The following is a 144,179-nucleotide window of genomic DNA, read 5'->3' on the forward strand; positions in this document are numbered from 1 at the left end:
GCTGGACCACTCTAGGCAAGATGGTGTAATGCCTAACCAGCACTGTTATAATACTACAGACGGGCCGCTCTAGTCGAGCGCACGGAAATATGCCACGTGTCGCCAAAAGAGATCGCAGCCTGGTTTGCGAACCTTAATCCCGGTCTGTATTTAGCGGGCGATTATCTTTTCTAACAAATAAATGTTTTATCAATCACTACTGGCCTGTCCCCTCCAAAACAATTGACAAGTGTTGACCCTTATAATGTCTTATTATTGGTTCAATACCCCACAAAGGAACCAATATACGAACGTCGTCACAAAATATAATCATATCACTCTAAATAATATTTGTCTTAAATCTAACATTGACATTTTTTCGGATTCACTGCCCAAATTCAAACGTGGCATAATGTCAATAATTTAAACTGTTCAATGCGCACGCACGCACTCACACACACACACACACCCACCCTCACACACACACACACACACACACACACACACACACACACACACACACACACACACTCATACTACAAACGTCACCTGGTAATTAAGGAATAATCATACCACTTAGCAGACATTACAAGGAAACATCATAGGTACCCAACATGAAGTATCTTATTCCTGTATATTGTTTCATCTCTGTAAATCTTGTACTGTTTGTTTCTATAACATAAAAATAATAATAAAAAATATTACAAAAAGGCGCTCTAAAAACACAGCGTTTTAAAGCACGATATTTTAAGCCAAACACGGCTTGAGACTCAATACATCATAATCTATAATTTACTATTCTCGCTTACATCATTCTCCCTATGAACTTGCTTCTCGATACTCAAGATATTCGCAGAATTATTATTGATTTTTTTCTCTTTACTAACTTTAGCGTCTACACATCTGTCTTTGAATATTTTTCTGCTGATGCAATCGTTGGCGAAGATTGGCATATGTTTTCCTGAGAACTCTCGCTCTATCTCTTCGAATGGCTTTCCTTCTGTTTCTGGCATCAGGTAATACATGGAAACCAGTCCCAATAAACTGCAGCAGGAGAAGAGCCACATGGAGCCATAGAGCCCAAGAGATGTCTCTACCTCGAAGTATAACTTGGAGACAATGGAGTTCAGAATGTAACTGAAAGCAGCTGCAATCCCACAAGCTGTTCCTCTGCCCCTGGAAATAAAAATGGATATATTGTTTAAAATTGCATTTGCATCTCCAAAAGCGCAAAGCATTGATTTTGACTAGCTATTAATAAAATCTTTTTCCAATAATACTTTTAACAATCTTCACCTTACCCTTTCCCAAGGGCGTTTCCAATTAAAATCGAATTACCCTAGACACATAAATTTACCATATTATAATTAAAAGTATCAAAAATGTGCATCGCCGAAGGCAATAAATTATCTGTATTTGAAAAAAAATACCTACAGATGTGTTTGTGTCAATTGCCACTTTTTTCTCAAAAAATTCATAATTTATTAATGCTTTGCGGATTGTGCCCCAAAACAATCCAATTGCCTCCCGTTGGGACGTGCGCCCCACGTTGAGAACCTTTGACGAGAACTTAATTGCTAGTATCGAGGGCTGTTAACGTGAGGCGGGGAGGTCTTCAACACAAAAATAATTTTCACCGACAGAGTTGCCTCTTGATTACAACCAAAAAACAAGGAAACTCTTAATTTTTTTTTGCTATGCAAGTTTTTAATGTTAAAATATAATATTTTGAATTATAAGTTTCAAGGTTTTATGTACAAATTCTCCAATTATTATATTGTAGAAAAAATTTCATGTTTTTTAGTGATAATTTTCCTCTTTTTAGGCTAGTTATATGTTTTACACTGCACATGTAATCGTTAGCCACAGTTTGCACAAAAATAACAATAATCTCATACTGAAGGAAAGAAATATATAGATGCTTCCTTTCTTGATTTCAAAGGAGCATTTATAACAACTGACAAATATGATAATAATTGAAAATTTAAAAAAAAAAAAGTGGGTGTGTCAAGCCTACGCAAGACAGAAGTGAAACTTCTTTTGTTAAACCGTATGAACCACAATCAATTACGTATTTCACTCGTATTACACTCACGACGCAGTATACTAACCAAGCAGCTGATGCTTGGCGTGGCGCAGTTCGCTGGTGTCTGAGAGAGAGGAAAGAAGAGAAGAGAGAGAACGTTCGTGAGCGGCTCCCCCACCTCAACAAGCGCATATGGTGAGAGAGGGACAGTGAACGGTGAGCGGTGGTGGGGGTACCCGCATTTTCGTGTCGATCCTGACTCGGTTTTACTCCGTCCCCGAATTACGCGCCTAAAGAAGTTTCACTTCAATATAATATATTTTTAAAAATAATGTACAATGTACAGAAATAGAATCCCACACAAGATCGCGTAGTGCGCTCTAGCGAACGGATATTTTATCAGAGGGAGATAGTTTTAATTTTTTTTTCTGTAAATTATTACATATTATCAAAATAAATAAATTAATTAAATAAATGTAATACAATTATCATAATATACGGATTAGATAATAATTTTAATCCAACACAATAACGCAAAGCGCGCTCTAGCGGAGTAATGTTTTATCACAGTGAGATAAGTGTTTTTATTATTTTGCAATATTATTTTCTTTTAAAAAATGTTCTGACCTACTAAAAAATAAGATATTGAATGAAAAAGGCGTTAAAAACAAAAAAATAATGTGCGATGGCCGAGAATCGAACTCGGATCAACTGCTTGGAAGGCAACTATGCTGACCATTACACCACCAACGCCAGTTGTCGGGATGAGCTAAGAAGCATTTATATGTTACTTCAAAACTTTGAAAATTATTACATATTATCAAAATAAATAAATTAATTAAATAAATGTAATACAATTATCATAATATACGGATTAGATAATAATTTTAATCCAACACAATAACGCAAAGCGCGCTCTAGCGGAGTAATGTTTTATCACAGTGAGATAAGTGTTTTTATTATTTTGCAATATTATTTTCTTTTAAAAAATGTTCTGACCTACTAAAAAATAAGATATTGAATGAAAAAGGCGTTAAAAACAAAAAAATAATGTGCGATGGCCGAGAATCGAACTCGGATCAACTGCTTGGAAGGCAACTATGCTGACCATTACACCACCAACGCCAGTTGTCGGGATGAGCTAAGAAGCATTTATATGTTACTTCAAAACTTTGACTAGATCAAATGAACTTTAATCGGTGGTGGGGGTACCCGCATTTTCGTTTCGATCGTGACTCGGTTTTACTCCGTCCCCGAAAATTCATTACGCGCCTAAAGAAGTTTCACTTCAAAAATGGAAGAAATAGAACGGCACTACAATGGTTAAAATTTGATTAAAAAAACAGGTACCTATCAGACTACTAAAGATAGGGACATAGTATCGAACCTTCTGCCAATTAAATTGGGAGTACCACATGGGCCGATTCTTGGACTGATCCTATTCTTAATATACATAAATGAGAAAGTAAAAATTCTGTTATTTAATCATGGGCAGGTTGTTTCACAGTACTTGGATGGTAACAATTTTTTTTCTCACCTCAACGGAAATATCTCTGATAGCATCATCCATGGCATAATTACAATACCCATGCTGGCTCCAAAATTCAGTAAAATAAACAGGGTGATCGGAAGCCAGGAGGTGGAACCTGGAGTATCGGTTGCAAAGGTCTCCGGGTCGTAGGAGCTGACATTGTGAGGGATGACCACGAAGGCATAAACTCCGAGCAAAAAGGAACAGACCGTTGCCGCGACGAGGGACATCAGATTTAGGAACCTTTTACCAACTGTCTTTACTGTTAGCATCATAGCGATGGTGGCGATTATGCCGATTAGACCGGTGATAACCTAGAAAGAGAGAAAAAAATTCACGATTTATGAAATGTAATACTGTTCAGTCTATTGTAATACTGTTCATTAAAAAAAAGATGTCAATTAACATAAAAGAAAAAGAAATATGTAAGCATATTGAAAAAAAAAAAACGATTTAAAAAAACATAATAATCGTATTCCATTAATCAGTAATAATTCATTATACCAAGGCAATGAAGGTTATTGGATCTACATTTCTTCAATTTTCCAAATGACTTATTGATAATTAATCCACAAAAATAAATATACATGGAACACTGAACTATTAAAAAATATGTACAAGCCTAATCGAGATATTGAAGTGCCATAATATGCTTTTTAGCTGTATTGAAGAAGACATTGCTGTTTACATCTGCTGAACTAAGTACTTAGTATTCTATTATTGCATTTTACAATAAATTTAAACATCATAATAAATCTCCTTAATAACCAGTTTTCTAGGTTGTCACAATCTTTAAATGTCATCCAATTATTCCTGATTATGCATTTACTTGTAATCGTGTAACAAGTAATTTAACACATACTCTGAATAAATAATAAATCCACCGTGAAGATATCTAAAAATAAGACTTACGGTTGCAATATGTCCATCAAGTCCCATCCCATAGCTGTTGTAAACATTCACCATGTTAGGCCTTATCGCTGTGATACCAGTTGTCTGCTGAATTAAAAACATCAACAAAGCCACGGTTAAAGGCCTCATTAGTTCTTTCCTTGACAAGTCTTTAAGGTTTAGCCTCGTCTTCGCGAACCATCCCATGTTCTCGTGTGGACAGTCGGTAGTCGTAAGTGTTTCCTTGTTGCAGTGGGCACACTGGGAGCTGATCTCCTGATATATCTGAAGCTCTTCAAATTCCTTCTGGACCTCTGGGGTCTCTGCCCAACCCCTAACCCAGCATAGAGCCTTGAAGGCTTCTTCTTTTCTGCCTTTTGTGAGCAACCACACGGGAGATTCTGGAATCTAGAAAAAGTACATTTAACTCAATTTTTGATAAATTGATATCGATCGAGGATATTATCTAAATCTCAAATAATTATGGACCGACAATTCCAAAACAGTCGTTTCCGCCCCGTCAAAGGCGTTAGAATGTATAAAGCTATGAAGGGATAAATATCTCCAAGAGAGATATATCAAATTTGGTTATGTAACAGGAGAAAAAGTAACTCTTTGATTTAACTCTAGAGCTAGAACTTGCGTATTGTATTGAGAAAAAATCAACAAAATAATCTTGCCAAATCCTCAAAAAATAGAGATAAATGTGTAGACGCCAAAGTTAGTAGAGAGAAAAATATTTGATTTGTCGTAAATTTCAAAATGAATGATGCAAAATTTTCTTCTATTCTTTGGTTAGAATTATTTTTTGTAAAATGATATTTAAACAATAAGAAACAGTTATATCTTCCGAAGGATCTACAGTATTATTACAAACATATATAAAATATTTTACTTTTGGAATAACTTATTGAGTAAAACCTCAAATTGTAATATTTAATTATTGAAGACAATATTAGCGTTTCCTAAAAGAAAATTTGACACATAAAATCAGAAAAAAGATACGGTCACATCTAGGCAAAGGTCACATAACAACTGAGCTAATGGGACCCTTTCTCCTTCGGTCATATTTAACTGTATCATACTTCGAATAAGAACTACAAACATCGTCTTCATTTTCTTACAGCACATTTTTACTGGCAGCTATTATATATTTATGTACAATCGCAAGATTCAACCCGAACTGAATGCAATCTAGACAGTGTCTTAGATAAATATATTTTATTTTTATTTATTATTTTTAATATGTGCGACATCTATTGCATTTTTTGCAAGTCCATGAAGAATATTTTATTTTTAGAATAACTTAATGAGTAAAACCTCAAAGTGTAATATTTAATTATTGAAGACATGTTTCTTTTTTTAAAATAAAGTTTTTGTGGTGACCAATCTTTCTTAAATCTTTACTAATATTTATTTTATAAATCTAGCAGCACATATTCGTCAAGTAAACCACATTTTTAATGATAAAAGTATATGGAATCCAATTGCACAAGTAACACTTTTTCACTCTATGCCCAACGCCCATAACCCCGGGGTAAAAATGTATAACTCGATTCCAGTATCGTGGAGAAAGTGGTCATTGCCCGATGTGTAAGTATGTTATGCAATTGTACAATAAATTGATGAAAAAATTGACATGAAACAAATAAATTGAATTATTTACGTAGTGTTTTCAATTGAATTTCTTAAACCATTTATAGATAATTATTTGTAGTTGATATCAAATCTCTCTCATGTAATTTATTGCTAATCACTAAGATAAGGTTATATTTAATAATAATTAATAAAGTTATATTAAATTAATTTTTCAATAAAATGAAAGTATAAAATCTGCACCGGTTGATACATTCAAGCTGGATTATAAGAGCCATATTAAACAAAAGAAAAATGTCATTAACAATAGAAATGTAAATGTGTAAGTTATAATAAATTAGACACCTGTAAACTTGGTAAAATAATAAAATTAAAATATATATCTTTTTTTAATGTGTTTTACAGTTTTATGTAATCCTATTTACAATATTTAAATAATTTTTAAAATATTATTATTCTTATTCGTATTGTGGAGGAGAGATGGAGGATGCTGGCTGCTGGGGTTGTTTTAATATTATTAACACATTCTTTGCGGGAAACGAGAAAACTCGTCATACGCCTTTTTACAGTAAGACGCTTTGTTGCGCAAAGCGGTAAGGAGCGGGAAACTTGTAAACAAGGGGTTCTAAATGGGTGCTGGGTCATGTGTTTTCTATTGTCGGCGGTACCCGATCTATCTACCTGTCAATACAATGTGTTTAAAACACAACAAAAAAATAAAAATAATAAAATCGTTGTCGCGTATGTTCCGCTCACAAACTACGCAGTAAAACGCGGTACATGTGCAAGTTTTGCAATGTGCCCCTGCATAAAGGAAAGTGTTTCGAACGCTATCATACATTGAAGCATTTTTTTTATATGTATTGAAAATTTCTAAATAATCTTGTAATTTTGTATGAATAAATTTCGATATGTTATTTCGATTATGAAATACTGCTTTTTCTATGATTCCCAAGAATGTAGTAAGTTTTTGTTAATAAAAAAAGGAATTACACATAGGTACATTGCTAAATAAATAAATAGAGACATATTTTTAAAGTAAAACACGGAAAGTTTCATCGAAAAATATCAAATAGATCATAAGATATGAATATTTTGCGGAAAGTCTAATTTTGGCGCTAAAATTTAAAAAAAACACCGGCGCTTCGCCCCCAATTTGGCGGTAATATGCCCGACCATATAGTGTTAAATACTGTTTTTTTTTAATTACCGAAATGGCGACCACGAGTGTTGCCAGTGGGAAGATCAGACAAGTGACGGCTGCCAACCTCCAGGGTAGCAGGGACCCCAGGAGGTAAGCCAGGAATATTCCAAAAACAGCAAAAACCTCGGCGTATGCTGTCATGAAGCCTCGGACTGAGGAGTGGCTGAAAAAAAAACGGATACGAGGAAGTTGAAAAACCGTAAAATGTTTCTATGAATTTATTTAAAGGTCACAATTAAGAATGAGAAAAACCATTTACTGTCTAAATTACTGAATTAATTATTTATTTTACAAATCGTTTCGTTCATCATCGTCACAAGAAAGCTAAATGGATAGTAAATTTAGGAAGGAATCAGAAAAATTGTTTTAAAATGTCATCTGGTCATTTATTACGAGTTAACTACATAGTTAATAATACGCAACTCAGCAGGACCAACCCGATTGACATTAATATGGGTGATATTGTCACCGAAATGGAAGATAGGGCCATCAGATCTAACAACGTCATATTATATAACGTTCCCGAGAGCTTGTCTGATGAAAAGGCAGTCATCATTACGGAAGATAGAGACAAAGTTTCTTCGGCTATAAAAGCTATCGACCCGTCATTAGCTCTAATCAACGTCAAAGTATTCCGACTGGGTGCCAAGAAAATTGCCAAAAAAAAGCGTCCAATTAAATTGGAATTTACAAACAATATCGCACCGAGAACTCTCCTACGTAATAGCACCAAATTTAAAGACGGAATCAAAGCAAGTAATGACTTAACCATCCTCCAAAGGAATCAATTGGTGGAGCTTAGAAAGCAGTTATTGTTCCGTCAAGAGAATGGTGAACCAAACCTTACCATAAAGTACATAAACTCCAAACCAACTATTGTTACAACCCTTCCAAAAAACGACACAATGTAAACAAACTGAAGTGCTATTACCAAAATGTCAGAGGCATGAAAACTAAACTTAAGGACTTTAAAATACATGCCCCAACACTGCCACATGACATCCTCATTCTTACGGAAACCTGGCTGGAACCATCCATCAACTCTGCTGAGCTTGGTCTACCCCACCATCATATTTACCGGTCTGACAGAAGTCAACAAACCAGCGCTAAATCTAGAGGCGGTGGCGTCATGATAGCTGTCAACAAGATACATCCTTCAAAACTTCTGAAAACCAAAAATTCTAATGTGGAACAAGTTTACATTTTACTAAACGGCAAAAATCAAAAAAATATCATAGGCAGTGTTTATATTCCGCCATCATCAGATATAAGTGTATACAAAAGTCATTTCGAGGATATTGAACAACTGTCGTTTAATAAATGATTTAAGATTTTCACGGCCAAAAGTATTTTTGTTATTTGTTTTTGGGGTATTATGCCGTGTTGCGCTAACTCCTTCTTTAGCCTACGTTTCGGACAGCATTGCAGTGTCCATCATCAGGGCAGATGTCTTATTTGAGGTTGTGTTAAAATGTGAGCTTAAGTATGAGGTTGTGATACCGAGTTGCCAGCTCCAACCCTCTGAGCTAACATTAACGTATCATTTTTTTTATTTAAAGTGGTTTTCTTCGTTTAGCTCTGGTGTATCCGTCAATTACCGGATACCAAGAACTATTAAGCTTAGCTCCATCGTCTCTATTAATGTTTACGGGATTTTTATGAATTTCAATGGCCTCCGTAATCAGCCGTGCTCTATAAGTTTTCGGTCTCCCCAGGATTTCAGGAACAAATCCAAAGTAATGCCCGGTGTCAATCAAATGCTCGGCAATTGCCGATTTGTCGGGGTGGCCGAGTTTACAAGCTCTGAAGTGTTCCGAAATTCTTTTGGAGATAGTCCGCTCTGTCTGGCCTACATAGACCTTGTCACATCCGGAACAGCTGAGTTTATACACTCCATCTGTTTCCAGAGGAAACTTAGTCTTTGCAGACCTCAGTAAGTCCTGTATCTTTGTTGTTGTTCCGAAGACAGTCTTGATATTTTCCTTTCTCAAAAGTTTGGCAATTTTGTCTGTCACATTGTGCACATAAGGCAGGAAGGCACAGCGTTTCGACTCTTGTTCAACTCTGTATTCGTTTGGTGCAGATTTGGCTCTTATGATTTGCCTTGTCTGACTTGCTGGGTAGCCGTTACGCTCTAGTGCATCGGTCAGCTTCGTAAGTTCCGCTCCGATTTTATTTTCTTCGCATATTCTGGTCGCTCGGGTCACCAATGTATGGATAAGTCCTCTCTTCTGCGCTGGGTGGTGGTGCGAATCAGCGTGTAAGTACCGATTCGTATGGGTTGGTTTCCTATATACAGTATGCCCTAGGCTACCATCGTGTTTCCGCATCACCTCCACATCTAGAAAGGGCAGGATTTTATCTTCGTTTTCCAGTTCCATTGTGAATTTAATTTTGCTGTGGAGAGAATTAAGATGGTCCAGGAATTCGTTTAGTTTCTCCGTTCCATGAGGCCAAATGGCGAAGACATCGTCGACGTAGCGCCACCATACTTTAGGGACAGCCGAAGCTGTGTCGAGTGCCACTTCTTCAAACTTCTCCATAAAAAAGTTGGCTAGTACTGGCGATAACGGACTGCCCATCGCAACTCCCTCCAATTGCTCAAATAGTTCACCCTGAAATGCAAAGTATCCCGTTTTGAGGCAGTGTTCAAAAAGTTTGCAAATGTCTTCCTCATATATCTCCCTGAGCATTGTCATGGAGTCTTCTAGAGGCACATTTGTGAAAAGTGACACGACGTCAAAGCTGACCAGAATATCTCCTTCCTCAGTCTTAACTTTCTTGAGCTTACTTATCAGATCTGTTGAATCCTTAATCCACGATTCAGTTTTACCAGTTTGCATCTGCAGTAATCTTGAGAGGTATTGGGAAAGTTTGTATGTAGGAGCGCCAATAGCGCTGACAATCGGTCTCATTGGGATTTCCTTTTTATGTATTTTTGGGAGACCATACAGGGCAGGAGTTCTAGAGGCTTTTACAAAAAGCTTAGACCGATCCTCTTTCCTGATGCTAGAAGCTTTCACTAGTTCCCTTGTCTTTATGTCAATCTTGTTGGTGGGGTTGTTTTTAATCTTCTTATAGGTGCCTGAATCGCACAAGAGGTCTTCCATCTTCTTTGTGTAGTCTGCCGTATTAATCACGACAGTGGCATTTCCTTTATCGGCTGGCAGAACCAAGATTTCCTCATTGGCGCGTAATTCTTTTAGGGCCATAAACTCTCCTTTCGTGATATTGGGGCGGGGTATTTCAGCCCTTTTCAAAATATGGCAAGTCTCTTGCCGGATGTCCTCTGCTTGCACCTCTGACATTTTGTGTACTTCCATCATTGTATGAAGTGCAGTCTCTACACCACATACGATGGATTCCACAGGTATCTTTTTGGGGGCCACTGCAAAATTCATCCCCTTTGCCAGTACAGAAGTTGCGTCTGGGCTCAACGCAAGGGTCGAAATGTTGATGACAACTTTATTTTGATCGAGTTGTTTTCGATCACCTTTTTTGTCTCGGTTGAGCCTTTCAAACTTTTGTTTCTGTCTCGCATCTGTTGACTGCTTAGATCTTACTGCTTGTTGGTAAGTCATGTTGTCAACTTTTCTCCAGTCTTCTTCGGTAAGGGTTGCACTTAGGTGCAGATGTAGAGCGAAAAGGTCCCGAGATACTCCATCCAGCTCGCCTCGCACATTGTGGATCCTCTCCCTTAATAGTGCAGCCTCCGCTCTTTGGAATACTCTATCTGCTTTCCGGGATGTGATGTGTCTTTTTATTTGGATGTGTACTGGTACAATCGATTCTTCTTTACACCTCTTGAGAAAAGCAAGGCTGCCCAAAAAATGGTTTCTTTTCTTTCTCAGATTCTCCAATCGTCGTACCAGTGTGTGAACTTCCTCCCCATAGAGGTTCGTCAAATATGATTTAAGATTTTCACGGCCAAAAGTATTTTTGTTATTTGTTTTTGGGGTATTATGCCGTGTTGCGCTAACTCCTTCTTTAGCCTACGTTTCGGACAGCATTGCAGTGTCCATCATCAGGGCAGATGTCTTATTTGAGGTTGTGTTAAAATGTGAGCTTAAGTATGAGGTTGTGATACCGTGTTGCCAGCTCCAACCCTCTGAGCTAACATTAACGTATCATTTTTTTTTTTTTTTGGAAAACACGATGGTGTTGCGGAATGTTGCGGAATGCGGAAACACGATGGTGATGCGGAAACACGATGGTAGCCTAGGGCATACTGTATATAGGAAACCAACCCATACGAATCGGTACTTACACGCTGATTCGCACCACCACCCAGCGCAGAAGAGAGGACTTATCCATACATTGGTGACCCGAGCGACCAGAATATGCGAAGAAAATAAAATCGGAGCGGAACTTACGAAGCTGACCGATGCACTGGAGCGTAACGGCTACCCAGCAAGTCAGACAAGGCAAATCATAAGAGCCAAATCTGCACCAAACGAAGACAGAGTTGAACAAGAGTCGAAAGGCTGTGCCTTCCTGCCTTATGTGCACAATGTGACAGACAAAATTGCCAAGCTTTTGAGAAAGGAAAATATCAAGACTGTCTTCGGAACAACAACAAAGATACAGGACTTACTGAGGTCTGCAAAGACTAAGTTTCCTCTGGAAACAGATGGAGTGTATAAACTCAGCTGTTCCGGATGTGACAAGGTCTATGTAGGCCAGACAGAGCGGACTATCTCCAAAAGAATTTCGGAACACTTCAGAGCTTGTAAACTCGGCCACCCTGACAAATCGGCAATTGCCGAGCATTTGATTGACACCGGGCATTACTTTGGATTTGTTCCTGAAATCCTGGGGAGACCGAAAACTTATAGAGCACGGCTGATTACGGACCATTGAAATTCATAAAAATCCCGTAAACATTAATAGAGACGATGGAGCTAAGCTTAATAGTTCTTGGTATCCGGTAATTGACGGATACACCAGAGCTAAACGAAGAAAACCACTTTAAATAAAAAAATGATACGTTAATGTTAGCTCAGAGGGTTGGAGCTGGCAACACGGTATCACAACCTCATACTTAAGCTCACATTTTAACACAACCTCAAATAAGACATCTGCCCTGATGATGGACACTGCAATGCTGTCCGAAACGTAGGCTAAAGAAGGAGTTAGCGCAACACGGCATAATACCCCAAAAACAAATAACAAAAATACTTTTGGCCGTGAAAATCTTAAATCATATTTGACGAACCTCTATGGGGAGGAAGTTCACACACTGGTACGACGATTGGAGAATCTGAGAAAGAAAAGAAACCATTTTTTGGGCAGCCTTGCTTTTCTCAAGAGGTGTAAAGAAGAATCGATTGTACCAGTACACATCCAAATAAAAAGACACATCACATCCCGGAAAGCAGATAGAGTATTCCAAAGAGCGGAGGCTGCACTATTAAGGGAGAGGATCCACAATGTGCGAGGCGAGCTGGATGGAGTATCTCGGGACCTTTTCGCTCTACATCTGCACCTAAGTGCAACCCTTACCGAAGAAGACTGGAGAAAAGTTGACAACATGACTTACCAACAAGCAGTAAGATCTAAGCAGTCAACAGATGCGAGACAGAAACAAAAGTTTGAAAGGCTCAACCGAGACAAAAAAGGTGATCGAAAACAACTCGATCAAAATAAAGTTGTCATCAACATTTCGACCCTTGCGTTGAGCCCAGACGCAACTTCTGTACTGGCAAAGGGGATGAATTTTGCAGTGGCCCCCAAAAAGATACCTGTGGAATCCATCGTATGTGGTGTAGAGACTGCACTACATACAATGATGAAAGTACACAAAATGTCAGAGGTGCAAGCAGAGGACATCCGGCAAGAGACTTGCCATATTTTGAAAAGGGCTGAAATACCCCGCCCCAATATCACGAAAGGAGAGTTTATGGCCCTAAAAGAATTACGCGCCAATGAGGAAATCTTGGTTCTGCCAGCCGATAAAGGAAATGCCACTGTCGTGATTAATACGGCAGACTACACAAAGAAGATGGAAGACCTCTTGTGCGATTCAGGCACCTATAAGAAGATTAAAAACAACCCCACCAACAAGATTGACATAAAGACAAGGGAACTAGTGAAAGCTTCTAGCATCAGGAAAGAGGATCGGTCTAAGCTTTTTGTAAAAGCCTCTAGAACTCCTGCCCTGTATGGTCTCCCAAAAATACATAAAAAGGAAATCCCAATGAGACCGATTGTCAGCGCTATTGGCGCTCCTACATACAAACTTTCCCAATACCTCTCAAGATTACTGCAGATGCAAACTGGTAAAACTGAATCGTGGATTAAGGATTCAACAGATCTGATAAGTAAGCTCAAGAAAGTTAAGACTGAGGAAGGAGATATTCTGGTCAGCTTTGACGTCGTGTCACTTTTCACAAATGTGCCTCTAGAAGACTCCATGACAATGCTCAGGGAGATATATGAGGAAGACATTTGCAAACTTTTTGAACACTGCCTCAAAACGGGATACTTTGCATTTCAGGGTGAACTATTTGAGCAATTGGAGGGAGTTGCGATGGGCAGTCCGTTATCGCCAGTACTAGCCAACTTTTTTATGGAGAAGTTTGAAGAAGTGGCACTCGACACAGCTTCGGCTGTCCCTAAAGTATGGTGGCGCTACGTCGACGATGTCTTCGCCATTTGGCCTCATGGAACGTAGAAACTAAACGAATTCCTGGACCATCTTAATTCTCTCCACAGCAAAATTAAATTCACAATGGAACTGGAAAACGAAGATAAAATCCTGCCCTTTCTAGATGTGGAGGTGATGCGGAAACACGATGGTAGCCTAGGGCATACTGTATATAGGAAACCAACCCATACGAATCGGTACTTACACGCTGATTCGCACCACCACCCAGCGCAGAAGAGAGGACTTATCCATACATTGGTGACCCGAGCGACCAGAATATGCGAAGAAAATAAAATCGGAGCGGAACTTACGAAGCTGACCGATGCACTGGAGCGTAACGGCTACCCAGCAAGTCAGACAAGGCAAATCATAAGAGCCAAATCTGCACCAAACGAAGACAGAGTTGAACAAGAGTCGAAAGGCTGTGCCTTCCTGCCTTATGTGCACAATGTGACAGACAAAATTGCCAAGCTTTTGAGAAAGGAAAATATCAAGACTGTCTTCGGAACAACAACAAAGATACAGGACTTACTGAGGTCTGCAAAGACTAAGTTTCCTCTGGAAACAGATGGAGTGTATAAACTCAGCTGTTCCGGATGTGACAAGGTCTATGTAGGCCAGACAGAGCGGACTATCTCCAAAAGAATTTCGGAACACTTCAGAGCTTGTAAACTCGGCCACCCTGACAAATCGGCAATTGCCGAGCATTTGATTGACACCGGGCATTACTTTGGATTTGTTCCTGAAATCCTGGGGAGACCGAAAACTTATAGAGCACGGCTGATTACGGACCATTGAAATTCATAAAAATCCCGTAAACATTAATAGAGACGATGGAGCTAAGCTTAATAGTTCTTGGTATCCGGTAATTGACGGATACACCAGAGCTAAACGAAGAAAACCACTTTAAATAAAAAAATGATACGTTAATGTTAGCTCAGAGGGTTGGAGCTGGCAACACGGTATCACAACCTCATACTTAAGCTCACATTTTAACACAACCTCAAATAAGACATCTGCCCTGATGATGGACACTGCAATGCTGTCCGAAACGTAGGCTAAAGAAGGAGTTAGCGCAACACGGCATAATACCCCAAAAACAAATAACAAAAAACTGTCGTTTAAATTTCCAAATAGTAAAATCACTATCATCGGTGATTACAATTTACCAAAAATCAACTGGGGTACCCGCGACAATTCTACATTATCTCAAAACTCTAGCTTAACTGACACAGAAAAAGAAATAGTTGAATTATGTGATTTCCTTAACCTAGTTCAATTAAACAATGTAAAAAATGACAATAATAGATTACTAGATCTTGTTCTTTGTACCGACTTGTCAACTGCGGTTGGAAAGTCACTCGATTCAGTTCTTCCCCCTGATTCTCATCACCCACCTTTAGATATTACTGTATTATGTAACCCTATAAAATGCCAAATTAAAAACCAGACACAATATCCTAACTTTAATAAAGCCAATTATGTTGCAATACGCGATTATCTATATAACACTGACTGGTCTATACTAGAAGGAGGTAATCTCGATGAGAATATTAAAGCCTTTTACGATCATCTTTATAAAACCATAGAAAACTTTGTCCCAATTAGTTATAAACTATCTTCAAATTTCCCTCGCTGGTTTAGCAAGGACCTCATTAACATAGTAATTGAGAAGAAAAAAGCGCATAAAATTTACAAAGAAACAACAAATCTTTCTGATTTTATAATTTTCAGCAAGCTGCGAAAAGATTGTAATAAATTATCAAACATTTGTTATAATAATTACATTAAGAATGTGGAATTTTCGATTGGTAACAATGTAAAACATTTTTTCAACTATTGTAAAGCTCAAAATAACAACAACCTTGGCATACCTGAAACTATGCACTATAAACTGAAAACTTCCTGTAAAATCAAAGATATTGTCAATTTGTTTGCAGATTTTTTCAAGGATGTATATGAAACAGATATCCCTGATGAAGACATTCCAAACTTTGAGTCCGATATAAATTTACAACTATCTCAGATACATATTGAGATTAAAGAAATTGCAGCATGTATCAAACTACTGGAACCTAAATCGTGCTCAGGGCCAGATAAAATTCCCCCCGTATTTCTAAAAAACTGTGGGAGTAGTGTCTCTTACCCTCTGTACCTACTATTTAATCAATCACTTTTAACAGGCAAGTTCCCACAAATATGGAAAAATAGCTTTCTCACTCCTATATTCAAAAGCGGAGACAAGTCTTTAGTTGAAAATTACAGACCAATATGCATACAATCGTCAATACCAAAAATTTTTGAAAAGTTAATTCTCCAAAAAATATGTTCTTGCATAAAATTTAATATCTCATCATTTCAACATGGTTTTATCTCTGGACGATCTACCTTAACTAACCTTACACTGTATGAACATTTTATCTCTGGTGCTCTTGCTAATAGAGAACAAGTTGATTCAATTTACACGGATTTTAGTAAAGCCTTTGATAAGGTTTGCATTAAAATTCTTATAAATAAATTGTCTAAATTAGGAATAAGTGGTAATTTATTATGTTGGATTAAGAATTATTTATCAAAACGTGTACTAACTGTCTGTATTAAAGAACACTTATCTTACGAATTTGAAGCCACTAGTGGTGTGCCTCAGGGTTCGCACCTTGGTCCAATATTGTTTATACTATTCATAAACGATGTCACTTCCATATTCACTGATGTTAACATATTATTATTTGCTGATGACATTAAAATATATAAAATCATAAAAAATATATACGACTGCTTGTCCCTCCAATCCAATTTTATAAAATTCGTAGAATGGTGTACCATTAACAAACTTACACTTAACATAAAAAAATGTCAAATCATGAGTTTCTTTAGAATTAAAAACCCTATCAAATATAGTTACTCTTTTAACAATCACAGTTTATTGTCAGTACCTGTATTAAGGGACCTTGGAATAACCTTCGACTCTAAACTACTATTTACCAATCACATTGATATAATAACGGGTAAAGCAATGAAAATTCTGGGCTTCATTGTAAGAATTTGTAAAGATTTTAAAAATATCCAAACATTTAAAATACTATATACAACTCTGGTTAGGAGTCATTTAGAATACAATTCCCCCATATGGAACCCTTTCTACAAAAGCCATGCAAACTCCATTGAAAGAATCCAACGCAAATTTCTCAGATCAATTAATTTCAAATTAGGTATTCCTGCGGTTGACATAAACTATGAATCTTTATTACAAAAAATGAGACTCTTATCGTTAAAAGATAGAAGAATACTCAATGATCTTATTTTCTTATTTAAAATAAACAATAACTGGTTTGACTCCCCTGAATTGGTCTCATTAATAAATTACCATGTACCTAGTAGACCGACTCGACTCAAAACACCTTTCCACTGTGACAATACTATGACGAACGCAGAACAAAACTCAACCATAAATCGCTTGCATATTTTAGGCAATGAATATGCTAATATTGATCACGCTGCCGGTAATCTGTCTTCATACAAAAGATGCGTTAAACTAAATTTGTTTGCTAGTACCACGTAAATACATCATGTAAACATAATATGCCTACCAGTACTTCTAAAACTATTAATGCACTTGAAATCATAAGTACTTGTAAAATTTATCATATCGGTTAACATAATCCAGGATATATTACTTTTTATATTTAAATCATTGTCGGTACCTTGAGATAGGTATCTTATTGGTACATTTTATTGTTTTATTTCAATCTTTAAATTTTTATTTTTATTTATACTTTTTCCTAATAAATTATGGTTTGTACTTTAATACTTTATATTTTAAACTATTCACTTTACAATTTACTTTTATACATTATAGTTTTTATACACTACTTATTACCTTACTTTTTACCTATTTTCTTAAATTTTACTAACATTTATACTGTTATTCTTCATGTTGTTGTACTATTATAAGTATGTCAATTATGTTAATGGCACGTGTTGTGCCGTATATGTGTAAATAAAAAAATAAAAATAAATAAATAAATAGTTTTCTCTTCGCTAGTATTTACTTGTTGCTCTTGATTTTTTTTAAACTTTCAATTTTATTTATTTTTTATTCAAATTTAGGTACTAATAAATTAATACACATAATGAAAAATCTTTGCAATTTGCACAGCACAGAAAGGAGCACTCTTGAGGTATCATAAATTATTAAGTTTTTGTATTAAAACTAATAAGAATTTAAAGGGAAGAGGAATATAGGAAAAGGATAGGAGATGCTCTCGATATATTCCATACCCATGCATTAATTTGCGGTCGAACGTATTACTTATACGTATTATTATTATAATGTTGATATCATGAAAACGTGTAGGTACTAAACTGCGAAAAGGGGATTTTTCCTAAGATGAGTTCTACTTGCGGGCAAATAAAAAAATCTTGATCTAGAATGAGGATTTAACAAAAATTGGTAAGCTCAGATGAGTCCCGGCAAGAACTGGCGATGCCGTGAGTGGAAACCCAACGCTTTGGACCACAAAATAAATGCATAATTATTAATTGAAAAGCAAAGATAAATAAAAAATCAACCCGTAAAACACGAAATATTTTTTTAATAGAATGATGTTATTTTTATTAATAGATTTTTTGTTTGTGCTTGATTGCTACCAAAAGTTGTCCTGGACAGTGAGTCTATCTGAAAAGTTTCAGCTCGATCGGATGTCGGGAAGTGGGATAATTTCCACTTCCAAGATTTGCATTAATTCAAATAGATGTATTTAAATAGTATGTGTTACCTAATCTCCCCAATATACGTGATGATAGGCGCTTCCATAAAGCCAGTTCCCAGTCCCAGGATAGCATTGGCGCAGAAGAGTGTCTCCACGTTCTGCGCAAAGTATATCATGAGCCAAGCAGCCAAGTGAGGCAGGTTGGCTATGAGAAGTGACCTCTTCCTGCCGAGTCTTTCGCAGATGGGTCCGGACAGGATGCTGCCGAAGGGCTGCAGGACGAAATTGACAGCACCTGGAAACATTAAACGTCAGTTAGCAATAATATAGGATTAAGGGAATATTTCACCACCTTTCCATAGCTTATCTAAAGGATGACTTATATTTTGGATTTACAGTTAATTTATTTATAAAGTTTGTGTTTATTATTCGATACTCGAACCTATGTTTGAATAGTGTTTATGTATCGAATAAGTTATCCGAGTTTTAGTCTTTGAAACATCATTATTACCGCTCAAAAATATAATACGCCATATTTATTTTTTGTTTCACCCTATTCAGTTTGATGATTAATTAGGAAAATTGTCATAAAACTCAGGTGTAGCCAAGTAGGTAAAGTTGGTCACACGGGTCGGTAAACAATCAACAAAATCCGAGTGCGGTATACCGAGAGCCCACCGATCCATATATTTGTATTAGGGTCTGCAAACAGTGCAAATGGGTCGGGGGGCGAAAGGGAGCGATGCGATGTACTTCTCGTAAACAGCTACCAGTACTAGGTTTCAGTAGACGCTCAGTGGATTTCACAAAACGAATAACTAATTATCATTTACAATAGTTACAATAGTATCATTATAATAGTACCCGTGAGTAAATTTGTCGACGATAAGATAATGACATTCAGCATAAAGGCGGTAAATGCGAAAACAGAAATCTGCAATACCGACAGTTTTCTTAGATTTACAAGCTACATAGATCATGCAACATACATCGTGCAACATTTATCGCGCTTTTATAGCACTAGGGTTTTTGTCGATTCCTTACCGACCCGTGGGACGGCTGCCTTGTTACAAACAAAACAGATTTCTTTATATAGTTTAAAAGTAGGATGAACAGCAACAAACACGTAAGTGCATAATATTCTACTAATTCAATCAACCATTCAAACTGAAACCTTGGAACATTTTTAAAAAATACCATTTGCAATATAATGGTATAGAACGGACTGGTATTAAATAAATGTTCATCACAAAAGATTTACATAAGAGTTAATTGTTTATAAACTACAAAGTCATCATAACATCTAAAAAGGCTGCCTTGAAAATCAATGTGCTGCCTTATAGTGAATATAAGCATTATGATTGAGTTGGAAAACAAAATGTTTTTTTTTTTATTAATAAACATTTATTTTTTTAATACATATATTTATTTTTTTGATTGAGCATTGTACCTTTCTCCCGAAAACTGCTGTGAACTTTTAAACTTTTTCAAAAATTTTAAAAAATTGTTTGACAGTATTCAACCTTCCTCATCAGGGACTGACTAAATTGAGTAAACCGCTCCATCCCAATGCACCAAATCCGAATTGGATAGTATCGAGATTTATTTAGCAAATTATTCAGAAAAATGCGTCTGTATGCAAGTTGTTAGAATGCATTGTCATCGACAACAAGTCTATCTGCCAAGTCACCTCGAACGGATGTTGGGAATTGAGTTAATTTCTAGTTAGAAGATTCCATTTCATTAATTCATTCATTTATTCATTCAATCAAGGAAACAGAATCGTAATTTGGCGTCTTTTGGCCAGAAAAATCATCATTTCCATGCTACAAAACTATATAATGCCCTCCCAATTGAACTCAAAAACACAACGGAGACACAAAAATTTAAAAACGACATCAAATTATGGCTAAGTAAACATGAAGATGAGGAAATCAATAAAATTATGAACTGAACAAATGTGAAGACAATTTTTAAATTTTTTTTTTGTAGAAATTAACAAGGAAATCACGATCTACACCTATACAAAAACCTACAGTCCGCCTCGGAACAGGAATACCTAGTGAGGAGGACTGCGAATAATATACTTAACTTTGTAATTATAATTGTCGTTAATAAAAAAAAAAAAAATAAAAAAAAATAAAAATTCAAATAGACTTATTTAAAAAACTTACAGTTCTCAAAATGGTGTTACTCTCTGATAATTTATAGAGTTACAAGTTATACAATAATTAGTGCAAAACATTGTTCAATTATTAATTATACAGGTCAAGGATTATTGACAAATAATCATATAAAGCATTGAGCACAGATTCTTGGAATTAACTCTCATGTATGTTGTGATAATGTGTTGTATTTGTAAAGACTGCAATTCGCATATAAAACCAGTTACAGATAGTTCCTATTTATGGATGGTGTTAATTAACTACTGCGGTATTGTACAAAATTGGTAAAATGTTACGTAATATTTTTTATGGTTAGAAAAAATATAGCATCGTCCAGGTGTACTCGACGATAGAAATCACTCCTTTTCAAAAATTTCTTTGGGGATGATGTGTGAAGGATCTTTGCGAGGAAAGTAAGGACCGAACTTAGGTCTTGAATAAATCCATGTCGTAGGAGGGAGCAAACACAGTAGCCTGCAAATAATTTCACATTACAAGCAAAAAAGAAAATCGATATATATCGGTTAATATATTATTTGCAATTCAAATGCATGTGTGTTTAGTACGTATTATGTAGCTTTAACAACGTAAAAAGGTCTAATTTAAATAAAGTGCTGAGGTTTACACGTGCAGCAGTTTACAGAGATTCATTTAATCTAGGAACAGGTTTTGGTTTATCTGTCAATGTAAATTATTGCTTTGGTGAAAATTTATTTTAATTTATTCTCGACAATGCTTGACTCAATGAAGAGGACTAATTGTAGTAGTTTCAGAGAGAGGTCGCACGCGATGTCATCGTTATAGTATCTTCTGTCCTTTTTTTTGTTTTCATGCAAGACGTGTGAGAAGGGAGATTTTTTGTCGATGACTTACGTACGACCTCACTCTGGGACCACTTTGACCGCATGACTGTGTTAATCATGATTCTGTGCATGTGTAATAAGAGGAAGACTTACTGTCCATCGATAATATACATTCTAAAACTAATTTATCCTAACCTAAATACTAATACCGGTAGATAGGTAACACATTCGTATGTAAATAAAGAATTTATTTATTTATTGGACAATTTGTAAAGCGCCACTTTTGTGAGATATCACCTCAGGGGCGCTTTACAGTTGATGCAGGTATTACAAAAATATAAATATTACAAAAATATGTGAAAAAGTTAAATAAAATGAAGTACATGAACAGGTGATGAAGTACAGGAACAAGTGATACGAGTTAGGTAGGTTACTACCATTTGTTGAAATCAAGTCAAAATGACGGGGGAAAACCTTAGATGAATTAAAAGGGACGATAGATCACTTAGACAATACGCGTGATTGTACTGAACTGGGTCCAGTGGACAGGCTGATGATTTACTGCGTTTAACTCCGATTGAAAATTGGAACCGAAATATTGTGACGTCATATGATTGCCTAACTCAATCCACCAATTAAAAACTCTGAAAGTCTATGGAATAAACTTTCAATGTTTTCATTGGTGTATAGTATAATAAGTAGGCTCCGAATGAGAATTTTATTGTCTTTATTTTGATATATCTATGGTTTTTAGGACCAATTTGTAATATACAAAACGCCCGAAGATATCGATCTAGTGAATGGTTTATTTATGTCGATCAGACAAAAACCAAATCTGATGGAGTTTCTTTCCATTCGCATGTTTTTTTTAATATTTTTTTTATAGTGAATACCTCACAAGAGTCCCAACTGCTCCCGTCTGGAGCCAGTGAGACTATGGCATCCCCAATTGGGGGATGTTGTGAGGCTGAAAGTAAGTGGGGAAGGGAAAGAGGAAGGTGGGGAAGTATCTGGCTATTCAGATCTAGTCACTAAACACGGCTAAAGCCATTTGGAGCAACGTTTCAATTCTGAATGGTGGTCTTACACCAGGGCGATACTGGTAGTATCTTCCACTCTGGAATGTACCCCTAAATCACTTTTTATTTCAATAAATTCAAATTACACATATTAATTGAATTGTTGTCTCGTTCTAATGCGTTCCGTTCATTTAGTTATGAATGATGTTATTTGTAGCCATGTTATTGATTCGCACAAATTCGTCGTGACTATTTGTTTCTCGTGCGTTATTCGATTTCAATCTAGAAACAGGAACTTGTCATATTTTTGTTCGATTGATATGAACATAACGCGTATTTGTATTTATGTCAATGGGAAAAATCGAAACCAATTTTTTTTCCGAAATTTCTTAGGTAGGGAATTATTTATATTAATTTTAGTGTCTTCTCAATTTTGCGTTATGGAATTTACTTTATAATCAACAATATACGACTCACTGTATTTAAATTGTGAACACCGTATGTACAGCCGTTTGAGTACAAAATTATAAAAGTATTTAATATCATCCAATATCAGAACAATGCGTGTGAGCATGCATGTGTATTCATGATTGCCACCAAAAGTTGATATAATACACTGTCATCAAAGACTAAATCAAAGTCTATGTACCGAGTTTCAGCTCGATTGAATGTCGGGAAGTGGGTTAATTTCCACTTCCAAGATTCCATGTCATTCATTCGTTTATTCTTTAATATATTAAGTTTAAAAAATGCGTACCTGCGGATTTTAATGGAATATTAGTGATTATCTGATTATTTTCTTTAATATTCCTATGTTTACACCGACCGATTGCACAGGATACTACAAGGTTTTCCAATAAGAGGTGTTATTTTGAATAGCCCGCTATTTAGGTAGATGTTACTTTTGAAGCTGTTATTTTTTTACATTTGACAAGTAGAAACTACGCCATCAATAAAAATGGAACGATATTTGCTTCAACAACGCATTAAAATTATTAAAATTCACTTGAGTGAATCAAATGCAAATCATCTTGAGTGATGAGGCCCATTTCCACCTCGGTGGCTTCATCAACAAGCGAAATTGTCGCATCTGAGCAAAATGAGGCTGGAGCAACAGTTACGGTGAATGGATTGCGCTATCGAGAAATGATTAGTGATTTTTTATTGCCGGAATTGGATGGTATTAATCTGGACAACGTTTACTTTCAACAAGACGGCGCTACGTGCCACACAAGCAACGAAACCATTGATCTTTTACGATTGAATATCAAAATAACACCTCTTATTGGAAAACCCTGTATAATATTGCTGCGTTATTCTGTGAAATGTTCCGATGAGCGCTAGATAATAACATCACGTAGTGTATTCAAGAAATTCGCGAACCTGATGTCAAATAGGTTGTCATTTGCTTTGCCTCCAGGCCGCGCCATTGAAATTTTTCGCAGATTTGGCCCTAGGGCAAGTCTCTTCATTCTGGTCTGGCGTCAGTGCATTTGATTCATTTTCTACATTGTAAAAGCGATTTTAACTTAATTTGATTTCACTGAATGTACGCAAATATTATTAGCAGAGTAGCATCTTATTTAAATCTCAAATAAAAAGCTGGATACTTAATATAGGGAGATCTGAAATAGAAAATATACTGATATCAAACACAGACTAAAACCGAATCTACTAAACTGAACTATACAAAAAAAAACTATCTTACTCATTTTAAAATTATTTAAAAAAAAATTATAGTACATGATATATGTTTATAATTAAATTCATATGTTACTTTGTTGTAATATTAAATTCTTATAATTAAATTATAATATGTAAATGACATCCTCAGCACGGGAGATCCCAGTAAGGATATCATTATATCTATATGTTACCAATGAAAAGAAGACAATAAATCATTATCATTATTAAAAATTAATTTAAAAATTTAGGCGCATTAGATCTATCAAAAAAATTATATATAAAGATGCAAAAGTCGGTCATTTTGAATACATGTAGGATAACAAAAGATTTTTTAAATATTTATGTTGAGGGATCAGTAGGATTTATAGGCCCTGTTAGAAGTTCTACCGAGCCGAACCCTCTGATATGAAAATATCTGGAGTCGGTGAATTATTTTCCCATTTGATCTCTGGTGAGTTGACGTGTTGTTCTTGTATTGTTTTGTATTTATTTTGCTTAGGGGCCGTTCAAGTATTATGTAAGCACTATAGGGGGGCAGGGGGGTCTTTGCTATGCTTTTTTTTGATGAGATGGGGGGTGGGGGGTCGAGATAGTGATTACGTCAGCACTGCTCAGCAGTAGTTATTTTTTTTTACGCATTGGCAACCCACACATTGTCTATGTTTGAAAACCGAATACATATTCGGGGATTCCCGTTGTGTCAATAAAGTTTGTTTAAATGAATATTATGTGCATTAAAGTCCTCTATCCTAAGTCTATTTTATAAGTGCTGCTTATGAATCAATAAAAAAAAAACAGAATACATTAACAGAAAAATGCATATAGGTACCAATTTTTACGTAAGCATGGGGGGGGTAAGAGTTTTGCTTACTTTTGGTGACAAGGGGGTAAATAATTGTAATAAATCTGCTTACGTAATACTTGAACGGCCCCTTATATAATGCACTTACATAATGTTGATTGACTAGATGATCATTTGTGGAAAAGTGAGTGGAAGGGTTAAGTTTTTCCTTTGGGGAAGATTTAACCCGGACAACAAAATCGGAAGTTTAAAAAAAAAAAATTATTTGCAATGTATTCTTGTAAAATGCGACAAGGAAGGTTGAAACTTACCAGTGTATTTATCATCCAACTAACATCCAACATTTAACCTATTCATCAATAAATATTGTCAATGGCCCTGTTTTAACGGTGAATTCAACCTCACAGTAAGTAAGGTACTCTCAATTATATACTGCGCTACGCAAATTACGAGGTAAAGCAATGAAAGGGAAACTGCTTGTAACTTATTCTGTTTGCCATTCAAACAATTTTTGAAATTTTATTAATAACATTCATTCAAGACTTTATTTTTCTTAGGTTTACGCCCAGCCGGGCTTTTACGTGGATTTAAAGAACAGACAATAAGCTATAGAAAATCATAAAAAAAATTAAAATATGATATAACAGTAAACTGTTAAACTGAATATGAAACAATATTAGTAAAACATGTAACAGTAATGTAATACTACATATAAGACAAATCACTAAAATTAAATTACCAACGCTACTATAATTTGTAGGATTCAACAAAGTGCTGGAATAGATTACGCTAAATAGAGTCAATAAACCTAGCAATAGTAGCCCCAAACTTGTTTCCCAGATCATTCATCCTATTGGTTAGTGAGTGTGTCTGAAAGTTCGTTGTGTATGTATTGCAGAATGATGTTACATTTTGACTTGTGTTTCTAATCGGCACATGGAAAGTAATAGTGGTAACGACGGCAGGACTGTCAATTAAGTTGTTAATGACTCTATGTAACACAACCAGGTCCGACATAATTCTCCTGTCAGACAATGTTATTAGATGCAATTGATTCATCAAACTGGCTTATGTATTAATATATGTACTTTACGACCTTGTAATAAAATAATAAAATATAATCAATGGATAGATGATTATAGATATCACGGCATGAAAGTGAGCTGCGACCAAACTGCAAAATCAAAGCTATGCGTTTGGTGTGTGGCTAGAAAAAATGCGGGAAGCGCCATTGTGCGCAGATGCGATTTACAGCAGTTTGGAGAACCATGCTGGCAATAATTTTGTGCGCGCGGTTTCATACTAATAATAAGTAATGGGCAACGGAACATACCATAAAGGTGAATCGTGAACTCAAACATCATGAAGAGCAAGAAGACCATACCATTGTATGATTCTGTATGTACGTCCAAAACCAAGGAAGATGTGGATACTGTGTGGAAGAGGATTGGAGCAGGATGGGAGGGACTGAGGACTGGATGCAAATAGCCACAGTAGAACAATTGTGGAGGAGGCCAATTCCCATCCTGGGATGTAGCGCCGTGATGAATGACGCATTGTTGATGGTCCATTCCCTTAGTGCTAACATCTATGTTTGAAGACCTACCGAACCAAGAAGCCTGTTCCTTAGTGAAGGACAGGTCCCCCTCGGCGCCCAGCAGCGCGGGGATCAGAATGGTGGAGAAGCTGATGGCCATTCCCAGGTCCAGAAGGGTGAGATTCTGCGCAGACGCTGCAGCAATCTGAAGAACAGACGAAACACCAGTTAATTTTATCAAAGTATAATAAATATTGAACAAAGATTGATTCCAACAAAGCGACACAATAATAATATATATGCACAAGCTTATACGTAGGTAATATTACATGAAGTGAATATAATTTTTAATTGGTCAAGGTGATTTTTTCGTCTATTATGTGATATTGTTATGAAGTTCCCAAAAGTATTGTCTGTAAGTATAATAAAGTAAGGAAAGGAAGAACTTTAAACAATCAGCGAAAATTGATCATTCCCTCAAGCTAACTTGTTCGCTTTTGGAAACAGCTCATATGAGCATAGAAATCGTTGTCTGAAATATTATGTAAAAGGTATTGAGAAGAGAAAGAACCACGCTTTATATTCAAAACCAGAAAATAACAACAATTAAAATGTAGACCTATATTAAACCAAAGGTTACCACCGCAATTCGTGCAAAATTATGAACTTCGATATTTTTATGAAACAAAAAATTTGACAATAATCGTAATAAATTTTTTTTCAGTAATTTGAGTTCATTCAAAACGTAAGGTGAGAGATTTTTAGAACTTTTTTATTTTGCATTCGAAATTTTCATATTTTTTCTAAGAACTAGATTTGAAAGCATATTTTATCAACTTTCAAAAACAGTTTTTAGTTTTCGTATATGTTCTGAATTATTCTATTTATTTGGATTTTATTGCAAAGTGGAAAAACTCCGATCTTCTAACAAAATATGCCAGAGGCCTGAGAGAAATTAAAATGGTATTATAAGGGTGATAGTATAGAGTTGGAAAATAGTATGTATGCTGGTAGGCTAAACCATCTAAATAATATTTGGGTGTCTTGAAGTGGCTTTGTTTTCTTACAAATCTACAGTTTTATTCCGAGATTGATGAAATTTTGTACACTTGTTCTTCAAAACAATAGAAAGGTTACCGTTTACATAAGATTTCGAAAAACGACCCCATCCCCTTATTCCACCAATTAAAGCAGAAAAAAACCCGGGCGACGCCGGGTGCTTCAGCTACTATCATATAATAATAATTATAAATGGCCAACTGAAAAAAGTGATTCAATCTCCTCAGTAGCACTTTATTCTGATTATTATAGGCATCCTATAAATTACTAGCAAATCTTTCAAAAATAGTGATTTTCTCACAATATTTGACACCTGGTATGGCTACAATAATAAAAGTTTTAAAAACGATAAAAATAATGGACCTACCAACATATCATAAATAAATTTGACTTCAGCAAAATTAAAAATAGATGATGAAGGGTCAATGTTTAAGGTCACAGCACGAATCGATAACAAGGATATAAAACTTACGGTTGTGTAAAAATAGTAGGTAACTATATTATTCATTTGGGATTTTCCATTTGGTTGACCGAGACCTCCATTTCAAATGGTTAACAATGGTTATATTATATTGTGTCATTATACTAATTGTATGGAGTTACATTGAAGCGAGTTACATGATGAACAATGTCTACTGAAAACCAATATTCAGACGTGATCGAAATACATAGAAGTCTCTGTACAAAACCGCTTTGATAAATTACCATGTTGGTTGCGGAGCGTAGTTACCTATTGCTAACATATATTAGGTAGGTACTTTGCATATATTAGCTTCACACGGGAGTCCCCGAAGGAAATAATTTCCCTCAGGGCCTATGTCGTCTATGGGGATGCTGTGTTTAGGGTTTTTAAAAGGAAGGAAGGAAAGGAAGATTTGGGAAGGAAATAGGCACGAGGGGTAGGTAGGAATCTGGAGGTCAGTTTGTCCAGGAGCGAAGATCCTTATCTCTCTTAAGTTTAAAAATGGTTATTTTTGTTCCTAATAACTTGATCTTAATAATAATAATAATAATAATTGGATAATTTGTAGAGCGCCGTTTTTGTGAAAAATCACCTCAAGAGCGCTGTACAATTTATTTCCTAGGATCTACATTTGTTATTTAGACCAACTGTGCCAGCACGAGGTTCGTCATCCGTTCAGGCATGTGTCTGCCGCCAATATAGCGCTGACATATGTCTGCTGCCAATAAAGAGCGCCGACACAACATCCTCACATAGACAACAAACCTTGGCAGCACCGCTGTGACGCTCGACAAAGACAGAAGATGGAGACTCTGCTGCAAGAGTCCTAGGTAGCGAAGGAACTTTACCAGCTGCTGCAGGGAGAGAGACTACCTCGTCCACCAACTGTGCCAGCACGAGGCTCGTCATCCGCTCAGGCATGTGTCCGCCGCTAATATAGCGCTGACATGTGTCTGCTGCCAATAAAGAGCGCCGACACAACATCCTCACATAGATAACAGACCTTGGCAGCACCGCTGTGCAAAATCACCTCATCCTAGTCTACCCTAGTCTCTCCAGTCACCTCCCAGCCTTTCATGCCACCTAGTGCATCCTCTCGACCCTTTCAGACTCCTTCCTGGCTCCAATACCTAAATAAAATCCAGCAAAAAAAAATAAAAAAAATAAAATTCTTTCTATTGTCGTGATCCGACGATTTCACACCTCTGTCTCAGACCCTTAGGGCTCGCTTATCGCAGGCTATCATAAGCAAAATCTTGAACCAAAGTCAAAGTGAAGTTTATGTCTGTCATCTGTAACAAAATACATAAACAAAAACAGAAAATAAAAACAAAAACTTTAAACAAAATATGGCTTATCTGTCCTCCAGGCAGACATCCTCGGTTGAAAAGGTCCCGTAAATCCCGACACCACTTGACACTTGAGTCAGGTATAAAATCTTCGACTGCACTGAGAATCTTTGTTCTAGGTTCACTTTCAAAATTTAATCGGTTTAAAATGCTATAATAATTGCAAATTCCGGCTAAACGGTAGAAGTTACGCGCATTTCGTGAAATAAGAAGGTAAGCACTATAAAACACGGATGTTGAACATTTTTCAGCGATCTCTTAACAAGGGAAACCTTCTGAAAGAATTAAACAAACTGGTTCATTGTTGTTATTATTTAAATTTAAATTTACGAATCTTTTGCGCGGTTTTATTTCGATTACTGTATAATAATGACTAGCCATTTAATAAATAAAGATTCGAAATTTTAAAATTGGAAATTCATATGTCATACGGCATGTATTCTGGTCTAGTAATGTGAAATTTCTATCACTAAATCTGCCCTAAAAATGTTACTTCGTCCCTAAGATGTAAATCTGCCTTAAAAATGTTACTTCGTCCCTCAGATGTAAATCTGCCCTAAAAATGTTACTTCGTCCCTAAGATGTAAATCTGCCCTAAAAATGTTACTTCGTCCCTCAGATGTAAATCTGCCCTAAAAATGTTACTTCATCCCTCAGATGTAAATCTGCCCTAAAAATGTTACTTCGTCCCTAAGATGTAAATCTGCCCTAAAAAGGTCAATTTTACCTAAAGGTGTTACATTGCTCTACATAGGTTACTATGTCCTAAAGGGGTACCTTTGCTTAGAGGTTACTTTTATTTTAAGGAGTAACTTTTTTAAGAGTTTACTTTGCTCTGAACTGGTTACTATACCCAAAAAGGTGTTACTTTGCCTTGATACTTATTTATTTGTAAACATCATTTCATTATTAAATTATATCCTAAACATTTTAAAAATGTGACTTTACCTTTAACTCTGCCTAAGGATTTAAATTAAAATATTGATAAAAACTATGTTTTTTTTTCATTGAGTCGTTAAGTTTGTAGGATAAATTATTGTATATTTTACCATCGGCCTTACAAAATTTCAAAAAATACCCATCAAAAACCTGATTTCTATTTTCAAAACTAAATATTTGGCGTTTATTCCGCATGCTTAAGGAAAATCAGTACGCCAAAGAAATGATTACAAATTACTTACTTGGAGATTTTGGAATTTAATTATTCAACATTTTCAAGTTTATCGACACCTATCTCTTAAAATAAACTTAGCAAATAGCACACAATAATAGTCTTGTCAAAAATTTCAAAAATCTATAATTTATTTATATTCTATCGTAATATTGTTTTAAATTTTACATAACTGAAGCATATTAATGTATTGTAAATGGATGTTTAACGGTAACGTTCTCTAAAAATTTAAAATTCGTTTATTAGTAAGGGGGTAGATATCTAAATTTAGAGTTTACAAATTTGAATGTCTTATTGAATTTTGAAAATTTGATGCGCAATTGCAAGCATTTAATGGTACCCGTTGCAAGGTGACAACTAACTAACTAACCATCACGCGGTTTCGATGATGGACAGCCAAACAACTTGGTCGTGGCACACACTAAAAAATAAATAAGTGAAAACGAGTTCAGTTGTAAAGCCTTTTCAATTTCTTATGAAAATGGAATCCTTCACGAATAATGAGTTCAAATTTAGAAATAGTAAATTGATACTGTTTTTCATCTCTAGCGGAGTTATTTGGACATTACGTCATGAATCAAAACATGGAATTTAAATAAAAGGTTATAAATTTAACTAGTATTTGCCTAGGTAGGTGATTTGTATTTTTGTGTTGCGTCGTTTTTGTGAAAAATGATCTCAAGGGAGATGTGTTAGGACTGTTAGGAGTTAAGATGGTAGCCGTGTTTAGTATTATCTTTTTATTCCGCCAAAGCGCATGAGCGTTGCGACTGTTGCGAGCTGTCGAGTCGGAGTAATCAACGTTACGAGAAGTCACAAAACTACTAGTATTAGACTTATTCTGTGATTAGTTTTCGATATACAGGGTGTATCGGCACGTACCCGACAAACTTTAACCAGCTATTCCTTAGCATATTTGGAGTAAAAAATGTTATTTGCACTTTGCTGTCCGGTAACGTTTTTTTTAATAAAAAAAATACTATTCATATTTTCACCACACATCACCACTGTTTTATCCTTTGTCAAAGTTTGAAAACCCATCTGGCAATATTTTATTCGACTTCCGTTGAATAATGCGTGTGTGTACCTATATTGGCGCACTTTTACAATCACAACGAAATGGCACGGCACCATTTGTCTCATTTTTAACTTTTATTATTTAGTGTGTGCGAAAGAGCGAAGACGCTTTTCGACATACTTGCTTATAACAGCTGTTGAACACGAAAAGCAATGCTAATGACAGTGATGTAGTGTGGAAATTTTTATTTTTTTGTTTTTAATTGAAAAAAAATGCTACCGGACAGCAAAGTGCCGATAACATTTTTTACTCCAAATGTGCTAAGGAATAGCTGGTTAAAGTTTGTCGGGTACGTGCCGATACACCCTGTATATATTTAGACATGATTATTCAAATCTTTTGAAATTTCTCCGGCATCCTGAAAATGTTGTCGTCTTATTTTTATAGGCATCCAAAACCATGTTGTTGATCGAAACCTGATAATCGACTAATAAATATTATTTACAATGATATTAACACATACAATTTGTTTATGTTGAAATTATTGCAAGCAAAAAGTTTTCGAATAAACAATTTCACATGAATTGCCTAGTGGACACATTTGTTTCCATTCAGATATGTATGGCAGACAATTCTAGTTTTATTTATTTTTCTACGAAAAAATCTTTAAATGCTGTTTTAGGATGCGAAAAAATAATGTATCTAACTATCGCAAAACATTTATCTAATTAAAACCGATCATTTTAAAAAGTAATCCTTGAACAAAATACTTAAATCAACGCATGATTGATTGAAATTAAAGAATCAATGAAACACCAAGGATAGCCTTGTCTATAACTCATATTTCTTTTTAGCTTTGTCCAGACCAGGTCCACTCACGAAGGAAGGAAGGTCTCTTCCTTCCTTCGTAGGTCCACTCCACGCACTGTACGTCAGCCGTTCCCAACTAGCAAGCAAATTAATAAATATTTCTTGAACATTGATGAGAAGGCCCGAATACATTACTATGGTGAAAATTAATTTCATACGCTAAATTGTGCCCTTTTGACTGCTTAATTATTTATTTGCTAGTTGGGAATGGCTCGCGTGCTTTGTGTGGAGTGTCTGGTTGAAGCTAATGAACAAATATTTATGTAGTAGTGCAGTGAATACCAAGGTACTAGTGTAGTGAATACCAAGGCAGTAGTGAAGGTTGCAGCTTAAAAAAATGGCTAAAAAATGGCTAAAAAATGGCTAATGGCTAAATTTGGGTTAATTGAAATATGTTTACAGATTTTACTTCATCACTGTAACAGGTGCGGCACATTCTAACTTAAATATGTTAAACCAATTTGGAAACATAGTAAATCATTCTACAAAATCCTAGAAGTAAAATCTTTAAAAAAATTTGAAGGGTGAAAAGCAGTTGAAAGCCACACGTACTAATTTAATTAATGTTGTGTTGTTTCTAGTATCACATTCAGACGTTTCAATTTTAGTTGATCAACTCTGTGTTGAATGACACTTTAACGCTTGTTGACAAGTGTTAACCTTCTTTCACCAAAGTTGATAAAGTCTTTTGTTGAACAACTAATCTAAAGATCAAGTATGAGTCATTTTTCGAGTTTCACACCGAATAGACACGTGTAAAGACATGTTTGTGAACCGCAAGCGGCGTTTCGCTCCTTTCATATATAATTCGTGGTTTGGCTATCGCTGTTCCGTCCTATTTCTACCCAGTATTACCTACCAACATGGCATCCTCTTCAATGAAAAAATGTATGAAATGAAAACTTTAAAAATCATCAGGTCGGATGATACTATGATATTTAGATTTGTCGATCTATAATCTATACTACCAAAGTTTTTTCTGGTACAGCTGCTCGTATAACTAAATCCTGACTTTAAGATATTCTTTTAACAGATTCTTCCGAAATTTGTAAAATGTTTTCGATACCGTGTATCATCCAATATTGTAATACCATAACTCTCAAAATGCCATTAGATGCACCTTCTTCTTGGAACCCATTTTCTAACCCAAAGATGAGATTTTTCGTGCTTTTTTCAACAACAAGCTCTCAAGTTCGTTCTGCAAAATGTCAAATTACAGAGATGCGCGCACAAATAACTTCAGTTGTTGCCATATTGATTTACAATATCGGTTAGATTTAAACTGAAACGAAGTATTGGTCAATTTTAGTCGTTCAATAAAAGTTGATCAACTAAAACTAAAATGTATGAACGAGGCATATGATGGGCAAAAATAGAGAAGTGTTTTGTTTTTGCTAAAATTAAGGTCAGTCATCAGTCATCAATGTAAACTGTATTATTCGAGTGAGGTCGTTGATTCGATTCTCTTTTGGATGAAAAAGTTTTATTTTATTCAACAAACTAACATAGATCTATTTATTTATCGGTTATATTATTTTTATCAGATCGACGGATTATATACTATAAACTACACAAAAAAAACCTGTCAACAAATGGTTAAGTACTTTAAAGCCTTTTCTGAATTACATGGCATCCTCAAAGATAACATACATTGGTCGTGAAGTAAATTATTTCCCTAGGGAATAAAATATTTTCATTTTCGCAATACACAGAATTCACACATTTGTCCATTTAAGCGATGACCCATCACTAGGAATGGATGTTTTTCTATCCAAGTACAAGAACAACCGCTTTGCACAGCACAAAAAATATTCATAAAACAAATTTACTATGGTAACTAAACGCATTACACTTCTTCTATGCAATATTACAAATTTACAATGATAATATTCTAAAGAAAACTGCACTGCACAAAAATTATAGAAATCTTAGACGAACAATTTCTACAAAATGTAATAAAAACAATCTCTAAATATTATAAAATCGTGTCGCTATCCGCGTCTGTCTGTTTGTGCGTTAAGTTCTTCTAAACTACCCAACGGATTTTGATAGGATTTTCACTATCATTTAGAGAATTTCTTCGTCAATTTCTTTAAAGAATTGTATATCGGAAAATGGCTTCACGACCTCAATACTTTACCCTAAACCATTTATAAGTCCCCAAGCAATGCCGGGTACATATCAGCTACTTCAATTACGCGGCCTTGGAGTAATTTTTTTTAAATAAACTACCAGAAATAAACATAATGATTTTAAATTTTACCGTTAAAAACACACTGAAAGAGATAAAAAGGAATACATAATTCTTATTTTAGTCGAACTATGAAAAGCCCGTCTGAAAATGTAAAAAAACGTCTTTGGCAATGTGAAAAATTATCAGATTAAATTACCGATATTTTTCCTACTATTACGAGTATCTACGAAGTACAATAAATAAAACTTACCTCTCTGCGTAATACTATTTAATTATTTTTTAATTTGTCATGGCATTAAAATAACAACTTTTAAAACAAAAAGATTCACCTCGCATCGCGCATGCGTGTTATCTATTTATATACTTAATAGTTAGTGAATTATACATAATTCATATGTGTTGTTGCTGTTTCCGGTAAAATTATTATAAGTGGAAACATTAATACATCTGGTAACAGTTTTCAAAACCTTGACGGCGTAAAAGAGGTTTTTTATCGTTTTTCCTCGCAAAAGATACCTGGGTAATTGGAATCAACCTCTTTTGGCCAATGCTTTGAGGTTCAATGAAGAGGTGGAGAGAAATAAGGGGTTTTTAAAGAGGATCGGCAAAAATAAGTTTAGGAATTATCTGGCTATTTACGTGACATGGTTTATCGATGAGTGATACTAGCTTAAACTAGCAAAATCGCATAACCTGATTAAAAACTACCTGTCCCTATCTGAAACACCCCAACCGCAGTATTTCATTAATATTCAGGTCATGGAATAAATATGTTAGGTAATTAGGTAAAATAAATATGTTAGGTAATATAGGAGTGTTAAAAGAAGCAGATAGCTGGCTTACTTTAACTAGTGATTTCTGGCACTACTTGGAGTAAAAATGAAAATGAAATTTTGGTCACCGGTGACATTTTTGTTGTTTTTAACAAAAAAATGTCGTCACTTGTCGTCACTGGTCATTTAGCCCAACACCTCACCTGACCTGAACTGTTAAATACATACTGATTTTTTCACAAGAATAAGAGGTTCAAGTTAGGTAAGTCACTTAAAACATTATATATTATGAATATGTAAACAAAATTGAAGAGAAGCTGTACTTTTAATTAAACAATTTGTTAAACTCATATCAAAGGTCTTAGATATATTAAGACGATATTCATTGAATAATATAGACATATTAGCATAGTACATTCTAAAAAGATCAATACGTAGCAAAATGAAGCATGAAAACATGAAAAATAACAATAATTACTCATGTATTTATCTCGATTATCTATGTCAGGGATAGCTACAAGAAGTTCCCAACGAAAATGAATTCAATAGAGAATGGTAGTTGATTATCGGTTGTAAAAAACAGGTGTTGTGCAAAACTTTGTTTACAATATAAACATACAGTTCAATGCACTGTTGTAAATCATTAATCATCCGATGTGCAATATTTTCAAAATCGTACAATATCATTTAGATATTAATACACGCAACTATATTAAAACGTTTAATTTTGTCTGTGCTTTGTTAAATATTTTAAACCTCAGTTTCAATATAGAAAGGTTTAAAAAATAATTTATAATATAAACAATTTATACACTATGAAGACTTTCACAATCTTATTGGTGAAAGTCTACCAATAAGATTCGAAAATTTACTTGAAATGGATTTAACTGTGTTTAGTGAACAGATTTGAAAAGCATCTCTCTGCCCGTTTTCTTCAACTCCCTGCTTCCAACATCCTTGTGATTCATTCGGGAAGTTATTCTACACGATATAACTAGTAAAAGTAAAAAACATATCAAAAATAATTTTAGAAATTTCAACGTTTTAAGGTTTGTGTGGAAAAAAATCTTCTAAATTCAATAAAATTACGAAAAAGTTATTTTTCTTTTTTACTTCTACCATCATGTAGTATCGCCTCTCGAACTGAACGCTGGCATTTTATAGTTGCGTGAATAATTATTGCAAATCACATTCTTCGATTAAGTTACTACACATAATATCAAAAATGTAATTTTCAGTAGAATGTTACGAACCTTTTTTTTCCAAAGCAAAAAAATTACGGAACGATGAGTTTGGTTTTTGAATTAAGTAGAATTATCATAAATTAGCTGACGTGTACCCGACGTTGTTGGGAGTTATTCTTAGGAGATAGACATATGCCATTATAGACTTTTCTGTAGGCCTTTTTAAGATATACAATCACAGACATAGGAATTAATAGACGAGAAGATAATGGCGAGGGGTAAAATCAACTGTTGAAGAACGAAGGGGGTTAAGCTGACTGTGATTCGTCAATAAATCAATCTGACAGTAAATAGGCATCTCGCATTATAATATCACCATTTACTTCTTAAAAGTAAAATCTGCTTTTGAATGAATAGACATTTTTACATGGGAGCGCAAATTACTCGCCACGTTGTGAACAAATTTGCGAAGTCCAAATTCGGCAAAAAAATTCGGTTCTATTTTCAGAGTCGAATATTTCGTTTAAGTATTTAGTTAAGACACTTTTATAAGTGTTCATAATTTACTTCCCAGCAACCAACCAGCTTTGTGTTTCGCGTCCAGACGTTTCTCGATGTGATAGTAACAACTGATTCATACGATGTGAATATGCTTAAAATAAAGTAAAATAATGCTTATATATGGAATGTAATACGACAATTGGGTTTATTCTCTTTTTCACATCTATTTTTACAAGTTTTCATATCACAAGTCAACATTTTGCCGTGTTATTTCGTAAAATGAACCGATGATGCCTCGACCATAGTTCGCACAAGAATGATGACGTCACGTTTTCAAATTTCACTTGAGGCCATACGCGAGCACAGCCGGCTCCAATGGAACCGGTATGGGGAGTGGGGATAATACGCTTTTAATCACTTAGGGCAGGTCTACTAATATTCATATGTCTATGTGTACAATTTCGTAGTATATCATTTTGATGTATCTCATAAGGTTTACCCAGCGTTAGCAACGTTAGCGCCCGAAAATATTATTTTTACGACTTAATTACAAAACATCGAATTTTCTATACTTTCTATAAATTTAATATGCATGTATAATATATATATATAAACCTTTCGGAAGAAATTTTCTAAATGATATTGAAAACTCTATTTGTATTTGTCCGTTGTTTGGCTGTCGGTTGGGTAGTTTAGATGAACTAAGCGCACAAACAGACAGACTCGGATATTGACTTCGTTTTATAATATTAAGAGATTATTTATTTTATTTATTTATATTTTAAATTAATATTTACAGAATAAAAAATTCCAATAACAAAGATACATTATACAAATACACAATCATAATTGCCTAATTAGCGATTTAAATTTATTAATGCTCAGGTGGAAAATGTCGATGTCAGAGGCTATAGAGTTTAGAAGGACTATCATTAGAGATATAACAAACGAAAGAGGACAAAACATTTACTGAAATGACATAACCTATTACCATGTTTGAAGTGCCTAATCATTCATTGACCCAAACCAAGTTTATGACTAGATACTAGACATATCATAAAGTGAATTGTCAATTATTGTTATCAAAACCGGTTTTTGCTCCCGTCGGATGTGATTATACGAGAAAGATGAATTGATGTCGACTACAGTAATTTATTTTACTTATATTATAAATCTGTTGTAGATAAAAAAAAAGTAAATCGTTTTTGTGAAAGAGTTCTTTCTTACCACTTTTGGCCGCCTGAATTAGGTGTATTTGAAAATACCTATTTTAGGACAACTTATGGGCTGTCGACAAATAATGTAGCCTTCGACCTACTGAACTTGGCGAAGTAGCCCATTCCTCTTGAAATGTTATGGCTTATACGGGACTGAAAATTTTAGTCGTAGTCGTCACCGCAACACGTTTAAGATACCACACGGCAGAACAGATGTTCAAACCTATTGTTCTCTACGCATCATAGTATGAGTAGAGGGATGGTGCCAATGAATGTAATTTCTATATTGGTGGATGTGTTTTTTTTTCTCACAAGAGAACCTCTGACTGGGTTAGTGTTAAGGCAGAGGAGCTATGTCGCTACCCGATTGGGCAGCGTAGTGAGGTGGGTTAAGATAGGGGCTGCAGGGAGGGATTTATTAATGCGGGTCTTGAAAAAGCCTGGATTATATGAAGGAGGAAAAACGAGTTGAAGAAGCGGCCCGTTCTCACGAAGACAACATCAACTGTGAACGGGTGTTACGCACGTGTACGTAGAGTTTCACACACGTGCACCAGTGCACCGGGGATCAATGCTGCTAGCTCCTTAGAGCAGGCTTCATTAAAATTCCTGTAGAACAAACTCAGCATACCCACATTGCTAATGTGTATTAGAGATGCTAATCGGTCTGTTAACAATGAGTTGTCAATCAGACGGACTGTCCTCCTTTTGCACAGAACCAAGTAGGTTTGTCAAGTATTTACGTAACTTTGTTTGTTTGTAACATGTAATGCATAAATAAAAACCACTTAGTCGACGCAAACTCTAAATGTCTTCATACGTGTGCATAAATATAGTTGTTTTTTTATTTTTTTATTTCAGTACAATATTTTTTACATTTCAAAGTTATCCAGTAATATTGGCCTCACTGGGTGGCTTACCCGTGAAGAGGAATTCATTTTATATTATAAAAATATAATCTTCATAATCTACATACATACAATACAAAGAAAAAATAATTCATTTAAAATTAAAATTTAGTATTGTCACATAGTGACATATTATAACCCGGAGTGACGTGCATTTTGTGCACGGCTGCTCAAGTTTTAACACATTATGGACGTGCTAAAATTAATCGAAAACATAAAAAGTGACCTAAAAAATATAACTACCGTAAAAGATTCGAAAGTGCGAAATAACCTCGAATTAACCATAAACCTATTAGAAGAAACCTGGAAAGAAGAGAGAAAAAATTTTCAGGAACAAATAATAGATCTTCAAAAAAAAGTTATCACCAAACTCGAAAAAAATAATGAACCAATATCGTACACAATAGTACTAAAAGAACGAACGGTACAAATCGAAGAACCCAAATATGCCGTTATGATTGCTGCAAAAGGCAAAGAAACATCTGAGGACATAAAGAAAACTATTACTAAAACTGTTCCGTAACGCCGATCGCTTTTGACAGGCTGTGTGATAACCAATCGTATCGTCAGAAATTAAACTGTATAGTTTAATTTCGCACATGTCAGCTGGAATCACGGAGGCCGTGGGCCGACCAGTCGCACAAAAACCGTTCGTCCCGTCATAACAACATTGCCGGTTCCTTATCGAAATAATTATCTTACGTATTTTTTATCGCAATTTAATCTAAAATAACGAGTGCTACCAACCACGCTAAACGTTCCAGTGCTGACAGATGATGCTCACTATGCAGATTTCACCATCTCCTCCCGGTAAGTTGATTGTGAATTAACGTTATGCATTGTGTTCTCGCATCGCCTGTCACAAGCTATATAATTAATTTATACTTTATCTGTGTGGAATAGCCCTGTAAAGGGCGGCTATTCCAACCCCTGTTGTTTTTCGAACATTTTTGGTGCCGAAATCAGGGAACTTTAAGATTATTATCTATCTATGCCAAAACGGATAATGCTGTGGAATGTTTCTTAAATTTTGAATAATAATCAATTCGAACAGTAATTAGGTAGGTACCTAGCTCTTGAGTATTTACGACCTACCGCGTATATAATTGTAATAGATTATATTATTATTATTTATTTTCGTTTCGTTTTTGGGTACGTTTCCAATCGTGTTTATTCAACATGGCCCCAGCAATTCAAATATTGCGCCGGAAACGGACATTAGCGAATAATAGATTACTCAAGACACATGAAATAGCAAAAAGCGCTTTGCAAGATGCAACTAAGTGCAACTTACTGTTAGCGCATTATACTACTCTGGAAAAGATAGTTCTTGAATTTGAAACGTCTCACGCGGAAATATTAGCTTTAGATGACACAAACGAAATTGATGAGGATAAAATTCGCGAAACCTTTGACGAGATGTATTATCAAATTGTCGAAATTTACCAGGAGTTAACCAGTCAGCCTCTCGATTGTAAGACCGCGAATGCGTGCACAAACGTTAAATTACCAAAAATAAACATTCCAATATTTTCTGGAAATGTCAAGCAATGGCCCGAATTTTACGACATGTTTAACGCTCTGATTCATGAAAACAAATCTTTATCCAACATCGAACGCATGCAGTATTTGTTCTCATGTTTATCTGGAGAAGCTTTAGGGTTAATTCGGACATTTCCAGTACAAGGAGCTCACTACGTTGAAGCATATCAAAGATTAATCGCGCGCTATCGTAACGCGCGTGAACTCGCATTTACGTGTTGGCGGGAAATGCTAAATTTAAATTTTCCGCCCAACGATCCTTTTGAATTCCGTCGCGTGTTCGATGTATTTAATGAGGATTTAACAATTTTAAAAGAATTGGATCTCCCAACAGATAATTGGGACTTCGTGCTTTGTTATTTAATTCTGTCGAAATTAGATTCACCTACAAGATGCGCATTCGAACAACTTCAGTCTCCTACCAAGCTGCCTTCATATTTGAAACTCAAAGAGTTTCTTTATAACAAATGCGAAGCTCTTGTACGAGACTTACATTTTTCAACTCGCGATAGCAGTACTATTGACAAACCTCTTGCACGGAACTTTAATCAGGCTGCCAAAAAACTCACTTCAGCACTTCTTTGCGATCTTAAGAAAGGACAGCCTAAAACAAATAGGTCCTCGAACTCCACCACTTATCTGAAATGCTCCTGTTGCGGGGAAGACCACTCCATTTCCAAGTGCAAGGTATTTGCACTCAAGTCAGTTCAGGATCGCGTACAGTTTGTTCAATCACACCGTTGGTGTTTCAATTGTCTTCATTCTTCTCATTATCTTAAAGATTGTAAATCTTTGTTTGCATGTCAAAAATGTCAGCAAAAACATCATACTTTGCTTCATCGAGACGAAAACGCTTCTTTGGAAGATCAGCATCAACACTCCACGACGTCTACGGACCAGGAGACGTCTTCCGACTCTAAAATTCAGGTCCTCACCAACTTAGGAGACAAGTCCATAGTACTATTGTCAACCGCCAATGTTGGCATTCGCGATTCATCCGGCCGTTTCCAAACCTTTCGCGCATTGATCGATTCGGGCAGTCAAGCTCACTTCATCACCGATCGTGCTGCGGAGCTCGTAGGCATCCCTCGTCAAGCCAGTTCTCAGAGAGTTAGCGGCTTAGGCCAATCTTCCGCAACCACGTCGGGAGTCATTCAATTAGAGATCGGTGTTAAGGGACGGGTTCTCTTCAACATCAAGGCACTTACGCTGCCTAGTATCTGCGGCAACATGCCAACTGTTCGTCTAGATAAGTCATCGTGGCATCAGTTGAGAAACTTGCCTCTTGCCGATCCTGACTGTCACAAACCGGGACCGATTGATCTTCTTCTGGGTGCTGAGGTTTTCTCTTCTCTTCTGAGACCTGGTAATGTGAATGGTGGTCCACGTCAGCCATCAGCTTTCAATTCTGCATTTGGTTGGCTTCTTCTAGGTTCAGTTGGTTCGAACACTGCTCACGAAACGAAATCTTTCATCGTTACTAACGAGGACCGGCTTCACGAAGAGGTCCAGCAACTGTGGGAGTTAGACACCATTCCCCAATCTTCACACCTTACTCCTGAGGAACAACTTTGTGAACAAATGTACTGCACTGACCACTCACGGGACGGATCTTCGGGAAGATACATCATATCCTTGCCTTTCCGAGAAAGGGGAAGGGATATCTCTTTCCCAGGGTCGCGTGAGATCGCTTTACGCAGATTCCATTCACTCGAGCGCAAACTCATAGCAAATCCAACCTTACGTGAACAACATTCTGCTTTCATGACTGATTATTTACACAGTGGTCACATGACTCGTGTTCCTGGAAAAGATTTGCACAAGGGAAAGTGTCACACACCTCATCATTGCATTCTTCGTCCAGGCAGCGCTAGCACTTACCTAAGAATGGTTTTTGACGCCTCAGCGACGGATGTGAACGGATCCTCGTTAAATGATACCTTGCTTATCGGTCCAAAGCTTCAAAAGAACCTGCTGGAGCTTTTGCTAAAATTCCGTATACTATCGGTAGTGTTTACGGCTGATGTACGACAAATGTATCGCCAAATATTGGTTCAAGAACCAGATCGTGCTTTCCAAAGAATATTTTGGCGTTTTCATTCGTCGGAACCCATCCAAGAGTACCAACTAAACACTGTAACCTATGGTGTCTCCTCCGCCCCATTTTTAGCCTGTCATACTGTCAAACAGTTGACCAAATATGAAGGTTATGATTTACCGCTAGCGCGTCGTGTGCTAACTTCGGATATTTACATAGATGACATCATCACCGGTTGTAACAGCTTAGAACAAGCTCAACAAACGAAAACCGAAGTTATCGAGCTGTTCAAACGAGGTCAATTCGAATTGCGGAAGTGGGCTAGTAACAAACCAGAATTCCTCGCCAATCTGCCTCCGGAATACTGCCTCAATTACTTGCGAATCATGGATGTTGACGATAAAGTCCAAATATATTTGGTTTGCGCCAAGTCTCGAGTCGCCCCCACAAAAAAGATTTCATTGCCTCGCCTTGAACTGTGTGCGGCAGTTCTTCTAGCAGATCTATTAAAATTCGTCAAAGATTTATACGTACCATTGCTTCCGATCTCCAATACCTTTGCGTGGTCGGATTCAACCATCGTGCTCGCCTGGTTACGTTCTCTTTCGTGTCGCTGGAAGACTTTCGTGGCTAACCGTGTCAGTTACATTCAAAATGCCCTCGAAGGGACTTCCTGGCATCACGTGTCATCTGGAGATAATCCAGCGGATGTCGCTTATTGTGGTCAATCCTCAGCCGATCTGATCGATCACACGTTATGGTGGGCGGGGCCTTCGTGGCTGATCCAGTCATCCGATTCTTGGCCGTCGTTCGATGGCAATTTCGACGAAATTGAACTTCACTCTGAGGAACGAGTTCGATCTTTATTTGTCCAACAGGACGAAAATCTGGTGGACCTATTACTAGTTAAATTTTCTTCGATTCGGAAGATCCAACGCATTCTCGGTTACTGTCTTAGATTCATCTACAACCTACAGAATAAAGAATCTCGTCGTTTGTATCTTCCATTAAACCGTGCCGAGATTCACACTTCACTTTTGACAGTAGTTAAACGCACTCAACATGTACATTTTAATGATGATATCACGCGCTTGAAAGAGGGCAACCTTATGTCGAAACAAATGCGGAAGCTTAATCCCTTCATTGACGACCACGGTGTGCTCAGGGTGGGTGGCAGGTTATCTCGATCCGGGCTCGAATTCGAGTATAAACATCCTGCCCTACTTCCTCGCGAATCTAAGCTTACTTCTCTTGTGATAGACGCTCTACATCGAGAACATTGTCACCCAGGCCCCGACGGCGTTGTTCGTATCGCTACGGTTCGTACATCGAATGGTTCTCTTCTCACGAGACCATTAACCAAATTATGTCCATTGCCTAGTCAATGTGACTAATCATCTTCGCTTCCGCGGCGCATTCTTTCTTATCATTTTCATTATTATTATTAATATATATATTTTTTCTTTTCTTTTTCTTCTCTTTTTCACTGTTTCTTCGTTCACGCAACGTTCCACAGCATTGCCCGTTTCGTTTTCTAAATTTTCTTTAAAATACACGTTGTTGTATTTTGGTGGGCGGAATGTTCCGTAACGCCGATCGCTTTTGACAGGCTGTGTGATAACCAATCGTATCGTCAGAAATTAAACTGTATAGTTTAATTTCGCACATGTCAGCTGGAATCACGGAGGCCGTGGGCCGACCAGTCGCACAAAAACCGTTCGTCCCGTCATAACAACATTGCCGGTTCCTTATCGAAATAATTATCTTACGTATTTTTTATCGCAATTTAATCTAAAATAACGAGTGCTACCAACCACGCTAAACGTTCCAGTGCTGACAGATGATGCTCACTATGCAGATTTCACCATCTCCTCCCGGTAAGTTGATTGTGAATTAACGTTATGCATTGTGTTCTCGCATCGCCTGTCACAAGCTATATAATTAATTTATACTTTATCTGTGTGGAATAGCCCTGTAAAGGGCGGCTATTCCAACCCCTGTTCGTTTTTCGAACAAAAACAATCAAAGCACCTAACCTAGGAACTGATATAAATGAGATAAAAAAGCATCAAACAATAAAATAATTATGACTTGCTTGAAAAAAGAAGACTCAGACAAACTAAAAACGGAAATAAATAAAAATAAAAACGGAATATCTGCTACAGAATTAAAAAAGAAGAGACCGTGCATGGTCATTAAAGGTTTGGGAGGGGAGTATAGTGAAGATAATTTTCTTAACGACCTTTTGTTGCAAAACAATGAACTAAGTGATGCCCCAAATGATTCAATTAAAGTAACTAAAATATTAAAAAACAAGACAAGTGACCAACTGCGCAATGTAATAATAGAAACAACCGAATTACATTCCGAATTACACATATTTTTCGTCAACTACCTATATTAATAAAACCAGTGGTATTGCGGTGTTCATTCTAAATAAATATAACAATGTCACTGTCACAGAAATTAAAATGCAATTAGCAAACTGTGTGAAACTGAGTGTAAAAGTGAACGAAATTATGTACCATATTATTGCCATCTACCGGATGCACGGATCGAATCCCACAAATTTCATTATAGAAACCGAAAAATTATTACCGAGTCTAAAAAGTACCTTTAATATTATTTTTGGTGACATTAACATTAATATCGGACACTGAGCACAAAACAAAACGAAAGATGATTATATAAATGTAATGACTTCGTTAAACTATAAATCATATATAAATAATACAACACGAAATATCAGCAGACAAATCCCTTCCTGTATCGATCACATATGGTGCAACTCAAATAACACGGAAAAAAACATGTCGATATTATGGAAAACCAGCATAACTGACCACTAAACCTGTATATTCGTTAACAACATGGACAAAAAAAGTACCAACCCCAACAAAACTGACAAAAAAAACAAGAAAAAAAATATTTAAATATGAAAACTTTAGAAACAAATCTTAAGATGGAAACCTGGGCATTAATAATTGAATCGGAAAATCCAAATACTTGTGCGGAGAATTTCGAAACTGTTTTCCTAAATAACATAAACCTTTCTACACAAATACTTATCTCTAAAACAAAATCTAAACACAGATTAATAAAGCCATGGATAACCCATGGAATAGTGATTTCAATCAGAAATAAGGAAAAATACTATCACCAGTCTAAAAACTTCCCTAACGACGAAAAAATCGCTACTTTCTACAAGAAATACCGAAACAAACTTACGCTTTTAATTAGACTGACTAAAGAAAAGTATTTTCGTGATAAATTAAAAAATGCTGGTCAAGACAGCAAAGAGTTCTGGAAAATTATGAAAACAATAACCAACAAAAGCACAAAACAAAAATTTCCAAAAGAAGTACTCATCAAGGAATCAATACTGACACAGAAAAAAACCAAAAACTTTGTGGTGATATCTTTAACGATTATTTTGTTAATGTCGGCGCTAATCTTGCTAGTAATATTATCCTAGACAAAAAACAAACTCAACAACCAGAGCTAAACCCAACTTTTGAAGAAGGTTTCCACACATTTGCTTCAGTAACTGATAAAGAAGTTGAAAACTCTATAATAAGTTTACGACGATCAGCAAGTCCTGGCTACAACATAACTGTAAAAATATTAAAAACTGTACGTGAGATAATCAGCAAACCAATTGCTCATATATTAAATGTAAGTCTGAAGAAGGGCATATTCCCGAACAACTAAAAGAAGACTATTTTGACCCATGTTTTTAAATCTGGTGACGAAAAAAACACTTCTATCTATCGTCCCATAGCACTCACATAAAATATAGCAAAAATCTTTGAAAAAAATGTTAAAAAAACAACTCAACAACTACATAAAAGATAATAAGATAATGAGACTTTCAAAATTAACCTCTTACCTGTAGAAAAGGCAGAGATGTGGATTCTAAAAGTCATCCTACGTAAACCATCTTTATTTCCAATAACACAGTTATTTAACTCTTTTAGGGTTTTCAGTCTAAATAATATATTCAAAAAGAATTCATTGTTACAAACTCATAAAGATCACTTCAATCCCACAGTAAAATTTCCAAAAATAAGTAACCGATCAAGATCACGTGGCAACTTAGAAATCCCTAAATTTAAAATGAGCGCTTCTCAACACCATTATACTTATCAGGTTACATTATTTTTTTTAATGCACTCCCATATAAAATCAAATCTGAAAAAAATTATAAAGCCTTTAAATTACAAATAAAACAACTTCTTGGTCAACCAAATAATAATTATAAGTTTTAATTTGATTTTTTACATACCTTCTGATTACAGATACATATTAGTAGTAATTGATGAAATTCAAATTTTGATGGTACATACTCAGTATATAATTAACTATTTAATTTCATAAAATTAATTGACAAAAAAATATATTTTTCTCTTTTACCATATCCTCTTAAAATATTATATCAGCATTCGAGCCACCAACAGATTATTGTCGCAATTTATTATGTACCTTCGCTTGCAATATTATCAGCTCTGTTTACTCCAAATGAATAAAATAACTCCATGTTCTTATACCACCTACTACCTACTTATTAATCGAAATGTAACAATATTATTTTTATTCTTAAATTAATGTTCAATGTAAATAAATATATTCTTATATTTATTTACATTTACTGTGTATCTAATTTAGTAACAGCTATTGTAGTCTATTTTCATTATCTATACTTTTGTTATCATGCTTTATACATTTTGTTTATTTCTTACTTTATAAATAAAAACTTTCTTTCTTTTCTTTACCCAATATAATATATTTTAATGGCACTACTCCCTAAATCAAACACGAAACCGTTTTTCTTTATTGAATTGGGTAGTTACCTTAAAAAAGAAAACATTTTTATTGTAATTAGTTTTTTTTTAGTTTAACATATTTATGTTTTTATATAAAAGAAATATATTTTAAATAAAAAAAATATATAATCTTGTGTGTTTGTGAGTGATGTGTGTTTTATATTGGTTTTGTGTATTACGTGTAGGTTTTATTTATTTTACGCTATGAAATTTTGGTAATATTGTATTTTTTGTTCTTTAATCCATTTTGCAATTTTGTGTGTGAATTTATTTTTGCTTTCCTCAATTTTAATTTCGATGGTTACATTGAATGCTTTTATTGCATGGTATTGGTAGTGTCGTTGTCCAAAGCTTGAATTTACTGTCGGAGTTTTTATATTTTCTTTGTACGCTTGTCAAACTGGTCTGCTAGTGATATTTTGTGTATGTTGAAAAATTTTTTTTTTGTCAAAAATGTAGTTTAGTAGTGTTTTAACGTATAATTGGCGTATATTTAGTACGTCAAAGCTGTTGAATATTTGGTCTGTATTAGTCAGTCTATGTTTTTTTAGTATTGCCTTTAAGATCGTTTTCTGTGCGATTTCTATGTAATCGATAGTGGAGTTTGTTGCTCCTCCCCAAGCAATAATTCCTTATTCTATTATTGATTGGCAAAGTGGAAAAGATATTGTTTTATTTCATATACGATTCTTATGTTTAGGAAAATGTGTATTGTTTTGAGGAATTTATTTGTGATTTGTTTGATGTGAGGTATCCATTTAAATATGGCAATGTTTATTGTTATTAATTCCAGGCCCATTGGCTACATTGTTTGTGATTTAATTAATGTGACATTTATATTGTTATTTAGTTTTCATTAAACAGATAATTTAAGTAAATCAATTATTGCTTAAATGAAAATAATTTTTAAGTTTTTATTTTTGGTTATTTCTTGAACCATAACTGTTTTTTTCTAACAATTTTTTTTTTATAGTGAACACCTCACAAGAGTCCCAACTGCTCCCGTCTGGAGCCAGTGAGACTATGGCATCCCCAATTGGGGGATGTTGTGAGGCTGAAGGTAAGTGGGGAAGGGAAAGAGGAAGGTGGGGAAGTACCTGGCTATTCAGATCTAGTCACTAAACACGGCTAAAGCCATTTGGAGCAACGTTTCAATTCTGAATGGTGGTCTTACACCAGGGCGATACTGGTAGTATCTTCCACTCTGGAAAATACAATAGATGTGACATCCTGTAATTTCATAATATATTATAAATACTATAATCATTTAGGTTAGGTTAGATTAGGTTAGGTTAGGTTATGTTAAGTTAGGTTAGAAATATAATTAAAGTGTTTAATCATTTAGGTTAGTGATGGATTTGTACAGTTTGGAATCATGGTAAATAATTCTATTTTGGATTTTTATTGTTATATTATAGGTACTATTATTTTTTCATATTACAGATTACTTATTCCATAATATTATAAATAATATTTTAACTTTTTGTGCTTACACTATATCTTTAAAACTTTTTGACACTTTTAAACTTTTTAAACCATATTAAAATCCGTTGCGTAGTTTAGAAGATATTTTAGTATAATAGAGATATTTATGTCATGACATTGTTATTTAAATAAATATTTAATAACTTTAAGATTATAGAATACGAAGAATTCTTAGTTGGTTATTTAGATTAATATTTAATATTTTATTATGTCACGTAGTAATAAAAATCTATAAATTTATTTATTTTTAAATTACCTCTAGTAATTATAATCTTGTACATTATTCAATCAATACTATGCATGTTAATCTAACAAAGCTGAAACCATAATATTGTTTATTTTAAAAATACAACAAATGTTTCACATTATAAATATGCATTGTTATCGACGTCTGTGCGGCTGATAATTTAAAACAATTAGCTCTCGTGAGTACACCTACCCATCTGCAATATATATTTATATAGTGATTAGCTGTGCAATTACCGGGAATACATCAACTACTGGCAAATTATATAATGTATATATTTTACGTAATGTAATAAATATTGAGACAATATTAGGTAATAATTGTTAATAAATATAATAGGCCCTATATACACACTAAATTAATAGTAATTCGATCAGTGGTGTTGCCTACACACGATCCGATCAGCAGAAACCCGACATATTGGGTTCTGCGAGTTGTATCGTATGGAGGTAAATATGGAAAAAGACACGCTTGAACTCTAAAGCCGCGTATAATCTAATGCATTGCACGCGTATAGACGAGGCATAAAGTAAAACAAAAAAAGTGGGTGTGTCAAGCCTACGCAAGACAGAAGTGAAACTTCTAGTATTCCTCTCTCTCTATTTTCATTTCATCATCTCTATTTTCTCTCTTAGGTTAGTTTGAAAATTAGAGGTTAAATAATTCAACGACGAAGCATGGATTTGCTTTTTCTAATATTTTCTTATAGATGAATGACGTTCGATTAATGTATAGTTCCAAAAATTTTAAATTTATTCACAAGTATACAATATTACATAAATAACAATATTACAATTAAAAATTACAAAGAAATTACAATGACAATTTACTAATCATGTGCCATTTTCATTGTCAATTTCATGAATATCATTTCCTAATGTCGTGATAATTGGGTTATGGTAACTAAAGTGCGAGATATATACATGAGCACTTAAATCCTTAATGAATCGTGCAAAAACTGCATCGATTGTTGTCCCGTGTCGGGAGAGAACGTTCGTGAGCGGCTCCCCCACCTCAACAAGCGCATATGGTGAGAGAGGGACAGTGAACGGTGAGCGGTGGTGGGGGTACCCGCATTTTCGTGTCGATCCTGACTCGGTTTTACTCCGTCCCCGAATTACGCGCCTAAAGAAGTTTCACTTCAAAAATTGCTGGAATAGGGGAGACCGAGGGGAGTTGAAACAATTTTCACATTTTGTTTCATACACCAAATACTATAGACAGAAATCGTATGATATTAGTACCAATCGATAGGTCATTCTTTACACATGCGAATGACTAACATAAAGAAATTGTAAGCGTTAAATATTGTGGTTAAAAATCGACTTAACCGTAACAAGTCAACTTGTTTCAACTCCCCTCATACCGAGGTAAGATGAAACAGGGGTCGAGGAGAGTTGAAACATATGATTTTTGAGAAGTATTAAGGGCTGTAAAATAAAAATGATGATATAATTTAAAGGTATTTATTAAAATTAAACTTTTCAAGTAGGTACAAAACAAACTGACAAAAATAAAAATATTATGAAAATAAAAAACGTCAATCTGAAAAGCAGTTGTGGCAAACATAAAAAAGTTCCCCACTAGTGCAAGCTTCATGAGCCCAGTTGCTGCATTCCAGACATTGCACCCACTTTTCTTTGGCTATGCTATTTGAATATGGCTCTAAACAACAAAGGCAAAGGGATTCTTCTTCTTCTGCACTGTCTTCGTTTCCTCTTCGTTTCTTGACAACCTTGAACTTTTTAATTTTAGTGCCTGGTTTTGATCTTTTTGTTGTTTTTGTTTCTTTAAAGCTAGGTTTTTTCACCCTTTTCTTAGCCGTTCTAGCTGCTTCAATTGCAGCTAGTTCATCCTTTACGGGAGTGTGGTTAAGACAGCGGATTTCAGTTTGCGTCTGTTTGTTTGATTTCCTTTCCTTGGTGGAGCTTTTGGCAAGGGTCTAAGAGTTTCAGGTGAGAATGGAATCGCTGTCACAGTAACTGAAGTATCTCGTGATGTAGATGCTACAGGTATTATATCTTCAGTGGTTGAAGGCATCGTGATAGTATTAAGCATTACTTCAGATATCGCCAGATCAGGTGAATTCTTATCAGAGTTTTCTGCATACTTGGGTACGTCTCCTGTTTTGTAGCTGATTTGAGGAGGAGTAGCCGGTAAATTGAAGATTTAAAAAACGGTCTCTTCGGGATATCCAACCGTTGGAGCAGTCGCCATTTCCTTAGCTTCATAAGCAGTTTTTTAATATACCTGTAGAAGGAGGTATTGTTCAGGTTGTAACTCGAAGCCGCGTCACGGAGACTTTTCTGTCGCAAAGTAACTTCTTCTGCTGCGAGATCACATATTTCGAGACTCGTCATACCTCTGTCAGTCTTTCTTTTATAAAAAGTAGGCATTCTGAAACAAAATAAACAAATTAAATCAACAAAAAAAAACATTTTGTTTTGTGCATGTAAAATAATAAACAAATAAAATTGAAAACGAGGATAGTTGAAACAGTCTGCTTCAAATCTCCTCAGTACGAAAAAACCTCCCATTTTTTATTTAATCCACAATCAAGAAGCAAATACACAAAAATCAACTGTACTAAACATATGTAATAAATTGTTAGTTAAAGAGCTTTCGAAACACATATAACTTAAACCAAAATACAAAACCATTATCAAAATATAGGCATCGTAAAAAAACGTTAATAACTTACTTTTGACGATTTTTGAGACACGGCACGCACAACTCCACAACCGCTCGACTAGCGGCACCAAAGCGAACTGACGAGCCAGCAGGCGGAGGTAAACGGTTTAAAAGCGACGTTGCCAATTCGCCAATGGTTATAAGTTTGGAGAAATCGGTACTGTTTCAACTCACTTTTGTTTCAAAACCCCTCGGTCTCCCCCACCCATTTTAAATCGTAGAAAACAGAAAGAAGAATTTATTTTGTATACTTTTAATGGCTTGTACGTGAATCTTGTATTGGCATGTCCTCGGCGATCATGACGCCACAGGCGAGCGACGAGCATTTTGGTATGGATGTAGTTCGAAAAAAAAATACGTGACGTCATGCTCGGACTGCTCGCCGCGGACATGCTCGCCGTGGACATGCTCGCCGCGGACATGCTCGCCCGCCAGTGGGCTGCTTTAAGCTCGAGAGGCACAATATGGCAGTTTCATCCGTACAATCCGTGAATAGCTATCCCTTTCTATTAAAAGCATTTAACAATATTTTATTCGACACAAAATATAAGGAAAACAAAAAACATTTCAGAAACAAAATTTAGAAATGGATTAAAGAACGAAAAAGGATGTATTACAAAAAAAAACTTAAAAGAAATAAAAAATTATCTATATAGTACACATATCATACACAACCGGACTAATTACATTTGTGTATGTTTCTTTTATTTCTTAATATTTATAAAAAAAAAATATTTATTTATTTATTTAACGCCCAGAGGGCTTTTACATGGTTGGTAGTATAATTTTAATTTGACAGATACTTTGAAACATAAAAAATAAGAATAAAATTACATTTGATAAAAGCTTTGCAACAAGTCATACAAACACAAGAAACAAAAACAGAAAATTACAGCTATTTGTAGGTTTACAATGTTTACATGATGTGTTTAGGAGTATTGTTGAAATAAATGTTTAAAAGATCCACAAAACTTGCCAAGTATTGAATATGTCAACTTCACCCAAGTAATGAGATAATAATAATAATAAGACTGATACAGACCAAATATTCTACAACTGTGACGTACTAGATATACGCCAATTATACGTTAAAACACTACTAAACTACATTTTTGACAAAAAAAAAATTCAACATACACAAAATAACACTAACAGACCAGTTAGACAAGCGTACAAAGAAAACATAAAAACTCAGACAGTAAATTCAAGCTTTGGACAAAGACACTACCAATACCATGCTATAAAAGCTTTCAACAGTGTAAAACTTGAAATTAATATTGAGGAAGATAAAAATAAATTCACACACAAAATTAAAAAATGGATTAAAGAACAAAAAAGACAATATTACCAAAATGTCATAGCATAAAATAAAAATAAAACCTACACTTAACACACAAAACCAATATAAACACACATCACTCACAAACACACAAGATTATATATTAAATGTATTATTTTATTTTATTTTTTTTATTTCTTTTTATTTAGGAAGGAAACAGTCGTACAGTAAAAAATGATAACAATAAATATTCATATGTTCTAGACCAATTAAGTTCCATTGAGTTAAATGTTGATTTAGTATTTTTTACCTACACAACATATTAAATGGCAAAAAAATAAACATAATATAGAAATACATAAAATTAAAAACAAAAAGAAAAAAATACAAATTTTCGCATAGCTATACTATTCACTACGGGTGATAATAATATGATTTTCACAACAGAAAAATCGAATAAAATAAAAGTATTTTAATTTATTAATTTATTAAGCTGAATTTTATATGATATTAAGTTATGGTTGAAAATGTCTACATCTCGTAAGGCATTGTGAGTTTCACAGATATGTACTATTACAGAGTTTTGCGCGTATTTGGATTTACAATGTGGTATTCTAAATAAATCGTTCGATCTGGTGTTTTGCTTGGGGCAACGAAATGCAATCCTTTCTAACAGATATGATGAATCAACAAGGCAGTTCACGATTTTGTGTAAGAATAATGCATCAGAGATTTTTCTGCGTTTATACAAAGTGACAGGGACAAATCGATGGTCACTAAAACGATACGATAGGTGTTTCATAAATTTGTTCTGAATATTTTCAATGCGATCAATATATTTATGTTTGATATTGAGGATTCCAAATTACTGAGGCGAATTCTAGTTGTGACCGTACATATGACATATATAACAGAATTAGGGTGTGTGCTACCGTAAAAGGCTTTGTAATGCGAATAATGAAACCCAATTGCTTATAAGCTTTTTTTAGAATATTTTCAATATGATCCCTAAATAACAATTTCAAATATAACAACACCCCCATACACACAAGCCCTGCTTATTTATGGGGGTACATCGAATACTTATATTATGTAATTAATAACCTACTATATTGTGTAATTATATTATGTAATTGTTATATTATGTAATTCGTGTATCTTTTTTTTACTAATAAAAAAAACTAAAAAAAAAATAAAAAAAATAAAAAACATTTTAGAATCTAGTATTACTCCAAGATCTCTTATTGTTTCTACTCGTTGTAGGGGTACATGGTTTAGTTTGTAAGTATAATAAATTGAATGTTTTTTTCGTGTAAAAGTAATAACATTACATTTATCTATGTTTAGATATAGTTGATTGTTTTTTCAATATTCCTCAATTTTACCAAGGTCTTCTTGTAATTGGTCGCAATCATCTATGGAGCTAATACATTTATATAATTTCATGTCATCAGCGTAAAATAGGAAAAAAGAATTACTAATAACACGATTCATGTCGTTTATGTATAAAATAAACAAGAGAGGCCCTAGATGGGAGCCTTGCGGTACCCCTGAGGGAATAATTATAATTTGTGACATGTAACCTTTTAAAGCAATAGCTTGACTTCTATTTTTAACATATGAAGAGAACCATCTCAGAAGATTTCCACATATACCAATCTTCGAGAGCTTGTTTAACAGTATGTCGTGATTTACTTTGTCAAAAGCCTTAGAAAAATCTGTGTAGATAGAATCTACCTGTTTCCTATTATCCATAGAGTTAAGAACAAAATCAGTAAGCTGTCCTAGGTTTGAATCAACAGATCTGCCTTGAAAAAAACCATGTTGATGGGGGCTAATAATAGTATTTTTACATGAGTCAAAAAGTTGGTTACACACGATTTTTTCCAAGATTTTACTTAAGATACAAAGTTTAGAGATAGGTCTATAATTTTCAATGTTGTGTTTGTCCCCTTTTTTAAAAACAGGTGAAACAAAAGCTTGTTTCCAAATGGTAGGAAATACACCTTCTTTAAAAGATTTTTGGAACAGTAGTGTTACAGGAGTAACTAGTGTTTCAGCACAATTAACAATAAAAATTGGGTGTAACTTATTACAACCGGCACTCTTTTTTGTGTCCACATTTTTGAGATGTTTTAACACTAATGGTGCAGTTATTTCAATTGAATCAAAATTAATTGAATTTATGGTAACATCATTACTTGTATCAACAATATTTGTGGAAGTATTATTAGTAGTTTTATCGGGGATAAAGACAGATTGGAAGTAATCGTTAAAAAGATTGCAAATTCGTTGACCATCACTTGAGGAAATGTTTTTGTGATACACGTTATTAGGTACTTCAGAAGATGACTGTTTTGATTTCACGAAAGTCCAAAAATATTTCACATCTTTCCTTATATTTAACTCGGCTTTCTTTATATAATTAGTATAACACTCTTTTTCTGTTCTTTTTTGGCGAGTCCTGAGTAATGAGAAGGTATGATAATCTGAGGGGTGTGAATAATTTTTAAACTTTCGGTGATACTTTAGCTTTTCTTTGATGATTTTGATTAGGTAGGGAGTGTACCACGGAGGATATTTGGGAGACAGATAAATGGTTTTTGATGGTACGTAGTGATCAATAGCTACATTAATAATTTCGTAGAATTTATCAGTTGCTTCTTCCATACCCCTTGAACTAAAAATATTTGACCAGTCAAATTGTTCCAAAAACTCGTTAATCTTGACGTAGTCAGCTGAATTATATTGTAGATTGTATTTAGATTATATTTTCATATTATAAAATGAAGGCCTCAGCACGGGCAAGCCACACCCAGTGAGGCCAACATTACTGGAAAACTTTGAAATGTAAAAAAATATTGTACCAAATAAAAAAAAATAAAAAAAATGATTTCCCATGGTGTGAAGTCGTTGTATCGGAGAGTGGGCAATGTAGTTACGCTTATGTGTGCTGCTGTAGAATATTGTATTTTGTCGTGTTGTTACTGTGGGTGTATGTATGTTTATAAGTTGCAGGAGTTCACAACAGTCGAATTTAGAGTTAAGTATTTTGAATGAGAACGTTAAATCGTTTATTTTACGTCTATCTTCTAATGTATGTATTTTTAGAGTATTTAATAAGAAATTGTATTTTAAGTCTTCGACATGCTCTTTTAATTCAATTTAATTTAATTTAATTACTTTAATTTCATTTAAATTCGTTTAATTTAATATTATTTTAATACATTTCATTTTATTTACATACAATTTGTCACGTAAAGTTGTAAAATAAGAGCCTCAGCACCGGTGAGGTTCACATTAACTTAAAAATCTTCTAATTTATCAAACTAAAAAAATGCGTTCGTTCCTTGCTTTCGCGTTAGCTATGTAGCCATTAATTTCACACGACTATTATTTTCTTATGCGTTTAGTTATTCGCTTTGCATCTAAACATAACACGTCTTTGAATTTATGTCAATGATCAGATGGAACCTTTTTGTTCCAAATGCATGATCTCCCCGGTATATAAAGAAGAATATCTGTAGAGGATAGGCGGTATCATACAAATTTACAGTTTTATTCCAATATGGAAGAAATTGATCTCCAAAACACGATAAAGGTTTTCCCACCCCTTAAAGCCGAATTTTGCACACTTGACGTTCTAAAAAAGAAAATTAGTGTCCACATTTCATTTTCAAAAAAAACTCTGCGTTAAGCCCGGGTAACGCCGGGAACTTCAGCTATTTTTATATAAAAAGTAAAAAAAAAACTTAACGGTAAAAACTCTTAAACATCAAGTTCTTCATGATAATAGCACAGCCATTTCGTAAACGCAACTATTTTCACCACTCAAAGTAATCTTCATCACGAGCTATGGAGCTTAAAAATATTGCTTTAACTGTCAAATAAAAATACATATAACGCAGTGTTATTGGTTGCATATTGTTTAATGAGAAAGAAAATTTTGAAAAAAAATGTCCTAATATCACGGGCGAAGCCGGGTATTGAAGAATTTACATTCATAAAAAGACAACGTTGTAATAAATATTCTTACACACGAATTAATTTGATTTAATTTCTAGAAAATTATTATAGACCAAAAGCAACTAAGTTGTCGCCTAACCTCTGGGTCTAAAGTCAAGCATCTTACTGATCTGCCTCGGCTCTTCAACAAAATGCAGTTTGCTCATATATTATATTCTACAAATTCAATCTTATCTGTTTATCACATTTATCAGATACATTTCACTGATAAAATTGGCATTCAAATTGCATGTTCCTACGCGTTTATTGTGCAATATTATGAAATAACAATCGGTGTTTGATAAAAATAAAAACAAAAAATATTTGATACTAGTTATTAGGGAACAAAATTTCCCTAGAGCTGCTTTTCGTAATAAACAATTTTCTGAAGGAATTACTAATTTCTTTAATAAAATTTTTATCCAATTAAATTTGGGACTCGACTTACTTCGTGGGTAATTGCACAACATTATTCAATCACCCACGGAATAGGCAAAAAAACGGATTTCGCTTTGATAGTAAAATCTTTCAGCTTTCTGCTAAATACGCCCAAATTATTAAAGCAACGTTTTGTGTTTAACCCTTCAGTACATTCATCACATTTCTTCAGTTGGCAATGTTTTCTGTGTTTTCAAATGCATACATCTTAATTTTTCTATTTTCCGTAAAAGCAAACACTGTTCTAGAAACTAGATAAAATTATCTTTCCGGTGTATGAATTTAAAATAATCATGTTTATTTCTAAATAATAAAATTTTAATATCAAACGTGAAAAATGTTGTCGAAAACGCTAACTACATTTTTAATTAATTTTTTACTCCAACCATAGACAGATTGAGAAAAATTGATATATGGAAAACACGTTTATTTTTTTTGGGAAATTTATAAGAAAACCGAACCTTCACTTTTTTCTAGTTCATAAAATAAAAAATAATATAGATAGATGTTTTGGCTCTATTTAGGATTTTATTAATGGATTCCAGTATAAATATTTGAGGCAAACTGGAATGAATATTAATGTATCATGTTCCCTTCTATCGTCAAAAAAATTATGTTTTTCTGCATGATAATAAAGAAGAAAAAACTTTTTATAAAATATGGACGCCCGGTCAAATATGACCCTCAAACGCTGGAGGGGTTAACTTTCGTACAAGTAACAACTATTTACGTCGAGGTAAATGGAAAAACGGGCAAAAAATAGATTATTCAATGCAATATTGTTAACAAAATATATCATGCATTGTTATTAATTCAAACAAAAATAAAAGGGTTTGTTTTGGATTAAACATCCTTTTAAAAGTGATATTAAAAAATAAACAATGTTATTTATCTAATATTTATTATTTGTATCAGACAACAGTTACTTGTTACAACTTAAATTCCATTAGTAATAAGCGAACTAAAATTCAAACGAAATACAGTACATTTAGCCCAGAATAGCCAGCATTCTATGGTACAATGCTGGCTATTCTGGGCTACTGTATAAAAACAATGTATTTTCATTAGTCATTACTTTTGGTTAATGCTATAAAAACATTATTTCAATAAATCCGTCCGTAGTCATGGATATACATATATAACAATAAAAAGTTTGAATTCAATTTTCACACGGATAAATGATTGTTCCTCGACCATTGCGTGACATTTTGCAATATATTTTTTTTAATAATTTCAAACATAAACAAACCTGCGAAAGGATCCAACGAAGAGGTCTTCTGACTCTTCCTGTACCCTGAGTTAGCGAACTAATTTCCTGTCAAAAAACTCAACATTAAACAACTTTAAAAGAAAAACACAACTTCGCGCCAAAAATACAGGTCAAAAATTTCGCGCCAATATTTTCGCGCCAAAATTTTCACGCTGCTGTCAAATTCTGAATGCGGCAATATTCGTGACAGTAATTGAATGATTCATAACAATAAAGGAATATTCTTAACAAATAGGTAAGACACGTTGATACGTGATATCCTGATATGTTAAATTTATTTATTTTGTTAATAATAATAAAAAATTGTAAAATGTAAAGTTTATTTGTGGAAAGAAATATAATAACAATAGGTTGTTGATGCTAGTAAGGCTTTCATCTTATCCTCATTTTATAGAATTCTAGAAGAAAAAAATTCATTAACGAACCTCCGAAAACATCCATCGTTCCGGCTTTTCTACTTTAACAGATTGGTCTAATAACGACATTTTATTGTTTAAAGACGCTTCAGACGTAGACGAAATAAAACTAATTTTTAAATTAGATTACTCCTTGGATTGGATGTAACTTGGTTTTCTTTTAATTACTATAATAAATTATTATCGACTAATATCACAGGCAGCTTTGATCACTACACTAGAGGAACTTAGAGCGATTTTTGGTTCCGGTTGTCACTAATATTACTGATGACAAGATCCACTTCGCACGACCGGTTTTTGAGATCACTGAGTACAAACTGAAACTGAATCAAAAATTGTTCCTTAATATACTTCCGACCTCCCCATCCCACGTGTCTGGGAAGCGGTAGGCGATTAGGCAGTCATGTGTGAAAAATATCGATTTGTTTTTCTGATAAGAATATGTTTTAGTCATAATTTCACGCAATTTGACTACAACCAAAATCAATTAATATTATAGTAACAATATTTAATAATTAAAAAATAAACATTGCTCAAAATCAAATGCTTACATTTATCTTAAATTAAAATGGTTCCATGATAACTCAACACACTTTTAAAAAGTGATATAAAGTCATTAGAAACTATGGAAAAAATAAAATTTAAACCTAACCTAACCTAACCTACTTAACCCAGTTAATAAAGTTTTTGTTTGATCACTTTCCATGACTTTATATAACTTTTTAAAGATGTGATGAATTATCATTGTGATGATTTATCCGTTCACCAATTAAAACAATACTAAGAGAATATATTTGATATACTATATTTTTTTTATTTATTATATCTGTTCCCACCTGCTCCCAACCAGCGAGAGCCAGTGAGACCATAGCATCCCCAATGGTGTGCGACTGAAGGTAGTGGGGAGGGGTAGGAGATGAGAAAGAGGATGGTAGGAAAGTAAAATTCTGTTAAAATCGATAAATCGTTTTTATTTTTCTTATATGTTTTCTTTTTATTATTACTTCAAATATTTTATTAATTATACGATAATATTATATTGAGCATGAATTCCCACTCTAGTTAGTTAGTTTATTGTAAAAAAAACACATATTTATATTAAATAAAAAATAAATAAATACGTTTAGGTAATATAGTGAATCTGCCTACCAAACTGCATTATAAAAACGTTTTTTAAATAAATTTAAGGTTTTCGTTTGACATTATTTTATTAAAATAGTTTTTACAGTAAGCGATAAGTTTTCAAAAAATGAAGACATTTCATTAAATTTAAATCGATAAATATGAAATTAAAAATTAATAAAACTAAATATTGCGCAATGTTATTCAATCGCACGTGAAAAACCTACTTGTCGAAATTATTCCCAACAAATAAATTGTATTAAAAGGTACCAATAATATCTGTTGAATTCTTCTTTCATTAAAAGAATACAAAGAAATTGAATGCTTTTGACTATTGCACAATGTTGTTAAAACGCACGTGGTGATAACAGTGGCAGTACCGCGCCTTCTAGCTATAATTTACAGACATGTGGACGTTAATAATGCGTCACTCTCTATTCATACAATCCTTCATTGTAAATAGGTACTGTTTCAGTTCATCAACATGGCAATGAACTTGGAACGAAATTTTAAATAATATTATATGCTTGCAGTTTATTGCACAACATAAGCACGCGGCATCGTTGATGTATTTATAGCTCTGTGCATGGAGCATAAATAAACCAGGGTTCCATGCTAACTCAACACATTGCTTTTAAAAAGTGATATAAAGTCATTAAAAACGATGATTTTTTTTTAACCTAACCTAACCCAACCTACTTAACCCAGTTAATAAAGTTTTTGTTTCATCACTTTCCATGACTTTATATAACTTTTTAAGGATGTGATGAATCATCATTTTGATGATTTATAAACCAGCATGGATGAACAGAACGGTATCGATTGTTTTTCGTGTATTTTTACGTGTAAGTGTTTTACGCTATCCAATATATTATTGCACAACATCGTGAAATTGATAATGAATTTTAAGATTTTTTTATGGTTATTATGAAGATTTTAATCAGATTTAAAAAATAGTTTTTTTTTTTATGTGTAACCGCACAAGAGTTCCAACTGCTCCCAACCGTCTGGAGCCAGTGAGACTATGGCATCCCCAATTGGGGTATGTTATGAGGCTGAAGTTAGTGGGGAAAGGAAATAGATGGGGAAGAGGAAGGCAGGACGTACCTGGCTATTCAGATCTGATCACAAAACACGTCCAAAGCCATTTCAAGCAAATTTTCAATTCTGAATTGTGATCTTACACCAGGGCGATACTGAGAGTATCTTTCACTCTGGAACGGTAATTTGAAAAAAAAATATTTTTTTTCCAAGCTTCTGCGTACATATGACGATCCAGTTATGTTGCTATATGCGCGCACACTCCCACACGCGCTATAAAAATACTATAGTTTACACAGTATTGAGTACATTCACACCTAATTCCATAGACGAAGATTAGGAATTAAAAATACGATATTCCGGATATCTAAAAATTCGTATTTTTGGATTATAGTTATAGATTGGATTATAGAAATGTTTCAGATGCTTTAATTAATTACTGCGAGTAGAATACATCTTGGCCTTTGAAATAATCGAGTATTTTTTTAGATATTCTTTTTATAAGCCCAGAAAAAAATAATGTATAGGGCCTATGAAAACTGCTTTAAAGTTCAAAATCTCCTACTTACGAACCCATTTTCGGTTATAGTTTTATTGTATAATGTGGCGAAATAAGTTATTTATAAAATGATCGAAAAACATTTAAATATTTGTGTCAGAACATCCACAAAATAAAATAAAAGGCACTTTTTGGCCATGATATTTTCTTGCATAAATCATAACAGGTGGATGGTGTGAAGCGGGAATTTAAGCCTTATCGCCATCTACGTAAGGTATGTTATTGATAGCGGCTCGATTCATAATATTACACTACGTAGTGCATCGCCTTAAAGTCATTAAAAGTGATAAAAAAAATAAAAAAAACTATCCTAACCTACTCAACCTATTTAAGCTAGTTTTTGTTACATCACTTTTCATGACTTTATATTACCTTTTAAATCTGTAATGATTTGTCTTTTTGATTAGTTATCCTTTCACTAAATCAAGCACATTTAGGTACCTACTCCTTTTTTATTTCAGTCAGTTTGCAGTCGTGCCCGGTAGCGATGATAATTACCGACATTATCGGTAATTTTTTATCGATGCTTTTGCTAAGGGGCCTATCCTAGTGTCTGGTGGACAGAGAGTTGAATTTTAGACAGATTTTTGGTCAATTCGCCATTTTGTTAACATTTGAAATGGCAGATTTTTAATGTTTGATATAAAATATTGCTAATTTATTAAAAATCTCTTTATTCGCATTTTTAATAAAATCGGTACTGCAGGCCTTTAACGAATGAATTAACAGCTTTCCTAATAAACTATCATTAAAAAAATATGGAGATAAATACGAATGATAGAGGGAGCGCGCTCATATAAAAAAACGATCATAAGTAACAGACATAAGCGAAATAATAAAAGACGAATTATTTAAAATAGAGAAAAATCTTAAGTTATTTAGCATTTAAAGAAATACTGTAAATTTTTGAATACATGTTAAATAACAGAAATAGATTTGTTTGTAGTATTTTGTGGCTTTATCCTACACGGAGAAAAATATGTATTGCTAAGTTATTAAAAATCTCGTCTAATTATTAGTAATCCGTTTAAAAACGGGATTTCAGGACGTTTCCTAATAAACTTTTTGTAAATTCGTCATAATATTGGAACACGTGTTCGTACCCCGGCGTTTGTCTTGGTAATATATAATTAGGAAATGCGAAAATGTTGGATTTTTTTTAACACTTGTTCCGATACCTTGACAATACATTGGTATTTTACCAAAAGCTTATCAGGAAACATAGCAATTAATTATTTAAAAGCATTTTTAATGAATGAGCATTATTTTTTTAACAGTAGTTTTTCTACGACAAGTGAAATTTGTGCCTTTTTGAATTAAAGTTTCATTAAAATTTGGCTTATCACTTGTCACCTAGTTATTTACAATACTTCACTTTTTAGTTAACAAATTATTACTTTTATTATTATGTTTTAGGCGAATACCACACAACGGTCTCAACAGCTTCCAACCGTCTGGATATGATATCCCCAAAATTGGGGCCTATTATGAAGTACGCTGAATATATAGGGGGAGATGGGAAAGAGGAAGGTGGGGAAGTAAGTTTAAAGAACAGTGCACGCCACAGTGACTGCTCTGAACTCCAACCAAAAACTGACTCATGGGTAGAAATTCTTATCGATTTCTGTGTGAATTGGTATTATTTATCTGGTACGCTAAAATGGTAACTCGCCTTATACAATTTAAAATAACTACACAATCTTATAATGGTTGCATTTACTGAAGAGATTATGATAATGAAGAGATATGCTTAATGGTTGCATTTACTGAAGAGATTATGATAATGTAGAGATATGCTTAATGGTTACAACTCTACAAGGTTAAATATCCCTTACTTCTCTTGAAAATGTTAAAACTTTTTCAGACCTCAAAATTATTTTTTTGAACACATAATCAATTTGGCATGGCTGCGATTTTGGGTTCGAAATGTCTTGATAAATTCGGGGTTTAAGATCGCAGGGGCCTATCTACAAAAACATAGCTTAAAGGCAAATAAAGATTGGCATGTTCATATGCCCAACCGTATGGCCAACTGATACGTCCAACTTTTGAACCGCTAGTCGGCTAATTATAAAATATTAGCTTAAGGCGATGCACTACGTCGTGTAATATTTCAAATTGAGTCGCTATCAATAATAACTCTTACCTCGATGGCGATAAGGTTTAAATTCCCGCTTAACACCATCCGCCTGTTTTGATTTATGCAACAAAAAAACATGGCCAAAAAGTGCTTTTTATTTTATTTTGTGGATGTTCAGGCATAAATAACTTAATTTTCCACATTACACAATAAATTCATAACCGAAAATGGGTTCGTAAGTAGGAGATTTTGAACTTTAAAGCAGTTTTCATAGGCCTTGTACATTCTTTTTTTCTGGGCTTATAAAAAGACTTATCTAAAAAATAATCGATTATTTCAAAGGCCAAGATGTATTCTACTCGCAGTATTTAATTAAAGCATCTGAAACATTTCTAGGCGACCAAATTTTCAAACCTAAAACACATGATTTTACATTACTACGTATGGCATCGCCTTAAAAACAAATGCCGCGTAAGCTCACACGTATAATAGTGTTTCGAATAAAAAAACAACATTTTACAGTTGAGTGAAAGTTTAAAAAAAATCTTACGTTTTAGCGAACGATATTTGAGAATGTTGTTATTCTTTATGACGTTGAGCCCGGCCAAATTTTATATTTCATCAATTTAGCGGGCAGCTGTCATACAAATATTCGCATTGCACAATAAAAACACAATGGCACAGCGAAAATACGGCACAGACCGAGGCTAATTAGGTTTAACAATTTATTTTTAATTATATCTATGCATACCACAGTAAGCTGAAAATGTTGCTTGTGTTGTGATGGAGGACTTAGCCAGCCGAGGAATTGAACACACTACGCCTGAGTCGACTCGGCCACCGACCGGTCTTATATATACTTACCTATTGCATAATGTTATTCTATTTTCCTTATAATTAGTGTAACTCGCTCACCAAGCACAAGAACCAGTTTCTTCATTGATGAGATTGCGAATATAAATATATTTTGTAACCATATTTACTTATATAACATCACTGTACCCACTTATTAAATACTTAATTAAAATTTTATTAAACTTATTAAATTAAAAATAAGTAAGATTACCGAATGACAAGTAAATAAAATAATATTTTTTCCTATCGACTTCCGTCTTTCGTTGTTTACGGTTAGTAGAGGCTAAGGTGAAGCAAAAATGCAAATGTTTTTAAAAATGAATATTTATTATCAGGAACTCACTTGAAAGCCGAGTTGCAGCCGTTTTCAGGCTGCGCGCTCACCTTTAGGCTGAAAGGTCGAGGTTCGAACATCTGACGAGTTCAAGATACTTTCACGTCGTTACAAATAGGTCCATTAAAAAACACGTGAGCTGTTTTGCCTGATGCGTTTATTATAATATATATGCGCATAATATTATTGTACCATAACATTTGTGATCTGGTGATTACTGATCACTGTGGCTTCGTCTGTGATTTTTCACACTAACATGCTTTAAAAAAATCTTTCCATACTGAATACTTGGATCAAGAACCTTGCTTTTAAAACACGTTTTTTGTTTTAGTGAAAATACATCACTTTGCATACAAACCAACATGTTTCGAAACCAATGGTTTCTTCATCAGATTAGACTTGATTATTGTGATTAAATAGTGGTATACAAAAAGCCCTTAAAATATGTTTAGGGGAGACCAGGGCAATTGTACCACGGGTCAGTAGTACAAAAGCGAATAACTCGCAAACTATAATAAGTACGTAATTGTAAAAAGCTTTCACTTTGTGGCTCATCATAATTTACAATAAAAACACATAAATTTGTTTTTGACCACTATTGTTTTATTTTCACTCTACCGGTTTCGGAAGAACCCTTCCTTCGTCAGGAGAATATTAAAAACTGGTATATATATTTAAAACTTTTTAATATTCTCCTGACAAAGGAAGGGTTCTTCCGAAACCGGTAGAGTGAAAATAAAACAATAGTGGTCAAAAACAAATTTATGTGTTTTTATTGTATAATAAGTACGTTTATGATGCGCCGTCAGTGTACTTTTTGTCTCTCTTTTATGATAAAGATAATAATATTTTAATGTTTAAAAATATTGTTGGGGGAGTAGTTGTACCATAGAGACAGTTGTACCACATTGTTATCGCACCAACTTTTTTCTCATTGTATCGAGTTTAAAATAATCCAAGATATTGAAGTTTATTTGTTTTGTCATTTATTACATTAAAATAGTTAAGTTTCGTTATAAAACTTCAACTGACGAATTATATTAGAATTTTCATGAGACTTGATAAATTAAATATGATCGAAATTTTTGATATTTTAAATAGCAATTTTAGAATTTCATAAACTAGCCTTTTTCTCGCTGAAATTATTAAAATTTAACAACATTATGCCTAAATTCTATGTTCTAATTAACATTTCGCTACTGGTACGACTGACTCCGGTGTCGGGGTCAGTTGTAGCACTCCCCCCACCCCCCATATGTTTACGCGCTTTCTATAAGATTTAGTAGAATAATAATATTAGAATATGGTAGACATTAGCAATTATCTGCCGGTGAGTATTTTTTTCATTAACCTTATTCCTTAAAGACGTAGAAAAGTATGAACCTTAAAAGTCTAATTGGTACAATTGCCCTGGTCTCCCCTAATACGTGCCACAGGAATGTGCTTATTGCACAAACATACACAACACGAGTGAAGTAGGCAGCAGAGTACGTTCGTATAAGAATCATGACAGTGGGAACGTTTGTACCATTTGGAGGTTAAGTATTCGGGATTTTCGAACTTCTCGGTGTGTGCTCCAGAATTACGGTAATTTATTTTAAATTCTAATAATTCAATTAATTAAGAGTTAAGTTTTAAAAGTAATGCGCTAAAGTTATGTATTTCCTTACAATATTTTACCTTACGTATTTTTGGCACAATTGTGACAACAACGATAATCTTCCTGATTTTTTTTGAAAATATGAATTTCAAAAAATTATTTGCCTTATAAAGGGTTAAATTGAAATGACGCTACAAAACGAAATAGCGATTATTGAAAAAGTTTTTTTAAATACTACATTGATCATCAAATAACGTTTCTAGCTTGAAATAGTTATAAAGTTGAGATAAAAAAGCTATCGGAATTTCGTGAAACCAAAGGTCTTATTGTTTGAGACATCGGAACAAACAAAATGATTTTCTGCTTTGATTTATGAGCATGACGTCAATAGTGGCGGCTCGTGACTTTTGGGTGTACTAGAATGCCAATATTTCTAAAAATAACAATATTATTTATGTTGTTGTAGCCGAAAACGTCTTCTTTTTATTTTTCGAAAATTTGGTTTTTGAATGAAGATTTTAAGGAAATCCGTGCGGCCAAACTGGAGTATCCTGAAAATCTTCATACAAAAAAACTAATTAATTAATTAATGACGAATTTTTCAAACTTAGCACTCTGTAACACACACTCTCACTTTCACTCTGTGAGACACGAGCCACCACTGTACAGATATATGTACTGCCTTCACTGTTAATTACTTTAATTATTGTGTACATTAATCCCACACAGGAAAATAATTTCCCTCCAACGTCATCTTTGGGGATGCTGTTTTTTAAGGAAAGGAAGGAGGGGAAGTTCTGGGTAGTAAAAGGGTATGAGGAGTGGGTAAGAATCTAGGGATCAGTATGTCCAGAGTGCTGGAAAAATGATCTATTAAAAGGTCTTCCCAAGCCTGCCTTTCCCGATCCGGCATGCCACGCAGCTAGTGGGTAGACATATCCTGAACACACCTTACTAGATGAACACGGGCACCCCTGCTTAGTTACCAAACGTAGCGAGCCACTCGGGGTGACGTATGGCAAAGCTGTTGGTTATCCAAATAAATGGATCGCGGGGCGTTGGTACCCAAACCCACCTCCCAAATCCCAATATCGAACGTAATATAACTAATAAATCCATCTTATCGGTTGGTTTTACAAAATCACTTGAATCACATCTAGCTACATCATTGATGTATTTAGTCTATGAGCCACATATATTATTTTCAAAGTGATTTAAGTTATCCTCTTCAAGACCCGTATTATTTTCATTTTTTCAATTTTTTCATTTTTTCCTTCAACAATAATTGTAATTATATATTTATCAACGTGTGACTTCTATTTATGTACCACAGCAGAAAAGTAATCAAACAAAATAAATCGAGCACACAACCTCTCGAGTCAAAGGCTGCGCAGAATATGCTATGCACTTTTGGAGGTCATATAATAATGTGCATAATGATCGTTGATTTGTATCTTCCATATTCTATTATATAATACCAAGAAATAATCCAACATCATACGCTATAGAAAACACATACTTAAACGACCTATCTACCGCGAAAACCTCATTGTTCATTGTACAAAAAATGTTCTACCGAGCCGAACCCTCTGATATGAAAATATCTGGAGTCGGTGAATTATTTTCCCATTTGATCTCTGGTGAGTTGACGTGTTGTTCTTGTATTGTTTTGTATTTATTTTGCTTATATAATGCACTTGCATAATTTTGATTGACTAGATGATCATTTGTGGAAAAGTGTGTGGAAGCGTTTAGTTTTTCCTATTTACAAAAAATTAAATATTTTCCTTCTTAATTAATAAACACAACTATTTCACATTTGAAAAAAGAATCTTTACTGAAACGCTAAACCCGCCACCATCTTGAAACCGAAACCGGAAAAAAACAAACAAATTTACAGATTATTTAAGATGAAATGCTAAATGGTCGAGTTAAAAGAGCTCTTCTCCAAGCTCGGTCAATAATGTGAATATTATTCAAATGGTAACCTAAACAATTTTTTAGAGCTTTATAATAACATTGTTAATTAACATATTTTAGAAAATGCTTATCAACAATTGGGATTTATTATACGCATTACAAAGCCTTTCACTATAGCACACACACTAATTCTGCTATATATGTCATAATATGTAAGGTCACAACTCAAGTTTGCCTCAGTCATTTGGAATCCTCAATATCAAACATACATTGATCGTATTGAAAATATCCAATCCAAATTTATTAAACACCTATCGTATCGCTCTAGTGATCATCGGTTTGACCCTACCGCTTTATATAAACGCAGATAAATTTCTGATGCCCTATTCTTATACAATCTTGTTGATTCATCATATCTGCTAGAAAAGATTGCACTTCGTTGCCCTGAACACAAAACCCGATCGAACGACTTATTTAGAACACCACACTGTAAAGCCAAATATGCGCAAAACACTTTAATAGGACGTATCTGTAAAACTGACTATGCCTTAGGAGATTCATTTTCAACTGTAACTTGAAAATATATAAAATGCAACTTACTAAACAGACTGAACTTTATTTTTTTACTTTGGGAAATAATCTTATCATCTTAGTTTATTTTATTGTTTTTTATTATAATCATGCGAAAACTGTATTACTACTAACTGTCTTTAATTGTTTTATAACATTTTAAAATTCCTTAAAATGTTTATTTTTTTATATTTTTTTGTCATTTATAAATATAATGTAAAGGTGCAAATATTGATTCAACGACTAGAATTAGTGGAACATTATTGGTCTAATATTGTAAATAATTGCTATTTATGCTAAATATATAAATGACTGTTTGTTTCTTAAATAAAATAAAATAAAATAAATAAATAAACTATTTTAAATATTCAAATATCATAGATTATTTATGGTCGCTTCCTATTATTTTGTTTATTTCCTGTTTGTTTTCGATCTCATGTTGTTTATGTACCAAGAATAATATTTTTTCCACATTTATAATATAAAAATTATCATGATTTAAAAAATCCACTAAAGGAAGGTTAGTTTGTAGTCAACCGTAAAATAGGTACGTGACTAGTTTTAGGGACCTATTATTTTAAGGCTAATCCTTATGTGAACTTCGAATAAATGTGAACTTTACACAAATGTGAAGAATTAATAAATCAGAACTTTGAATAAGTGTGAATTTGAATACACGTGAACTTCGAATAAATGTGAACTTTGAATAAGTGTGAACTTTGAATAAGTGTGAACTTTGAATAAGTGTGAACTTTGAATAAGTGTGAACTTTGAATAAGTGTGAACTTTGAATATACGTGAACTTTGAATAAATATGAACTTCGAATAAATGTGAACTTTACACAAATTTGAAGTATGAATAAATCTGAACTTTGAATAAGTGTGAATTTGAATACACGTGAACTTCGAATAAATGTGAACTTTGAATAAGTGTGAACTTTGAATATACGTGAACTTTGAATAAATATGAACTTCGAATAAATGTGAATTTTACACAAATGTGAAGTATAAATAAATATAAATTTGAATACACGTGAACTTAGAATAAATGTGAACTTTGAATAAGTGTGAACTTTAAATAAATATGAACTTCGAAAAAATGTGAACTTGGAATAAATGTGAACTTTGAATAAATGTGAACTTAGATTAAATGTAAACCTGGTATATTTGTGAACTGCGAATAAATAAAATTATCCAGCGTTTGAATCACATTTTATACGAGAAATGCATGTATTTTTTATTATAATTTTCTTTTTTGTATTCAGCATCGCTTAGTTATAATTTTATTAACAAACCGTCACTAGAATAACTATTATGTTATGCGTCATTTTATTGTGGTCATTTTTATATCTTTTCCTTGTACATTTCTCTATATGATCTAATTATATCTGCATACCTTTGCTTGTTTTACTAGCTACATACATAAAGTAAATTTGTATTGTAATTTTCGTGTAATTTTTTTAAAATGAGTAATGCGAATTAATAAATATAATTAAAAAATAATTATTCAACATAATAAGGTTCCATCTCAATTACTATTTTCGATCTTAATATTATTATTATTACATCAATGTTCAAAAGATGTTTATGACTGATTACAAGTACGAGGTTTGCAATAAACAACCTGTCATAGAAATGAATACATCACATTTATAATACAAAAGTTAAATCAATGTTTTCAGTAAATTAAAAGTGCAACACCAAACACTTTCTTTAAAAATAAAGACAAACGTTCCCAGGGTACGATTAACCGAACAATATTTTAGAAAAACTCCTTCTATCATCATTATAAACTAAATATATTGCTTGTAAAATTATAAAGGACTTTTTTAGCGTTGGAATTGGGTCTACAACACCTGTGTGTGAACCCAGCGTATTTGTTTACTCAACTTCTAATCGGTCAATACAACATATATAAGAATGCTTTTAAATATTTTCGGTATAACTTCCGTCCTGGTAAGAGTTATTCCGAAACCGGTGGACATAAATAAAATTTGTTGCTTGAACGAATCACTCATTGTCGATTAAAATGCATTCTCTCATTACATTCATGATCAAGAAATGGCCCCAAAAATTGCAAATAAATAAATTAAGAAGAAAAAATATTTCATTAAATAAAAAAAAATATTCGGATACAATGTGTGACATTATTATTTTTCCTGATCTCTGCTGTTCACTGTGAGATCAAACGAGACGGTTTATGTAAAATATTGAAAACCTAAACAAACCTGGGAAAGGAACCACCGGTGTGACCTTTTGACATTTCCTGAATTCTCCGAAAGTGACATGATAAACTCTTGTCAAAAACCTCCAACATTCAGATTAAAGGTTTCAAAATTTGAAAATTTCGCGCGGCTTTCTTATTATTGTTTTAAAACGGCCTAATATTCGTTCACTGTCACAGGCAACTTTCACCACTATGCCAAAAGAAGTTAGAGCGTGTTTCGGTGTCGTATTCACTAATTGCTTGACTTACTGTCCCGCGTCCGTCATAGCAGACCACTGAACGTAAACTGAAGTTGAATGGATTTCTCAGTAAATTTATGTACAATACCTGTCATTGCAAAACTACCGATTGTGGTAACCATTCGTCTTTTAGAAAACTTCTGATCAAATTATCATAATACTTTAAATCGAGATATATTTCAGAGCGGAAATTCTGGGACTAACTTTCATATTATTGTGTACTCCTCATTGCCTATAATACTTAGAGGAGAGGGTAATAGTTAATCCGAGACAATAGACATTAGACACTTTAATGTTCATCACTTAGGAAGGGATGTTTCATAGAATTTGAATAATTCATCAAATTTCCAACTTAATTTTCAAGTTCTGTGAAAGACCTATTCACGTTCTGTCTCCATCCGAGTACTGCGAAACAACCGGCCTATGATAAAGTAATAAAAGAAGTTGAATTTTAACTTTGAAATTTGATGAACTGTTCAAATTCTGTGAAACTAGTAAATACAAAATATAATGCTGGGGCAGTTATTTATGTTTTAAAAATAAAAATTATAATAGTAATATTAACCATTACCGTACACTTAACGTGGTCGAGGGGTAAGGCTCTCTACTAGCAATCCGGAGGTCGCGATTACAAATCTCGGAGTGCGCAAGTAAATTTTATTTGATTAATTTTTCTTAATTAAAAATTTTCGCATTTATAATAATATATATACTATATTTGCTATTATATTTGCTTATACTATATTTGCGTTCTATAGTGGAAGATATCGCTCTGGTTTAAGACAACCATTCAGAATTGAAACGCTGCTTGAAATGGTTTTGGCCGTATTTGGTGACCAGATCAGAATAGCCAGTTACTTCTCATCTTCCTCTTACTTATCTCCTTCCCCTCCCCACTACCTTCAGTCTCACAACATATCCAACACTCCCAAATGGCGAATCCATAGTCTCACTGGCTCCAGATGGTTGGGAACAGTTGAAATTCTTGTGCAATCAATGATGCTAGTTCAGCGTAACATCTTCTCGTGCTTTAAAGGTTGCAGATAAGAAAATCTATCAAACAAACCGCCCGTTTCAGCACAGTGTTTTACAGGTATTTCGGGATTCCAGATAAAAGGTAGCCACCAAATTCAACCTCGGGGCCCACTTGCGTTTTGTACAGGCTTAGCAGTCGTGTACAATTGATAGAAAACAGATAGGGGCTACTAAAAAAGTACCTACTTCTAGACCAGAGAAAGTACAATCTGGAGAGAAAGTGTGTTTTAAATGGTGACCGGATAAATCATCAAAATAATAATTCATCACATCTTTAAAAAGTTATATAAAGTCAAGGAAAGTGATGAAACAAAAACTTTATTAACTGGGTTAAGTAGGTTAGGTTAGGTTAGGTTAGGTTAGGTTAAAAAAAGTAACGAACCAATTCTCACTCGAATAAGTAAGGTTTTTTTTAAGGTTGGGAGGTATTGTTTAAACTGCGGTTTTGATGTAATAGCCTTTTGTATCGAGGCGAAAAAACACAGTTAATAATTATTAAAGGTGTTATCAAGCATAAAATGTGGAAAGGAAGTGCGGTACTGAAAGGGTTAACGGAGTACATTTATAGAGATAGCTGCAAATGTTATATTATATATATGTCTAAAATGTTGAAGTGTCGGTTTCCCAAAACGCATGGTTACCGTACTATAGATTTAATCTGAATCTCAATTAACCACAGATTCATGCAAAACGTTCACAGCGATCACTGAAGAGATAAACTAATAGAATTACATTGTGGGCGTGTCCGTGTGAGCACAAGCTTAAATATTTGTATTTTTTTCATTTTAGGACCTGGTAATGGATACCGCAGCCCCGAGAACCATTTATTGGATAACCAACACCTCTGCTATGGGTCACCCCAAGTGGTTTGCTACGTTTGGTGACTTAGCAGGGGTGCCCGAGTTCATGGGGTGAGGTTTGTCTAGGTCTTGGCGGCGGATGCGTTTGCGCACATACTGAAAATCTTCATTGAGCGTAGATAATAAAATTAATTAATCCAAATCCGAGCAGTCAATGTGTTTTTGCAAGGAACCTTTTGAAAAATCGATAATAAATCACTGCAGAGATCAGTTTTCCAACATATTTTAAGTGGGCATATCCGTGTGATCAAAGTAGGCACAAATTTTCCTCACTTCTGTTGAATTTTTTTTTTGTTCAGTACTGAAATTCTTTCATGAACAGATAATTACGAATAACACACCTTACGTAGATGGCGATAAGGCTTAAATTCCCGCTTCACACCATCCACCTGTTTTGATTTTGCAAGAAAAAAAGATGGCCTAAAAGTGCCTTTTATTTTATTTTGTGGATGTTCATGCACAAATATTTAAATGTTTTTCGATAATTTTATAAATAACTTGATTTGCCACATTATACAATAAAATCGTAACCGAAAATGGGTTCGGAAGTAGGAGATTTTTAACTAAATCAGTTTTCATATGCCTAAACATTATTTTTTCTGGGCTTATAAAAAGACTATAAAATACTCGATTATTTCAAAGGCCAGGATGTATTCTACTCTCAGTATTTAATTAAAGCATCTGAACATTTCTAGACGACCACATTTTCAAACTAAAAACAGATGATTTTAAATTACTACGTAGTGCATCGCCTTAATCAGTTTTGTTTCAAATCGATAACGATCACACTTCTAGGGATTTTCTATTCAGTGACAGCAATGCACCAAAAGTACACAATAATTGTAATTTATTTTGGTCCTTGAGACCACAGTTGGGTTATTTGTGGAATCGTGGGTTTAACAAATAAAATAACACAACAACAGAAAATAAAACTACTTATTTAAATATTTGTGTTTCTGTGCGATTAAAATTATGACCAATTAAACAGTAGTTTCTGTGTCAGTCAACATGAACAATGAATTTAATCATACGTTATCTTTATTAGAAAATTGCAATTCGAAAAACTTTGATTAGTTTGGTGGAGAGAAGAGATGCAATCAAAAGTCTATTGTCAGTTGTTACTTCCTTGGTGTTATCATAACAACGTAATGTTTTATTAATTGAACATGTCGATTAATAACATCATATACTCGGTGTTTGGAAACTCGTAGTGCAAGCAAGAATCTTGTGAATCTATTTCAGATAGATTTTTTTTCTGGAGCCTTGTCTACGCTTTGCTGCATTTCAAAAGACATCAAACAGCATATACAAACCCATAGCGACCATTTTTTTTTTCCAAATTTGACGTAAAACTTTCCAACTTCGGACACGATTTACTCGAAAACGAAATCTAAAATTCAAAAATGTTATACCACAAAATCGAGTCCAAATGCGATTTAGATTCAAAATTTTTCGGCTTTTAACCCGAGTTTCCGGTCACCTTATATAATATTATATAGAACTGTGAGAAAAATATGTTTGTTAGACTGATAGATGCTCTCAGTATCACTTTGATGAAATACCACCTTTTTTATTTATTTATTTGTAAGAAACAAACAGCTTTTACATAATATACAATGATAAATATAAATATACAAGTTAACTGAAATCAAGCCACAGAAGTTTCTTATGCTAAAGTTCATTGGAATTGAAATTTAATATCTTAAAATTAATTTTGTGTTAAAGGAAGGGGAGAGGAAGAGGAAAATAGGAAGAGGATAGGAGATGCTCCCGATACATTCCATACTCTCATATTAATAATAGATCGTACGCATTACTTCATATCGATATTTCTTTAGGTTATTACCAATAATGTCAATGCTGTAATTTTTTTTATTATATTGTGCACATAAAAGAATCTAAACGCTGTAGTTGATTTGAATGACTTTAGCCATGTTTAGTGATTAGATCTGAATAGTCAGAACTAACCTAACATAACCCAACCCACCTTTTTCTAGTCTTATTCCCATATTCACTCCCTTAGCTTCACAATATATTCCCACTGGATCCAGGTAGTATTTTTATTGACTTACCGTCGCGAAGTCCTGTTTCAACCCTTGCATTTCGTCTCACTATCAATTGTTTCAGTGTTGCTGGTCCGATCAATCTTGTCAAGGTGGTAGTTGTGTTTGATGGTACATTTTTATCCCGCCAGAGTGCGCACATGAGCTCTGGCAAACGAGCTGTCAAATCGAAATAATCAAAATTATGCAGTCTCTTTTTCACAGAACTACTAGTTATCATTTTTCATTTATTTTTATTAATAACAAAAATATACACGAATTACATTACACAATATAATACAGTTATTAATTACATAATATATGTATTTTATGTACCCCCATAAATAAGCAGGGCTTGTGTGTTTGGGGGGTGTTATTATATTGGTTGAAATTTGATATGATTCAGTTCAAGTGTTCAGAATACTTTTTAAGGTGGCTTTTGAATTCTTTTATATTTGTATTCATGTTTCTTATTTTTTCTGGTAATGAGTTAAAAAATTTAATTTAATTTATTTGTGGTTGAACTGTCCTATTGTTTTTTTTTACATTTCGGAGTAGGAAGTTTGACGTTTGTATAATATTTATGTTATTTTTAAAGGGTGCAACTTTATTTGAATATTATTTTTATAAATTTTGTAATGTTGCATGGTAGAAGTATAATGCACTTAATTTTCTAACCTTAAATTGTTTGAGTAAAAGTTTGGACGATATGAATATTGAATAGGGTTTTTTAATGTAGTTTTTATTATTAGTTTTTGTGACATGTAAATTGTTTGTGTTTGATTTTTATATGTACCGTCCCTGCCTATAATGCCGTATTGTACCTATAATTGATTGACACAAGAATATTATGTTAGTAGTGTTCGTGTCCGGTTTCGTAAGTGATTTGGACTCTTGTAATTTCACATTATTCTCTTATTATATTTCTCTCAAGCGCAGGAAACGAAAAACATCTGACGATCTTAATTTCATTGCATTTGGAAATTAGGAAAAACAACATGGCGATTTTTTATTTTCATCGAAAATTATATTTTTATTTCAAAACTTAAAATATAACACCAGAGCACACCCTTTTCGAGTTTTTTTTTCAAAAACACGAAAAAAATTTGCATGAAATGATTTTTTTTAATTGATCTTTTTTATATTAAACTATTTTAAAAACACAAATTAAAGTTGCTTATTCACAGTCCTCCTCATTAGATATTCCTGTTCCGAGGCGGACTGTAGGTTATTGTTTGGGTGTTACATCATGATTTCATCTTCTTCGAATACGTTGATTTCAACAAAATTAAAAATATTTTTATTCATGTTTGTTGACTATAAGTTGTGTAGATGGTACTTTATAATTTTGATGACTTCCTCATCTTTATATTTAGTTTTCTGTATTTTGATATCTTTTTTAAACTTGTTTTAACTCCATGATATTTTTAATATCATTTGGAAGGCATTATATCATTTTGTAGCATGGGTATTATCGTTTTGCCCATTTAATTTTTGGGATTTTCAATAGATTTGATTTACTTTTCTATCTTTATTTACTACATTAGTACATGGGTAATGTACTGTGCCTATCTCACTAGGAAATCCTGTGTACCTGCGTAGATTGCGCACTGCGCAGTTTACAGCATAATATTACAAAATATCAGATCATAGTTTATAACGCAATATTATTATAAACATTAAAAAAAGTTGAACAACATCGTTAATCAACATGTAAATAAAAAGTCCATCGCATAGTAGATTACAACACAATATTACAATAAAAATAAAAATTCAATCAATGACGTAGTTTAAAACACAATTGTTCCGTAACGCCAATTGCTTTTGACAGGCCGTGTACTAACCAATCGTATCGTCAGAATTTGAACTGTATAGTTTAAATTTCGCACATGTCAGCTGGATCCACGGAGGCCGTGGGCCGAGCAGTTGCACAAAAACGGTTCGTCCTGTCAACTCTCGATCGCCGATTGTCTAATCGGAATAATCATAAGACGTATTTTTATCGCAATTTAATCTAAAATAACGAGTGCTAACAACCACGCTAAACGTCCCAGTGCTGACAGATGATGCTCACTATGCAGATTTCACCATCTCCTCCCGGTAAGTTGATTGTGGATTAACGTTATGTATTGTGTTTTTGCATCGCCTGTCACAAGCCATATAATTCATTTATCCTTTATCTGTGTGGAATAGCCCTTTAAAGTGCGGCTATTCCAACCCCTGTTCGTTTTTCGAACATTTTTGGTGCCGAAACCAGGGAACTTTAAGATTATAATCTATCTATGCCAAAACGGATAGTGCTGTGGAATGTTTCTTAAATATTGAATAATAATCAATTCGAACAGTAATTAGGTAGGTACCTAGCGCTTGAGTATTTACGACCTACCGCGCATATAATTATAATAGATTAAATTATTATCATTTATTTTGTTTCGTTTTTGGGTACGTTTCCAATCGTGTTTATTCAACATGGCCCCAGCCATTCAAATATTGCGCCGGAAACGGACATTAGCGAATAATAGGTTAGTCAAGACACATGAAATAGCAAAAAGCGCTTTGCACGATGCAACTAAGTGCAACTTACTGTTAGCGCATTATACTACTCTGGAAAAGATAGTTCTTGAATTTGAAACGTCTCACGCGGAAATATTAGCTTTAGATGACACAAACGAAATTGATGAAGATAAAATTCGCGAAACCTTTGACGAGATGTATTATCAAATTGTGGAAATTTACCAGGAGTTAACCAGTCAGTCTCTCGATTGTAAAACCGCGAATGCGTGCACAAACGTTAAATTACCAAAAATAAACATTCCAATATTTTCTGGAAATGTCAAGCAATGGCCCGAATTTTACGACATGTTTAACGCTCTCATTCATGAAAACAAATCTTTATCCAACATCGAACGCATGCAGTATTTGTTCTCATGTTTATCTGGAGAAGCTTTAGAGTTAATTCGGACATTTCCAGTACAAGGAGCTCACTACGTTGAAGCATATCAAAGATTAATCGCGCGCTATCGTAACGCGCGTGAACTCGCATTTACGTGTTGGCGGGAAATGCTAAATTTAAATTTTCCGTCTACCGATCCTTTTGAATTTCGTCGCGTGTTCGATGTATTTAATGAGGATTTAACAATTTTAAAAGAATTGGATCTCCCAATAGATAATTGGGACTTCGTGCTTTGTTATTTAATTCTGTCGAAATTAGATTCACCTACAAGATGCGCATTCGAACAACTGCAGTCTCCTACCGACCTGCCTTCATATTTGAAACTCAAAGAGTTTCTTTATAACAAATGCGAAGCTCTTGTACGAGACTTACATTTTTCGACTCGCGATAGCAGTACTATTGACAAACCTCTTGCACGGAACTTTAATCAGGCTGCCAAAAAACGCACTTCAGCGCTTCTTTGCGATCTTAAGAAAGGACAGCCTAAAACAAATAGGTCCTCGAACTCCACCACTTACCTGAAATGCTCCTGTTGCGGGGAAGACCACTCCATTTCCAAGTGCAAGGTATTTGCCCTCAAGTCAGTTCAGGATCGCCTACAGTTTGTTCAATCACACCGTTGGTGTTTCAATTGTCTTCATTCTTCTCATTATCTTAAAGATTGTAAATCTTTGTTTACATGTCAAAAATGTCAGCAAAAACATCATACTTTGCTCCATCGAGACGAAAACGCTTCTTTGGACGATCAGTATCAACACTCCACGACGTCTACGGACCAGGAGCCTTCTTCCGACTCTAAAATTCAGGTCCTGACCAACTTAGGAGACAAGTCCATAGTACTATTGTCAACCGCCAATGTTGGCATTCGCGATTCGTCCGGCCGTTTCCAAACCTTTCGCGCATTGATCGATTCGGGCAGTCAAGCTCACTTCATCACCGATCGTGCTGCGGAGCTTGTAGGCATCCCTCGTCAAGCCAGTTCTCAGAGAGTTAGCGGCTTAGGCCAATCTTCCGCAACCACGTCAGGAATCATTCAATTAGAGATCGGTGTTAAGGGACGGGTTCTCTTCAACATCAAGGCACTTACGCTGCCTAGTATCTGTGGCAACATGCCAACTGTTCGTCTAGATAAGTCATCGTGGCATCAGTTGAGAGACTTGCCTCTTGCCGATCCTGACTGTCGCAAACCGGGACCGATTGATCTTCTTTTGGGTGCTGAGGTTTTCTCTTCTCTTCTGAGACCTGGTAATTTGAATGGTGGTCCACGTCAGCCATCAGTTTTCAATTCTGCATTTGGTTGGCTTCTTCTAGGTTCAGTTGGTTCGAACACTGCTCATGAAACGAATTCTTTCATCGTTACTAACGAAGACCGGCTCCACGAAGAGGTCCAGCCACTGTGGGAGTTAGACACCATTCCCCAGTCTTCACACCTCACTCCTGAAGAACAACTTTGTGAACAAATGTACTACACTGACCACTCACGGGACACTTTGGGAAGATACATCGTATCCTTGCCTTTCCGAGAAAGGGGAAGGGATATCTCTTTTCCAGGGTCGCGTGAGATCGCTTTACGTAGATTCCATTCCCTCGAGCGCAAACTCATAGCAAATCCAACCTTACGTGAACAATATTCTGCTTTCATGACTGATTATTTACACAGTGGTCCCATGACTCGTGTTCCTGGAAAAGATTTGCACAAGGGAAAGTATCACATACCTCATCATTGCAATCTTCGTCCAAGCAGCGCTAGCACTAATTTAAGAGTGGTTTTCGACGCCTCAGCGACGGATGTGAACGGATCCTCGTTAAATGATACCTTGCTTATCGGTCCAAAGCTTCAAAAGAACCTGCTGGAGCTTTTGCTAAAATTCCGTATACCATCGGTGGTGTTTACTGTTGATGTACGACAAATGTATCGCCAAATATTGGTTCAAGAACCAGATCGTGCTTTCCAAAGAATATTTTGGCGTTTTCATTCGTCGGGACCCACCCAAGAGTACCAACTAAACACTGTAACCTATGGTGTCTCCTCCGCCCCATTTTTAGCCTGTCGTACTGTCAAACAGTTGACCAAATATGAAGGTTATGATTTACTGCTAGCGCGTCGTGTGCTAACTTCGGATATTTACATAGATGACATCGTCACCGGTTGTAACAGCTTGGAACAAGCTCAACAAACGAAAACCGAAGTTATCGAGCTGTTCAAACGAGGTCAATTCGAATTGCTGAAGTGGGCTAGTAACAAACCAGAATTACTCGCCGATCTGCCTCCGGAATACTGCCTCAATGACTTGGTGTCCATGGATGTTGATAACTCTCACATTCTCAAGGTATTGGGATTAAAGTGGGAGCCACGACATGATACATTTTCATTCGAAGTCTTATGCCTCGATCGCGAGTTTACTAAACGCACTATCCTCAGTGAAGTCGCTCGGGTTTTTGACCCTCTCGTTTTTCTATGCCCTTTGACGTTTTTCGCCAAATCTCTAGTACCAAAGTTGTGGGTTTTAAAGGTTGGGTGGGATGACACCCCCTCTGTTGACATTGTTCGTCAATGGGATCGTTATACTAAACAATTACCGCTCTTGAAGTCGTTCAAAATCCCTCGATGGGTGTCATTCCCTCACATGGAGTCATGTCAACTTCATGGCTTCTCAGATAGTTCGGAACTTGGATATGGCGCGGTAGTTTACTTGCAAATCATGGATGTTGACGATAAAGTCCAAATATATTTGGTTTGCGCCAAGTCTCGAGTCGCCCCCACAAAAAAGATTTCATTGCCTCGCCTTGAACTGTGTGCGGCAGTTCTTCTAGCAGATCTATTAAAATTCGTCAAAGATTTATACGTACCATTGCTTCCGATCTCCAATACCTTTGCGTGGTCGGATTCAACCATCGTGCTCGCCTGGTTACGTTCTCTTTCGTGTCGCTGGAAGACTTTCGTGGCTAACCGTGTCAGTCACATTCAAGATGCTCTCGACGGGACTTCCTGGCATCACGTGTCATCTGGAGATAATCCAGCGGATGTCGCTTCTTGTGGTCAATCCCCAGCCGATCTGATCGATCACACGTTATGGTGGGCGGGGCCTTCGTGGCGGATCCAGTCATTCGATTCTTGGCCGTCTTTCGATGGCAATGTCGACGAAATTGAACTTCACTCTGAGGAACGAGTTCGATCGTTATTTGTCCAACAGGACGAAAATCTGGTGGACCTATTACTAATTAAATTTTCTTCGATTCAGAAGATCCAACGCATTCTCGGTTACTGTCTTAGATTCATCTACAACCTACAGAATAAAGAATCTCGTCGTTTGTATCTTCCATTAAACCGTGCCGAAATTCACACTTCACTTTTGACAGTAGTTAAACGCACTCAACATGTACATTTTAATGATGATCTCACGCGCTTGAAAGAGGGCAACCTTATGTCGAAACAAATGCGGAAGCTTAATCCCTTCATTGACGACCACGGTGTGCTCAGGGTGGGTGGCAGGTTATCTCGATCTGGGCTCGAATTCGAGTATAAACATCCTGCCCTACTTCCTCGCGAATCTAAGCTTACTTCTCTTGTGATAGACGCTCTACATCGCTCTACATTAACCAAATTATGTCCATTGCCTAGTCAATGTGACTAATCATCTTCGCTTCCGCGGCGCATTCTTTCTTATCATTTTCATTATTATTATTAATATATATTTTTTTTCTTTTTCTTCTCTCTTTTCACTATTTCTTCGTTCACGCAACGTTCCACAGCATTGCCCGTTTTGTTTCTAAATTTTCTTTAAAATACACGTTGTTGTATTTTGGTGGGCGGAATGTTCCGTAACGCCAATTGCTTTTGACAGGCCGTGTACTAACCAATCGTATCGTCAGAATTTGAACTGTATAGTTTAAATTTCGCACATGTCAGCTGGATCCACGGAGGCCGTGGGCCGAGCAGTTGCACAAAAACGGTTCGTCCTGTCAACTCTCGATCGCCGATTGTCTAATCGGAATAATCATAAGACGTATTTTTATCGCAATTTAATCTAAAATAACGAGTGCTAACAACCACGCTAAACGTCCCAGTGCTGACAGATGATGCTCACTATGCAGATTTCACCATCTCCTCCCGGTAAGTTGATTGTGGATTAACGTTATGTATTGTGTTTTTGCATCGCCTGTCACAAGCCATATAATTCATTTATACTTTATCTGTGTGGAATAGCCCTTTAAAGTGCGGCTATTCCAACCCCTGTTCGTTTTTCGAACAACAATACTGCAATCGTAATTAAAAAAGTTGATCAACATCGTAGTTTACAACACAATATTACATTCGAAATAAAAAGTTAAACACCATCGTAACAACAACGCAACGTTACAACACAATATTGCAATCATAATATAAAAGTTAATCAACATCGTAGTTTATAACACAATATTACATTCTAAATAAAAAAAATCCTTCTCATAGTAGATTACACAATATTACCATCAAATTAAAAGTTGATCAACATCGTAGTTTACAACACAATATTGCAATCATAATAAAAAAAGTTAATCAACATCGTAGTTTACAACACAATATTGCAAGCATAATAAACAAGTTGATCAACATCGTAGTTTACAACACAATATTACAATCAAAATAAAAAAGATAATTATCATCCTAGTTTACAACACAATATTAAAATCATAATAAAAAAATAATAATCAACATCGTAGTTTACAACACAATATTGCAATCATAGTAAAAAATTTGAACAACGCCGTAGTTTAAAACATAATATTACAATTAAAATAAAAAGTTAATCAACAATATTACAATAAAAAAACAATCAACCCCGCACCAATGGTAATTATTATGGATGTTTAAAAAAAATCGTTGATGTATGATCTGTCTTTACTGGTGATGACCAAGACTCGGTGTCCAATTTATTTCCCATTTTGTGCTTAAATTTAAATAATTCAACTTAATACTTTAAAGCACAACATAATTAACTCCATCATAACGTAACGCGATTATAACGTACTTTACGTTTACCCTTAAGTTGCCTGTGAGACTTGGCTAGCTCAAGATTGAACCCGCGATACCTGGATGGGGAACCTTAATGATTTGAATCACTCTACTATGCTATTATCCGGACGTACGTGGTTATGATTTTTAAATATCTAAATGTGTTTTGAGGTTATTGAACATTATCAACGCGTAGTGGATATATTAGCGCGGGCGGTCTTCAAGAATCTGCAAAAACGAATAAACTGCAATTATTTAGGAATCGTACTGATAACACTATTTGAACTACGTTAATTAGATAGCTATCAATCAGTATGTACGAGTATTACAGTTGCAATCATAATCGGTGTTAGTTTTGCAATGTTTGATTTAGTTTATTATTAAATATTGTGTCTTGGGTTTAGACCTTACGGGGAGTTTTACTTACATTGCGAGTGTGATTGAAAATGTTAAACTAAAATTCCTGCTTTATTCTCTTGGTAGGTACATTACATTATTTTAGTATTTGGGTAGATATTATAATACAATCTTTAGTCTAGCAATTAAATGTAGGAAAAAAGAAGAGGCTACATCGTTGAAGTGGCTTTAAATGACAACATCAAGATGGTTCAAAGGTAAAATTAATTTTAATCAATTAAAATGTCCCTACCAAGTCCTTATTACAATTTTAAGTGCATATTTTGTTGTACAGATCTGAGGAACTTTCGGAAAGGGAACGATTTTACATAATTTATTGAGACAATTTTATTTTTGACACTTTGTAAGCGAGATAATAAATAAATTTTCATGAAATTTATAAAATTTTTAGTGGGCCCGGGCAGATGTTGTTCAGGCCGCCTTCAATGAAGACCGCATTTTATATAGACCTTATTTTATGTCGCTGTTGTCGGATATTTTATGCATTTGACATACATAGAATACATGCGCAAGCAGAGGCGGATTTGCCCTTAGGCCTATGTAGGCCCGGGCCTAGGGCGGCCAGATATTAGGGGCGGCCAATTGTGACAAAAAAGTCACAGATGATAACAAGAAATTACTTCCTAAGTACCTAAATATTCTACGTACGAAATAGCGATATGCAAGAGCGTGTTCACACACAGCACATAGCGCGCCCCCACGCCCCGCAGCCGCCCTCGCCACACCTATCATGCTCCGTCGCTCGCCCGCTCGCGTATTTCCAATCCCTACCGTGATTCAGTTGCGCTAGTGACTTGAACCGCGTTAGGTATTGTTATGCATAATAGCGTGTTCACACACAGAGCTATAATATGCGTGGGATGGCGTATTTCAGCATATCGCTTCTCTTCGAATGTGTGTGTGTACTCTCGCCAGTAACTGTTCTGGAGAACGATCATTTTCTTGTTTACGACGTGTAAAAAATTATTTACGCACAACAACGGCGGAGCAAGGGCTGAACAATCTTGCTTTGCTTAACATAGAAGCAGATTTTTTAAGGAAATTGGATTGCGAAGATCTAATTAATGATTTTGCTGCACTTAAGTGCAGACGAGAATTGTAACTGGCAGATTTTTGTTTTGAGTTCAGTTTTTTTTTATGTTATATAATGCTTTACGTAAATTTTTTTACCAACGTTTTAATTTGTATTTTAAGTAGTTATTATATTCGAATATGTACCTTAAGTTGATTTTTATTTAAAAGAGGTGCTGATTTCTTTTATTTGTTTGGAGACTCAATAATAACTTTTTATCCAGCCCGTATCTGGCAACCCTAATTGTAACTGTGAAACACTTATATATTATTGTATGAGAATAAACCTGAAACTAGTTAAATAAATTAAACCTAAAACTGTTTTAAATGTTTTATTCAAATCCTTGAAACCTTAGAAAGTATTACAAACTAGCCGCTATTATAGTAACTAAAATTCTGAATCGATTTCGATAAAAGTTGTCAATAAAGTGAATTCATTATGTAGTCTATAGTCTATATCAGGGGTCTCCGAACAACGGCCCGCCAATGTCATCAATCCGGCCTGCGACAATCGACAATTATACAGTAATTGAAATAGCGAATTCAGCAAGCGTATTTTTTTACATTAATTCCACACAGGAGGCTTTGAGGAAAATATTTTCCCTCACGACCTATGTCATCATAGGTGATGCTGTGTGGAGGGTCTTTTTAAGGAAGGGAAGGATAGGAAGTTCTGAAAAGGAAAATGTATGAGGGGTGGGTAGGAATCTGGGGATTAGTGTGTCCAGGAGTGACGGGACGTATGAATACATCCCTCCAACTGCGGTGCAAGGCGATGGGTCAAGATAGTCCGACTGGAAAGGTCAAAAGGCCTCCCTCACCCAGTCTCTCTCGATCCGGCCCGCCACGCAGCAGGTGGGCAGACGTATCCGCCGCCAAGACCTGGACAAATCTCACCCCATGAACCATGAATGATAATGGCAGGAAAATTAAAACGGTTTTGACCCTAGGAACTTACTGAAAAGTTTGGATACTCCTGGTCAATATGATGGGTACTGAGAAATGGGTCTGGGGCTTAGGGCGGCCAAGACTGCAAATCCGCCTCTGTGCGCAAATCACATCGTTTTGACATTTCATCTGATATCGATCATTTCAGCAGATTGTGATTATTGTTCGGTACAATAAAAAATAAGTAAAAATGCGAACGGTACCATTGTATATTCTTAAAACTGCTTTGAAGTACCTATGTCTTTCACAGTTTGAAAAAAATATTGCCGTACGAATACAATCCACAGAAAACATAAATTTCGATATACATTTTTTACTCATCTCATATTCAAGTGTAATAAATAAAATAAGAATTCTTAATTGATAATGAATAAAAATGAAATGTTTTCAATGGGGTAAAAAAAGATTGAATATCGTTGTTTTAAATTATAGTGATGAATTTAATTAAATGTAGCGCGATTTGGTGAACAATATTTTTTGTCAATCCGTTTTTTGCAAATATGAATACATAAAGCTTACACAACTTAAAAAAGAATTACGCCACTTTCTTCTATAAAAAATCTTTAAAATCGCATTAAAAATATTGAGGGGGATGTACAGAAGTTAAAATTTGTGGTTGTATTTATTTTTGGATGATAAAGTTAACAAAAAAATCGTTGAATTTATTTTTTAATATCTCAGATCGGGTCCCAAGCTATTCTGTGTTTCAATCTGAAACCAACCATAAAATTTCATTGAAATCGGTTAGGCGGTTTCGCAGATTAGGGTGTACGAACACAGTGACACGTGATTTTATATATTCTTTATTTATTGTTTTTGTGTTTAATTCGTAGAACTCTTTTTATTTTTTTAATAGAATTTAAATCAAATTAAAGAATGTTTTTATAAAGTTCCTCAAGTTTTTTATTTTATTTTTATTATCGTGACAGCTGTTTCGGCTTTATATATATATGTAATATTATATCCAAATCTAAATTTAAAAAACTATGACTGACATTGAATTAAATTGTGGCTTTCATTTTGAAATCTGCTTATATGAATAACCTGTGATATTTTGATTCTGGCAAGTAATTATGATGGGCTTGCCTGCTTAGCTTATGTTATTGCATTCTGGCAACTAATTATGATGAGCTTGCCTGCTTAGCTTATATTATTTGATTCTGGCAACTAATTATGATGAACTTGCCTGCTTAGCTTATATTATTTGCTAACAAGTACACTCGTGGATGATCTCATGCACTTATTTATGATCCAAAAGGACTTCTGCTTGTCAGAACGAGTCAATCAACGATTCTGCATTGACCATCGACATTTTCAACGTCACTTACAGTTCAGCAACTATCTTTTGACGGGTGTCACAAAATATTAAAATTGCCCCCATGATTAGGACAGTGTTATGTAAGACTGATAATTAAGTGTATTACTTTTGAACAGCCGGCTGCTTGAAAACAACGCACTTAGGGAGAGTTGTTTCACAGAATTTATTTATTTATTATACGCCCATAAGAGCTTTTACAAACATTTGATAATATGAAGATAACAATTCAGTGAAACATTAATCAATATTAAAACTATACATATCCCTTACAGAAGAATGGTATTATGCTAAACTTAATTGTTATTATTACTGAGGTATGTTATTATAGCCTCCTTGTAACTATATTCCGTGCAGTTGAACACATCTACAATTTCTGAGAAAAAATTGCCAACTGCATGCAATCTAGGTACAAGCGAGTATCTAAATGACTCAGTCCTGATATTTTTATTGCAATCAAAAAGAGTTTTGGATCGACTAGTTCTTATAGGTATAGCAAAGATAATTAGACTTAATAAATCAGGGCTGTCTATTCATCGATTGTTAGAGTTAATATTCAAGTTCTATTAAAGTTGTTTTACTATTTGTGTAATGTGAAAACTGTCCTACAATGAACTTTAACAGAACTCGAATATTTGCTTTGAAGTTTGATGATTGTGTAACATTTGATATATTATTATGCGGGAGAACGTCAATTAATATTATTTTATGATAAACTAATGTTTATAAGACAAGGTTTTTTTATGCATAGCACAAAGGATAATTTTTTTACAGTATTACCGCACAAGAGTCCCAACTGCTCCCGTCTGGAGCCAGTGAGACTATGGCATCCCCAATTGGGGTATGTTGTGAGGCTGAGGGTATTGGGGAGGGGAGGGAGATGGGGAAGAGGAAGGTGGGGAAGTACCTGGCTATTCAGATCTAGTCACTAAACACGGCTAAAGCCATTTGGAGCAACGTTTCAATTCTGAATGGTGGTCTTATACACCAGGGCGATACTGAGAGTATCTTCCACTCTGGAACGTGCCGCAAATATACTATATATTATTTTTTTAATCAAATAAAATTTATTTGCGCACGCCGGGTTCGAACCCGCGACCTTCGGATCTGTAGTCAAAAGCGTATACCACTAGACCACGCCGGCCGTCATAATTAATTATTATAAGCAATAATTAGTTTATTTTTACTCGGGAGATATTTTCAATTTGTATGGATTCATTTATATGTCTACTTTTATATGGAAGACAGAGTATAGCACTCACCGTTCTGTTCAGATGAATTAAACAAACATTATTATTATCATTCCTTTGCAGAACTTTAACTGATTTTAAATTCATAGATTGTATGAGAACCCTCTATATTTCATTAGTCAGAAGTCAATTGAAGTATAATTCACCTATTTGGTCCCATTCAGTAGGTTCTTAGTTTATTTTTACTCGGGAGATAATTTCAATTTGTATGGATATTTCAGGCGACTAATTATTGCTTATAATAATTTGTTATCCTTTGCGCTCTGCATAAAAAAACCTTGTCTTATAAACATTAGTTTATAATTTAAAAAAAATGATAAATGAAAATATTTCACCAACAAATGTAGATATAATATGTCTCGACGCCGTCTAGTGGGAAATTTAGCAATAACAAAGGCTTTCCTACCAAAATAATGTTGGTTGTTTGCAGGTGAAAAAATATAATAAGCAGTAATTGTTGATTGAAGTACTAGTACATATTAAATTTTTGGCGTGTTATGTTGAATAAGCCGACGTAGCTCAGTGGTCCAGAGCACCTGACCGGACATCAGAAGGTGCGGGTTCAATTCAAGTCGGCGGCATTTAATTTTGCTCCTGAGAAATTTTCAATTTGTGTGGATATTTCAGAGGACTACTTATTGCTTATAATAATAATTTGTCAAATAATAGTCTATATATCAATGTAAATCTGTATATACCAGTGTATTGATGATTCAATCACAAATTGACCTAACTAGTAGTTCGGTGTACGTCTTCTCCATCGCTCGATCGGCGGAAGAAGTGTTGCCATTGCAACAGGAAACCCTTCCTCGTTTTATATTTCTAGGCTGCTAATTGTTGGCCACGTGTAAATAAATGGGTGTTACAATTTTTAGAATTTTGTGAAACAACTGACCTAGAGTTCTTTAAGGACAGTCTTTATTTACTACTTACCACACTATTCTCATGTAAACTGGCCGTTAGTGATTTACCGAATATTAAACTAGAAAGTTGTATTTAACATTTACTTGTTCATATGAAGCAGAAACTTTGTGATGTGGCATTAGAAATTGAAATAAAGCAATAACTTAGTAAACACCTCACCAATGAATGGAATAGTGATCACACTAAGAAACTTGGAGGCACTAGAGTTACGGAAAGGCAAAGAACATGAATGGCAAAGTCATCAACAATCAAATCAACCTAAATAGAAGCCCAATACTTAAGTTGTTCCCTATTGATAAAAAACACTATATTCCCAACCCCCTACCTACTCCTACAACCCCTCCACTGGAACTCGGCCAAATTTCTCGCAACCCTATAGATGGGTTGTTTCATAGAATTTGAACAATTTTGCGAGTTCTGTGAGTGTCCTAATCAAGTTCATTATATCATTATAGGTCATTACTAGGCGGAACTGAAATAATAACAAAACTTGAAAATTTACTTTGAAATTAATAACAATCTCTTGTTTACCGATTAGGGGTATTTGCAGTAATAGCTTATTGACAAGAAATCTAATCAGTTCTATAATAATATTTTTGAACAAATGTTATCAATAATTACTGTATTCCATTGACATTCTCGTAATATTATGAATGTATATGTAAAATTATTTCGAAATAAAAGACAATAGGTCATAAGCCGATTCAATAATTAATGTACATAATTGGAATAAGGTATCATAATATTATTTAACAAAATTTATATAATAATGATATCACGAATGACATGATGAGTTCGAATAACATTAGCTGATCTCATACTGCGTGTACACATACGAACAGAAGCGCGAGTCACGCTACGAATTATTGGAATGTTTGCGGTTTCCTTTCCCATAATTCTCGCTTCGGTTCATATGTGTATATTATATAATGCTTTATTAGAAAACATTGTGTGTGTTGTAATAATAATTTTCTCTACAGGTTGCGGCAGAAATACCTACGAGTACCTTATTTAAAAGGGAAATTAAAAATCAAGCCGTAAAAACAATGTTTACTTTCTGTAATGCAGGGTTTTCAAAAAAAAATAAGGAGGGGTTATTTTGATATTCAATCGTAAAATATCAATGGTTTCGTTGCTTGTGTGGCACGTAGCGCCGTTTTGTTGAAAGTAAACGTTGTCCAGATTAATACCATCCAATTTCGGCCATGAAAAATCATTAATCATCTCTATATAGCGAAATCCATTCACCGTAACTGTTGCTCCAGCCTCGTTTTCGAAAAAGTAAGGTCCAATGACTCCGCCGGACCATAAACCGCACCAAACAGTCACACGTTGAGTGTAAAGAGGCTTTTTAACAATAACTCTTGGGTTTTTCGAGCCTCAGATGCGACGATTTTGCGTGTTGACGAAGCCACCGAGGTGGAAATGGGCCTCATCACTCAAAATGATTTGCATTTGATTCACTCAAGTGAATTTTAATAAGTTCAATGCGTTGTTGAAGCGTGTATCGTTCCATTTTATTAATGGCGTTGTTTCTACTTGTCAAATGTCAAAAAATGACAGCTTCAAAAGTAACATCTACCGAAATAGCGGACTATTCAAAATAACACTTCTTATTGGAAAACCCTGTATTTTTAAATGTCTTACCAGTTGACTGTGGTGACGTCCGTGACCTTGAGAAAAAAATAAAACCCTGTAAAATCGTAGAAATTTTTTCTTAAGCTGTCAGTGAAACTGCATACCTCAAATAAAAAAGTATTTTAATTATATATTTTTATATGTAAGGTTTAAATTCACTTTAAAAAAATCATCGATTTTTGTATGGAGTACACCGGTGTCCCATCCACAGTTTACATTTAAATCTTTTAAAAAAATTCAGTGTGTGGCAAGCCTACGCACGACGGAAGTGAAACTTTTAGTATTCTTCTCTCTCTCTTTTCATTTCATTCTCTCTTTTTTTCTGTCTATTGACATATTTATAAGTAGCATGTGATAAAAAAAATTAAAAGTTATAAAAATATGGGATTCGAACCCGGGTCCTGCATAACGAGTGTCGAACGCTCTGCCTCTAGACCGCGGTTATTACGTATTCGACCAAAATATCATATAGTCAAAATATCTAAAAGTCTTTTATTACTTTTAAAAAAAGCAATTTATCACTTTAAAAAAAAAAAGTTATTAAAAAAATCACAAAAAGAAAAAAAAAATATTGAAGACAATATTAGTGATTTCTAAACGAAAGTCTGAAACAGAAAAATCAGAAAAGGAAACGGTCACATCTGGGACTCGAACCCAGGACCCTTGTCTTTCCGGGACAGTGCTCTACCAACTGAGTTAATGGGACCCTATTCCCCTCGGTCACTTTTAACTGTATCATACTTCGAATAAGAACTACTAAAATTGTCTTCATTTTTTCACCGCACATTTTTATTGGCAACTATCTTTATGTATGATCGCAAGATTCAACCCGAACTAAATGCAATCCAGACAGCGTCTGTATATAATGTAAATAAGATAGGTTTATCTAAAAAAGTTTCCTTTTCTGATTTTTCTGTTTCAGACTTTCGTTTAGAAATCATTAATATATTGTCTTCAATATTTAAATATTACAATTTGAGGTTTTACTCAATAAAGTTATTCCGAAAAATAAAAATAGTTTAAGCGGGGATCGAACCTCGGTTTTTCACGACGAGAATCACGCGCTCTGCCTCTAGACCGCGAAGCTGAGTTTAGAGAGTGACCTAAAAAAGGTATAAAATATTGGCAAGGCTCCTATAGCGAAATGATCACGGTTTTTCATGACGGTCATGAGTTGGTTTTACTCCTGTCCTCGAAATTGCATAACGCGCGTAAAGAAGTTTCACTTCAAAAAATATGTAGGTATGTATAAATTTGGATTGGCTGAGGGTTGAACCTTCCTACCCAGTAACTGGAGTCTACCAACAACTCTACCAATCTCATCAAATGCCGATCGAATGGGACCGACATTTATTTCATACATTAAATGCTGTAAGTATATCATGTTTATGATGTCATTCAATAATTGAAATTTCTGGATTCGCTTACAGATACATCTATATTCAATTCTCACGGTGATGGAAAGATTATAAAGAAATCTTATAAATTCCTACAAATTAATAGATATCCATCAATTTAGTTACAACGAATAAAGAATAAACACTTATTCTAAATGCATCCAACATAACATTGCAAGGTCGGGAAATTGGATAATTATTACTTGCGGTATTTCCTAGAACAAAATCTTTATGCAATAATGATGTAATTCATAAATCACATCGTTCAGACGATACGACTAAAATAAGTACTACCTAAATAGTCATAAACTTATCTAATCAAAGTTTTTATGATAAAACCGTTATTTTTTCTTGTAATCTGTTTACGTAATTAAATAATTTTGAAAATCTATGCATTACTTCGCGAAAGTTACAAGTGTGGGAAATTACACGCAGACTTGTTATTTATTTATTTATGTATACGCCTAAAAAGGTTTTTACATAGAAGTGATACATGATTCTGTGTACATAGGAGAATATCTGTATTATACAGGAGATACTGACAGGAAATAGATGTAGGTAATCCATTGTAAAGAAGGTACAAATAATAATATTGGACAATTTTTATAGCGCCGTTTTTGTGAGTTATCACCTCAGGGGCGCTTAATACACAATTGTAAAATTGTGATTACAAGTATAATGAGAAAATATTAAGAAATAATTTTTAAAAAAAAATAATTTAAAAAAAAATAACTAAATATGAAGCAATATTAGTAAAACGTAAGAGTAACATAAAGTAAAAAAGAAATTACAACAACACTACATATAAGACAAATCATTAAAACTAATTTACCAACGCTACTCTAATTTGTAGGATTCGACAAAGTGTTGGTATAGATTATGATTAATTCTATAAATGGATTCAATAAATAAATCAATAGCACCCCCACACCTGTTGCCCAGATCATGCATCCTATTGGTCAGTGAGTGTGTCTGATAGTTGGTCGTGTATGTATTGCAGAGGAATGTTATATTTTGTCTTGTATTCCCAGTCGGCACATAGAGTTTAATAGTGGCAAGGATGGCAGGACTATCAATTAAGTTGTTAATGACTCTGTGTAACACAACCAGGTCTGAAATTATTCTCCTGTCAGACAGTGTTAATAGATGCAATTGATTCATCAAACTGACATAATTAATGTAATCAATATGAATTCTGAGCTTAAAATTTACGTACTTAAGAAATTTTAGCTGAACTCTTTATATATTATTGGAATGAACTTTATATAAATGGGATCAAATAGGTGAATTATACTCCAATTGACTTCTGACTAATTAAATATAGAGGGTTCTCATACAATCTATGACATAAAATCAGTTAAAGTTCTGCAAAGGAATGATAATAATAATGTTTGTTTAATTTATCTAAACAGAGAGTGCTATACTCTAGCTGCCATGTAAAAGTAGACATATAAATGAATGACATGATATAAAATTGAATATGGGCAAATAAAATAAAATAGTTAACCATGGTGACTTGAGGGAAATTCTTCATCTACGGTGCGGGGGCGCGCCCTGCCGTTGGGCGTCGGCCTGGACGAGAGTGTTTTCCGATTTCCAGTAGCGCTTAGTCGACCCGGCTACTCTCTTGCGCGTCAAAGCAGCAAATCCGTGCACCCTCCCTCTGCGAACATCTGCGAGGCGCTGCATCACCAAGGGAGGCCGCACAGCGCACTGTATGCGTATTTATAGTTCGCAAGTGTAAAAGATCATTCAGTACGTCTAGAATAGTTGCTTCTTCACCGGAGTACTGCACCTGTTGAATCTCCGGGCGAGCATGTTGGCTCGCATGCTCAGTACCCTTCTTTGATCTTCTGTGTCATTTTTATCATGAAGAATATTACAAATTACTATAAAAAGTTACAAGCAAAATTCTCTTTTAAAATTTACACTCTTTATCGTTATAGCCTTTAAAACAACATTATTAACATTTACACACATTTTTGACTCTTTAAAATTACACTCATTAAATTAATTTCCAGTAATGAAATTCATCCACAATTTTCGCCAGTTCAGTACACGAGAAATTTAAAAAAGGATGTTTGAAAATAATCAAGTCGATAAAGGTATTCTACTAAGGGCCAGTATATCAATTGATTTTAAGCTCGGCTTGGTCGGAATTCTAGCTCAGCGCGGCTTGGAACATAATTTGCATATAAATCATCAATATTAAACGTATTGTCTATGATTTAAAAATAGGAATGTGTTTATTTTTTCTCTGTTAAACCAAATTAATGTCTACGCGAATGTTATATCTATGATTTCGAGTCTTTCTACTGCGATCGCGAGCTTTCAAAATGACAACGACAATAATTTATTTGATGTTGAGTTGATTTCATATAAAGCTCCCCACTTCAATCAGTTATTTGCGAGGATACTAATTTTTAATAGTAATTTTTTTGCTGGAGTCAGTGCACTCTTTTTTAAAGTATGACTGAATAACCACTGAAAACAAACTTTCCTGGCGTTGAATTTTTTAAAATTCATAACCAGACTATTTTAGATTGATAATCATTTAATAACACCGACATTATTTATCGCACGATGAATGTAATAATACGTAATGATAAAATTATGCAACTTACGTAAATATGGGTGAGATTTACTCGTATGTATGCAATTATATACGTAGGTAAACGCTAAGTTTGATATGTGAATGCTAGCGCCTCGGCTTATAAAAAACCTCTTCTGCCGCTTATCAGGGCTTAAGTGGCCGATTTAGCCCGCTTAAATTTAAGCGAATGTCACTCATAGCGAGGATACGGACCGACTGTGATACCGGGCCTACGAAACAAAAGTGTAACGTGACAAAAAAAATCAATATCTCCCCCCAACGATGACATCTAATTAAGAAATTAGTCGATAAATTTTAAAACCTTTTAAATTATTGAAGCGTCAACACGCGCCCAACTTCCAAGAGTTTGGAAATAAAATAAGAGTTTCAAATTTCGTTATGAATTCCTAAACGTTTCGACTATGATTATGACGTAGGCAAGGCTACTGGCTGCCAAGACCGGGACAGCCCCTACGAACGTTAGTCGGTGTGACTTCAAACACGCACAAACATCTCGTTTTGGCGGCGGCATAGTAAAAATAGCATATTATCAATCTTTATAAAAAATGATCGTAATTTTTCCATCTTTTATATTTTTTTTATGTGAAACCGCACAAGAGTCCCAACTGCTCCCAACGGCCTGGAGAAGTGGGACTATGGCATCCCCAATTGGGGGATGTCTTATTTTTTTGTTATTCATTAACGCTCTGTCGGGCTTTTATAGAGGAAATTGCCAGTTTATGTATGTAAGTGTAACATAATACATGGATAATAACATAACTATATGCAAAAAAAATAAAATCAAATGCCAATACTAAGATTAACACCAAATCCAAATAATAACACCTGATATTCTAAATAAAGCAAAGTTTCAAATATAAAGTAAGTACGTACCTATGTTATTCATATTTGTTGTAAACCAGTAAGACTGAAAACAGGAAAATAATTTACTTGTAATATACTGCCTATTTTGAGGGTGACGGTAGTGGGGAGGGAAAGGAGATAGGGGAGAGGAAGGTGGGGAATACCTGGCTATTAAGATCTGGTTACCAAACACGGTAAAAACCATTTCAACCAGCGTTTTAATTTTGAATGGTGATCTTGGAGGCTGAAGGTAGTGGGGAGGGTAAGGAAAGGGGAGGAGGAAGGTGGGGAAGTACCTGGCTATTTATACCTAGTCACCAAACATGGCTTAAGTCATTTCAATTCTGAATGGTAGTCTTTCACCATGGCCATATTTAGAGTATTTTTCACTTCGGAACGTGTTGCAAATATACTACATATTATTTTTAATGAGTGATGTGTGAAATAACACAAATTATTCAGATAAAAGTCACTTGCGCACGCCGGGATTTGAGCCCGCGACCTCCAGGTTGCTAGTCGAGAGCCTTACCCCTCGACCGCGGAGGACGTCAAATACTATATTGCTAAGACACCGGGATCGGGGACAGACCTTACTAACGTTAAAAATGGCATATTTTCAATCATTATATAAATATTATTCGTCAACACAAAATAAAATAAAAAAGTCATTACTATCGTAATTCTTTCTGTCCTCCCCCAAAAAATTAACGCAGCAAGATTCTTTTAATGCGAATGATTTTGCATTTTTTTGTTTTTTTTTTATTTTCGACACGTCATGGTTTTGGAGTCAGCTTAACTACTTATTTGAACTTAACTACCTACCAATATTTAATTATGGTATAAAAGAGAGATGATAAACATTATATTAAAGCATTGAAGAGTACTACTATTGCAAATTATTCAAGTAGAAAAAAGCATATACTAAAGCATTGAATACATCTACACTTCATCATATTTAATACAATCCTTGACAAGATTTTTATAATTATCATTTGCACTTTTTTATAAAACTTTTGGGAAATATTGAAGTCCGAAGAATTGTTTGTGGGAGTTCCTTTTCTGAGTGGTTAATAAATCATAATAACAAGACGTCTCTGATGATGTTGTGTTTCTTTTTTTAGTTTCTGTGGGTTTACTATCAGCAAATTATGAGTTTAGTGTTGGATGTACCAATTAGACTGAAACAAAACATAAGTCGGGGATTCCCAAACTGTTTGTATATTCTTTTACCTTGGTTTTAAATACATCTCCAGTGCCTCCACGTGGATGCTTTTACAATACTAGCTTTATTTCAAGGATGATATTATAATCTGTGTAGCCAGGTACTTCCTAATCTTCTCCCCTTAACCACTTCATTCAGCCTAAAATCATGTCCTTATTAACGATGCCATAGCACCTACTACTGACTACAAACACCCCTGAGTACTTAGGACTCTTTTGTGCTGTGATCTCGGTAAAATAAGCAGATTTTAGTCGATTGGAACAGTCAAAACGTAATTTCCGATTGAGGGCATGGTGCCAGCGAATGTCGACTAAACCATAAACCTATTTGGTGTATTATATATACCTAGAACGTTTGTAATGGGCAGAATGGCTTCGTTTTTCTTAAAAATCAACAGTTTTATTCCGAGTTTGATAAAATTTTGCACACGGTCAGGTGACTAGTGTACTTAGGACTCTTTTGTGCTGTGATCTCGGTAAAATAAGCAGATTTTGGTCTATTGGAACACTCAAAACGTAATTTCCGATTGAGGGCGTGGTGCCAGCGAATATCGACTAATCCTTAAGGTTTAGGTTTAAGGCGATGCCATACATAGTAATGCAAAATCATGTGTTTTTGGTTTGAAAATTTGGTCGCCTAGAAATGTTTCAGATGCTTTAATTAAATACTGTGAGTAGAATACATTTTGGCCTTTGAAATAATCGAGTATTTTTTAGATAAGTCTTTTTATAAGCCCAGAAAAAAATAATGTAAGGGCCTATGAAATCTGCTTTAATGTTCAAAATCTCCTACTTACGAACCCATTTTCAGTTATGATTTTATTGTATAATGTGGCAAATTAAGTTATTTATAAAATGATCGAAAAAAAAAATTATATTTATTCCTGAACATCCACAAAATAAAATAAAAGGCACTTTTTGGCCATGTTTTTTTCTTGCATAAATCAACACAGGCCGATGGTGTTAAGCGGTAATTTAAACCTTATCGCCATCTACGTAGCGGCTCAATTTAAAATATTACACGACGTAGTGCATCACCTTAAACCTATTTGGTGTATAATATATACCTAGAACGTTTGTAACGGACAGAATGGCTTCGTTTTTCTTAAAAATCAACAGTTTTATTCCAAGTTTGATAAAATTTTGAACACCTGATCTTCAAAGCAAGAGGTAGGTGAGCGTTTACACGAGATTTCGTCGTAATTTTCTTTTTCTACCTTTAAAGCATAATTGAGTCGACTTGCAGCACCCGCTCAGGAATTTTTCGGAAATCTTTAGATGTTACAAAAACTGTTTGGAAAACTTTGAATATAAAAAAATGTACCTTTTATGCTAAACATCAACATAATTACAGATTATTATTTTGATATTTAGCGAAAAATATCAATGTTTTATTTATTTTCAATTTACTTTAAGCACTTTTTGTGAATTTACCAGAACCAGCAGAAATTTCCAAAGCGGTTTGTGAAAATTTTGATATTTTCAATGAAATTTTGCAAACTTATCGTCCAAAATTAAAAGTAAACTTAAGAATTAAATAACTGTATACATCTGATTTCATAAAACTCTGCTTAAAGCCCGGGCAGCGTCGAGGACTTCAGGTAGTCATAGACAGAGATGTGCAAAATGGGTACCCAAAACCATTTGAAATGCAAAATGGAAATGGGTCAAAACTTTTCCATTTGAAAATGCAAAATGGTTTTTAGAAAGGCATTCCAAATGCAAAATGCAAAATACCTATTTTCAAAATGCATCGAAAATGCAAAATGGTTTCTCAGGTCAAACAATTAAAATAATTATAGAATTTTTAAACAATTTTGTCATTTAATAATGGACATCAATGTAGAACAAACATATTACATGATGGTAAATCCAAAAACACCACGACTACAGATTATGAAACCAGAAAAAATTTGCGCGGGACTAATGTTGCCAACGTAAAAACATAGAAACTGCTATCTAACATTTAATATTACAGCGTCATGGCCCAATGTTCAGTATTTTTTGTAATGGTATCACTCAATTGCCAGGGCTCCTACCAGGGAGCAACTTGACAAATTTAAATTATCTCTCATAGCGAGGTTGAGGACCAACTGATATTTGGGGCTTATGAAAAAAAGATGAAGGAGATAGTAGGAAGAATGTTGCAAAAAAGCATTTAAAATGGAAAATGCATTGAGAAAAGCATTTAAAATGCAAAATGCAAAATGGTTTTTAGAAATGCATTTAAAATGCAAAATGGAAAATATCCATTTTGCATTTTGCATTTCCATTTGAAATGGATTTATTTGAAATAAAGCACATCTCTGGTCATAGATAATGTTAACCTTCTAGATCATCAGCATTATGAATTACCTTTATTTTGACGGCATGAATAAAAAACAAATCAATATCTTAGGTTCAGTTTTTTGACAGAACGTCACATTATTTCACATCGTGACAAATCAGCCGATTTACAGCCAGCCAGCGTTTAGTAAATTTTTCATAACTGTTATGCTGGACGGCAACGGCTGATCAAACAACCCAGGATAAAAATTGATAAACCGTTGTCGGGACGAGAATCTACTGAACGGTGGTCGTTTAAGATTGAAGACTGTGCACTAATTGTCGAATTGTGACGTTGTCAAATGTAACGATTGGTCGGTCAAAGAACCTACACTTAGAAACGGAAAATCTCGGAAAACGTGCATCACATTCTCGTAAATAGCTTTAAAGAAATAAGAACGTCGAATATTAAAAACAATTTGAGATAAATACACAAGTAGGCAGCGTTGATTTAATGGCCTGCCGTAAGTGGGTAATTTGGGAAAATCTCTTGTTGCCTGCGTTATCTTGCTGTAATTAAAATCATAAATTTCTTTACAAAGATAATACATTATCCCTGAATAACAAACCATTTTTAAATGCGCTTATAATGAACAATCGTCAATTTGGCTACGCGTTAAAAATGACAAATAATACATACTCGTACATCGGCAGGGCCGGGCTTGAGCCTAACGGGCGCGAGTAAAACTTTGACCCTCTTGTCAAAACCAGTAGACGTAGGTCCTAATTTATAAATCAACTATATAGCCCAGCCAATGAAGGTTTTGTGTCGGAACTAATTCTCCGGAAACTGAATTTTTCACAGATGTTAGAAGACCTTTAAACATGTATTTTTACAAAAGTCCCCGACTTTCCCCCTTGTGCTTCCTTCCCCACCCCCTCTTGAATATATTTTTCACATTCTTTCGTAATACGCTAATATCTCCTTAATGGTTTTATTAAATCAAATTATTATTTTTTTTAGTTTCTAATTAGTTATTCTAAAAAATTGTAATCTTTCATTTTTGCGAGAAAAGCTATACAATCTCTACAATTTATTAGTAAAAGAAAAATATCGGTTTTTAAAATAGTATTTCAGAATATATTTGCACATAACTTTTTTCTGAGCCTGTTAACGAAAAAAAAAATCAACAAAACTTGTAGACAATATTTTTAGCTATAAAATAATATATATAATGATGGGTTTTCATTTATAATAAGGCACGTAGGCTGTTAATAAGGAGCACGGCGCGCGGCGGCTCGAACGCGCAGTGGTTCGCGGCGCAGCGAGAAATTACAAAAACCTAAGGAAAGTAATGATTAATTCATGTGTTTGCTTTATTTTTATAACAAATTCATCTAACTTTGAAGAGTTTTATTGAAATTTACCAGTTTTAGTTCGGAGGGGAGGGGGGGAATATAAATATTTTCCCCTACCCAACCGCCGTTCCCTGGTCTGGCTAAACAGTGATATTATGTTGTATGATTGTAACTTATTATTTAAATAAAGTTATGTGAAATAAGCAAAAAATACCTACAATAGCGTGGGACTACCCTTTCACCACATTAAAATATTGCAGACCTAAGTTATGAAGTTCTAAAAAATCTTTTGTGGAAATTCTCACTTGTTTTATTATGTGCACCTATCAACAATAAAATACCGAAACAACAAATCACTTAAAATAGTGCATAGATCTAAAATGGTTTACTTTCAAACAAGCTTCTTAAAATATACCTTAAAAAATATTATAATGACAAAACGGTTTGTAAATTATATTATATACTTATCAATATTATCTATGACAAAATTAGACAAATATTCAAATAATTTTCTAGTCTAGAGAGTCTTCCATTTCTTCGTCATACTGGGGTGTGTTCAGACATGATAATCCGTTACGGTTGTAGCACATGGCAGAGCAGGTAAATACAGATTTTCTGCAGCCACAGTAATTTCCACATCCACACCAGACCAGAGAAAGAAGGTCATCAGGAGCAAATGGTTTAAAAATTTTCTTCTTTCCACCATTTTCATTTACATTTTCATACCTCAATCCCCAGTTTATAGGGTTTAGTTTGTTTCCTAACCAAAACTGTACTTGCAAATAAACTCTCAACAAATGTTGATGACACGATTCTGAAGTCAGTGGTAGTTTTGCCAAGTCAAATTTAGATTTAAAAGCTGATTTTGTCGTTAGTCTAGTAAACTTATAGTATCGAGCTTCGTTTCAAAAAGAGTAGCTACCAAGACCATACATGGCGAGATCGATTTTTTCTCCATTTTGCAACAAGTTCTCTTCAGTTGAATCTTTTTCCAGAAATGCGTCAGCTGCGCGTTTTGCTTCGGGATTATTTTTCATCATGTCAACAGCTTTTATCATTCCTAACCCATATAAAGATGAGGTCGTATCACAGCCCGTAATGACATTGGTAAATAGCATGTGTTTTCGAATATCTTTATGTAACATTATAGGTTTCTCTATGATGAAGAAAGTTCTTGAAGGGGCCTTTCCACCAACATCTTTACAGAAAAAAATAGATTTTCCTTCAGGAGCAAGACTTACAAGTAATACCAAAAGATCACTATCCGTGCCAACAACAATCACTTTTGAGAAGATGTTGAGTTGTTCGATGCCGGTTAGTACAATGTCAATATCGGCATCACCTGCGGCCGTGACTGTTTTCAAACCAGATTCACTAAATTCATGACACAGTGCTTCAATCATTATTTTTGTTGTTATTCTTTTTAGATAAGGAAGCTTCCTTCTTAGTCAAACAACGTGTAGTGAAGTTTAATCCAATATCGCACGATGAGTTGTCAGCCGACCTTCGTCTTTGCTCTTCATATTTTACAGTTGGTTCTACAATGTTTGCCAAATTTAGTATGGACGAAACGTGAGTATGATTTAATGATGTCTCCATAAGTAGTTTCAGTTTGCCAAACAAAAGAGTGTAGGAGGTATCCCTCATCGATAACTATTGCAGAATTTTCCAAATCAACTTCGTCATGAATACTTTCGCTAAATACTTTCGCCATACATGATTTTGTTCCTTTACGAAGGGAGACTTCATCAAAAATAGAAAGGGTCTTGAAGCCAATTCATATCCTAAGTAGGTCTAAAGCTGGCTAGGACTATCACTAATGCACAGTATTCTGTTAAATAGCTGCTGGGGGCTTGCTGCAACTTGTCTCGTCCTAACAGTTGCGGATTTGAATCTTGCTGGGCAGTCACCATGTTTTTCCTTTTAAATCGTATATCTCCAAAATTACATTCTTTCATTTTTTGCACAGCTGCCAGGTCCACCTCATAAGCGTTATTACAATTGACACTATTATCTGAAACAAACCCTGAAGATAAAGACATCAGCTCCCCTGAGAGCTTGGTGAACGGGCTGTGCTGTCTTAGCCACGATGTATATTTTCCTATATCTAGCTCATCCCTTTTCTTCCGTGATTCGCGCAGCTCAACATGCTGTTCAGTAAAATGAAATTATTTACCGATGAATTCTTCAATGCTCTCTTGCACTTTCACGCAGTAAGTGGTTCCAAGTTTCCACTTTGACAAAGCGCTGTCAGTGATTCCGAGTCCATGTGTCAAACCTCCTACTGACTTCATTGGTCGCATGAGACACTGCTCGATGATCATGTCCGTCCACGTACCGGACCAATATCTGTCGCTTCTTCTTATTGTAAAAAACTTTTTTTATGTGAATAGTTTATATTATTCTTTAGTTATTCTTGATTCGAGTTGCAAAATACTTCGAACGTACATATGTGCTGATTTTGCGTACGGTAAATGTCCTGCCGAGTGGAAAAATGGAAGCATATCAACAATAGTATTTAGGTGCATTTTCCGATTCCCGGACTTCTCTGCAAATATAAATCTAAGCATGAGGTCGATGCAACGTAGAAGGTAAAGCTACAACTTGGCAGTCCTACTCGATGATTCCTTAATCCTGTCTTCACTTGCTTCAGTATATGGAATCGTCTGTTTTAGATTGTCATCATTATTAACCTCCTTATATTTTCTATTTGTCTTAATTTCCCATCAGTATCTTGGTATTCTTCTCTCATTAAAGTGTAGGCTCTGTTTGCCCGAGAATATTCATGTCCCTGGAGCATGTGGGTTACTGTTGAGGACGCTTAAACTGATTCCCATAAATTTCCCACATACATTTATTTAAATAATAAGTTACAAACATTCATACAACATAATATCACTGTTTAGCCAGACCAGGGAACGGCGGTTAGGTAGGGAAAAATATTTATATTCCCCCCCTCCCCTCCGAACTAAAACTGGTAAATAACAATAAAACTCTTCAACGTTAGATGAATTTGTTATAAAAATAAAGCAAACACATGAATCTTCTATAATATTATTATGCGATCGTCTGGACGGTCTGGGCCCTCTGATTGGTCGAATTCAAATAATATGTTTCGGTTAAATTCCGCTAACTTGAAAATTAAGACCCAATTTCATACTAAAATAGGATCACCAGATTTCTTCAAAAGCATCGTTTCTGCTCAAATAATTTTTGGATAATATCGAAGAAAATATGTTTTAGAAAGTTCACAATCCATTGGATTAATTACATTACAGTAAAAATTATCCACAATTACGTTTTATATATTTGACGTCTGTCAAGAATCAAACATTCTATGGTTCCTTAAAAATGTCAATCCATCCTTTACCGGCCGCTGGAGTAGTTTCCCTATTGGCCGACAGAGCGCATTAGAGCGATATACAAATACGTACAATTTCATTTATTCAAACAACGGTAATTATTTACGTGAAACTACCGTTTTAATACGCATTTACAAATAAAACAAACATTTGATTCAACTTAATGACAATAAACAACAACTCTTTGCATGTACGATTTTGAAAAATATTGATATTTAATATTATTTACGTAAATAATAATTTCGTCGCCCTTTTTTTTACAGAACACCGATTTGATATACGCGGATGTATAGGCACTGCCAACCCAATAAAATAACATGAAAGACAATCGTAAGATAGAAACGCTTCGTTGTCGCTGTAGGAGATGATCTACCAGTAGGTTGTCCTTATTATACTTGTGTGAGCCTGAAATAACCGGGAAGCAATCGAAATAATGGTAATGTAAACCGATGTAGAAACACTTTCTCATCATACACGAGGGCACTTTGGCACTCTTTTAATCAATTTGGTTAGAGAGAGTGTAATGTATGGAGTATTATCGTGCCTTTATTGTAGCGTGTCGGGTAGTATGCAATAATACTCTTAGTTGATCTATGTACTGGTATTTATTGGGCAGCTGCTTGTAGCAAAAGAGGGCGCACAACTAACGTGTATCGCCTTTTATAAGATCTTGCAAGCATTCCATCTCGCTTGCACTCATCCACATTCGTACAGACATCACAGAGAGCATACGACTACACGCGACGCGTGACAGTTGTATATTGAAACCACTGTATCGAAAGTACGACAGTTACCGTACGTTTCGCTCGCCACTTTTGAGATCTCTATAACATGTCTATAATTTGTAATGTCATTGGTTTTATCTGAATAATTGGATTATGATTAATTTCAAATGTTATCTATTTGACCATTTTTATTGATAATCCCTCACTGTGTGTCACAAACAGAGACGTTTTCCTTGCTCCGTTTAAGATTACCAAGATATTTTTCACCTTCTATAAAGTACGTAGTTCTCATCTCCGGCTCAGTAAACTATCGGAAATTACTTAAATGGTTAACCTATTACCCGACTACCTTATGGTCGTAACATTACTGTCAAATTTAGGATACAAAACTGTGCAGAAAATAGCTAAGACTTTTCAAGAGTTCATTCGAAATGAGCAATATTTTTTTTTATAATTGAAGACAGTATTTATAAAATGATACGATCGCACATTTGAATTAAAACCAGAACTATTTTTTTAAAACTTCCGATTTTATGTCCGGGTTAACCAGCGCCCTTGAGGTGATTTCTCACGAAAACGGCGCTATATAAATTAGCCAAATATTATTATTAAATCTTCCCCATAGGAAAAACTAAACCCTTCCACACACTTTTCCACAAATGATCATCTAGTCAATCAACATTATGCAAGTGCATTATACAGGGTGTCCGGAAACTCGTAGTACAAGCGGGAAACTGGTGAATCTACATCACATTTGGAGTCGATTTTGTAGTATATTTTTTTTTTATTTGAGCTTTCGTTATCGAGTAAATCGAGTTTGGAGTTGATTTTTTAATTTTATTTTTTTTTTATTTTTTAATCAAATTCTTATAAATTATTTCTGAAGATCAAAGTACCCAACTAATTAAAATTATTTGAAAGTAAAACAAATGAAGAAACTCGGATTTGAAGCATTATTTTGAAATCACCCTTCATTTAACCCGATGTAATCATAAAATATTTCTGCTCTGCAGGGTTAAAACATCTGTTATTCAACCCTAAACACCAGAAAAAAACTTTAACCCTAAAATAGCCGAAAAATATTTTTTTTTGGTTTTTTTTTTTTTTTGAAAATGCTCAAATCAAAAAACTTTATGTTTTTTGGGTTCCCCATGTGGTGTAGATTCTCCAGTTTCCCGCTTGTACTACGAGTTTCCGGACACCGTGTATAAGCAAAATAAATACAAAACAATACAAGAACAACACGTCAACTCACCAGAGATCAAATGGGAAAAATAATTCACCGACTCCAGATATTTTCATATCAGAGGGTTCATTATTATTATTATTTTTATTACTTATAACATTTTATTAATTTGCTTAGCGAATATTTTTATTGGCTGCTACGTATGACCGCAAGATTCAACCTGAACTGAATGCAACCTAGATAGTGTCTTGGATAAATATCCGTTTTTATTTTACTCTGCGACATCTATTGACTTTTCTGTAAGTCTAAGATGATTTTATAAAAAAAATATTTATGTACTTATTTGTACTTAAACGCCCAAGTATTGAGATGTTGATTATTTTGGGCGTTTTCTCGTACATATAAGAATATTTTATTTGATTAGAGGTTGTAACAGCACGTACCCGAAGGATTTAAACCAGCGATTCCTGAGCGTCTTGAAGTTAAAAACGTATACTGAGTTTTGCTGTCCGATGATTATTTTTTTTTTAATTATTAAAAACAAAATATATAAACTTTTTTATCGCACGTCGCCATTGATCACACTGATACGCGTATCTCTTCTCTCCTCTGTTACCGTACAAGAACGAACGAGAACAAGACAGAGCGACGTGTGATGGAACATATATAGATGTCGCACATTAAAATTAAAATAAGAAATATTTATCTAAGACACTGTCTAGATTGGATTTAGTTCTAGCTGAATCTTGCGATCATACACAAAGTTAGCAGCTAATAAAAATGTGCAGTGAAAAAATCAAGACAATGTTGGTAGTTCTTATTCGAAGTATGATACAGTTAAATATGACCGAAGGAGATAGGGTCCCATTAGCTCAGTTGGTAGAGCGGTGCCCCGGCAAGGCAATGGTCCTGGGTTCGAGTCCTAGATGTGACCGTATCTTTTTGTGAGTTTTCTGTTTCAAATTTTCTTTTAGGAATCGCTAGTATTGTCTTCAATAATAAATAATATTTTTTTGTTTTTAATTGAAAAAAATGCATCGGACAGCAAAATGACATTTACATTTTTATCCCAAATGTGCTTAGGAATTTGTGGTTGAAATCCTTCGGGTACGTGCTGTTATACCCTGACAGAAGTGTACTATAAATGATTTGGTCATACAAACAGTACCTACCTATGAATGAGTAATGAAATGGTAAATAAATAGTATTTTTTTGCATTCATATCTGTTCATATAATATGTAGTATTTGGTTATTAAAAGGTTCGGGTAAGTTCGGGTTTTACCGAACTTAACCGAACGCGACCTACCGTCACCTGTTATATATTGTCGTATTCGCCAAGAGAGTACGATTCATTCGCTAGACGGCCTTTGGGCAACATCTTACTTGCATTGTTATAGTATTATATTCCAAATAAACCAGCTTCCGTGTACTAAGTACTTACGTGTATTCAGTGTTTATACCAGATCCTTTCCTCATAGAATACTGGAGATAAAGGGCTCAGTATTCTACTCGTAAGAAGATATCGTACAATAACGATACGTTACAATATATCATATCCTTCTTGTCTCTATATTCCGTGTAGCTAAATACATCAGTTATCTATGTGTTGCTGACTGCATACAATCAGGGTCGGCCATAGACCAAACGGCCTGGCACAAACAAAATTTTGGCGCCCTCTGTCAAAACCAGTAGACGCCTAGGTAGGTGATCACTGTAATCAATAATATTCAGGTGATTTGTATTTTTGAGTAGCGCCGCGTAATGAAAAATAATTTTAAGAGCGACGTGTTAGGACTGTTAGGCGTTAGGTATTATCAGCGCCTTGACACCCTGGCAATTCGGCGCGGACTGCTCCTATTGAGCCCGCATAGGGCCGGCCCTGCATACAATCTAGGTACAATAGATTACGTAAATGGAATTATGGAAAGGTTTGTTAGTCATTTTTGTTTTTATTCATAGAAAGGTGAAATAAGAATTTGAACCATTTTTAAAATTGGAGGTTTGCTTTCCCCAATAGTAAATAAAGACCAACTTTTCAAGGGTCGTGGGTACCTACTTGGATTGTGAATCCACCGCAAGAGGAAGCCCTTCAAAGGGTATACGGAAACCTTAAATTGTATTCCATTTACGTGTCACTCGATACCTTACTCCTGTAAGCCCGTAAAGTTAAGTATGACAGATCCATTTCAAGCTGTAATTATTATTACAGGATTAACACATTTTTTAAAGTTTGTGCAACGAAAAATGTACTTTACTTATAATCTATGGCGTTAACTGTTTTTAAGTTGGATCTTTTTAAATGTAAACACAGCACAAGAATCCTAACTGGCCAGAACCACTTGTGACTATTTCATACCCATCTAAGCCTATGTTATGAAACTCAAGGAGGTGGGTTGGGGAAGGAGATAAGGAAGCAGAAAGTTGAGAAGTGTCAAATACGTAACTGTCAGATTTGATTTTAGGTATCGCAGCCAGGGTTGACACAGATGTATGACCCACAGATTAATTGCTTGCATTCAGCATTCCAAAGAAATTCCAGTGAAAATCAAAAAGTTAATTTTCAGTGACTGAATTGTTATTAATTTAGCGAAGTCCTGTTTTAACTCGACCATTTGCATTTCCTTTATCTGTGAATTTGTTTGTATGTTCCGTTTCTGTTTCAAGGTGGTGGCGGTTTTAATGGTTCTGTAAAGATTATTTTTTCAAATTTTAAATCGTCGTGTTTATTTGGACTTTCTTAATTCGCACATTTTTCAATATTATGGTAGGTACCTACCTGCCTGAAGAAAGATTGAAAAAAGATCAATGATATGGCGGCTTTTATTTGGAAAAATAGTATAATTCCTTGTTTGAAATAAAATAATGTTACATAAAGTATATGGTTTTTAAGTACGTATTTAAGTATCTACTTACAAATCTTATGATTTTAAAGTAAACTTTGGTTTTGATTTATTAAATAAGATTAAATTAGGAACCCCCTTTTTTGGACGCGAGGTCTACTGTTCACTGAACTAAAAGTTAGTGTTCCCTGAACTACCAGTTACTGTTCACTGAACTACCAGTTACTGTTTACTGAACTACCAGTTACTGTTCACTGAACTACCAGTTACTGTTTACTGAACTACCAGTTACTGTTCACTGAACTACCAGTTACTGTTTACTGAACTACCAGTTACTGTTCACTGAACTACCAGTTACTGTTTACTGAACTACCAGTTACTGTTCACTGAACTACCAGTTACTGTTCACTGAACTACCAGTTACTGTTTACTGAACTACCAGTTACTGTTCACTGAACTATCAGTTACTGTTTACTGAACTACCAGTAACTGTTCACTGAACTAAAAGTTAGTGTTCCCTGAACTACCAGTTACTGTTCACTGAACTACCAGTTACTGTTTACTGAACTACCAGTTACTGTTCACTGAACTACAAGTTATAAAAAGAACACACTGTAAATCTTTATTTTTCGGAATAACTTTATTGAGTAAAACCTCAAATTGTAATATTTAAATATTGAAGACAATATTAGTGATTTCTAAACGAAAATCTGAAACAGAAAAATCAGAAAAGGAAACGGTCACATCTGGGACTCGAACCCAGAACCCTTGTCTTTCCGTGACAGTGCTCTACCAACTGAGCTAATGGTACCCTATTCCCCTCGGTCACTTTTAACTGTATCATACTTCTGGGTTCGAGTCCCAGATGTGACCGTTTCCTTTTCTGATTTTTCTGTTTCAGATTTTCGTTTAGAAATCACTAATATTGTCTTCAATATTTAAACACTGTAAATCATTTCGAATCTTTAAATTCGGACAACTTAGGTAGGTAATGCTGAAGGTATAGGTGTCACTTTTTTGTTAAAATAAAAAGTAGGCGTAAAACAGACTTGTCCTAGTGAGGTTAAAAAAGACAAAAGTTACAAAAAAGGTAAAAAAGGTAGTAGAAACTCGAAATTTCAAAAAAGCTGACTATGTTAAAATTTCAAATTTCCTTAAACAGACTGACTGGTCATTCTTTGATAGCGACGATGATATTAATGTACACCTTAAAAAATTTTACTTCATCGTTAATTCTGCAATTGAACAATTTGTTCCTTTAACGACTTACAGAGAAACTCTATACCCAAAATGGTTCTCAAAAGACCTGATAGACTTAATTTACCTTAAAAAATTATCTCATAAGAGATTCAAACAAAGTCGCCTGGCCATCGATTATACTGCGTTTCAAAAATTGAGGGCAGAGTGCAATAAGCTCTCCGCAAAATGTTACAAAAATTACATTAGTGATGTCGAAGGCTCTATCATGGACGACTCAAATTTCTTTTGGAAATATGTTAAATCCCAAAAAGAAAATGGTACTTACATACCTAGTAGTGTGTCATTCGATTCTAAATTATCCCAAAATCTTCAGGAAACTGTTAATCTTTTTGCTGATTTTTTTAGCGGCGTTTACATTAATGCAAGTGAAGACAGCAATATTTCGTGCTTTGATTTGGTTGAAACTCTTGATATATCTGTCTGTAATGTAACCATAGACGATATTATATCTAAGCTGAAGAGTCTTGATTCCCGAAAATCCGCAGGACCTGATAATGTTCCGCCCAAGTTTTTAGTAAATTGTATGCATACATTGTCATATCCTATTCATAAGTTATTTACAAAGTCACTCTCATCAGGTGTATTCCCGGACCTTTGGAAGTTTAGTCTTTTAACGCCCATTTTCAAAAAAGGTAATAAGAGCGAAGTAACAAATTATAGGCCAATATGTATAATGTCTACTTTACCCAAACTTTTTGAAAGCCTAGTACTAGATAAGTTGATATCCCGAATCAATCGAACCATCTCTCCCCTTCAACATGGATTCATTAAAGGTAGATCTACTCTTACCAATTTGATATTGTACACGAATGATATTGTTAATGCCCTTAATGCATCACATCAAACTGATTCCATATATACTGACTTCAGTAAGGCATTTGATAAAGTAAACCACAAAATATTATTACGTAAACTAAAATTGTTGGGAATAAGAGGGAGTATGTTGGAATGGTTTAAGAGTTATCTATTAGGAAGGTACTTAGCAGTCAAGATAGATTCGTTTACTTCTTATACATTTGCTGCCTCGAGCGGAGTACCACAGGGATCTCACTTGGGCCCAATATTATTTTGTTTGTTTATCAATGATATTGTTAATATTTTTACTAATGTTAAAGTCCTGTTATTTGCCGACGATCTGAAGATATACAGAATAATCAAAGACGATGACGATCGCGCAATTTTGCAGTTGAACCTTAATAAACTATGTGCGTGGTGTTCTGTCAATGATTTGCAACTAAATTTAGGTAAATGCCAGATTATCAGTTTTTACAAAGGCAAAAATCCACTTAATTTTTCCTACTTTATGAATGGTGCTAATCTTCTTCGTGTATCACAGATTCGTGATCTTGGTGTTATATTCCACGAGAGTCTACAGTTTAACGAACACATCGATGAAATAACAAGCGATGCGATGAGAATACTAGGTTTTATTTTGAGAATGGGAGCAAATTTTAAAAGTATGTCAACATTAAAACATCTGTATTGCTCGTTAGTACGAAGCAAATTAGAATACAATTCCACCGTATGGTCACCGTACTACAAGGTCCATTCTCAATCATTAGAAAAGGTACAAAATAAATTCCTTCGGTACATTAATTTTAAAATGAAAATTCCAATCGAATTTATAAATTACAATAACTTGCTTGCTGAAACTAAACTTCTTAAATTATCTGATAGAAGAGTGTTAATTGATTTGCTATTTTTATTCAAAATTATTAAATCTTTAATTGACAGCCCTAATTTGTTGGAACTTATTTGCATTAATGTTCCTGCTAGGCAAACTCGCAGTAAAGATACTTTTAAATTTAACAAGAACCTCAACACTAATTATTCTATTTTTTCACCAATTCCTAGAATTCACAACCTTGCGAATAAATACTGTGAACTTATAGATATATTTGGTTTTGACAATTTTGTGAGCTTTAAAAGGCAACTTATTTCGATTCTATCGGCTAATAATTAACTTTTATAGCTTTAATAATTTTATTACATCTTCTCCCATTCGAAACCTTTCAAGTAAATTATATCCATATTTGTTTGTTTTTTATTTGCTCTACTATACACTTATAATTGTATGCATATACCTACTAACTACTTTTTATACATAACACTATGTTCCATCTCAGATCTTATTATTTCTTATTCATGTCGATATTGCTAAATTCTATTAGTTTTTGCTTTTTACAGGTGCAACTCTTATTTTGTTATTTTTTTTTTTTTTTTTTTTAAATCTCTGTTATAATGTTCTTTACCTCACGAGTAAGTTACACTCTAATTTATATTGGTTTATCGATTTGTTAAACACACAATTAATACTGGGTTTAAACACACCCACTTACTTACTTTTTATGTTGAACTTTCTTTTACTTACTATTTCATGCTTGGGTATATTTTATATTGAATCCATCTTATTAGTGTTTTGCTAATTTGCACAAAATTTTATTATATGTGTTGCTTTCTTACAATTAACTCCATTTATCTTCTTATGTTCAATTATTGTAATCAATGTAAATGTATATTTTCATGTAAAAGCCCATTAGGGCGTAAATAAAATAATAAATAAATAAATAAATAAATAAAAATTCTAACGTAAAAAAAATTTTAAATTAAAAAACACTTTTCTCAGTGATGTTTTGCAACAAAACCACTGTCGAGAGTGTATACATATGCAATATGCACCAATACACACAACCCTAAGAATGTGTTATCTGGGCTAACTGTAATAGTGCGACCTGTGAATGCCTGTGGGCACTAAACATAGATAAGCCATTTTAAGTAAAAGGCTAGGGAAAAGGCCTATCGTACATAGAGATACAGGGTTTTCCAATAAGAGGTGTTATTTTGATATCCAATCGTAAAAGATCAATGGTTTCGTTGCTTGTGTGGCATGTAGCGCCAACTTGTTGAAAGTAAACGTTGTCCAGATCAATACCATCCAATTCCGGCATAAAAAATCATTAATCATCTCTCGATAGCGCAATTCATTCACCGTAACTGTTGCTCCAGCCTCATTTTCGAAAAAGTAAGGTCCAATGACTCCACTTGACCATAAACCGCACCAAACAGTCACACGTTGATGATAGAGAGGCTTTTCAACAATAACTCTTGGATAACAAATAATTAGTCATCCGAAATACTAATACAAATTGAAAATATCTCCCGAGTAAAAATAAATGCCGCCAACGGGAATTGAACCCGTGCCTTCTGATGTCCGGTCAGGTGCTCTGTATCCACTGAGCTATGTCGGCTTATTTCCAATCCGCCAAATGATTCAATATGTACTAGTACCTCAATCAACAATTATTGCTTATTATATTTTTTCACCTGTAAACAACGGCATTTATTTTTACTCGGGAGATATTTTCAATTTGTATTAGTATTTCGGATGACTAATTATTGCTTATAATTATTTGTTATCCTTTATGCTATGCATAAAACCTTGTCTTATAAACGTTAGATTATCATGAAAAAAAAATAATAACTCTTGGGTTTTCCGAGCCCCAGATGCGACAATTTTGCTTGTTGACGAAGCCACCGAGGTGGAAATGGGCCTCATCACTCAAGATGATTTGCATTTGATTCACTCAATTGAATTTTAATAATTTCAATGCATTGTTGAAGCGTGTATCGTTTCATTGTTATTAATGGCGCAGTTTCTACTTGTCGAATGTAAAAAAATGACAGCTTCAAAAGTAACATCTACCGAAATAGCGGGCTATTCAAAATAACACCTATTAGGTATTGGAAAACCCTGTACTTACAAGCTACGTGATTGTTATGTGACTACAAGTCGCCTACTGACATGCTACTCTTTAAAGCTGGAAGTTTTGGGTTCACCCATACAAAGAAATGATGTCAAATTGACTTTTATTTTCAACCACAACCCACGCCTTCTCCGCTAAAACGTTTCCAACGTATTCCGGTAAATTATGGTTAGATAAACATAGATATTTTCCGACTTTCAGAACAAATTTAACATTCAAATCGTGTTCGGACGTCATTTTTGTCAAACGAGTAGTAGATGCAAATGCAACTAGCGTAGCGTGCTACCAGCACTGTCAGTAGCGAGCAACTGACGTCAAACCTTTAGTCGACACGTAGCGTCGTGTACATACACGTATGGGAAATACGCACGAGCGATGCGTATGCTACGCGCACAAAACTCGAGTCGCTAGTAAATATCTCCGTGTATGAATGGCCTAACAGTGTGAATCGTATCTACTCTTGCAAATAAATTTACCTATCGAATTACAAAGATAAAATCTTGAGTAGAATGTACCAAAAATACAGCTAAAGCAATCTTTAGGGTTTGGTGAATTTTAATTTTAAGGCGATGCACTACGTAGTAATGCAAAATCATGTGTTTTTGGTTTGAAAATTTGGTCGCCTAGAAACGTTTCAGATGCTTTAATTATATTATGCGAGTAGAATACATCTTGGCCTTTGAAATAATCGAGTATTTTTAAGATAAGCCTTTTTATAAGCCCAGATTATGTATAAGGCCTATGAAAACTCCTTTAAAGTTCATAATCTCCTACTTACGAACCCATTTTCGGTTATAATTTTATTGTATAATGTGGCAAATTAAGTTATTTATAAAATGATCCGAAAAAAATTAAATGTTTATGCCTGAACATCCACAAAATAAAATAAAAGGCACTTTTTGGCCATGTTTTTTTCTTGCATAAATCAAAACAGGCGGATGGTGTTAAGCGGGAATTTAAACCTTATCGCCATCTACGTAAGGGGTGTTATTGATGACGGCTCGATTTAAAATATTACGCGACGTAGTGCATCTCCTTAAATTATGATGAATTTTCGTCTTATAAAAAACCAAAAAAAAAATGGTAGGTAGGTAGCTATTTCAAGGACAAAACGTGCATAGAGATAAATCCCGTTGGTACCATTTATAGATAACAGATATATACATACCATTGTTACAGCATTAAAATAGTGCCTATTAATACTTACAAAGACACAGGATTTGATTTTAGATTAGCATTTTTAATTCGTTATAATCGTGGACAATTAAAACTTGTCTGCGGTTACTCGGGAAGCTGGGAAGTCCCCCCTTGAGATCATTATTCTCATATCTCTGTAGTTATCGCAGATCTTGTGTTCCGTTGAAAATTGAAATAACGTGATTTTGTGCATAGTTACCTGCGTAGATACTTCGCGCTGCAATTTTTCTTATTTCGAAGAAAACAATAACAATGTGATGTCTTAATAATAAAACATTTATCTGTCAATAGATTATTAATTGTTAAAGCCCAGCTACACTACTCGCGAAGTTGATCGAAGTTGACCGAATACGATAGTGTGGGCACGAACTTCACTTCGCTTCGGGCAACTTCGCTTCGCTTCGCCCGACTTCCGATTGTTGTCGGTAAATGCGCCCGAGTCAAAGGACTCGAAGCGTTATTCGCGAAGTTGCACGAGTGTGTGGGCACGCACTTCGAACTTCGGCTAACTTCGTCGAGGACTTCGTCGAAGCGTCGAAGCGAGTAGTGTAGCTGACACTTTACATGTCATATTTGGTTTGATACTATTGACAAAAAGGTCACTTCTCAGCAGTACATTTCGGACCCTGATTGCAGTGACCTTTTTTCAATATTATTAAGCATTTTTTGTCAATATATTAAGCTATTTGTCCCCACTCAAAAAAATACGAACGGTGAGCTCTGGCAACATGAAATTTGTGGAGGATTTTCTGTAATGGATTTATGTTGATGCAATTATTATTTTCAGCTTGCTAAATCGTGTAGAGCATCTACATCATAAATAAACCATCTACATAGTGAGTTTAAAAAATATATATATTATAAATGAGACAGTTGACGTAAGATTCCCGTGAGCACTTAGGTCATAGGCCCATTGTGCTATTTCCCATTTTACCTCATTTCTTTAACAGTTACCCAGTCCCTTTTATAAGGTTCACCAGGGTTGTCATTAGATATGTGACTATGTCTTCTGGTTCTACAATGTGTCTTCCCAGGTATCTGAGCCTTGTTCCCGACAGGGCGGGACATTGGCAATAAAGGTGAATTGGAGTCTCTTCATCCTCTTCACATTTCCTGCATCTGTTGGTGTTTTCCACTTCCAACAACTGTTTGTGTCTCCTGAGATGACAGTGTCCCGTTAGTAGTCCTACCCAGTTCCCTCAGTGAGTTTCTGTCCATATTGAGTAGTTGCCTGGTTCGCCTTGGGACTGGTCCGTTTATGAGTAGATACTTTGGATTGCTTCATTCCGGGTGCCCTTTCCCATTCCTCCCAGTGCTGGGATTTGACCCACCTTTCAATATGTATTTTTGTGTGGCAAACTGCTACTCCTATGGCTGGCCGTCCATCAGCCCGCTCATTGCCCTCAATTCCTCTATGTCCTGTTACCCAGACCAGGGTTATTTTATTGATGGGAGCAAGTTCTTCAAGAATGGTCTTGTATTCCATCACCAGTCCAGAATCGCCTGGCTATCAGAGCAGATGCCCATGTTCTTATTCCTGTACCCGGTACTTATGTTCTCTTGTGCACAAGCTAAGATGACCTCCATCTCAGCTTGAATTACAGTGCAATGTGTTCCTAGAGGTATACTATGTTCCCTCTCGGTACCCTGTGGTAAACAGACCCCGGCCCCTGTTCCCTCCTCCAACTTGGACCCATCTGTGTACCAGATCAGTTCCTGTTTGTGGGTAGGGCCTGAAACCGTATCCCATTTCTCCCTTGTGGGGTACGTCACTCCAAACTGCTGTCTGAAGAAGTATTCAGATTGTTTGCTGTCCTGCCTCATTCTAGCTATTGGACTAATCGCCCTCAGTCTTGTTCCGATCTCCGTGTGACTGTTTTTGGGCAACTCACCTCTCTATTGACCATTCCATTGTAACCTATAGGCTGCCACCATCGCCGCCCCCTCTATTTCTAAGTTTAGTGGGGGTAGATTCAGCAGCACTCCCATGGCTGGTATTAGAGTGGTTCGCATAACTCCTGCGATTCCTATGCATTCAAGTCTCTGTATGTGGTTGAGTGTGGCCATCACTGTTTTCGGTGTTGTTCTTCTCCACCGGACCAAGGCTGCATGCATGACTCTTGGTTTTACAACAGCTGTGTACAGCCATTGCACCATTTTAGGTTTAAGTCTCCCACATTAGATCACATATCCCACAGTTGCCCACATTAGAGCACATGCCTTTCTGCCTAGAGTTTCCACCTGATTTTTCCAACTCAGTTTGGCATCTATGACGACTCCGAGGTACTTAACCATGTCTGAGGGTTCTAACTCTTTCCATAGAAGATTGGATTGCTCCATCCCTCTAATTTCCTTTTGCGAGTAAAGATTACCAGTTCTGTCTTGTCTGGGTTGACTGACAGCTCTGTTTCTTCACACCATTCTTCCACTGTTGCCATTGTTGACTTTATGAAACCTCTGGTTGTGTATGCATCCCAACACCTTATTATGGTTGCGATGTCATCCTCATACCCTCATGTATATAGGCCCCTGTTGTTTAGATTTAAGATGACGTTATCCACCACTAGGCTCCACAGCAAGGGTGATAACACCCCTGTCTGCGGACACCCTCGTGTCACCAATACTCTGATGTTCATCTCACCCCTTATAACCGTGAGTATCCGGCTTGAGAGCATGTTCTTTAGCCACCTTTTGATGGTTTTGTCGAGTCCATGTCTTTCTGCCGTTTCATCGATGAACTTAATAGTGGTGCAATTGAATGCTCCCTCTATATCCAAGAAGAGTCCTACTGCCAGTTCCCCGGTCGCCTATGCCTCTCTCTCGTGGAGCGGCTTTTCTCTCAGTGCCCCGTCCCTTATGTGCTTATTCATTAGCCTCTCTATAGTCTTTAGAAGAAATGAGGTGAGACTAATTGGGCGAAATGCTCCTGGGTTGGTGATAGTCGATTCTCCCCGGTTTAGGTATGAACACTACCCTTGTTTTCTTCCATGATATGGGAATATATCCAAGGGCACAGCATGCCCTCGGGATCTTAGTCACAGGAAGTAGGATTGTATGTAGGCCCCTCTGTAGAAGTGCCGGAAAGATTCCATCCTCTCCCGCGCTTTTAAATGGATCAAACCCGTTGATCGCCCATTTAACTCTGGAGAGAGTAACTATTTTAGCCGCAGAGTCCCAATCCTTACCTTCCCGTGTAACTCGTGTCGGTGGTGGACCGTTGTCACTTGCGCCCAGCAGTTCCTCCATCTCGAAGCTTCCTCCCACTTTCTGGAATGGGCCTTTAGCTGCCCCTGGGTCTTTAACAAGAATTTTCTGAATTCTTGCTGCCTCTGAGATGGTTTCCACCTCCCCACAGTACCTACTTCTCCCAGGAGTGTGTTTTGGCTTTCCGGATTGCTTCCTTGGGTTCTTTTTGGTATTGCTTATGAGCATCCCAGTTTCCAGACTTTTTGCCCTATTGAAGGCTTGTCTAATCTGTAGTTTGCGTAGCTCCTACAGTCCTCTGCTCCACCACAGTGTTTTGTCCTTGGTACCTGTCTTCAGAGGGCAGCTATTTTCGTATGCCCTTATTATTGAGTCCCTCAGTATGTCTACTGCATCCCATTAATCATCAATCCCATCCTCACAATTATTTACTTAATTGCAGATTTTTTTACTGTGAAGTACCTACCTGTGTTCTATTTTTGAATAATAAAAAAATTGTAAATAGCCAGGTCAGATATTTTTATGAAGACGTCAATCGTGTACGGTCGATTTGTACTGAAATGTCTGAAATTATATGCATTTTTTGTTTAATTAATCTGCAACCTGCATTATCATGTATTAAATAATGAGAAGTAAGATTATGAGTTTTAAATTTTTGATACCTCTTAAATAATATTAATATTGCATTTTCCATCTCTTTAACCTTTCCCTTACTGTGCTAAAAAAATCCACGCGTTCCGGTGCTGTGTTGTCAATACACATCTCAAAATAAGCGATTTAATATCGGACAAATATGAATATTCATAGCTAATCGATTATGTTTATTATATTTCATATCAAAAGTGATAATAATTGTAATTTAATTGCTGAAAACATGAAAAAACCATCGGCAGATGCTAAAGAAACGAGTGAGGGGTCCACATCTAACGACGGTTCGAGGCCAACCCATGGCCAACCATCGGCCAACTGGCTAGCGGCTGTCGGCAGGCACAAACACAGCTGTGCAGTAGTAGGTATCGATGGCCTAAATCAAAATACAACTGCAGACGTGTGGATGTCTCATGTTCCCGCATAACAAATTAAAGCGGGACATCAATAGCGTGTCACTTTCTCGCACACTCTTCGCGTATTAGTATCACACGGTTGATTGTATTGGTGTATTTGTTCCCGATTTTTAACAAAAATCTCTGATTTTTAATTGAATTTCAAAACTATGAAAAATATTATTTTTTAATTCAGTGCATAAATGTATAACGGAGGAATACCTAAAATCTGAACCCAGAATTTATTATATTTATAGAGTTGTTAAAGTTATTAGAAGCAATGTGCAGTAAATACACACCACAGATAAGGAAAGGTTAAGAAAATCTGGAAATGTTCAAATTTTTCAAATTCACAACCTCGTATCATTTAAAGTTTTTGGAAACACACTTGGAGCTCAGAATTAGTCGTAACATATATCTACACTCCTCTTTAAAGAGTACTTGTTTCACTCGTATCGGATAATTCCGAGTTTCCGAGTTATAATCCCGTTTATGAATTTATGAATGACAAAATTGGGATTTTCTTTTTCATTTACAAAAATAATATTTGTTGGAGGCAAAAAATATGATGTAATTTAATTTTTTACATAAAGCAGAAACCTATCGATTAAATAAACAAACAAAGAGTTACGACGTCGTGAATTTGGCATAGCTTTAAGTTAGGGATTTTTAATATTTAACAAAAACTACAATGCCAATATTTTCAAATTTTAAGTATTTGAATACACACTTCTTAGTTCTTTCGTAGTTCTTCCATATACCTACTTAATATTGAAAGAAATGTTTCATAAAAAATTGTAATCCTAGCAAAAAATTATATTTATGTAGGTACATACCTAATTAAATTATTCACTATTGGAGTTGGAGTACCGACTCAATGTCCATCATAGTGAAATGTCAAGTGCCTACCAATCGAATATTTCTGAATCAAAATATTATCTGTCTATATAAATAAAAATCTAAATGTTTGTTTGTTCAAAATCTTAAATCTCTGAAAGTTTTTGAACTGATTGCTTTGAAATTTTGACAAAACGTTGCAATCAAATACGCGTAGGTTTTTTTATTCCTACATTATATAGATGTCACCTGTGACAGTGAAAAACATGTCCTTTTTGAAAAACAGCGCATCTGTTGGATATAAAAGCATCACGCGCCATGGTTTCTCTGTCTGCACAGACAGACTGTGCCACAGAAACGCGTGGCGGGGTAAAGCTAGTGTATTATAAATATACGGAAATCTTCATTTACATAGTATAGAGAAATATAATGCGAAGTATGAAATGTAGAAACTTTTTTTAAGGAATAAGGTATTCGGAATGTTGCGTATGTTTTATAAAGGATAAGGAGAAGTAAAGACAAGACATTAAAATATAATTTATCTTATTTCAAAAGTACAAAAATGTAATTATTACAATCTATTATAGTCAATATAAAAGTTAAACAAAACAATATGATAGGATAGACCACCATACAACTATGTCTTGGTACACATACAGTCAAACTTGGTTATAACAGCATACGATTGTATGAAAACAAGCACGAATTAAAATATCATTTTATAATTGCTCATTATAACCATGACCTCGCTATTTCCGTGATCGTTATAACCAAGTTTGACTGTACATCATTCGCAGTCATAGAACACCTAATACAAACATATTCTTCTGTTGTACTGACTCTTGATATGACTCAAGTACATAAATGATTCACTTGATTGTACAATATTTTCCTTGGGCGTCCCTGACTTATGTCTTATTAAAAAGATGCTACCCATGAAAAAGCAAAAAGCACATATTTTAATTTTAGTGTGATCGGTGATTTTGATACTAAATATGCAGCTATTAAATTTGTGGGATTTTTTTAATGTATGCTATTTTTACAAGTCCATTTAAATATAAAAGAAAATATATACTACTTAACACAGGGTTTCCGGGGGAGATAAGGTGATTCTAGATGATGGTAGAAGTAAAAAAGATAAATAACTCACTCAATTCCTTTGTTTTTTTTTCCATATAAAAATATTTATCCATAGTAGAATATTATTTTCTCCATAGAAACAATTCAACTTTTAACCTGAAAACTACCTTAAAACGTTGAAATTTCGCAAGAAATTATTATTATTTTTTTACTTTTACTATCATGTAGAATCTTCTGCACATTACCCCCGGACATCCTGTATTTCATTTCTGGATCAAAGGTCTTTAACCATATGGGTACACTATACTCATCTCTGTCATTTGTGTTAAATATGTAACGAAATACCGATACGCAGGGTGTTAGGGTCGGACTTGACATTCTTTAACCAGTGATTCCTGACATTATTTGCAGTAAAAAATGTTAATAAAATTTTGGTCTACGGTGAATTTTAAAAATTTAAAACTAAATATTTTTTCTTTCAAAACCAAAACAATTTTTTTTTCTTCCACACATCCCCACGGGTCACTCAGCTTGTACCTGTCCAATACCTATTAATTTTTTTACGTTACCAAGTTGAAAAAAAAAATGTCACTGGAGACCAAAATTTTATTTAAAATTTTTATTCCAAATTTTCAGGAATCACTGGTTAAAGAAAGTCAAGTACACTCCTTTAAACCCTGTATACAGGGTGTATCGGCAAGTACCCGACAAACTTTAACCAGCTATTCCTCAGCACATTTGGAGTAAAAAATGTTATGGGCGCTTTGCTGTCCGGTAACATTTTTTTTCCATTAAAAACAAAAAATAAATAAAAAATCCACACTCCGTCACTGTCATTTGCATTGTTTCTTGCGTTCAACAGCTGTTATTAGCAAGTGCGTCAAAAAGTGTCCTCGCTCTTTCGTACACACTAAATAATAATAATTAAAAATGAGACGAATGGTGCTGTGCCATTTCGTTGTGATTGTAAAAGCGCGCCAACGTAGGTACGTACGTACATTATTCAACGAAACTCGAACAAAATATTGCCAGACGGGTTTTCAAACTTTGACAAAGGATAAAACATTGGTGACATGTGGTGAAAATATGAATAATAAATGTTTTATTAAAAAAAATGTTACCGGACAGCAAAGTGCCCATAACATTTTTTACTCCAAATGTGCTAAGGAATAGCTGGTTAAAGTTTGTCGGGTACGTGCCGATACACCCTGTATATCGATATATTGGTACCAGAGCCTTATAACTCCGAAACCACTGTTTCGAGATAATTGACAATTAAGATTTCGGTGATACATAGTTTGAACTCCCACCAAAATTCGGTTTTTTGGTAGATTGACATGAAATTCTCGAATAATTATTCATTATAACAAGTTTAAAAACATATTTTATTCCAAAAAGATAATTTATCTACTCGAGCGATTGGTGTGCACATACATATATTTACCGTATTATTTCATTAATATCATTCCTCAAAATATTGCATGAAACAGCTTACTGTGGTTTAAAGCCAATGAATCCACCTAGATTACACTGTGTATCCCATATTTCTAGGTTCTATAAATTTGGCACATTATGGCAAGCAATAGGGAATTCTCGTGCATTTTGTAAATAATTTATTTCAATAAAGATAATTATTTTATTATGTGCCTCTTTTTTTTCTTTTTTTTTAAATGCATTTTCATTTTTTTGTAGTTGTTTTAAAAATTGCGTGCTATTTCGGCTGTGAAAACGGTCATGCGCCATCTTGACCGCTACGTCACAAGTGCTACGTCACACCTTTCCCTCCGCCGCCGCCATCGGTTTGCAGGATCTACTTAGGCCGGTCAACAGTGACGTCATCGTTCGCCCTTGAACGCTTGATCAATCACCGGGCGTTCTTAGCTGCATTGAAATATTTCATTCGCGCCTGTTTTTAAAGTCATTATAACTTTAATAAATGATTTTTGAAAATTATGAAAACTATGTATTCTTGTGTCTGAAGTGTTTCTACATATGAATAATTTATAATAAGTGATTTTTTGGTGTGAAGAGAATTCCCTATTGCTCAAAACATTTTTCAAACTTGCCGTAATATGCCAAAAATCGCTCAAGTGGCTATGGAACTTAGCAGCTAATGTCGCACATCTCATCTTGGTGCTCTTTGGAACTGTAACTGAACTATACATATATGTATATATTCTCAATTAATTAATCATACTTTACTAAATACTTCCAAATTCAAACGTGTTGCACTCTAGAACTAGTGTATCGATATAATATATATTATAGCCATATTTAAATATAATATGAATAGTGATTATTATTATCACAGTCTCTCGTAATAAAATCTCGTCGATTTCTCAATTAGAGTCATTCATTTTTTTCGTCTGTGCGGCTGTAGAAATTATTTTTTCCATGCTACTGTCTGAAAAAATATAAGAATATTGTGATGATTATTTTTGATTCATAAAACAAAAACAAAAAAAGTATAGTACTCTCTCAGAAATCCACCGCTCGAATACCAGAAAACTAGGGACTATTAATCGGCCGTTATTATTACTAGATGAAAGCACGTAACTTGCCGGTATTTGTATGCCAAATTTAGTAGTGCGCCGCCTGCCTAGACTCGAGCGCCAAGCTTTGTGCAGCGACAGGTTGGGTTATCTCACTCTAACACACTCAGTTACTGTACCGACAACTAGCTACTATAATTCGTCAATATTTTTAATAGATAAAAGCCACAGACATATGATAGACTAGAAATTAAGGATGAGGGGTAAAATCAACTGTTGAAGAACGAAGAGGGTAAAGCTGACTGTGATTCGTCAATAAATCAATCTGATAGTATATAGGCATCTCGCCTTATAATATCACCACTTAGTTCTTAAAAGTAAAATCTGCTTTTGAATGAATAGACATTTTTACATGGGAGCGCAAATTACTCGCCACGTTATGAACAAATTTGCGAAGACATTTCGGTTAGTGCGCTGTATTCTAGCAAATGTCGAATGTGTTTATGTTCATTTCATTTGGCCACGTTTTTTGTTTGAATAAGTTTACAAAGCATAAACATGACAACTTATATAAAAAAAATAAAAAAAATTATGAAAGATCGATAGCGGTGTTTTTTTGTTTTTACCTGTTTAAAATTTTAGCATATTTTGTGTGTATGCACTATAATCCGCCGCTATCGCTAATTGAACACTTGCCCAGTTTTTGGGGTGGTGAATTTGTGAGAGAGTACAGTATTACATAAATGTAATCATAAATAATATAAACAAAAGGAACTTCGCTTGGAAGTACGCCGAAAACAAACAAACTTCACAGACTGCACCACTGTGCGTAGACGCGATTTGCAGTAGTGCGGGTGAACAATATCAACGACACTTTTGTGAATGCTGTTTCATGCTAATAATGGTTCGTGGCCAATTTTCCATATTTCTGATATCTATATAATTTATGCAATATTTTAAATAAGACTATGTACATAATATATTGATGTGACTTACTGAAACCCTCAAGGCATTTTCAGCATGAAAATATTCCTCTGACTGGGGATGCAACGTCATTTTATATTGCGTTAGTGCCTGACGATCTTTCTGGAGCACCAGACAATCTATGACAGTCCTATGAACCTAAAAAGATAATGAGAAATTCGATTAGGACAAACTCTATGTCAGATGTAATAGAAGTAAAAGATATTAAAAACTGAGGTGTCTAACCTTTTGCTTCTTGGCCAGCTCCAATCTCTGATCTACAGATGTGATATAATTCAAGTATATTCCTAGGAGTATAGAATTCGATCCCAAATCTTTCAGCAGAGCTATCACTTTTGGAAGCGGAATGCTGCAGGATAGAGTTGTTCTACCCAGGAAATTCTGAAAAGCAACGAAAAACATACAAGCAACTTATTTTTAGAAGTGGCCAACCAAACCCTTAACACATTGTAGTCGGGCGCTTCAAACAATAGACTCTAGCCTATAACGGGTGTTTTTCGCGATTAGCGCAAAAATATATCGCTTTCTTAAAATTGATACAATTTCGAAACCAAATAATATTTTCAATTGAAATTTTCAAAGAAATCATATATGACATTTGATCATCAAAAATAAATTATAATTGCTTTGATTACATCATAATTTCACCACATTTCAAAGCTGAATATAAAAATCTGATATTAATTCAGTAAATAGCATTCAATATTCAATATTTGAAAATTACATGTAAAATATAACATGTTTATTTATATCATATAGTTATATAATAAATAATAATATATATTTGCCATGCCCGCAATTTTACAATCTCTGGATGTGTGAAATCTGATCGCGTAAATATTGAACAGTGTCGCCTAAGGCCGAATGCGAACACTGAATTACTCATAAGTTTAATTGCTTCTTGTCAAAAAAGAGTCGGTTGTTATTCAATTAGGCGAGGGCCTAATTGAATAGCCCATTCCACTTATGAATGATAGTATTTATTCTTTCAAGGAATCAGTACACTTCATATGTTGATAATCCATCACACACCATAAGTGCATGTATCATTGGCTTGTAAAGACATTTTCGTAGGGATAAAATCCAATAAAATGCTAATATATTCAAATAATAAAATACCAAACAGTAAACAAAACAGTGCGAGCGGTATGAAAAATAGTCCAATACGTGAAATGACTCAAACTAAACTGGAGATTGAGATCGCATAAAAACTGTAGATTTCTGGCGATGCCTTTACAAGCGGCACACTAGCCAATCCGGACAAGGCATCTCAAATAACGTGGACAGACTGTCGACCTAGAACCCAGGTAGCAAATTACCCTTCAAGGCGTTTTATTTCACGCTGATAACAAACCCGTAAAATGCCGTTTCCCGCCAAAAACCGACAGTCGACAAAAACGGCATTTGCCGTGTCCCGCAGTTGACCAACAGACCGCGAAAAACGGCAAATGCCGTGTCCCGACGACAATGTGTTAAGGTGATTTTGAACAAAAACGGCGTTATTCAAATCATCCAAAAATTATTATTATTATTTATTATATTAAACATGTTGATAATGTAAAAATATGTTCAAAAATAACATATATAAATTTTATACATACTTTTTTAATGAACATTGTTTCAATGATCTCCCAATTTTTATGAACAGCGTGAACATTGAGTGCCGTCCAATCATACTGCTGGGAACATATCTGAAAGAAGAAAAGTACATAATTTAAGTAATATAAACTAATAATTACAATGGTTTCAATAATTTTCTTTTGTTGAATACAAAATGTTTACAATCTTTCTTTCCTTGAGTTCCTACTTGGAATAAATACATATGTATTTAGACCAGAGGTTCCCAACCTTATCTGGCTCACCACCTACTTTTCAAGTACGTTTTTCTTTAAAAAGTATGACAACATAGACGGAAAAGGCGCCACAGGTGAAAAAGATTTGTGAAAAAAGTGAAAGTTGGTAGTGCGGTAGTTTTTTATTTATTTTTAACCCAGTCGTTGCGGGTTTGAACCTATACTAGACTACTGATTCATCAGCACAAGCCACAGTTTTAACTTATAATGATGGAAATGGGTGGATTTACAATTTTCTGAGATTATGTATTTGTAATCTGGGAATGCTGTATTTCTAAATTTAAAATAATAAACTGTTTTCTCTACATATTTATACATTATTTAAAGGATTTTTGGAAAACATTAACAATCAAAAAAGTACTGTTAATCCATCAATAATACCTAAATACATACTAATTGAAAGGTTCATCTGCAACATTCTTGCAATGATGTACCTATGACTTGTTGATTATTTAGGAATATGTTTTTATTTTATTTTTTATTCTTTTGACCCCCATTTCAGCCTTTCACCGCCCCCTTGAAGCCCTTCACCGACCCCCACTTTCCCTCGAGGCCACCACCGCCCCTTGGATCTCACCAACGCTCCCAGGGAGGGTAACTCTGGGAATCTCTGATTTAGACCAAGCATTCATGTTTCAGGAATAGTATCTGAGCATCTTTCTGCAGATAATACTATAAAATGTATGTACATATTACACATTCAAGATATTTGTTTCATTATTCAGTTGAAAGCTGACATGCAAAATTCTGTTCTAATTTACTTGTTGCTGTTGACAGAATGTCTGTGGTGAAGCAATCTTTCCATTTCCCTCAGCCCAGTGATGGGTGCAACAGTGGGTTAGATTTAGTAATGCTGACTTGTTGTTCAGTTCGGCGATACCAATGCACTTCTGCCATTCTACAGGGAAAGAAAAAAAACAGTTATTAATCCTCATGAATATGAATTAAACACATTGCCAAGACACCTCCATTGTGTTCATTGCAGACTCAGTCACTATTTTTCCTCAGCTCTCTTTGTCTGGAATCACCAATTGCACATATTCCCTCTAGAATCTTTCATATATTTTTTTTTTTATACAACACCTCACAAGATTGTCCCTGCCTGTGCAGTGTACAGACAGGGGAACTATGTCACCACCCGGTTAGGCGGCGTTGTGAGGCGGAATAAGGTAGGGGCTGTAGGAAGGGATTTGTTAATGTGGACCTTGAAGAGGCTCGGATTATAGGAGGGAGGAAAAACAGATGCCGGTAGCTCGTTCTACATACGAGCCGACTTACACAAAAACGAGTCGTAAAAACAGCCCGTTCTCATGAAGCCAACGTCAACCGTGAACGGGTGTTCAGCTCGTGTCCGTCGAGTTTCGCGCACGTGCACCGGTGCATCAGGAATCAATGCTGCTAGCTCCTTGGAGCAGGCTCCATTGAAATACCTGTAGAACAGACACAGCATGCCTACATTGCGTCTATGCATTAGAGAAGGCAATCGGTCTGTTAACAACGGATTGTCAATCAGACAGATCGCTCTCCTTTGCACAGATTCAAGCAGGTTTATTAAGTATTTTGGGGCACCAGCCCAAAGGTGGCTTCCAAATTCAATAGTTGGGCGGACTTGAGACTTGTACAGGGTCAGCAGCTGGTCACTGTTGAAGAATCTCCTAGCCCTGTACAAGACGCCCAACTTCTTGGAGGCCTGATTTACTCGGGCTTCTATGGATCCCCGATACTTGAGCCGGTCTGATATAGTAACTCCAAGCATTTCAATGGAGTCTTTATTGGGGAGAGTGCTACCATCAAATTGCACCAGACAGTCATTGATCAATCAACATAAATTTATTTCGTAGTCATTGGTTGTTATTATATCCACGTCATCTCATCTGGGATAAAATTACAGATAGACTCATTTATAAAGGAGTATCAAGAGTTCAAAGACAAGCACTTCTCAAAAAGGGAAGCTCATAACAGTCTGTCACACAGTGTGACACTTGCTTTGTATCTCATGAATTTCATCAGTAGCCTGGACACTAGAACGCACCATTTAAAAATAAATATATACACAATGATGCAGTACATTTTCTTTTGACTATTACACTAGGCTAATGCCCCTGTTGTGGTAGTCATTTGATTTAGCTTTGGCATGTGCTCAGGATTCCAGCAGAATGACTATAATAATAATAATAATATTTGGCTAATTTATATAGCGCCGTTTTCGTGAGAAATCACCTCAAGGGCGCTGTACAAATTTATTTCTTAAATAGTTAATACTAGAACTACTGACTTATCTCTAAGACTTATATCTAGTGACTTACGACTAAGGCCTATAACTACTATCTTAACGTCATATATACGAGTATTTACATATTTAGCAACTTACAACTAAAATTAATATTAACAATCTAATCTTACTAACGCCAGAAGAAGAAGGAAGTTCTATTATATTAGGGTGTTTTTATTGTTAGCTGGATATTTATGATAAATGAATGAAATTAATGAATAAAATCAATCGTCAATCTTAAACGCATTTAGATGATTCATCTGCCAACAATTAAACCGATTGACTTGTTATGTTCCCGCTGATATTGTCCATGTCCATGGGTAGGCAAGGAAATAGCAACATTGAATTAACGGAATTGCTAGATAATGGAACAATTACGGTATAAAAAAATATACCGTAATTGTTCCATTATAATAACATATATTTGGATAGAATGACGGATTTATGGAAATGAGTGTCTGAAAAAGTGAGTTTTTAGTTTGGATCTAAATTCTGTTGGGCTGGTTATACATCTCAATTACATAGGAAGTTTATTCCAAGCCTTAGGGCCGGATACTCCGAATGCAATACTATAGTACAGTATTTCGCCGGCAAGTACAGAAAGTTTCCATCCCGTGTTTTTTTTAAATGCAGGGGCTGTTTAAAGAGATCACAGATAATAGAAAAGATGGATAATAGAAATTTGGCTTGGAGGCATGCCGATACGAGCTATAACCAAACTGAACGCACTCTCAAAGTATCCAGCGCGGTGGATTCAATGATAGGTATGCGTTTTGGTGAGTAGGTAGGAACAAAGACACCGCTGTGCGTATATGCGGGTGAACGATGTTGGCGACACTTTTATGCACGCGGTTTCTCACTAATAATGGATAGAACATCTCCCTTATTTCTATTACCTGTAATGGTGATGGTAAAATCCAGCGTTGTTCCTATTTTCATCAATTATCGTAGATTGGCGATACCATACAAAATAACCTACCTAAGAGTTTGATGTAATTTGTGAGCACGGTGGTATGGAATGGTTCCACATTGGGCTGAGTGAAGTGATTAGCTTGAAGGTTCTTTAGTTTGTTCACAAGGACATCAATGGAGGAGGTGGCGGTTACCATTATCATTTGGAACTGCTTCATCTGAAAAAATACAATCGAAAAATTACAAAACTGAATCTTTTCAGCGTCCATACTTTGCTAAGAAATAGAAGAGAATGTTGTGAAATGATTTTATTATCACTATTTATTTTTATGGGACATCAACGTACAGAGATAGCCGCCAATGGACCTCAATGTTATATGCAACATGATTAAAAAAACATATTAAGCTCATTGTTGATACAGCTGTTTTGTCAAATGAAAACATATGTTAAAACGTAGGTAAAAATCTAGCACATTCACAACATTTCAGAATATGTATTTTTTGAAATAATAATAACATTGAGAATACATACAGCAGCCTCAGAACTTCTTCCTAGCATTCTGAAATAATAATAGAAAAACCCATTAGAAAAATATCTGCTAAAATAAACGAACACAAAATTGAATGTTTATATCACATTTACCTAACATGTAATATAATTATTTTTAACATACTCACTGCAATGTACTTACTACAGCACATAATACATGTATCTATAATATTATTAATTACTAATAAATAACTACAATAATGTACTGTACACTCCTCTTCCAACCACAAGCTACCTATTTCATGGAAACATAATGTAAATACTATTTTACATGTATGTACATACTTATTATTTCAAATTTATTTAAAATAATTTTGGTTTACAATTTATATTGATCATTAGATAGGCAACATATTACGCTATACGCATCATGGCTTAGCCTATTTCAGCAATGGGAATGTATGTCGAGCGATATACTGAAATAGGCCAAGCCATGAAAATATAGCGTGGTCTGTCACAGGCTTTATTGTACTGACATAAAGGAAGATAGAAATAATACATACATACTAACATTACAGTAAGATACATGTAGTCTGAAAATGTATACAAAAGTATAGTAGTTTGGAAAAGTATAATTAGTTGTATGGAAAAGTGTATTTAAAAAGATTATATTTTTTAACTTACGTCAAGAGATCAACCAGCTCGTGTGTTTTTAATCTCGTCATCAAGTAACTGACATAATGGTTAACAGCGGCAGGTCTAGAAGACAGCATTTGAAACACTATTTTCCTTTTCAGTGTTTGAACCAAGAAAACAATCACCTGTAGAAAATTTTGAATTAATCATATGCATCAAATGGTGACCAGATAACTCATCAAATAACAATTCAACACACCTTTAAAACATTATATAAAGTGATGAAACAACAACTAGGTGAAATAGGTTAGTTCATAGGTTTTTTTTTCATCGCTTTTAATAAGTTTACATCACTTTTATCACTTCTTAAATGTGTGTAATTGTTATAGTGGAAATAATGTCCCAAATATAGTATTACACAAAGGGTATTTTCGCCAAAGTTTGTACACGTTTTTATGTTTTCCATTGTGTTACTTTCATATTTTATTTTTAAGTTTTCACCAATACCAGATTACAGAAATTCTGGGACTAACTACCATAATATTTAAGTACTTCTCATTGCACAGAATACTAATAATAATAATAATATTTGGCTAACTTATATAGCGTCGTTTTCGTGAGAAATCACCTCAAGGGCGCTGTACAAATATATTTCTTAAATAGTTAATACTAGAACTACTTACTGACTTACGTCTGAGACTTATATCTAGAGACTTACGACTAAGGCCTATAACTACTATCTTAATAAAATATATATTTACATATGTAGAAACTTGTAACTAAAATTAATATTAACAATCTAATTTTACAAGCGCCAGAAGAAGCGGGCAGAAGTTCTATTATATTAATGGAGGGTAAAAAAAATTGCACGGTCACGGAATGGATCTAACGGATTCCATATCAGATGTTAAATTTGATTTTTTTCAATGTTCCAAATTTACAAAAAACTGTATATTTTTCAAGACATCGCAAAATTAATTTTATACACCTAAAATTAATTTAGAAATCAGACTTTATTTTCTTTAATGCAAAAATGGTAAAAACATACTACCTTTTATCTAAATAATTAATTAAAAGCATGTATACATGTTCGACAGTTATATTTAAGTAACTAAATAAGTAAGTTAATAAATTTGCATGTTAAAAATATATAAATTTTTAATATTCTATAATAGATAACTATGAAAAATCCAATCAAAATTGTGGGACATGTTAAAACGCAATGTACAAACTTTGGCAAAAATGCCCATATATTTTAGTTTTATATGTTGACCAAGATAACACTTCTTTATAAGCAAATAGATAAAGGTTTTATCAATTATGTAGGTAACTTGTTATCGTTCTCTAACATAACTGCAGATCACCAATGAACAAACGACAGTTCACTTTGACTAAATTAAGCATGAGAACTGTAGTTTGTTCATATGCAATCTGCAGTCGTGCTCGGAAATGATGACCAGTTACCAACATTATAGACAAAACCTTTATTGATTCGCTTTTGCAAGGGGGGGGGGGCAGGAAAGACAAAAACTGAAATGGAGCTTATTTAATGTTGATGAAGACATGCATAAATGGAGCTTATTTAATGTTGATGAAGACATGCATAAATAGAGCTTATTTAATGTCGATGAAGACATGCGTTAGTGGAGCTTATTTAATGTTGATGAAGGCATGAATTTATGGAACTTGTTTATTGTTGATGAAGACATGAATTAATGGAGCTTATTTAATGGTGATGAAGACATGCATAAATGGAGCTTATTTAATGTTGATGAAGACATGAATTGATGGAACTTGTTTAATATTGATGAAGACATGCATTAATAGAGCTTATTTTATGTTGATGAAAACATGCATTAATGGAGCATATTTTATGTTGATGAAGACATGCATTAAAATAACTCAATTACTACGACAATTAACTAAATTATATTCAATCGTGGTCTAATTTTAGAAAAAACAATCTAATTATAATTATAGAGTATGGCAAACGAGAGAATGCGTCTGATGGTAGACTTTCAGAAACCCATTTTGGCAGATCGCAAAAAATCACCATTCTGGATTCCTCAATAACTGCGACAAAGCTGTGAAATATGCGATAGACAAAATGCATTCTTTAGTTTACTAAGCTATTGTGGTTTTTATGGTGAGTTAATGCTTACCACCAAAATGGCGTTTCCATCTCCGATAGCAATAGCTCCGTCCAATAGTTGTGTCTTTGACTTGAGACTTTTGTGGTGGTACAGAGAGCACGGTCTTCCTACGACCAGTCTCTTCAGTGTTATTGAAACGCTGGGGAATGACACGTCACTAGACGTCCCCTTCCCTCCCGCAGGTTCAATACCTGCCTGGGCTGAAATTACTGAAACAGAAGAATTTGAAATATTTTGTTAAACATGTTACATATCGTTAAGAAATTTGTTTTTAAGCGAGATCATGAATTATAAAGTTAGGTAAATATTTCCCTAACCGCTGCACTTTTATGGTCACAAATTATGGAAATTACACTTTATTTCAACTTAATGACTACAAGAAACAATGATTTACATAGGGATAGATGGTAAAAGATACATTATAAATCTATTTTTATTCAATCAAAGTAAAAAATTGCAGCGAAGCGTAAATTTGTGGAATGGCACTTGCGAATGTTTCGTTTCAATATAAATACGCATAAATTACCCAAGTAATCCAAACTAAGAACCAAATTACTTATTTGCTGCATGTAAATAAGTGTAGTAAATTTAATAATTGTTGAAACATACTGTAATTTCCATAATCTGTGCCCAAAAGCATGAGGGTCAGGGAAATACATAGTTGTATTAACTGTAAGTAACAGTATATTTTAAGGTAGAAGATTATTGATGAAACAAAAAATTAAAAACGGACTGGAGTTCCTTATTTCGGACCTAAATTAGTATGTAGAAAGGGAAGTATTATGTATATAGGAAATAACTACTTAATTTTATCGGAAATATAAAATAACAGAAATATAAATAACAACTACTGATGACGAGTTAATGGAATTTACTCACTTTTTTGTAAGGCTTTGTCAGAAATGACACAATGCAATGGCAGCAATGATTGTTTGTTAACATCAAAGCTGATGCTTCCTTCAAGTGAAGAATTTTGATCAAGACCAGCCCTCACTTCTGCTCCCAATTTGAAGAACTGCTGTGATGATAGCTGAATTAACAAAAAATAAGGCAAACTTCTTGAATTCTGCCTAGTGCTTAACACATATCGGCCAGGTATTTTTGGCTGAGTCCGGGCGAAAATAAAGGTCCCTTGCGAATTTCTTTACTTTGTTTTAAATCGCTATATCTTCGAAAATATTTTAATAAAAATTTCTGCATAGTAACTCAGCATTACCAAAGCTATAAAAGTACTAAATGAAAATCGAATATTATTTGAAATGTAATTCAATTAACCTTGTAATACGTTTATTATGGTCCGCCTAGCGGTATTTGCTCATACCTGCTTTCTTTAAATAAGCCCGACATCTCTCGCTCGCTTGAACATAGGAGTTGAGTGGATGCGGAACCGAGAAAGAGATTCGAATCGGGTTTTACGGTCATAAAAACCCTCATTCCAGGAATTGAATTCTTTCACTGACAAATAATATACTATCCTTTTGTTGAAATACCGATGTAAACGAAAGGCATGAAAATAAAATTTAAAAAAGACTTGCATTACGATTTGATAATTATGTACATATAGTTGGGACCTTTACAAAGAGATTGGTATATAATATTCATGTAAAAACATTGAATAATTCCGTCTTTTCTGCCACGAGGCATTTTATGAAATGAGGCTGGCGCAAAAGGTAGAACTACCCATCCCGGCCTTAAGCATCAATCGACCGAACGGGTAGAACTACCTTTCCCGGCCGAAGTGTGTTAATATGCAAAACTTATAAGTAGCACTCGGTTTCAACTTAATTACTACAAGAAACAATTATTTATGTCGGGGGAGATGGTAAAAGGTGAATCAATGTTAAGATTGAAGGTTGGGAAACACGCATAAATATAACCCAAACTAAAAACCTATTTTGTGCATGTTTACTCAAACCCCCGACTTAATTAGTTGTTTCTGTTAATAATTAAATTGAAATCAAGTGTTGTTTTTTTAAACAGCCTTTGAGTTGAGAAATTCGACAAAATTCAGACATCATTTTTCGACAGAAATTCGACAACTTTACCAAAATTAAAACACTTGATAAATTATGCAAATGCTTGACTATTAAAATTAACATATTGCGATCTAACCTCATCATCTTCAAAACTGTAAGGTTTCACTTTTACTTCACTGTAGTTCCAATAATCATCTTCCTCTGACATTTTAAAGAGTAAAAATGACTTGGTTAGAAATGAAAATAACTGCGTCCAAGTCCAAAACAACCGTCTGACATAAACTTTCACATTAAATATTTTGACAGCGATATCAGAGTACTTGGTGATATTTGACAGCGATAAACAAATATGAAGATAACAACATTCACAGCGATATGTTGGTCAGCCTGAATGTAGTGCAACAGCTACATAATTCATCTTGAAAACCTACCTGACAATAAATAATATTGCCTAAGGAAATTTTTTCCACTGGTAGCCCCAGAGCTGTTACGGTTCATATTCCACGGGCACCAACAATACAAAACTAGAAGAATAAAAATAAATAATATAAAATTCAAAATCCCACCGAACTTGACTTTTGTGAATACTATTTTATCGATAAAAATTTGTTGCTAAATATTTCGTTTCCTTCATATCATTTGCCAAAAATGAAACGATCTGTTGATGAATTTAGGCGAACGGTAATATTGTTTTGATTCACATTTATTTGAAAATCCATTCAAAACTTCAGGGTTATGTGTCAAAAACAGTTCAACAAATAAAAATTCGACCGTATTTTATAATTTATTTGCGTTTTTTTAAACTCTTTTGTATTGGTCTCAATTGCTCATTATCATAGCGATTTATCAATAAATACGTAGAAATATTTCTTGTCAAAAACTCTTCACACTTTTTGTTTTTACTGAATCCAGTAGCCATGTATTCCGTCTATTTGGCAATTCCTTTTATTATAACACATTGTTTCAATAAACCATTTAACGCTGTTTTAGGCGAAAGATGTCGAATCCAGACTAGACATGTTACAATGGAAGATGGAGGCCCTCTCCCAGAATGGCTTCAAGACTGATAACCCTGATTTAATGTCCCAGCAAAACCCTGTCACCGTATCCAAGTTACTAAAGGAATTCACTAAGGTTAGCAAGCAAAAACAATATTAGATAATCAATCTCTATTTTTTAAAAGAAAATATTAGTATTTTACTCACAGGAACCATAAAAAACTCATTATGGGGACAGAACAATACAGCAAACAGTACAGTTTTATGGTATTAGAATTTGGTTATCATGTTCTGCTTTTGTGATGATGATAACTCTTGATCGATTCATCGTGATATGATGACAATTGACGTAGTGCATCTCTTTACTAAGCCATTAGCTATAAAACGTTAATAATAACGCAATTTTCGCCAAATCCTCTATAAATATTCAAGTAAATAACGAATTTACTTGAATACGGAAAAGAAGTCACTGCCTTCTATATAATATATGATACATTAAAGTTTTCACTGTGAGGCCATTAGCTTTTTTGCGGGTAATATTATCAACTTGCATATTGAAATTATTTTTACAAATGTTTTTCTTTAGTTTTACCTTGAATTTTTCGCATGTTCAAGCGTCCAAATATTATTATAATTGTCTAACCCTCGGTTTAATTACAAAATTTTCAGGTAAAAAACGACTTCTCAGGTGTTAAGCAAGAGCTAAAGCAGGAACTGGAGAAGATGAGCAATGAGTCCACCCAACTGCAGGAACGATTGGAATCTATGAAAGAACGATTTGATCAACTCAAAGAAAATGTCGGAGAACCTCCTGAATAAGGAATTTACCCACTTTACTATGATTGTTTAAACATTATCTACCTAAATTCTCAATGCGGAATTGAAATTGTGCGAGAAAAGTTTTTTGTGTAAAAAATAAATTGTAAATCTGTTTTCCAACATCGAAATTACATAAATGCCAGTATTGTCATTCACCTAGTGGCCCAGTAATGGGTGGTATATTTAAATTTAACATTGTTTGTTTCCAGATGATGATTGTAGAATAGTGGTTTATTTTTTAGTCTTCCTGCTTTTTTTCATGAACTTTGGTATATTTGAGATTACATGGCTGTATGAATTTGAAATAGTAATTATTGTAAGGTTATTGAATTAGGTATTTACAGAAAATAGGGAAATGATTAATACGCACGTTTTTAGTATAAAAACAAAACACTACGTAGCAGTAAATAATAAAGAGAAATAAATTTTTATAGTTTCCGTAAATTGAAATTAATGCATTTTGATAGTTATTTCATTAAAATTGATTGTTTACTTGGTGACCATTGTTATTGATACGGAAGTTTTATCCCTCTACGATGCGTATGGAATTTAGTAAATTTCTCAAATCCATATATGTATATGATATTGGAAATAATTGGCACACTTCTACAATATCAACTTTCTGGTTTGGAATTTTCATTGGCAGTAACGAAATACATTGAAAACATTTAAAACTGCACCTCAAGCTAGTAATAATTTCACTGGACTGCAAATGTAACCAACCGCACTATTAGGGTTATGTTAGTTTTTTTTTTCTTCTCTTATTTAACCGAAAATATCAACCTATGATCCTAAAATAGGTGCTCAGTTTGTGTTTAATTAAGAATAATATTTTAAAACACAGGCCTAAAATAATCCATTTTTATACATTTATCTTAAAACATGGCTTGAAAAGACATAAAATTATTTGTTTTTTAACAATATAGCATTTTTTATCAAAATGCATTATTTTCCTTTTCCGGAAACTGAAATACTTCTCACTGATGCAAAGTATTTTTATAAGATAAGTGTGTGAATTAAGCGTGTCCCTATTTTCTGTATTGAATCAGATTTCTTTGTGGCTGTAACCACTGAAAACATCATATGATAGAAGTGTGTTGTGGGCGTGTCGTTGTGCCTGAAGTTTACTTAATTTTTCCAAAAATTTTAAAATATCGAATTTCTTACTTGAACAGATAATCTATTTCATTGGCCTATCAGAGACCCAGGAGTCGTAAAGTCTTATGTAAATTGGCGACAATGGTTTTTATAAAACGCTACAGACCGTACTTATATGTATACTATAATTCTACGGTTTTCATTTCTACACTTTAAACTTGTACGCATTTTGCTTCTAGTGATATTATTTCAAATTAAAATGTGTGTTTGAGTATGAAACAGATTTTGCAATTGATTAATTGAAAAGATGTTGCTGCTTTACAAATTTTGGATTAGAATAAATACTGTGGTGTTATTTTATAGCCTGATTTTGAAAAAGGGATTCTTCACATATCCTTTGCATGGTTGGACGTTTCAACGCAATATAATATCTCATGCGGAACGTTTTGACACAATGTATGTGTTTCAGCGAAACTTCACGGATCACATGTGCAATATTTGTGTACGAGAACAGACGATGATGAATCACATATGTTTCACCCACATTGATCAGGTTAAAGAAGTGGAAAGTCAACAATACATTGATAATAATATAAACCTAACCATAAATTAATAAGTATTCATGTCCTAGATCTTAAGAAACAAACAGAACTTGTGAATAGTTGTGATATTTTTGCAAATAAAATACTTTTATAATATGTATTATTTTGTTGTTATTTAAAACTCTTCTTTTTATGAATACTAAATAATTCTCTACAAATAAGCCTCTAATGTCCGGTTATGTAGTGCACTCCCGAAAAAAACTACTGTGAACAAGACTCACTTGGATTATGACATTACTACAGTTTGAACAGTGTATCAATATTTTTGTTATTTGTTTTTGGGGTGTTATGCCGTGTTGCGCTAACTCCTTCTTTAGCCAACGTTTCGGACAGCATTGCAGTGTCCATCATCAGGGCAGATGTGTTATTATAACACATCTGCCCTGATGATGGACACTGCAATGCTGTCCGAAACGTTGGCTAAAGAAGGAGTTAGCGCAACACGGCATAACACTCCAAAAACAAATAACAAAAATACTTTTGGCCATGAAAATCTTAAATGATAGTGTATCAATACTTCATAGAGAGCCCTTGAGGTGATTTTGCACAAAAACGGTGCTATACAAATCATCAAAATATCATTATTACACACTTCCACTGATAGGAATGCGGCCTGGTGTGGATTCCAGGACGCACAAGGGAGCTAAAAAAACCTGTGGTATATTTCATGCAACAAATTCTATAACAAATGGTGCTGGTATGCATCTCGGAGCCAAAATTCGTTATTCAAGTATGCAGATGGTATGCGGCGTTGGAGTTGCTGGATTCGGAACCGAATTTAAGATTACCGAATGCATTCGGGTGACATATATTTGTTAGTGTGTAGGCTTTAAACCTACGCGCTTATGCAGATTTATTCACATTTATAATAATACTACGCGTATCACAATATTTGCGTCATCGAGAATGATTAATTCATCATTGGGTTAGCTGGAAGAAATAGGATTTACCTATAAGCTATACGTTTTGTATTCTGTATTTTTGTGCAATAAATGCTTTTTGAATTTGATTACTGGTTTTATTGACTTTTTTCTGCATTTCCTATTTTATACATATTCCTTGGCTAGGATCGTTTCAAGTCGCTAGTGTATTTGGCACTCATTGATAATTTATTTACTGTTATTTTTAAACTTCATACACAAATCATTGTGATAATTCTTTTAGAAACGGTCTTCCAGATCTGCAGTATACGTATCACGTCATTTTTAAATGACGTGTAAAATATATTCAATGAAAAAGAAAAGCTGCTCACAAAAAGCCGAAATTCTGTCCTTTTTATAAATCGCTTTAATGTTGGACTCCCGATAATTTAGACCATGTATGGCCACTGAAAATAAGGAACTATCTCTTAATTTGATGAAAATTATTTCCTCTTTCTTATATATAAAAAGAACCTTTAAAGGGTAACATTAATTTTAGTATTAGGAACATCCTGCCGCCAGTTTGAAGTTATGTCTTCAGCTTTGCGAAAAAATGTCACAATGGATCAAGTGATACGCGCTCTGTCTTGTCTGTACGGTGCTGCTGGAGCGAGCATCACATGATACGCTGGGCTTAACCCAGTGGCGGCGTGTGATTGAAAAATATATTTTGTGTTTTTAATTGCAAAATATATCATCAGACAGCAAACGACATATTGTATATTTTTTACTCCAAATATGGTCATACATCGCTGGTTGAAATCCTTCGGCTATGTACTGATACACCATGTATATGGTAGTGTCGCTACAGACTGCAAAGTTTACCATGTCAAGCTGTTTTGACCACCCACCCGAATTTCAACACTTTAGTTATTTATCCTCTTCGTACCATTGATGGTTAGTACCGTGTGCACAATTGTCACCAACATCGTTCGCCCATATTACTGTAAATTGCATCTACGCACAACCTACACACTAAACGCATATCTTTCCAGTATTATCCGTGCAGTCTGCTCATAGCTCGGTGACAGTAGACATTCTTCCATGCCACATCTTCTTCTGTTTCTATTATCCGTTTCTTATGATATACGCTACATGCAATGCATTTGTGTTGCGCATATTGCAGATCAAAAGGTGTCGCCAAGATTTACTTAGATTTAGAACACAATAATTCGGTCGTCGCGGATGCAGTGTTGTAATCAACTACTATCGGGCTAAGGCAATCCTATTAGAAAATATTAAAGGACGGCGCCGCGAATCAAAACGATTTAAATACAAAATGGTGATGAAAATTGCACAGCTTTTTCTCTCATGAATTTAAAGATCACTGCAACTATTTTCAGATTGTGACATATTTATGAAATCGTCAGTTCCGTAGAGAACTATGCTGTGCAAAAAAGGAAACCAAGAAACCACGTATTTGATTCACATTTTTCAAGTATTCTAACTAACTAACCATCACGCCGTTTCCCCGCAGGGGTAGGCAGAGAGGACAGACCGCCAAACAACTCGGTCTTGGCACACACTTCTTGCTTCATTCACATTCATACATCTTCTCATACATACTCTTCTATGATTCTGACTCTTGACATGGCCCGACTCGAGTATCTGATTAACTTGATCGTGCCATGTCTTCCTCGGGCGTCCCCGACTTCTGCTACCATTCGCATTTGCATCATATATCCTCCTTACACTCCCTTCGTCGCTCATTCGCTTTACATTCCCAAACCATCTAAGCGTCCCTTTCTTTGCGGATCTCCACATTCCTCACACGATCAAACATGGTTTTACTACACATACGTCTCAGGGATCTCATTTCAACAGCATTCAATCTACTTTCATCCTTTCTTTACAAGTTCCATGCCTCACTTCCATACATCAGGGTAGGTACCAGCACTCCATTGTGGACTGCTAACTTCGCTTCTTTGGACATTTTTTTGTTAACGCCAACTGCGTTCAGTCCTCCATTAACAGATTTACCTGCATTTACCCTTCTTTCAATATCTCTGTCAGCCTTCCCATCTCTCGTAAACATATTTCCTAAATACACAAACTCATCCACCTGCTCCAAGTATTCCTCATTCACAACTATATTGCACACTGTTTTCGTACTCTCTCTTTTAAACACCATTACTTTAGACTTACTTAAATTCATCATTAACTCATTCTTCATGCATACTTCGTTCATCCTAGACACGAGAGACTGTAGATCATCCATACTATTAGCAATCAGCACCGCATCATCAGCATACAACAGGCAACATACTTTCAGATTACTCAAATATTATTATTTATTTATTGATTATTCAAGTATTCAATATGGAAAAACGTATTTAACCCTTCGTGGGCAATGTGGCCTGGCTAGGCCATTTTGATTTTCAAATGTGATTTTTTTCCGTTGACTTTTTGTCAAGCGGTATCAATATACTCAGGGCCGGCCCTATGCGTCCGCAATTAGAGCAGTCCGTTTCGGGTGCCAAATTGTTTCATAAAAACGACGCTAGACAAAAATATAAACCATCTGAATATTGTTGATTACAGCGATCACCTACCTCTACTGGTTTTGACAAGGAACGCCAAAATTTTACTCGCGCCAGGAGCTGTTTAGCTCAGGGCTGGCCATGAATATACTACATAACTCGGCGAGCCTATTGTCGGTGAGATTTTGTTTAGGTGGTAGAGTAAAAAAAAAAAGACAAAAACTTCAAAGACTGTACCACATGGCCTGGGCAGGCCATCGCATATGGCATCAAGGCCTAGAGGGTCAAATTTATAATGGAAAACTTCTAGATGCTGATCGTGAAGTGAATCAAGGTGTACGAGTGATGTTAGATTTAGTCGACAAGTATTGCTTTACCGCCCGAATAGTATACTGCGATAACTTTTTTACGACACTCGACTTGGCCAGAATTCTGATGGAAAAGGGACTTGCCATCGTTGATACTGTATGTGCAAACAAAGTGTTTGTCCCTTTATATACACATATACAGCATATTGGCACGTTCATGCACACTATTTGCACACCTGCCTTTATCTAAAACTAGTTTGGTAGCCTACACCTTTTATATGGCCTGGTCAGGCCACATTGCCCATACATAATGGTAAAAGTGCATTGCCCATCGGAGGGTTGAAACTCTGTCAAAACCTAGAGGTAGTTAACACAAACTAGTTTTCCAAAAAAAACCAACCATCTATCTCCAGGTGTAAATAGGTATTGCAGCCAGAGTACACACACTGCATGACTTTGTAATTGACTTCGCAATTACATCACTGACAGAAATGTATAGGTACATATTATGCATCAAAACACATAGTCGTACAGTAAAATAATTTTAAAGAATCCCTTGCTTATGTAGTGGTGTACTGGATGGATCAAAACAATTATTTATTTATTTTACGCCTATTAAGGCTTTTACATACATATACAGGGTGTCCGGAAACTCGTAGTACAAGCGGGAAACTGGTGAATCTACATCACATTTGGAGTCGATTTTGTAGTATATATTTTTTTTTATTTGAGCTTTTGTTATCGAGTAAATCGAGTTTGAAGTTGATTTTTTTTTTTTTTTTTTTTTTTTATCAAATTCTTATAAATTATTACTGAAGATCAAAGTACCCAACTAATTAAAACTATTTGAAAGTAAAACAAATGAAGAAACTCGGATTTGAAGCATTATTTTGAAATCACCCTTCATTTAACCCGGTGTAATCATAAAATATTTCTGCTCTGCAGGGTAAAAACATCTGTTATTCAACCCTAAACACCAGAAAAAACTTTAACCCTAAAATAGCCGAAAAATATTTTTTTTGGTTTTTTTTTTTTTTGAAAATGCTCAAATCAAAAAACTTTATGTTTTTTTGGGTTCCCCATGTGGTGTAGATTCTCCAGTTTCCCGCTTGTACTACGAGTTTCCGGACACCGTGTATAACAATATTTAAGAAATTATACTCGTAAATAGTGCAGGAAATTACTGTTTAAAACACATATATAAAAAAAAATATTGTTGAATATTATCCACACAGTGTGTGTGTAGATACAAAATATAAATATAAAAAATCCAAAATAATTTTTTTCTTTCATCCGACAAAATACTGTTAACTTGCAAAATACTGTAATACTGTCAATTTAAATAGTTTTATAAAATATTCCCCTACTTGACGAAAAAAACTTCAATAAGGTATGCTTAAATAATGAAATTGATTTACTAAATATATCAACAACATCGGAGAATTTGTTTCCTA

General features: G+C 34.6%; 3 protein-coding genes across 3 annotated transcripts; 1 reads left to right on the plus strand and 2 right to left on the minus strand.

Annotated features, from left to right (window-relative positions):
• Window positions 1–764: 764 nt before the first annotated feature.
• LOC149417417 (facilitated trehalose transporter Tret1-like) lies at window positions 765–72,022 on the minus strand. The gene is made up of 7 exons (XM_089640583.1): window positions 71,848–72,022; window positions 26,667–26,802; window positions 18,652–18,880; window positions 7,234–7,390; window positions 4,449–4,835; window positions 3,543–3,850; window positions 765–1,155 (listed from the first exon to the last, which is right to left on the minus strand). Exons 1-7 carry the CDS (start codon window positions 71,905–71,907, stop codon window positions 765–767), a joined length of 1,668 nt encoding a protein of 555 aa, XP_089496709.1. The 5' UTR covers window positions 71,908–72,022.
• A 49,187-nt stretch (window positions 72,023–121,209) lies between these two features.
• Vps16B (Vacuolar protein sorting 16B) lies at window positions 121,210–135,824 on the minus strand. The gene is made up of 11 exons (XM_089640293.1): window positions 135,637–135,824; window positions 134,404–134,554; window positions 133,534–133,733; window positions 131,420–131,556; window positions 130,778–130,805; window positions 130,313–130,463; window positions 127,823–127,959; window positions 126,810–126,899; window positions 125,434–125,589; window positions 125,221–125,346; window positions 121,210–124,136 (listed from the first exon to the last, which is right to left on the minus strand). Exons 1-11 carry the CDS (start codon window positions 135,706–135,708, stop codon window positions 124,116–124,118), a joined length of 1,269 nt encoding a protein of 422 aa, XP_089496419.1. The 5' UTR covers window positions 135,709–135,824; the 3' UTR covers window positions 121,210–124,115.
• Window positions 135,825–135,984: 160 nt separating this feature from the next.
• LOC149417419 (uncharacterized) lies at window positions 135,985–137,393 on the plus strand. The gene is made up of 3 exons (XM_089640294.1): window positions 135,985–136,181; window positions 136,491–136,634; window positions 137,168–137,393. The coding sequence occupies exons 1-3, from the start codon at window positions 136,149–136,151 to the stop codon at window positions 137,315–137,317; spliced, it is 327 nt and encodes a 108-aa protein (XP_089496420.1). The 5' UTR covers window positions 135,985–136,148; the 3' UTR covers window positions 137,318–137,393.
• Window positions 137,394–144,179: the final 6,786 nt, after the last annotated feature.

This window comes from Hesperophylax consimilis, chromosome 15 (genome assembly GCF_061612785.1).
Source record: "Hesperophylax consimilis isolate HC1 chromosome 15, BYU_Hcon_1.0, whole genome shotgun sequence".
Taxonomy (NCBI): Eukaryota; Metazoa; Arthropoda; class Insecta; order Trichoptera; family Limnephilidae; genus Hesperophylax; species Hesperophylax consimilis.

Excerpts from the sequence above, each read along its gene's own strand:
- Vps16B (XM_089640293.1), bottom strand. The coding sequence starts at position 135,708 with ATGTCAGAGGAAGATGATTATTGGAACTACAGTGAAGTAAAAGTGAAA. Across the intron at positions 126,900-127,822 it reads CATTCTGTCAACAGCAACAA|ATATGTTCCCAGCAGTATGA; the intron begins GTAAATTAGAAC and ends TTCTTCTTTCAG. Across the intron at positions 125,347-125,433 it reads AGCTGGCCAAGAAGCAAAAG|GTTCATAGGACTGTCATAGA; the intron begins GTTAGACACCTC and ends TTATCTTTTTAG.
- LOC149417419 (XM_089640294.1), top strand. The coding sequence starts at position 136,149 with ATGAAACGATCTGTTGATGAATTTAGGCGAACG. Across the intron at positions 136,182-136,490 it reads TTGATGAATTTAGGCGAACG|GCGAAAGATGTCGAATCCAG; the intron begins GTAATATTGTTT and ends ACGCTGTTTTAG. Across the intron at positions 136,635-137,167 it reads TACTAAAGGAATTCACTAAG|GTAAAAAACGACTTCTCAGG; the intron begins GTTAGCAAGCAA and ends CAAAATTTTCAG.
- LOC149417417 (XM_089640583.1), bottom strand. The coding sequence starts at position 71,907 with ATGTCACTTTCGGAGAATTCAGGAAATGTCAAAAGGTCACACCGGTGG. Across the intron at positions 18,881-26,666 it reads GGAACAGGCTTCTTGGTTCG|GTGCTGTCAATTTCGTCCTG; the intron begins GTAGGTCTTCAA and ends TAATGTTTCCAG. Across the intron at positions 7,391-18,651 it reads ACGTATATTGGGGAGATTAG|CCACTCCTCAGTCCGAGGCT; the intron begins GTAACACATACT and ends TTTTTTTTTCAG.